Here is a 144,179-nt window from a genome sequence, read left to right on the forward strand (position 1 = left end):
TTCTCTTTTTATTCAAATCTAGTTTTTGTTGGGGTGGACTTGTCCTTTAAAAGTAACATGGATGGAGGTAAATTACTGGGAATTACGCCGGTGATGATGAGTAGGACAATTCAACTTGCAGGCCGATTCGCTACCAACTCATTCAGCTGCTAGCTGCAACGCGGGTCAAATCCATGAAAATGAATTCTAGCATGACAACATCCACACAGTCTCTTCCCTCTATAAGCAAAATAATTAGAAGGAAAATAATGATATAACTGTACTTACAAATTTCACTATGGAGACAGAAGACAATAACCGCATTGCCTTCCTTGACACTCTTGTACACCGGGATGATGAGGGCCGCCTCACCACTACAGTGTACAGAAAGCCTACAGCATACAGATCAATATTTAACGTACGATTCACATCACCCCCAGTCCGTCAAACGCGGGGTAGTCAAATGCCTTTATGACCGAGCATCACGTATTCTATCGAAACCACAATGCACCGCCGCTGAGAAACAACGCATTGCCTCTGCACTCGTTTCCAATGGTTACCCGCGGTCCTTTCTCAACCGTGTATCTAAGAGAAGAACGTCGCCGAAGAAGACATTGCGCGCTGCAAATCTACCGTCGTACTTCCGTTTGTCGATTCTATTTCCCGCCAACTACGCCGGCACTTAGAGAAGTACAGCATACGCGCGGTTTTCAAGTCCGACACTACTATCCGTAAACAGTTAGTGCGCCCCAAAGACCCCGCGCTGCCCGGCAGACTCGATGGCGTTGTTTACAAGATACCATGCGGGGCTTGTGACAAGGTTTACATCGGAGAAACGGGCAGACCCGTTAACGAGCGAATGCTAGAACATCGCAGAGATGTTAAGCACCGACGCATAGATAGTTCGGCAGTTGCAGAGCACGCTTGGAATCCAGATCACCCTCCCAATTGGGACGAGGTAAGCTGTATAGCGCGGGATAAGCACTGGTACACACGGCGTGTTAAAGAGGCTATCCAAATTCGTCTTCATCCCAATAATGTGAACAGGGATAACGGCATTGACATCCCTGAAGAATGGCTTCCGACCATTCGCCGACATGCGCCCCCTACGACCGCCCGTAGCTCACCGGTCGACCGCCCTCCGACGTCCGCATCCAACCCCATTAGTTTTTGCACAGCTAGCGCGGTTCACTTCTCGACGTCCGCAAATCGCCCGCTTTCCACGCCGACTGCAGCCGACGGGGTTTTTTCCCCGACGTCCGCATGCCCTACGGCGATCGCACCGTCCGCGGCTTCTGATTGGTCGGCGCAACCGACGGCCCGTAGCCTACGGTATAAAAGGCGCGCGCAGCGAGTGTCCACTTCATTGCCTGACGAAGACTAGCAGGAGCAGTCGAAACGTCGCAATTTCAGTTTGCCGCATCGTGAGACAACAGATTAATTCCTTACTCAAGTTGGTCCTTATTGTCAAATCTTTGGGAAAAAATGAAATTTTGTACAATTCAAACAATAAAAAACAAAAGAAATAGTGAATAGTGGGCTTCATCGACTGAGTCACCTAGTTGTGCAAGTCACTGTTTTGTGAAAAATAAGCCTAGGTTTAAAAAGTCATAACTTTTTCATTTTACCTCTGATTTTGATGAAATTTTCAGTAATATACAAGTTTGATTTTTCTCCATTTTTTCAAGTCAGCAATTTCCTGGGGTGGACTAGACCTTTGCACTACATTTTACAAATACAAAAAAAAATTATTTTCTTGGCGCTCCATTCTCCACACTTTTAAGGGCAAGCCCAGTAGGCTCATTATTGACAAGATACCATCTCCCAGTAAGAAATTAACTACATATTACAAATACTCAAAACCAATAAAAATATCTGATAGGGTGTTCAATCTAAGGGGCAAGCCCAGTAGGCTCATCATTCACAGGACACCATCTCCCAGACAGAACTTAACTACATTGAAAAAAATAAAACTAAAAAAAATGCTAAAAATCTGTCTGGGCGTTCCGTTCTCCTACACTTTAAGGGGCAAGCCCAGTAGGCTCATCATTCACAGGACACCATCTCCAAGACAGAAATTAACTACATTGAAAAAATAAAACTAAAAAAAATGCTAAAAATCTGTCTGGGCGTTCCGTTCTCCTACACTTTAAGGGGCAAGCCCAGTAGGCTCATCATTCACAGGATACCATCTCCCATACAGAAATTAACTATATTTTACAAATATTCAAAAAATATATATACATCTGATAGGGCGTTACATCCACTTTTGGGGCAATAAGTAAATTTCAATCAAGAATATAATAATAATGTGTCTGAGCGTTCCGTTCTCCTACACTTTAAGGGGCAAGCCCAGTAGGCTCATCATTCACAGGATACCATCTCCCATACAGAAATTAATATTTTTACAAATACAAATAATTTAAATAATAATGATAATCTGTCTGGGCGTTACGTTTTCCTACATTGTAAGGGCGAGCCCAGTAGGCTCATCATTCAAAGGATACCATCTCCCAGACAGAAATTAACTACATTTTACAAATACAAAAAATGAAGAAAAGAACACGATAATCTGTCTTAGTAGGCTCTTCATTTATAGGATGCCATCTCACGGACAGAAATTAACTAAATTTTTACAAATACAAATAATTTGAATAATAATGATAATCTCTCTGAGTGTTCCGTTCTCCTACACTTTAAAGGGCAAGCCCAGTAGGCTCATCATTCACAGGATGCCATCTCACGGACAGAACTTAACTACATTTTACATATACAAAAAATTATTTAACAAAACGATTATCTGTCTGGGCGTTCCGTTCTCCTACATTGTAAGGGCGAGCCCAGTAGGCTCATCATTCAAAGGATACCATCTCCCAGACAGAAATTAACTACATTTTACAAATACAAAAAATGAAGAAAAAAAACACGATAATCTGTCTTAGTAGGCTCTTCATTTATAGGATGCCATCTCACGGACAGAAATTAACTAAATTTTTACAAATACAAATAATTTGAATAATAATGATAATCTGTCTGAGTGTTCCGTTCTCCTACACTTTAAAGGGCAAGCCCAGTAGGCTCATCATTCACAGGATGCCATCTCACGGACAGAACTTAACTACATTTTACATATACAAAAAATTATTTAACAAAACGATTATCTGTCTGGGCGTTCCGTTCTCCTACACTTTAAAATATATATATACATCTGATAAGGCGTTACATTCACTTTTGGGGGCAATTAGTAATTTTCAATCAAGAATATGATAATAATCTGTCTGAGCGTTCCGTTGTCCTACACTTTAAGTGACAAGCCCAGTAGGTCCATCATTCCCAGGATGCAATCTTCTAGACAGAAGATAACTACATTGAAAAAATAAAATTTGAAAAATGATAAAAATCTGTCTGGGCGTTCCGTTCTCCTACACTTTAAGGGGCAAGCCCAGTAAATTCAAAGGATACAATCTCCCAATCACAAATTAACTACATTTTACAAATACTCAAAACAAATGAAAATATCTCATAAGGCGTTCCGTTCTCCTACACTTTAAGGGGCAAGCCCTGTAGGCTCATCATTAATAGGATACCATCTCCCAGAGATAAATTAACTACATTTTACAAATACAAAAAATGAAGGAAAAAAAACGATAATCTGTCTGGGCGTTCCGTCCTCCTACACTTTAAGGGGCAAGCCCAGTAGGCTCATCATTCACAGGATGCCATCTCACGGACAGAAATTAACTAAATTTTTACAAATACAAAAAATTTAAATAATAATGATAATCTGTCTGGGCGTTCCGTCCTCCTAAGAAGCAAGCGCAGTAGGCTCACCATTCACAGGATACCATCTCCCAGACAGAAATTATAAGAAAAGTTAACCTTAACAAAACATTGATTTGAATAAAAGAAAAAAATCCAACAAGCACAACGCTGAAAATTTCATCAAAATTGGATGTAAAATAGAAAAAATTATGACATTTTAAAAATTTCGCTTATTTTCACTAAAAGGTTTTTTGCACTTCCAGCCTCTTATGCAATTAAGGAAATTATGACGTCATCCAATCACTATTTATTTTGTATTGTATTATATGAAATATTCTGATTTTCTCCTTGTTGTCAAGTGATACGATTAATTCCTCCCTGAACATGTAGGATTAGTATTGTACATTTTTCAGTCAAGTTGGTCCTTATTGTCAAATCTTTGGAAAAAATGAAATTTTGTACAATTCAAACAATAAAAAACAAAAGAAATAGTGAATAGTGGGCTTCATCGACTGAGTCACCTAGTTGTGCAAGTCACTGTGTTGTGAAAAATAAGCCTAACTTTAAAAAGTCATAACTTTTTCATTTTACATCTGATTTTGATGAAATTTTCGGTACTATGCAAGTTTGATTTTTCTCTATTTATTCAAGTCAGCAATTGACTGGGGTGGACTAGACCTTTTACTACATTTTACAAATACAAAAAAAATGATTGTCTGGGCGCTCCATTCTCCACAATTTTAAGGGCAAGCCCAGTAGGCTCATTATTGACAAGATACCATCTCCCAGTAAGAAATTAACTACATTGAAAAAAATAAAACTAAAAAAAATGCTAAAAATCTGTCTGGGCGTTCCGTTCTCCTACACTTTAAGGGGCAAGCCCAGTAGGCTCATCATTCACAGGACACCATCTCCCAGACAGAAATTAACTACATTGAAAAAAATAAAACTAAAAAAAATGCTAAAAATCTGTCTGGGCGTTCCGTTCTCCTACACTTTAACGGCAAGCCAAATAATTAGTCTCGTCATTTACAGGATACCATCTCCCATACAGAAATTAACTACATTTTTACAAATACTTTCAATGAAGAATAATAACAATGTTACATATACGAAAAAAAATATAAAAAACGATTATCTGTCTGGGCGTTCCGTTCTCCTACACTTTAAGGGGCAAGTCCAGTAGGCTCATCATTCACAGGATACCGTCTCCCAGACAGAAATTATTTACATTTTTTGAAATACAAAAAGATTATAAAAAAGAAGAAAAATAATCTGTCTGGGCGTTCCGTTTTCCTAGACTTTAAGGGGCAAGCCAAGTAGGCTCATCAATTACAGATACCATCTCCCATACAGAAATTAACCACATTTTTACAAATACTTTCAATGAAGAATAATAATGTTACATATACAAAAAAAATATTTAACAAAACGATTATCTGTCTGGGCGTTCCGTTCTCCTACACTTTAAGGGGCAAGCCCAGTAGGCTCATAATTCACAGGATACCATCTCCAAGACAGAAATTAACTACATTTTACATATACAAAAAAAATGTTTCCCAAAACGATTATCTGTCTGGGCGTTCCGTTCTCCTACACTTTAAGGGGCAAGCCCAGTAGGCTCATCATTCACAGGATACCATCTCCCAGACAGAAATTAACTACATTTTACATATACAAAAAAAGTATTTAACAAAACGATTATCTGTCTGGGCGTTCCGTTCTCATACACTTTAAGGGGAAAGCAAAGTAGGCTCTTTATTCACAGGATACCGTCTCCCAGACAGAAATTAATTACATTTTTACAAAAATACAAATAATTTCAATAATAATGATATCCTCTCTGAGCGTTTTGTTCTCCTATACTTTAAGGGACAATAACACCCATTGTTGACAAAATACAATCTCCCAGTCAGCGTTGTCAGAAAATGTTTAAATTTACAAATAGTGAAGACAAATAAAAATATCTGATAGGGTGTTCCGTTCTCCTACATTTTAACGGGAAACCATATAATTAGTCTCGTCATTTACAGGATACCATCTCCCATACAGAAATTAGATACATTTTTACAAATACTTTCAATGAAGAATAATAATAATGTTACATATACAAAAAAATAAAAACGATTATCTGTCGGGGTGTTTCGTTCTCCTACACGTTAAGGGGCAAATCCAGTAGGCTCATCATTCACGGGATACCATCTCCTAGACAGAAATTATTTACATTTTTAGAAATACCAAAAGATTATAAAAAAGGAAAAAAATCTGTCTGGGCGTTCCGATTTCCTAGACTTTAGGGGGCAAGCCCAGTAGGCTCGTTATTCAGAGGATACCATCTCCCAGACGGAAATTAACTAAATTTTTATAAATCCAAAAAAATTATTAAAAAAAACGATCATCTGTCTCGGCGTTCCGTTCTCCTACACTTTAAGGGGCAAGCCCGGAAGGCTCATCAATCACAGGATACCATCTCCCAGAGTTCTCTTACACTTTGAGGGGCAAGCACAGTAAGCTCATCATTCACAGGATACCATCTCCCAGACAGAACTTAACTACATTTTTAGAAATACAAAAATGAAGAAAAAAACGATAATCTTTATGGGCGTTCCGTCCTCCTAAGAAGCAAGCGCTGTAGGCTCACCATTCACAGGATACCATCTCCCAGACAGAAATTATAGGAAAAGTCAACCTTAACAAAACATTGATTTGAATAAAAAGAAAAAAATCCAAAAAGCACAACGCTTTAAAAAATCTTTTAAAAATTTCGCTTATTTTCACTAAAACGTTTTTTGCACTTCCTGCCTTGTACGCAAATGAGTTAAATTATGACGTCATCCAATCACTATTTATTTTGTATTGTATTATATGAAATATTCTGATTTTCTCCTTGTTGTCAAGTGATACGATTAAATCCTTCCTGAACATGTAGGATTAGTATTGTACATTTTTCAGTCAAGTTGGTCCTCATTGTCAAATCTTTGGGAAAAAATGAAATTTTGTACAATTCAAACAATAAAAAACAAAAGAAATAGTGAATAGTGGGCTTCATCGACTGAGTCACCTAGTTGTGCAAGTCACTGTTTTGTGAAAAATAAGCCTAACTTTAAAAAGTCATAACTTTTTCATTTTACCTCTGATTTTGATGAAATTTTCATTAATATACAAGTTTGATTTTTCTCCATTTTTTCAAGTCAGCAATTTCCTGGGGTGGACTAGACCTTTGCACTACATTTTACAAATACAAAAAAAAATTATTTTCTTGGCGCTCCATTCTCCACACTTTTAAGGGCAAGCCCAGTAGGCTCATTAATGACAAGATACCAGATCCTAGTAAGAAATTAACTACATATTACAAATACTCAAAACCAATAAAAATATCTGATAGGGTGTTCAATCTAAGGGGCAAGCCCAGTAGGCTCATCATTCACAGGACACCATCTCCCAGACAGAACTTAACTACATTGAAAAAAATAAAACTAAAAAAAATGCTAAAAATCTGTCTGGGCGTTCCGTTCTCCTACACTTTAAGGGGCAAGCCCAGTAGGCTCATCATTCACAGGACACCATCTCCAAGACAGAACTTAACTACATTGAAAAAAATAAAACTAAAAAAAAATCCTAAAATCTGTCTGGGCGTTCCGTTCTCCTACACTTTAAGGGGCAAGCCCAGTAGGCTCATCATTCACAGGACACCATCTCCCAGACAGAAATTAACTACATTGAAAAAAATAAAACTAAAAAAAATGCTAAAAATCTGTCTGGGCGTTCTGTTCTCCTACACTTTAAGGGGCAAGCCCAGTAGGCTCATCATTCACAGGACACCATCTCCCAGACAGAACTTAACCACATTGAAAAAAATAAAACTAAAAAAATGCAAAAAATCTGTCTGGGCGTTCCGTTCTCCTACACTTTAAGGGGCAAGCCCAGTAGGCTCATCATTCATTGGATACCATCTCCCATACAGAAATTAACTATATTTTACAAATACTCAAAAAATATTTATACATCTGATAGGGCGTTACATCCACTTTTGGGGCAATAAGTAAATTTCAATCAAGAATATAATGATAATGTGTCTGAGCGTTCTGTTCTCCTACACTTTCAGGGGCAAGCCCAGTAGGTTCATCATTCACAGGATACCATCTCCCAGACGGAAATTAACTAAATTTTTATAAATCCAAAAAAATATTTAAAAAAACGATCATCTGTCTCGGCGTTCCGTTCTCCTACACTTTAAGGGGCAAGCCCGGAAGGCTCATCAATCACAGGATACCATCTCCCAGACAGAAATTAACTCATTCTACATATACAAAAAAAAATATTTAACAAAACGATTATCTGTATGGGCGTTCCGTCCTCCTAAGAAGCAAGCGCAGTAGGCTCACCATTCACAGGATACCATCTCCCAGACAGAAATTATAGGAAAAGTCAACCTTAACAAAACATTGATTTGAATAAAAAGAAAAAAATCCAAGAAGCACAACGCTTAAAATTTCATCAAAATCGGATGTAAAATAGGAAAAATTATGACGTTTTAAAAATTTCGCTTATTTTCACTAAAACGTTTTTTGCACTTCCTGCCTTGTATGCGATTGAGTAAAATTATGACGTCATCCAATCACTTTTTATTTTGTATTGTATTATATGAAATATTCTGATTTTCTCCTTGTTGTCAAGTGATACGATTAAATCCTTCCTGAACATGTAGAACTAGTATAGTACATTTTTCAGTCAAGTTGGTCCTTATTGTCAAATCTTTGGGAAAAAATGAAATTTTGTACAATTCAAACAATAAAAACAAAAGAAATAGTGAATAGTGGGCTTCATCGTCTGAGTCACCTAGTTGTGCAAGTAACTGTTTTGTGAAAAATAAGCCTAGGTTTAAAAAGTCATAACTTTTTCATTTTACCTCTGATTTTGATGAAATTTTCATTAATATACAAGTTTGATTTTTCTCCATTTTTTCAAGTCAGCAATTTCCTGGGGTGGACTAGACCTTTGCACTACATTTTACAAATACAAAAAAAAAGATTGTCTGGGCGCTCCATTCTCCACAATTTTAAGGGCAAGCCAGTAGGCTCATTAATGACAAGATACCAGATCCCTGTAAGAAATTAACTACATATTACAAATACTCAAAACCAATAAAAATATCTGATAGGGTGTTCAATCTAAGGGGCAAGCCCAGTAGGCTCATCATTCACAGGACACCATCTCCGAGACAGAACTTAACTACATTGAAAAAAATAAAACTAAAAAAATGCTAAAAATCTGTCTGGGCGTTCCGTTCTCCTACACTTTAAGGGGCAAGCCCAGTAGGCTCATCATTCACAGGACACCATCTCCCAGACAGAAATTAACTACATTGAAAAAAATAAAACTTAAAAAAATGCTAAAAATCTGTCTGGGCGTTCCGTTCTCCTACACTTTAAGGGGCAAGCCCAGTAGGCTCATCATTCACAGGACACCATCTCCCAGACAGAAATTAACTACATTGAAAAAAATAAAACTAAAAAAAATGCTAAAAATCTGTCTGGGCGTTCCGTTCTCCTACACTTTAAGGGGCAAGCCCAGTAGGCTCATCATTCACAGGATACCATCTCCCATACAGAAATTAACTATATTTTACAAATACTCAAAAAATATTTATACATCTGATAGGGCGTTACATCAACTTTTGGGGCAATAAGTAAATTTCAATCAAGAATATAATGATAATGTGTCTGAGCGTTCTGTTCTCCTACACTTTAAGGGGCAAGCCCAGTAGGCTCATCATTCACAGGATACCATCTCCCAGAGAGAACATATATAAAAAAAAAATTATTTAACAAAACGATTATCTGTCTGGGCGTTCCGTTCTCCTACACTTTAAGGGGCAAGCCCAGTAGGCTCATCATTCACAGGACACCATCTCCCAGACAGAAATTAACTACATTGAAAAAAATAAAACTAAACAAAATGCAAAAAATCTGTCTGGGCGTTCCGTTCTCCTACACTTTAAGGGGCAAGCCCAGTAGGCTCATCATTCACAGGATACCATCTCCCATACAGAAATTAACTATATTTTACAAATACTCAAAAAATATTTATACATCTGATAGGGCGTTACATCCACTTTTGGGGCAATAAGTAAATTTCAATCAAGAATATAATGATAATGTGTCTGAGCGTTCTGTTCTCCTACACTTTAAGGGGCAAGCCCAGTAGGCTCATCATTCACAGGATACCATCTCCAAGAGAGAACATATATAAAAAAAAATTATTTAACAAAACGATTATCTGTCTGGGCGTTCCGTTCTCCTAGACTTTAGGGGGCAAGCCCAGTAGGCTCGTTATTCACAGGATACCATCTCCCAGACGGAAATTAACTAAATTTTTATAAATCCAAAAAAATTATTTGAAAAAAACGATCATCTGTCTCGGCGTTCCGTTCTCCTACACTTTAAGGGGCAAGCCCGGAAGGCTCATCAATCACAGGATACCATCTCCCAGACAGAAATTAACTACATTCTACATATACAAAAAAAATATTTAACAAAACGATTATCTGTATGGGCGTTCCGTTCTCTTACACTTTAAGGGGCAAGCCCAGTAAGCTCATCATTCACAGCATACCATCTCCCAGACAGAACTTAACTACATTTTTAGAAATACAAAAATGAAGAAAAAAACGATGATCTGTATGGGCGTTCCGTCCTCCTAAGAAGCAAGCGCAGTAGGCTCACCATTCACAGGATACCATCTCCCAGACAGAAATTATAGGAAAAGTCAACCTTAACAAAACATTGATTTGAATAAAAAGAAAAAAATCCAAAAAGCACAACGCTGAAAATTTCATCAAAATCGGATGTAAAATAGGAAAAATTATGACATTTTAAAAATTTCGCTTATTTTCACTAAAACGTTTTTTGCACTTCCTGCCTTGTATGCAATTGAGTAAAATTATGACGTCATCCAATCACTATTTATTTTGTATTGTATTATATGAAATATTCTGATTTTCTCCTTGTTGTCAAGTGATACGATTAATTCCTTCCTGAACATGTAGGATTAGTATTGTACATTTTTCAGTTGGTCCTTATTGTCAAATATTTGGGAATATTTCAAATTTTGTACAATTCAAACAATGAAAACAAAAGAAATAGTGAATAGTGGGCTTCATCGACTGAGTCACCTAGTTGTGCAAGTCACTGTTTTGTGAAAAATAAGCCTAGGTTTAAAAAGTCATAACTTTTTCATTTTACCTCTGATTTTGATGAAATTTTCATTAATATACAAGTTTGATTTTTCTCCATTTTTTCAAGTCAGCAATTTCCTGGGGTGGACTAGACCTTTGCACTACATTTTACAAATACAAAAAAAAATTATTGTCTTGGCGCTCCATTCTCCACACTTTTAAGGGCAAGCCCAGTAGGCTCATTAATGACAAGATACCAGATCCCAGTAAGAAATTAACTACATATTACAAATACGCAAAACCAATAAAAATATCTGAGAGGGTGTTCAATCTAAGGGGCAAGCCCAGTAGGCTCATCATTCACAGGACACCATCTCCAAGACAGAACTTAACTACATTGCAAAAAAATAAAACTAAAAAAACGCTAAAAATCTGTCTGGGCGTTCCGTTCTCCTACACTTTAAGGGGCAAGCCCATTAGGCTCATCATTCACAGGACACCATCTCCAAGACAGAACTTAACTACATTGAAAAAAATAAAACTAAAAAAAATGCTAAAAATCTGTCTGGGCGTTCCGTTCTCCTACACTATAAGGGCAAGCCCAGTAGGCTCATCATTCACAGGATACCATCTCCCAGACAGAAATTAACATTTTTACAAATTCCATTAATTTAAATAATAATGATAATCTGTCTGGGCGTTCCGTTCTCCTACACTTTAAAGGGCAAGCCCAGTAGGCTCATCATTCACAGGATACCATCTCCCAGACAGAAATTAACTACATTTTACAAATACTCAAAAAATATATATACATCTGATAGAGCGTTACATCCACTTTTGGGGCAATAAGTAAATTTCAATCAAGAATATAATAATAATGTGTCTGGGCGTTCCGTTCTCCTACACTTTAAGGGGCAAGCCCAGTAGGCTCATCATTCACAGGATACCATCTTCCAGACAGAAGCTAACTACATTGAAAAAAATAAAACTAAAAAAAATGCTAAAAATCTGTCTGGGCGTTCCGTTCTCCTACACTTTAACGGGCAAGCCAAATAGTCTCGTCATTTACAGGATACCATCTCCCATACAGAAATTAACTACATTTTTACAAATACTTTCAATGAATAATAATAATAATGTTACATATAGAAAAAAAATTATAAAAAAACGATTATCTGTCTGGGCGTTCGGTTCTCCTACACTTTAAGGGGCAAGTCCAGTAGGCTCATCATTCATAGGATACCGTCTCCCAGACAGAAATTATTTACATTTTTTGAAATACAAAAAGATATAAAAAAAGAAGAAAAATATTCTGTCTGGGCGTTCCGTTTTCCTAGATTTTAAGGGGCAAGCCAAGTAGGCTCATCAATTACAGGATACCATCTCCCATACAGAAATTAACTACATTTTTACAAATACTTTCAATGAAGAATAATAATAATGTTACATATACAAAAAAATAAAAACGATTATCTGTCGGGGTGTTTCGTTCTCCTACACGTTAAGGGGCAAATCCAGTAGGCTCATCATTCACGGGATACCATCTCCTAGACAGAAATTATTTACATTTTTAGAAATACCAAAAGATTATAAAAAAGAAAAAAAATCTGTCTGGGCGTTCCGATTTCCTAGACTTTAGGGGGCAAGCCCAGTAGGCTCGTCATTCAGAGGATACCATCTCCCAGACGGAAATTAACTAAATTTTTATAAATCCAAAAAAATTATTTGAAAAAAACGATCATCTGTCTCGGCGTTCCGTTCTCCTACACTTTAAGGGGCAAGCCCGGAAGGCTCATCAATCACAGGATACCATCTCCCAGACAGAAATTAACTACATTCTACATATACAAAAAAAATATTTAACAAAACGATTATCTGTATGGGCGTTCCGTTCTCTTACACTTTAAGGGGCAAGCCCAGTAAGCTCATCATTCACAGCATACCATCTCCCAGACAGAACTTAACTACATTTTTAGAAATACAAAAATGAAGAAAAAAACGATGATCTGTATGGGCGTTCCGTCCTCCTAAGAAGCAAGCGCAGTAGGCTCACCATTCACAGGATACCATCTCCCAGACAGAAATTATAGGAAAAGTCAACCTTAACAAAACATTGATTTCAATAAAAAGAAAAAAATCCAAAAAGCACAACGCTGAAAATTTCATCAAAATCGGATGTAAAACAGGAAACATTATGACATTTTAAAAATTTCGCTTATTTTCACTGAAAGGTTTCTTGCACTTCCTGCCTGGTATTCAATTGAGGAAATTATGACGTCATCCAATCACTATTTATTTTGTATTGTATTATATGAAATATTCTGATTTTCTCCTTGTTGTCAAGTGATACGATTAATTCCTTCCTGAACATGTAGGATTAGTATTGTACATTTTTCAGTTGGTCCTTATTGTCAAATCTTTGGGAAAAAATGAAATTTTGTACAATTCAAACAATAAAAACAAAAGAAATAGTGAATAGTGGGCTTCATCGACTGAGTCATCTAATTGTGCAAGTCACTGTTTTGTGAAAAATAAGCCTAACTTTAAAAAGTCATAACTTTTTCATTTTACCTCTGATTTTGATGAAATTTTCATTAATATACAAGTTTGATTTTTCTCCATTTTTTCAAGTCAGCAATTTCCTGGGGTGGACTAGACCTTTGCACTACATTTTACAAATACAAAAAAAAAATTATTTTCTTGGCGCTCCATTCTCCACACTTTTAAGGGCAAGCCCAGTAGGCTCATTAATGACAAGATACCAGATCCCAGTAAGAAATTAACTACATATTACAAATACGCAAAACCAATAAAAATATCTGAGAGGTTGTTCAATCTAAGGGGCAAGCCCAGTAGGCTCATCATTCACAGGACACCATCTCCAAGACAGAACTTAACTACATTGCAAAAAAATAAAACTAAAAAAATGCTAAAAATCTGTCTGGGCGTTCCGTTCTCCTACACTTTAAGGGGCAAGCCCAGTAGGCTCATCATTCACAGGACACCATCTCCCAGACAGAAATTAACTACATTGAAAAAAATAAAACTAAAAAAAATGCTAAAAATCTGTCTGGGCGTTCCGTTCTCCTACACTTTAAGGGGCAAGCCCAGTAGGCTCATCATTCACAGGACACCATCTCCCAGACAGAAATTAACTATATTTTACAAATACTCAAAGAATATTTATACATCTGATAGGGCGTTACATCCACTTTTGGGGCAATAAGTAAACTTCAATCAAGAATATAATGATAATGTGTCTGGGCGTTCCGTACTCCTACACTTTAAGGGGCAAGCCCAGTAGGCTCATCATTCACAGGATACCATCTCCCAGAGAGAACATATATAAAAAAAAATTATTTAACAAAACGATTATCTGTCTGGGCGTTCCGTTCTCCTACACTTTAAGGGGCAAGCCCAGTAGGCTCATCATTCACAGGACACCATCTCCCAGACAGAACTTTACTACATTGAAAAAAATAAAACTAAAAAAAATGCTAAAAATCTGTCTGGGCGTTCCGTTCTCCTACACTTTAAGGGGCAAGCCCAGTAGGCTCATCATTCACAGGACACCATCTCCCAGACAGAAATTAACTACATTGAAAAAAATAAAACTAAAAAAAATGCTAAAAATCTGTCTGAGCGTTCCGTTCTCCTACACTTTAAGGGGCAAGCCCAGTAGGCTCATCATTCACAGGATACCATCTCCCAGACAGAAATTAACTACATTTTACAAATACTCAAAAAATATATATACATCTGATAGGGCGTTAAATCCACTATTGGGGCAATAAGTAAATTTCAATCAAGAATATAATGATAATGTGTCTGAGCGTTCCGTTCTCCTACACTTTAAGGGGCAAGCCTAGTAGGCTCATCATTCACAGGATACCATCTCCCAGACAGAAATTAACATTTTTACAAATACAAATAATTTAAATAATAATGATAATCTGTCTGGGCGTTCCGTTTTCCTACATTGTAAGGGGCATGCCCAGTAGGCTAATCATTCAAAGGATACCATCTCCCAGACAGAAATTAACTACATTTTACAAATACAAAAAATGAAGAAAAAAACACGATAATCTGTCTTAGTAGGCTCTTCATTTATAGGATGCCATCTCACGGACAGAAATTAACTAAATTTTTACAAATACAAATAATTTGAATAATAATGATAATCTGTCTGAGTGTTCCGTTCTCCTACACTTTAAAGGGCAAGCCCAGTAGGCTCATCATTCACAGGATGCCATCTCACGGACAGAACTTAACTACATTTTACATAATGAAGAAAAAACGATAATCTGTATGGGCGTTCCGTCCTCCTAAAAAGCAAGCGTACTAGGCTCACCATTCACAGGATACCATCTCCCAGACAGAAATTATAGGAAAAGTCAACCTTAACAAAACATTGATTTGAATAAAAAGAAAAAAATCCAAAAAGCACAACGCTGAAAATTTCATCAAAATCGGATGTAAAATAGGAAAAATTATGACATTTTAAAAATTTCGCTTATTTTCACTAAAACGTTTTTTGCACTTCCTGCCTTGTACGCAATTGAGTAAAATTATGACATCATCCAATCACTATTTATTTTGTAATGTATTATATGAAATATTCTGATTTTCTCCTTGTTGTCAAGTGATACGATTAATTCCTTCCTGAACATGTAGGATTAGTATTGTACATTTTTCAGTTGGTCCTTATTGTCAAATCTTTGGGAAAAAATGAAATTTTGTACAATTCAAACAATAAAAAACAAAAGAAATAGTGAATAGTGGGCTTCATCGACTGAGTCACCTAGTTGTGCAAGTCACTGTTTTGTGAAAAATAAGCCTAGCTTTAAAAAGTCATAACTTTTTCATTTTACCTCTGATTTTGATGAAATTTTCAGTAATATACAAGTTTGATTTTTCTCTATTTATTCAAGTCAGCAATTTCCTGGGGTGGACTAGACCTTTGCACTACATTTTACAAATACAAAAAAAAAATTATTGTCTTGGCGCTCCATTCTCCACACTTTTAAGGGCAAGCCCAGTAGGCTCATTAATGACAAGATACCAGATCCCAGTAAGAAATTAACTACATATTACAAATACGCAAAACCAATAAAAATATCTGAGAGGTTGTTCAATCTAAGGGGCAAGCCCAGTAGGCTCATCATTCACAGGACACCATCTCCAAGACAGAACTTAACTACATTGCAAAAAAATAAAACTAAAAAAACGCTAAAAATCTGTCTGGGCGTTAAGTTCTCCTACACTTTAAGGGGCAAGCCCAGTAGGCTCATCATTCACAGGACACCATCTCCAAGACAGAAATTAACTACATTGAAAAAATTAAAACTAAACAAAATGCTAAAAATCTGTCTGGGCGTTCCGTTCTCCTACACTTTAAGGGGCAAGCCCAGTAGGCTCATCATTCACAGGATACCATCTCCCAGACAGAAATTAACTATATTTTACAAATACTCAAAAAATATTTATACATCTGATAGGGCGTTACATCCACTTTTGGGGCAATAAGTAAACTTCAATCAAGAATATAATGATAATGTGTTTGAGCGTTCCGTTCTCCTACACTTTAAGGGCAAGCCCAGTAGGCTCATCATTCACAGGATACCATCTCCCAGAGAGAACATATATATAAAAAAATTATTTAACAAAACGATTATCTGTCTGGGCGTTCCGTTCTCCTACACTTTAAGGGTCAAGCTCAGTAGGCTCATCATTCACAGGACACCATATCCAAGACAGAACTTAACTACATTGAAAAAAATAAAACTAAAAAAAATGCTAAAAATCTGTCTGGGCTTTCCGTTCTCCTACACTTTAAGGGGCAAGCCCAGTAGGCTCATCATTCACAGGACACCATCTCCAAGACAGAACTTAACTACATTGAAAAAAATAAAACTAAAAAAAATGCTAAAAATCTGTCTGGGCGTTCCGTTCTCCTACACTATAAGGGCAAGCCCAGTAGGCTCATCACTCAAAGGATACCATCTCCCAGACAGAAATTAACATTTTTACAAATGCAAATAATTTAAATAATGATGATAATCTGTCTGGGCGTTCCGTTCTCCTACACTTTAAAGGGCAAGCCCAGTAGGCTCATCATTCACAGGATACCATCTCCCAGACAGAAATTAACTACATTTTACAAATACTCAAAAAATATATATACATCTGATAGGGCGTTACATCCACTTTTGGGGCAATAAGTAAATTTCAATCAAGAATATAATGATAATGTGTCTGAGCGTTCCGTTCTCCTACACTTTAAGGGGCAAGCCCAGTAGGCTCATCATTCACAGGATACCATCTCCCAGACAGAAATTAACATTTTTACAAATACAAATAATTTAAATAATAATGATAATCTGTCTGGGCGTTCCGTTTTCCTACATTGTAAGGGGCGAGCCCAGTAGGCTCATCATTCAAAGGATACCATCTCCCAGACAGAACTTAACTACATTTTACAAATACAAAAAATGAAGAAAAAAAACACGATAATCTGTCTTAGTAGGCTCTTCATTTATAGGATGCCATCTCACGGACAGAAATTAACTAAATTTTTACAAAAACAAATAATTTGAATAATAATGATAATCTGTCTGAGTGTTCCGTTCTCCTACACTTTAAAGGGCAAGCCCAGTAGGCTCATCATTCACAGGATGCCATCTCACGGACAGAACTTAACTACATTTTACATAATGAAGAAAAAACGATAATCTGTATGGGCGTTCCGTCCTCCTAAGAAGCAAGCGCAGTAGGCTCACCATTCACAGGATACCATCTCCCAGACAGAAATTATAGGAAAGTCAACCTTAACAAAACATTGATTTGAATAAAAAGAAAAAAATCCAAAAAGCACAACGCTGAAAATTTCATCAAAATCGGATGTAAAATAGGAAAAATTATGACATTTTAAAAATTTCGCTTATTTTCACTAAAAGGTTTTTTGCACTTCCTGCCTCGTATGCAATTAAGTAAAATTATGACGTCATCCAATCACTATTTATTTTGTATTGTATTATATGAAATATTCTGATTTTCTCCTTGTTGTCAAGTGATACGATTAATTCCTTCCTGAACATGTAGGATTAGTATTGTACATTTTTCAGTCAAGTTGGTCCTTATTGTCAAATCTTTGGGAAAAAATTAAAATTTTGTACAATTCAAACAATAAAAAACAAAAGAAATAGTGAATAGTGGGCTTCATCGACTGAGTCACCTAGTTGTGCAAGTCACTGTTTTGTGAAAAATAAGCCTAGGTTTAAAAAGTCATAACTTTTTCATTTTACCTCTGATTTTTAATCAAATTTTCAGTATTATACAAGTTTGATTTTTCTCTATTTATTCAAGTCAGCAATTTCCTGGGGTGACTAGACCTTTGCACTACATTTTACAAATACAAAAAAAAATATTTTCTTGGCGCTCCATTCTCCACACTTTTAAGGGCAAGCCCAGTAGGCTCATTATTGACAAGATACCATCTCCCAGTAAGAAATTAACTACATATTACAAATACTCAAAACCAATAAAAATATCTGATAGGGTGTTCAATCTAAGGGGCAAGCCCAGTAGGCTCATCATTCACAGGACACCATCTCCCAGACAGAACTTAACTACATTGAAAAAAATAAAACTAAAAAAAATGCTAAAAATCTGTCTGGGCGTTAAGTTCTCCTACACTTTAAGGGGCAAGCCCAGTAGGCTCATCATTCACAGGACACCATCTCCAAGACAGAACTTAACTACATTGAAAAAAATAAAACTAAAAAAATGCTAAAAATCTGTCTGGGCGTTCCGTTCTCCTACACTTTAAGGGGCAAGCCCAGTAGGCTCATCATTCACAGGACACCATCTCCCAGACAGAAATTAACTACATTGAAAAAAATAAAACTAAAAAAATGCTAAAAATCTGTCTGGGCGTTCCGTTCTCCTACACTTTAGGGGCAAGCCCAGTAGGCTCATCATTCACAGGACACCATCTCCCAGACAGAACTTAACTACATTGAAAAAAATAAAACTAAAAAAAATGCTAAAAATCTGTCTGGGCGTTCCGTTCTCCTACACTTTAAGGGGCAAGCCCAGTAGGCTCATCATTCACAGGATACCATCTCCCATACAGAAATTAACTATATTTTACAAATACTCAAAAAATATTTATACATCTGATAGGGCGTTACATCCACTTTTGGGGCAATAAGTAAATTTCAATCAAGAATATAATGATAATGTGTCTGAGCGTTCTGTTCTCCTACACTTTAAGGGGCAAGCCCAGTAGGCTCATCATTCACAGGACACCATCTCCAAGACAGAACTTAACTACATTGAAAAAAATAAAACTAAAAAAAATGCTAAAAATCTGTCTGGGCGTTCCGTTCTCCTACACTATAAGGGCAAGCCCAGTAGGCTCATTATTCACAGGATACCATCTCCCAGACAGAAATTAACATTTTTACAAATACAAATAATTTAAATAATGATGATAATCTGTCTGGGGGTTCCGTTCTCCTACACTTTAAAGGGCAAGCCCAGTAGGCTCATCATTCACAGGATACCATCTCCCAGACAGAAATTAACTACATTTTACAAATACTCAAAAAATATATATACATCTGATAGGGCGTTACATCCACTTTTGGGGCAATAAGTAAATTTCAATCAAGAATATAATGATAATGTGTCTGAGCGTTCCGTTCTCCTACACTTTAAGGGGCAAGCCCAGTAGGCTCATCATTCACAGGATACCATCTCCCAGACAGAAATTAACATTTTTACAAATACAAATAATTTAAATACTAATGATAATCTGTCTGGGCGTTCCGTTTCCTACATTGTAAGGGGCGAGCCCAGTAGGCTCATCATTCAAAGGATACCATCTCCCAGACAGAAATTAACTACATTTTACAAATACAAAAAATGAAGAAAAGAACACGATAATCTGTCTTAGTAGGCTCTTCAATTATAGGATGCCATCTCACGGACAGAAATTAACTAAATTTTTACAAATACAAATAATTTGAATAATAATGATAATCTGTCTGGGCGTTCCGTTCTCCTACACTTTAAGGGGCAAGCCCAGTAGGCTCATCATTCAAAGGATACCATCTCCCAGACAGAAATTAACTACATTTTACAAATACAAAAAATGAAGAAAAGAACACGATAATCTGTCTTAGTAGGCTATTCATTTATAGGATGCCATCTCACGGACAGAAATTAACTAAATTTTTACAAATACAAATAATTTAAATACTAATGATAATCTGTCTGGGCGTTCCGTTTCCTACATTGTAAGGGGCGAGCCCAGTAGGCTCATCATTCAAAGGATACCATCTCCCAGACAGAAATTAACTACATTTTACAAATACAAAAAATGAAGAAAAGAACACGATAATCTGTCTTAGTAGGCTCTTCATTTATAGGATGCCATCTCACGGACAGAAATTAACTAAATTTTTACAAATACAAATAATTTGAATAATAATGATAATCTGTCTGGGCGTTCCGTTCTCCTACACTTTAAGGGGCAAGCCCAGTAGGCTCATCATTCACAGGATACCATCTCCCAGACAGAAATTAACATTTTTACAAATACAAATAATTTAAATACTAATGATAATCTGTCTGGGCGTTCCGTTTCCTACATTGTAAGGGGCGAGCCCAGTAGGCTCATCATTCAAAGGATACCATCTCCCAGACAGAAATTAACTACATTTTACAAATACAAAAAATGAAGAAAAGAACACGATAATCTGTCTTAGTAGGCTCTTCATTTATAGGATGCCATCTCACGGACAGAAATTAACTAAATTTTTACAAATACAAATAATTTGAATAATAATGATAATCTGTCTGGGCGTTCCGTTCTCCTACACTTTAAGGGGCAAGCCCAGTAGGCTCATCATTCACAGGATGCCATCTCACGGACAGAACTTTACTACATTTTACATATACAAACAATGAAGAAAAAAACGATAATCTGTATGGGCGTTCCGTCCTCCTAAGAAGCAAGCGCAGTAGGCTCACCATTCACAGGATACCATCTCCCTGGCAGAAATTATAGGAAAAGTCAACCTTAACAAACATTGATTTGAATAAAAAGAAAAGATCCAAAAAGCACAATGCTGACAATTTCATCAAAATCGGATGTAAAATAGGAAAAATTATGACATTTTAAAACTTTCGCTTATTTTCACTAAAACGTTTTTTCACTTCCTGCCTCGTATGCAATTGAGTAAAATTATGACGTCATTCAATCACTATTTTGTATTGTATGATATGAAATATTCTGATTTTCTCCTTGTTGTCAAGTGATACGATTAATTCCTTCCTGAACATGTAGGATTAGTATTGTACATTTTTCAGTCAAGTTGGTCCTTATTGTCAACTCTTTGGGAAAAAATGAAATTTTGTACAATTCAAACAATAAAAAACAAAAGAAATAGTGAATAGTGGGCTTCATCGACTGAGTCACTTAGTTGTGCAAGTCACTGTTTTGTGAAAAATAAGCCTAACTTTAAAAAGTCATAACTTTTTCATTTAACCACTGATTTTGATGAAATTTTCAGTATTATACAAATTTGATTTTTCTCTATTTATTCAAGTCAGCAATTTCCTGAGGTGGACTAGACCTTTGCACTACATTTTACAAATACAAAAAAAAATATTGTCTTGCCGCTCCATTCTCCACACTTTTAAGGGCAAGCCCAGTAGGCCCATTATTGACAAGATACCATCTCCCAGTAAGAAATTAACTACATATTACAAATACTCTCAAACCAATCAAAATATCTGATAGGGTGTTCAATCTAAGGGGCAAGCCCAGTAGGCTCATCATTCACAGGAAACCATCTCCAAGACAGAACTTAACTACATTGAAAAAAATAAAACTAAAAAATGCTAAAAATCTGTCTGGGCGTTCCGTTCTCCTACACTTTAAGGGGCAAGCCCTGTAGGCTCATCATTCACAGGACACCATCTCCAAGACAGAAAATAACTACATTGAAAAAAATAAAACTAAAAAAATGCTAAAAATCTGTCTGGGCGTTCCGTTCTCCTACACTTTAAGGGGCAAACCCAATAGGCTCATCATTTACAGGACACCATCTCCAAAACAGAAATTAACTACATTGAAAAAAATAAAACTAAAAAAAATGCAACAAATCTGTTTGGGTGTTCCGTTCTCCTACACTTTATGGGCAAGCCCAGTAGGCTCATCATTCACAGGACACCGTCTCCCACACAGAAATTAACTACATTGAAAAAAATAAAACTGAAAAAAATGCTAAAAATCTGTCTGGGCGTTCCGTTCACCTACACTTTAAGGGCAAACCCAATAGGCTCATCATTTACAGGACACCATCTCCAAAACAGAACTTAACTACATTGAAAAAAATAAAACTAAAAAATGCTAAAAATCTGTCTGGGCGTTCCGTTCTCCTACACTTTAAGGTGCAAGCCCTGTAGGCTCATCATTCACAGGACACCATCTCCAAGACAGAAAATAACTACATTGAAAAAAATAAAACTAAAAAAATGCTAAACATCTGTCTGGGCGTTCCGTTCTCCTACACTTTAAGGGGCAAACCCAATAGGCTCATCAATTACAGGACACCATCTCCAAAACAGAAATTAACTACATTGAAAAAAATAAAACTAAAAAAAATGCAACAAATCTGTTTGGGTGTTCCGTTCTCCTACACTTTATGGGGCAAGCCCAGTAGGCTCATCATTCACAGTATACCATCTCCCAGACAGAACATGTATAAAAAAAAACTTATTTAACAAAACGATTATCTGTCTGGGCGTTCCGTTCTCCTACACTTTAAGGGGCAAGCCCAGTAGGCTCATCATTCACAGGACACCATCTCCCAGACAGAACTTAACTACATTGAAAAAAATAAAACTAAAAAAAATGCTAAAAATCTGTCTGGGCGTTCCGTTCTCCTACACTTTAAGGGGCAAGCCCAGTAGGCTCATCATTCACAGGACACCATCTCCCAGACAGAAATTAACTACATTGAAAAAAATAAAACTAAAAAAAAATGCTAAAAATCTGTCTGGGCGTTCCGTTCTCCTACAATTTAAGGGGCAAGCCCAGTAGGCTCATCATTCACAGGATACCATCTCCAAGACAGAACTTAACTACATTGAAAAATATAAATCTAAAAAAAATGATGAAAATATGTCTGGGCGTTCCGTTCTCCTACACTTTAAGGGCAAGCCAAATAGGCTCATCATTCACAGGATACCATCTCCCATACAGAAATTAACTACATTGAAAAAATTAAAACTAAAAAAATGCTAAAAATCTGTCTGGGCGTTCCATTCTCCTACACTTTAAGGGGCAAGCCCAGTAGGCTCATCATTCACAGGACACCATCTCCAAGACAGAACTTAACTACATTGAAAAAATAAAACTAAAAAAAATGCTTAAAAAATCTGTCTGGGCGTTCTGTTCTCCTACACTTTAAGGGGCAAGCCAAATAGGCTCATCATTCACAGGATACCATCTCCCATACAGAAATTAACTACATTCAAAAAATTAAAAGTAAAAAAATGCTAAAAATCTGTCTGGGCGTTCCATTCTCCTACACTTTAAGGGGCAAGCCCAGTAGGCTCATCATTCACAGGACACCATCTCCAAGACAGAACATATATAAAAAAAAAATTATTTAACAAAACGATTATCTGTCTGGGCGTTCCGTTCTCCTACACTTTAAGGGGCAAGCCCAGTAGGCTCATCATTCACAGGACACCGCTCCCCGACAGAAATTAACTACATTGAAAAAAATAAAACTAAGAAAAATGCTAAAAATCTGTCTGGGCGTTCCGTTCTCCTACACTTTAAGGGGCAAGCCCAGTAGGCTCATCATTCACAGGACACCATCTCCCAGACAGAAATTAACTACATTGAAAAAAATAAAACAAAAAAAAATGCTAAAAATCTGTCTGGGCGTTCAGTTCTCCTACAATTTAAGGGGCAAGCCCAGTAGGCTCATCATTCACAGGATGCTATCTCCAAGACAGAACTTAACTACATTGAAAAATATAAATCTAAAAAAAATGATGAAAATCTGTCTGGGCGTTCCGTTCTCCTACACTTTAAGGGGCAAGCCAAATAGGCTCATCATTCACAGGATACCATCTCCCATACAGAAATTAACTACATTGAAAAAATTAAAACTAAAAAAATGCTAAAAATCTGTCTGGGCGTTCCATTCTCCTACACTTAAAGGGGCAAGCCCAGTAGGCTCATCATTCACAGGACACCATCTCCAAGACAGAACTTAACTACATTGAAAAAAATAAAACTAAAAAAAATGCTAAAAATCTGTCTGGGCGTTCTGTTCTCCTACACTTTAAGGGGCAAGCCAAATAGGCTCGTCATTCACAGGATACCATCTCCCATACAGAAATTAACTACATTGAAAAAATTAAAACTAAAAAAATGCTAAAAATCTGTCTGGGCGTTCCATTCTCCTACACTTTAAGGGGCAAGCCCAGTAGGCTCATCATTCACAGGACACCATCTCCCAGACAGAAATTAACTACATTGAAAAAAATAAAACTAAAAAAAATGCTAAAAATCTGTCTGGGCGTTCTGTTCTCCTACACTTTAAGGGGCAAGCCCAGTAGGCTCATCATTCACAGGATACCATCTCCCAGGCAGAACATATATAAAAAAAAATTATTTAACAAAACGATTATCTGTCTGGGCGTTCCGTTCTCCTACACTTTAAGGGGCAAGCCCAGTAGGCTCATCATTCACAGGACACCGTCTCCCGACAGAAATTAACTACATTGAAAAAAATAAAACTAAGAAAAATGCTAAAAATCTGTCTGGGCGTTCCGTTCTCCTACACTTTAAGGGGCAAGCCGAGTAGGCTCATCATTCATAGGACACCATCTCCCAGACAGAAATTAACTACATTGAAAAAAATAAAACTAAAAAAAAATGCTAAAAATCTGTCTCGGCGTTCCGTTCTCCTACAATTTAAGGGGCAAGCCCAGTAGGCTCATCATTCACAGGATGCCATCTCCAAGACAGAACTTAACTACATTGAAAAATATAAATCTAAAAAAAATGATGAAAATCTGTCTGGGCGTTCCGTTCTCCTACACTTTAAGGGGCAAGCCAAATAGGCTCATCATTCACAGGATACCATCTCCCATACAGAAATTAACTACATTGAAAAAAATAAAACTAAAAAAATGCTAAAAATCTGTCTGGGCGTTCCATTCTCCTACACTTTAAGGGGCAAGCCCAGTAGGCTCATCATTCACAGGACACCATCTCCAAGACAGAACTTAACTACATTGAAAAAAATAAAACTAAAAAAAATGCTAAAAATCTGTCTGGGCGTTCTGTTCTCCTACACTTTAAGGGGCAAGCCAAATAGGCTCATCATTCACAGGATACCATCTCCCATACAGAAATTAACTACATTGAAAAAATTAAAACTAAAAAATGCTAAAAATCTGTCTGGGCGTTCCATTCTCCTACACTTTAAGGGGCAAGCCCAGTAGGCTCATCATTCACAGGACACCATCTCCAAGACAGAACTTAACTACATTGAAAAAAATAAAACTAAAAAAAATGCTAAAAAAATCTGTCTGGGCGTTCTGTTCTCCTACACTTTAAGGGGCAAGCCAAATAGGCTCATCATTCACAGGATACCATCTCCCATACAGAAATTAACTACATTCAAAAAATTAAAACTAAAAAAATGCTAAAAATCTGTCTGGGCGTTCCATTCTCCTACACTTTAAGGGGCAAGCCCAGTAGGCTCATCATTCACAGGACACCATCTCCAAGACAGAACTTATCTACATTGAAAAAAATAAAACTAAAAAAATGCTAAAAATCTGTCTGGGCGTTCTGTTCTCCTACACTTTAAGGGGCAAGCCCAGTAGGCTCATCATTCACAGGATACCATCTCCCAGAGAGAACATATATCAAAAAAAAAATATTTAACAAAACGATTATCTGTCTGGGCGTTCCGTTCTCCTACACTTTAAGGGGCAAGCCCAGTAGGCTCATCATTCACAGGACACCGCTCCCCGACAGAAATTAACTACATTGAAAAAAATAAAACTAAGAAAAATGCTAAAAATCTGTCTGGGCGTTCCGTTCTCCTACACTTTAAGGGGCAAGCCGAGTAGGCTCATCATTCATAGGACACCATCTTCCAGACAGAAATTAACTACATTGAAAAAAATAAAACTAAAAAAAAATGCTAAAAATCTGTCTGGGCGTTCCGTTCTCCTACAATTTAAGGGGCAAGCCCAGTAGGCTCATCATTCACAGGATGCTATCTCCAAGACAGAACTTAACTACATTGAAAAATATAAATCTAAAAAAAATGATGAAAATCTGTCTGGGCGTTCCGTTCTCCTACACTTTAAGGGGCAAGCCAAATAGGCTCATCATTCACAGGATACCATCTCCCATACAGAAATTAACTACATTGAAAAAATTAAAACTAAAAAAATGCTAAAAATCTGTCTGGGCGTTCCATTCTCCTACACTTAAAGGGGCAAGCCCAGTAGGCTCATCATTCACAGGACACCATCTCCAAGACAGAACTTAACTACATTGAAAAAAATAAAACTAAAAAAAATGCTAAAAATCTGTCTGGGCGTTCTGTTCTCCTACACTTTAAGGGGCAAGCCAAATAGGCTCATCATTCACAGGATACCATCTCCCATACAGAAATTAACTACATTGAAAAAAATAAAACTAAAAAAATGCTAAAAATCTGTCTGGGCGTTCCATTCTCCTACACTTTAAGGGGCAAGCCCAGTAGGCTCATCATTCACAGGACACCATCTCCCAGACAGAAATTAACTACATTGAAAAAAATAAAACTAAAAAAAATGCTAAAAATCTGTCTGGGCGTTCCGTTCTCCTACACTTTAAGGGGCAAGCCCAGTAGGCTCATCATTCACAGGATACCATCTCCCAGAGAGAACATATATAAAAAAAAATTATTTAACAAAACGATTATCTGTCTGGGCGTTCCGTTCTCCTACACTTTAAGGGGCAAGCCCAGTAGGCTCATCATTCACAGGACACCATCTCCCAGACAGAAATTAACTACATTGAAAAAAATAAAACTAAAAAAAATGCTAAAAATCTGTCTGGGCGTTCCGTTCTCCTACACTTTAAGGGGCAAGCCCAGTAGGCTCATCATTCATAGGACACCATCTCCCAGACAGAAATTAACTACATTGAAAAAAATAAAACTAAAAAAAAATGCTAAAAATCTGTCTGGGCGTTCCGTTCTCCTACACTTTAAGGGGCAAGCCCAGTAGGCTCATCATTCACAGGATGCCATCTCCAAGACAGAACTTAACTACATTGAAAAATATAAATCTAAAAAAAATGATGAAAATCTGTCTGGGCGTTCCGTTCTCCTACACTTTAAGGGGCAAGCCAAATAGGCTCATCATTCACAGGATACCATCTCCCATACAGAAATTAACTACATTGAAAAAATTAAAACTAAAAAAATGCTAAAAATCTGTCTGGGCGTTCCATTCTCCTACACTTTAAGGGGCAAGCCCAGTAGGCTCATCATTCACAGGACACCATCTCCAAGACAGAACTTAACTACATTGAAAAAAATAAAACTAAAAAAAATGCTAAAAATCTGTCTGGGCGTTCTGTTCTCCTACACTTTAAGGGGCAAGCCAAATAGGCTCATCATTCACAGGATACCATCTCCCATACAGAAATTAACTACATTGAAAAAATTAAAACTAAAAAAATGCTAAAAATCTGTCTGGGCGTTCCATTCTCCTACACTTTAAGGGGCAAGCCCAGTAGGCTCATCATTCACAGGACACCATCTCCAAGAAACAACTTAACTACATTGAAAAAAATAAAACTAAAAAAAATGCTAAAAATCTGTCTGGGCGTTCTGTTCTCCTACACTTTAAGGGGCAAGCCCAGTAGGCTCATCATTCACAGGATACCATCTCCCAGAGAGAACATATATAAAAAAAAAATTATTTAACAAAACGATTATCTGTCTGGGCGTTCCGTTCTCCTACACTTTAAGGGGCAAGCCCAGTAGGCTCATCATTCACAGGACACCGCTCCCCGACAGATATTAACTACATTGAAAAAAATAAAACTAAAAAAATGTTAAAAATCTGTCTGGGCGTTCCGTTCACCTACACTTTAAGGGGCAAGCCGAGTAGGCTCATCATTCACAGGACACCATCTCCAACACAGAACTTAACTACATTGAAAAAATTAAAACTAAAAAAATGCTAAAAATCTGTCTGGGCGTTCCATTCTCCTACACTTTAAGGGGCAAGCCCAGTAGGCTCATCATTCACAGGACACCATCTCCAAGACAGAACTTAACTACATTGAAAAAAATAAAACTAAAAAAAATGCTAAAAATCTGTCTGGGCGTTCTGTTCTCCTACACTTTAAGGGGCAAGCCAAATAGGCTCATCATTCACAGGATACCATCTCCCATACAGAAATTAACTACATTGAAAAAATTAAAACTAAAAAAATGCTAAAAATCTGTCTGGGCGTTCCATTCTCCTACACTTTAAGGGGCAAGCCCAGTAGGCTCATCATTCACAGGACACCATCTCCAAGACAGAACTTAACTACATTGAAAAAAATAAAACTAAAAAAAATGCTAAAAATCTGTCTGGGCGTTCTGTTCTCCTACACTTTAAGGGGCAAGCCCAGTAGGCTCTTTATTCACAGGATACCATCTCCCAGACAGAACATATATAAAAAAAAATTATTTAACAAAACGATTATCTGTCTGGGCGTTCCGTTCTCCTACACTTTAAGGGGCAAGCCCAGTAGGCTCATCATTCACAGGACACCGCTCCCCGACAGAAATTAACTACATTGAAAAAAATAAAACTAAAAAAATGTTAAAAATCTGTCTGGGCGTTCCGTTCACCTACACTTTAAGGGGCAAGCCAAATAGGCTCATCATTCACAGGATACCATCTCCCATACAGAAATTAACTACATTGAAAAAATTAAAACTAAAAAAATGCTAAAAATCTGTCTGGGCGTTCCATTCTCCTACACTTTAAGGGGCAAGCCCAGTAGGCTCATCATTCACAGGATACCATCTCCCATACAGAAATTAACTACATTGAAAAAAATAAAACTAAAAAAATGCTAAAAATCTGTCTGGGCGTTCCATTCTCCTACACTTTAAGGGGCAAGCCCAGTAGGCTCATCATTCACAGGACACCATCTCCCAGACAGAACTTAACTACATTGAAAAAAATAAAACTAAAAAAAATGCTAAAAATCTGTGTGGGCGTTCCGTTCTCCTACACTTTAAGGGGCAAGCCCAGTAGGCTCATCATTCACAGGACACCATCTCCCAGACAGAAATTAACTACATTGAAAAAAATAAAACTAAAAAAATGCTAAAAATCTGTCTGGGCGTTCCATTCTCCTACACTTTAAGGGGCAAGCCCAGTAGGCTCATCATTCACAGGACACCATCTCCCAGACAGAAATTAACTACATTGAAAAAAATAAAACTAAAAAAAATGCTAAAAATCTGTCTGGGCGTTCCGTTCTCCTACACTTTAAGGGGCAAGCCCAGTAGGCTCATCATTCACAGGACACCATCTCCCAGACAGAACTTAACTACATTGAAAAAAATAAAACTAAAAAAATGCTAAAAATCTGTCTGGGCGTTCCGTTCTCCTACACTTTAAGGGGCAAGCCCAGTAGGCTCATCATTCACAGGACACCATCTCCCAGACAGAAATTAACTACATTGAAAAAAATAAAACTAAAAAAAATGCTAAAAATCTGTCTGGGCGTTCCGTTCTCCTACACTTTAAGGGGCAAGCCCAGTAGGCTCATCATTCACAGGACACCATCTCCAAGACAGAAATTAACTACATTGAAAAAAATAAAACTAAAAAAAATGCTAAAAATCTGTCTGGGCGTTCCGTACTCCTACACTTTAAGGGGCAAGCCCAGTAGGCTCATCATTCACAGGATACCATCTCCCAGAGAGAACATATATAAAAAAAAAATTATTTAACAAAACGATTATCTGTCTGGGCGTTCCGTTCTCCTACACTTTAAGGGGCAAGCCCAGTAGGCTCATCATTCACAGGACACCGTCTCCCAGACAGAAATTAAGTACATTGAAAAAAATAAAACTAAAAAAATGTTAAAAATCTGTCTGGGCGTTCCGTTCACCTACACTTTAAGGGGCAAGCCCAGTAGGCTCATCATTCACAGGACACCATCTCCAAGACAGAACTTAACTACATTGAAAAAAATAAAACTAAAAAAAATGCTAAAAATCTGTGTGGGCGTTCCGTTCTCCTACACTTTAAGGGGCAAGCCCAGTAGGCTCATCATTCACAGGACACCATCTCCCAGACAGAAATTAACTACATTGAAAAAAATAAAACTAAAAAAATGCTAAAAATCTGTCTGGGCGTTCCATTCTCCTACACTTTAAGGGGCAAGCCCAGTAGGCTCATCATTCACAGGACACCATCTCCAAGACAGAACTTAACTACATTGAAAAAAATAAAACTAAAAAAAATGCTAAAAATCTGTCTGGGCGTTCCGTTCTCCTACACTTTAAGGGGCAAGCCCAGTAGGCTCATCATTCACAGGACACCATCTCCCAGACAGAAATTAACTACATTGAAAAAAATAAAACTAAAAAAATGCTAAAAATCTGTCTGGGCGTTCCGTTCTCCTACACTTTAAGGGGCAAGCCCAGTAGGCTCATCATTCACAGGACACCATCTCCCAGACAGAAATTAACTACATTGAAAAAAATAAAACTAAAAAAAATGCTAAAAATCTGTCTGGGCGTTCCGTTCTCCTACACTTTAAGGGGCAAGCCCAGTAGGCTCATCATTCACAGGACACCATCTCCCAGACAGAACTTAACTACATTGAAAAAAATAAAACTAAAAAAAATGCTAAAAATCTGTCTGGGCGTTCCGTACTCCTACACTTTAAGGGGCAAGCCCAGTAGGCTCATCATTCACAGGATACCATCTCCCAGAGAGAACATATATCAAAAAAAAAATATTTAACAAAACGATTATCTGTCTGGGCGTTCCGTTCTCCTACACTTTAAGGGGCAAGCCCAGTAGGCTCATCATTCACAGGACACCGTCTCCCAGACAGAAATTAAGTACATTGAAAAAAATAAAACTAAAAAAATGCTAAAAATCTGTCTGGGCGTTCCGTTCTCCTACACTTTAAGGGGCAAGCCCAGTAGGCTCATCATTCACAGGACACCATCTCCCAGACAGGAATTAACTACATTGAAAAAAATGAAACTAAAAAAAGTGCTAAAAATCTGTCTGGGCGTTCCGTTTTCCTACACTTTAAGGGGCAAGCCTAGTAGGCTCATCATTCACAGGACACCATCTCCAAGACAGAACTTAACTACAGTGAAAAAAATAAAACTAAAAAATGCTAAAAATCTGTCTGGGCGTTCCGTTCTCCTACACTTTAAGGGCAAGCCCAGTAGGCTCATCATTCACAGGATACCATCTCCCAGACAGAACATATATAAAAAAAAAATTATTTAACAAAACGATTATCTGTCTGGGCGTTCCGTTCTCCTAAACTTTAAGGGGCAAGCCCAGTAGGCTCATCATTCACAGGACACCGCTCCCCGACAGAAATTAACTACATTGAAAAAAATAAAACTAAGAAAAATGCTAAAAATCTGTCTGGGCGTTCCGTTCTCCTACACTTTAAGGGGCAAGCCGAGTAGGCTCATCATTCACAGGATACCATCTCCCAGACAGAACATGTATAAAAAAAAAAATTATTTAACAAAACGATTATCTGTCTGGGCGTTCCGTTCTCCTACACTTTAAGGGGCAAGCCCAGTAGGCTCATCATTCACAGGACACCATCTCCAAGACAGAAATTAACTACATTGAAAAAAATAAAACTAAAAAAATGCTAAAAATCTGTCTGGGCGTTCCGTTCTCCTACACTTTAAGGGGCAAGCCCAGTAGGCTCATCATTCACAGGACACCATCTCCAAGACAGAACTTAACTACATTGAAAAAAATAAAACTAAAAAAAATGCTAAAAATCTGTCTGGGCGTTCCGTTCTCCTACACTTTAAGGGGCAAGCCCAGTAGGCTCATCATTCACAGGACACCATCTCCAAGACAGAACTTAACTACATTGAAAAAAATAAAACTAAAAAAATGCTAAAAATCTGTCTGGGCGTTCCGTTCTCCTACACTTTAAGGGGCAAGCCCAGTAGGCTCATCATTCACAGGACACCATCTCCCAGACAGAAATTAACTACATTGAAAAAAATAAAACTAAAAAAAAAATGCTAAAAATCTGTCTGGGCGTTCCGTTCTCCTACAATTTAAGGGGCAAGCCCAGTAGGCTCATCATTCACAGGATGCCATCTCCAAGACAGAACTTAACTACATTGAAAAATATAAATCTAAAAAAAATGATGAAAATCTGTCTGGGCGTTCCGTTCTCCTACACTTTAAGGGCAAGCCAAATAGGCTGATCATTCACAGGATACCATCTCCCATACAGAAATTAACTATATTTAAAAATACTCAAAAAATATATATCTGATAGGGCGTTACATCCACTTTTGGGGCAATAAGTAAATTTCAATCAAGAATATAATAATAATGTGTCTGAGCGTTCTGTTCTCCTACACTTTAAGGGGCAAGCCCAGTAGGCTCATCATTCACAGGATGCCATCTCACGGACAGAAATTAACTAATTTTTTACAAATACAAATAATTTGAATAATAATGATAATCTGTCTGGGCGTTCCGTTCTCCTACACTTTAAGGGGCAAGCCCAGTAGGCTCATCATTTACAGGATGCCATCTCACGGACAGAACTTTACTACATTTTACATATACAAATAATGAAGAAAAAACGATAATCTGTATGGGCGTTCCGTCCTCCTAAGAAGCAAGCGCAGTAGGCTCACCATTCACAGGATACCATCTCCCAGGCAGAAATTATAGGAAAAGTCAACCTTAACAAACATTGATTTGAATAAAAAGAAAAGATCCAAAAAGCACAACGCTGAAAATTTCATCAAAATCGGATGTAAAATAGGAAAAATTATGACTTTTTAAAAATTTCGCTTATTTTCACTAAAATGTTTTTTCACTTCCTGCCTCGTATGCAATTGAGTAAAATTATGACGTCATTCAATCACTATTTTGTATTGTATGATATGAAATATTCTGATTTTCTCCTTGTTGTCAAGTGATACGATTAATTCCTTCCTGAACATGTAGGATTAGTATTGTACATTTTTCAGTCAAGTTGGTCCTTATTGTCAACTCTTTGGGAAAAAATGAAATTTTGTACAATTCAAAAAATAAAAAACAAAAGAAATAGTGAATAGTGGGCTTCATCGACTGAGTCACCTAGTTGTGCAAGTCACTGTTTTGTGAAAAATAAGCCTAACTTTAAAAAGTCATAACTTTTTCATTGTACCACTGATTTTGAGGAAATTTTCAGTATTATACAAATTTGATTTTTCTCTATTTATTCAAGTCAGCAATTTCCTGGGGTGGACTAGACCTTTGCACTACATTTTACAAATACAAAAAAAAATTATTTTCTTGGCGCTCCATTCTCCACACTTTTAAGGGCAAGCCCAGTAGGCTCATTATTGACAAGATACCATCTCCCAGTAAGTAATTAACTACATATTACAAATACTCAAAACCAATCAAAATATCTGATAGGGTGTTCAATCTAAGGGGCAAGCCCAGTAGGCTCATCATTCACAGGACACCATCTCCCAGACAGAACTTAACTACATTGAAAAAAATAAAACTAAAAAAAAATGCTAAAAATCTGTCTGGGCGTTCCGTTCTCCTACACTTTAAGGGGCAAGCCCAGTAGGCTCATCATTCACAGGACACCATCTCCAAGACAGAACTTAACTACATTGAAAAAAATAAAACTAAAAAAAATGCTAAAAATCTGTCTGGGCGTTCCGTTCTCCTACACTTTAAGGGGCAAGCCCAGTAGGCTCATCATTCACAGGACACCATCTCCAAGACAGAACTTAACTACATTGAAAAAAATAAAACTAAAAAAAATGCTAAAAATCTGTCTGGGCGTTCTGTTCTCCTACACTTTAAGGGGCAAGCCCAGTAGGCTCATCATTCACAGGACACCATCTCCCAGACAGAACTTAACTACATTGAAAAAAATAAAACTAAAAAAAATGCTAAAAATCTGTCTGAGCGTTCCGTTCTCCTACACTTTAAGGGGCAAGCCCAGTAGGCTCATCATTCACAGGACACCATCTCCCAGACAGAAATTAACTACATTGAAAAAATAAAACTAAAAAAAATGCTAAAAATCTGTCTGGGCGTTCCGTTCTCCTACACTTTAAGGGGCAAGCCCAGTAGGCTCATCATTCACAGGATACCATCTCCCAGACAGAAATTAACTACATTTTACATATACAAAAAAAAATATTTAACAAAACGATTATCTGTCTGGGCGTTCCGTTCTCCTACACTTTAAGGGGCAAGCCCAGTAGGCTCATCATTCACAGGATGCCATCTCACGGACAGAACTTAACTACATTTTTAGAAATACAAAAATGAAGAAAAAAAACGATGATCTGTATGGGCGTTCCGTCCTCCTAAGAAGCAAGCGCAGTAGGCTCACCATTCACAGGATACCATCTCCCAGACAGAAATTATAGGAAAAGTCAACCTTAACAAAACATTGATTTCCATAAAAAAAAATCGAACAAGCACAACGCTGAAAATTTCATCAAAATCGGATGTAAAACAGGAAACATTATGACATTTTAAAAATTTCGCTTATTTTCACTGAAAGGTTTCTTGCACTTCCTGCCTGGTATTCAATTGAGGAAATTATGACGTCATCCAATCACTATTTATTTTGTATTGTATTATATGAAATATTATGATTTTCTCCTTGTTGTCAAGTGATACGATTAATTCCTCCCTGAACATGTAAGATTATTACGGTATATTGTTCAGTCAAGTTGGTCCTTATTGTCAAATCTTTGGGAAAAAATGAAAATTTTGTTCAATTCAAACAATAAAAAACAAAAGAAATAGTGAATAGTGGGCTTCATCGACTGAGTCACCTAGTTGTGCAAGTCACTGTTTTGTGAAAAATAAGCCTAACTTTAAAAAGTAATAACTTTTTCATTTTACATCTGATTTTGATGAAATTTTCGGTACTATGCAAGTTTGATTTTTCTCTATTTATTCAAGTCAGCAATTGACTGGGGTGGACTAGACCTTTTACTACATTTTACAAATACAAAAAAAATGATTGTCTGGGCGCTCCATTCTCCACAATTTTAAGGGCAAGCCCAGTAGGCTCATTATTGGCAAGATACCATCTCCCAGTAAGAAATTAACTACATATTACAAATACTCAAAACAAATAAAATATCTGATAGGGCAAAGGGGCAAGCCCAGTAGGTTCATAATTCACAGGACACCATCTCCCATACAGAAATTAACTATATTTTACAAATACTCAAAAAATATATATACATCTGATATTGCGTTACATCCACTTTTGGGGCAATCAGTAAATTTCAATCAATAATATAATAATAATCTGCCTGAGCGTTCCGTTCTCCTACACTTTAAGGGGCAAGCCCAGTAGGCTCATCATTCACAGGATACCATCTCCCAGACAGAAATTAACTACATTTTACATATACAAAAAAAATATTTAACAAAACGATTATCTGTCTGGGCGTTCCGTTCTCCTACACTTTAAGGGGCAAGCCCAGTAGGCTCATCATTCACAGGATACCATCTCACGGACAGAACTTAACTACATTTTTAGAAATACAAAAATGAAGAAAAAAAAACGATAATCTGTATGGGCGTTCCGTCCTCCTAAGAAGCAAGCGCAGTAGGCTCACCATTCACAGGATACCATCTCCCAGACAGAAATTATAGGAAAAGTCAACCTTAACAAAACATTGATTTCAATAAAAAGAAAAAAATCCAACAAGCAAAACGCTGAAAATTTCATCAAAATCGGATGTAAAATAGGAAAAATTATGACATTTTAAAAATTTCGCTTATTTTCACTAAAACGTTTTTTCACTTCCTGCCTCGAATGCAATTGAGTAAAATTATGACGTCATTCAATCACTATTTATTTTGTATTATATGAAATATTATGATTTTCTCCTTGTTGTCAAGTGATACGATTAATTCCTCCCTGAACATGTAAGATTATTACGGTATATTGTTCAGTCAAGTTGGTCCTTATTGTCAAATCTTTGGGAAAAAATGAAAATTTTGTTCAATTCAAACAATAAAAAACAAAAGAAATAGTGAATAGTGGGCTTCATCGACTGAGTCACCTAGTTGTGCAAGTCACTGTTTTGTGAAAAATAAGCCAAACTTTAAAAAGTCATAACTTTTTCATTTTACATCTGATTTTGATGAAATGCAAGTTTGATTTTTTTCTATTTATTCAAGTCAGCAATTGACTGGGGTGGACTAGACCTTTTACTACATTTTACAAATACAAAAAAAATGATTGTCTGGGCGCTCCATTCTCCACAATTTTAAGGGCAAGCCCAGTAGGCTCATTATTGGCAAGATACCATCTCCCAGTAAGAAATTAACTACATATTACAAACACTCAAAACAAATAAAATATCTGATAGGGCAAAGGGGCAAGCGCAGTAGGTTCATCATTCACAGGACACAATCTCCCATACAGAAATTAACTATATTTTACAAATACTCAAAAAATATATATACATCTGATATTGCGTTACATCCACTTTTGGGGCAATCAGTAAATTTCAGTCAATAATATAATAATAATCTGCCTGAGCGTTCCGTTCTCCTACACTTTAAGGGGCAAGCCCAGTAGGCTCATCATTCACAGGATACCATCTCCCAGACAGAAATTAACTACATTTTACATATACAAAAAAATATTTAACAAAACGATTATCTGTCTGGGCGTTCCGTTCTCCTACACTTTAAGGGGCAAGCCTAGTAGGCTCATCAATCACAGGATACCATCTCCAAGACGTAAATTAATTACATTTTTTGAAATACAAAAAGATTATAAAAAAGAAGAAAAATGTTCTGTCTTGGTATTCCGTTTTCCTACACTTTAAGGGGCAAGCCCAGTAGGCTCATCAATTACAGGATACCATCTCCCAGTCAGAAATTAATTACAAATACAAATAATTTAAATGATGATATCCTCTCCGAGCGTTTTGTTCTCCTACACTTTAAGGGACAATAACAATAGACCCATTATTGACAAGATACAATCTCCCAGTCAGAAATTATCTAAATTTTACAAATAGTCAAGACAAATAAGAATATCTGATAGGGTGTTCCGTTAATTCTCCTACACTTTAACGGCAAGCCAAGTAATTAGTCTCGTCATTTACAGGATATCATCTCCCATACAGAAATTAACTACATTTTTACAAATACTTTCAATAAAGAATAAATAATGATTATACATATACAAAAAAATATACAAAAAACGATTATCTGTCTGGGCGTTCCGTTTTCCTACACTTTAAGGGGCAAGCCCAGTAGATTCATAAATTACAGGATACCATCTCCCAGACGGACATTAACTACAGTTTTATAAATACAAACAAATTAGAAAAAAGAAGAAAAATAATCTGTCTGGGCGTTCCGTTATCCTACACTTAAAGGGGCAAGCCCAGTAGGCTCATCCTTCACAGGATACCATCTCCCAGACAGAAATTAACTACATTCTTACATTTACAAATAATTTAAATGATAATGATAATCTGTCTGAGTGTTCCGTTCTCCTACTTTAAGGGGGAAGCCCAGTAGGCTCATCATTCACAGGATACCATCTCCCAGACAGAAGTTAATTACATAGAAAAAAAAAATTTAGAAAGAAAATAATAATAATCTGTCTGTGCGTTTCGTTCTCCTACACTTTAAGGGGCATGCCCAGTATGTAGGCTCATCATTCACAGGATACGTTCTCCCAGACACAAATTAACTACATCTTACAAATAGAAAAAAATTATAATCTGTCTGGGCGTTCTTTTCTCCTACACTTTAAGGGGCATGCCCAGTAGGTTCATCATTCACAGGACACCATCTCCCATACAGAAATTAACTATATTTTACAAATACTCAAAAAATATATATACATCTGATAGGGCGTTCCATTCTCCAACAAAATAAGTGACAAGGCCAGTATATAATAGGCTCGTTATTTACAGGATACAATCTTATAGGCAAAAATTAAAGGACAAGTCAACCCCAACAAAACATCGAATTGAATAAAAAGAGAAAAATCCAACAAGCACAACAATGATAATTTCATGAAAATCGGATGTAAAATAGGAAAATTATGACATTTTAAAATTTCACTTATTTTAACTTAACAGTTTCTTACACATCCTGGCTGGTATGCAAATAAGGAGATTATGACGTCATCCAGTCACTATTTCTTTTGTATTTTATTATATGAAATATTCTAATTTTCTCCTCATTGTCAAGTAATATACGATTAATTCCTCTTTGAACATGTGGAATTAGCTTTGTTAAATACTATATGGTTCAGTCAAGTTGGTGCTTATTGTGAAATCTATTTAAAAAATGAATTATTGTATAATCATTCAAACAATAAAAAAAAGAAATAGTGAGTACTAGTAGTGGACTTCATCAACTGAGTCACCTAGTTTGGCAAGTGACTGTTTTTTTACGAAAAATAAGCGAAACTTTCAAAATGTCATAACTTTCTCATTTTGCATCCGATTTTGATGCAAGTTTCAGCACTATGCAAATTTGATTTTTCTCAATGTATTCAAGTCAACATTTTCCTTGGGTGGACTTGACCTTTAACTACATTTTACGAATAGAGAAAAAAAACGATAATCTGTCTGGGCGTTCCGGGGCAAGCCCAGTAGGCTCATCATTCACAGGACACCTTCTCCTAGACAGTAATAAATTACATTTTACAAATGTTCAATTGGTCCTATACAAATTTGTCTAATGAGCTAGTTCGTAGTTCCTTTCTGCGCATGATCAAAAGATTATACGCCTGATCAGAGGAAGGTCATTTGTACTAAAGTTATATGGTGGTTTAAAATCTAATGAGATAAGCACCAACCTCAGGCGCGGATCCAGGAGGGGGCCGAGCCGGCCCCGGCCCCCCCCCCCCTATTTTTTTGACAACCTGCAGAAAAAAAGTGTACTCTTTACCTTGATAGAAACTACGAAAAACAGAAAGAAAGATAAGAAAGGTATTTTACCCATGATGGGTAATTTACAGCCTCGTAACGACCGGCCCGACCCCGAAAGGATACCCCAAAAAAGGTGAGGGGAAGAATTGGAAAATAGACTTTATATAAAATTTTTCGCTCGCGCTTCGCGCTCGCTTTGCCCGTGTAATGAATCCCATTCAAGAGGGTTAAATGACACTAATATATAACCAATATATATATACAATATATCCAGTTCTGATATCAATTTGCACACAATTTTTGAGCTCGCACATCAAGCTTTCATTATTTTGTTTGATTTACACAAATTGTTAATGTGTATCAAAATGTTCAGCTCGCGCTGCGCGCTCGCATTGTTTGATTTGTGAGAAACCTATGCTCTTCGGAAATTCTTACCAAAGTTTTTCAAAATGCTCCTTTATCATGTCAGTATATCAGAAAATTAAGCTCATGCTTCGTGCTCGCATTTAATTGTTTGAGACACACAGCTTGTTTATTTAAATAAAAACGCGCTTAGACTGTTCATTTTTTCAGGTCGGAATATCAGAAATTTTGAACTCACGCTTCGCACTCTCATTATTTAATTGGTGATACTTGTATCCTCTTCATTAATCACTAAAAACAGTCCTAATTGAGTCACTTTTCACGTTGCTATATGATAAAATTTCGGCTCGCGCTTCGTGCTCGCATTGTTAAGTCGGATACTTATCTTTGTTCATGATTATAAAAACTGCTCTGAATCTTCAGTTCTAAGGACATAAAATGTCAAAGATTTTTAGCTCGCGCTTCGCGCTCGCATTATATATTAAGACCACATGAGATACCTTATATTGTTTATAGCAATAAATACTAACGTATGCTTAAAACTTCAGTCTTTAGTTAAGACTACCCCCTGAAAAACCAACAAAAAAAAGCCAGATTGTAGCGGCCAATCAAAAAATGTTGATCAAAATATTTTTCGCCCCCCCCCCCCCCCTATTGGTGAAAGCTGGCTCCGCCCCTGAACCTTGATGTCCTGATTATTCATATATTCTTGTGAATAGTGGTATTCATTTTTACGTCCACATAAAACAACAATGCGTCCACGAACGACTGGTAATTCACAATTTGCCAAGTACATTGTGCAACATGCTAAGATATGCATTCAATGTAGGAATGCAACAAATACCTTCATAAAGTGTTCATTGTTGTGCTATTCTAGTCACCTGGTCTATTCAATTTCTTCATCCTGTTATGTAAGGCAAGCTTACGTAATATCTTGCTTTGAAATCTGCCTATCATAATCATGATAATGAAAGAAATGAAAGGTCATTTGACCAAAATTGTCCCTGAAGTATACAAACTGGTCTATTGTAGAGCGTTGTTGCCCAGTGGATTAATCTTTTCACTTTGAAAGGGATGGTCGTGGGTTCGAATCCCAGCTATGGCGTTATTTTCTTCAGCAAGACACTTATCCACATTGTGCTGCACTCAGCCCAGGTGAAGTTGGATTAATTCCTCGATTGCAATGAGTGCTGAAAGGCAGCTCGAGCTAAAGCCGGGGTAAAAGTAATGATAAACATAGGCGGCGGAAACGGGGTGACGGGGAGGACAGATCCCAAAAAAAAAATTGAGAGGGGGGATGCCCCCCCCCCCTAAATTTTTAGTTTTTTTTTTTTGCTTGTCAATTTTGTTTCCTGCGTCCCCCCTCCTAATTTCTGGTGGACCCCCTTAAAACGTCTTTTGTTCCCCCTAAAATTAAGGTTGAGAACCTTCTTTTTTTCTTGTCAATTTTTGTTTCCTGCGTCCCCCCTAAACCCCTTAAAATGTCTCCTGCCCCCCCCCCCTAAAATTTAGGTCGAGGACCTTTTTTTGCTTGTCAATTTTTTTACATGTGTCCATCACAAAATTTCAGGTAAGCCCCTCTAATTTTTGTGGCTTCCTCCGCCAATGATGATAAACAATGCGCCTCGGATTAGATTTCTAGATAGATGGTTATGTAATTATAATTGCCTATTATTATTAATTGCCAACTCCTCATTATCATTCGGTCGGCCATCAGTTCGTCCACTATGTTTATTGTCTAATTGCCATTTCATCCACTCGCAATTTTTTCTTATAACCAGTTGGTCTAATATATCCATTTAGTTCATATACCATTTGGTCTAATTAGACTAAGTTTGAATTGGGCGAAACGAATGAAAATGAAATGGATATTAGACCAAATGGTTATGAGACAAAATGATCATAGACAAACTGGTGATTAGACGAAGTGATGATTGGACCAAATGGTTCCTGAACTAAATGTCTGTTGGACGAAATGTTGATGGACGGAATGACCTAAGTCTGATTTAAGGGAGACCATGTGATGAGTGGACGAGTTGGCAATAGTGGGATTGGCAATTCACCATGACACAATATCCATGCAAGACAGAATTTAGGTCTATTCTCACCACTAGCGTACCTACGGGGGGGGCAGACTGCCCCCTGCCCCCCCCCCCTTGACGAGTCACAACATATGCAAGGGACCTAATCCCTAACGAGAAGTTGAAGACCTTTTTTTGCTGTGAAAGGTCCTTTATATCCTGTTGAGGACCTTTTTTTGCTTGTCATTTTTTTTCTGGCACCAAATCCTTTATTTGTGGTTGATTTTGCCCCCCCCCCCCCTGTGGAAAATCCTATGTACGATACTGATTCTCAGAATCGACGGTGGCGTAATGAGCAAATCTTTTGAGGGGGACCAACCGACATGTCGGATGAAGCAAGAGTTGTATAGCGTTGTGAGCAAGCGCAATAATCTTTTGAATAAGAAATCATTTCTTTTCACTGATTTTGCCATTATATTGAAAAGATAGTAGAATTATACCTTTTTCATTTCCTTTGATTTATTTTTGTCCTTTTATCCCTTGATCGTGGAACGTTTTTATGACATGGCTCCCAATCCATCCCCATCGTTTCACCCCCACCACTTTTTTGGTCGAGTGCCCCCCCCCCCCCCGGAGAAAAACACAATTCAAAAGAATATATGAATAACCAGGTCACCAAAGTTGGTGCTGAACTCATTAAATTTTAAACTCACCAACAATGACCTTCCTCTGATCATGCGCAGAATGAAACTACGAACTAGGCCTGCATGCTTGCATCTAGGCCTATGAAAAGTAAGTCTACATGAATTTCGAACTTAACTGAATTATCATAATGTGCAATAAAGCATAAACAAAATAAAATAAAGGATCAAAATGCCTAAAATCCTGGGAAATTCATGATTTTCGAAAACGGTACCGGCCAAATTGTGGTTTTGGGAACCACTCGTAGATTTGTGTACGCGCACTTGTGTACAAAGTGAATGGAGGTGGAAATCACTTGTTCACTGCTACCATCTGGCCTGTGGAGAATCTACAGGTAGGACTATGGTATGCCAATGCTGTATAGAGCACTCACTTTAAAAAATCATTAAAATATCACTTTTGTGACCAAAATTACTAATTTCCATACAGTTGCTATTATTTATCATTAGTAATGTGGGAATAATTTTTGTATTCACCAGAGCGCTCAAAAACTTGAATTTTGGGCATATTTTTGTGTACGCCCTCTATTGGTGGAAAGTAATATGGCAAGAAAATTTTCATTTTTTTATCTCTATTTTTAATTAAGAATAAATGATATAAAGAATCAAATTTAAATAAGAGCCAAGCAGTATGAATTAACAGGTCTAATGGAAGCTGTCAGTGTAAAAAAATCAAGCATTTGCCCCAAAGAAAAAGAGAAAATAAGCCAAACATTGCCACCCTTATTTTGTCACACATGGAGATATAACTGAGAACAAGGTTATATTATAACCTTGTTCATTGAATGAGTGGTGGAAATAGGGAACCGTGCGTGTGACTGAATAAAGCGCTGCTGTATGAAGTGAACGGTGGTTCCCTATATCACGATCATGCCACTGAGGGCGATTGGACAAAGAAGTTATTATATTTTGGAGAAAAAAGGAAAGCAAATTTACAAGGCAACAATAGTCAAAACTGACTAGTTTGCCTATTCAAATTAACAACAACAACGATGGAATGAGAGACTGCAACTTCTTTGATAAGTGCAGGATCCCCTCTTCCTCTCTCTCTCTCTCTCTCCTCTCTCTCTAAGTGAATATATAGGCCTATATTTCCAAACTAATGTATACAGTGCATAAATGAGAGTTTACTTACATTGCCACCATATCCATAGATGAAGAAACTCAGGAGAGGAGATCAGAAGATCAAGTTCGCATATCGAAGCTGTACATCGCCTATAAGCCTATACGTCGACCTACCGAATTCAATTCAAAAGTCCCGGTTGTAATTCACGACACACGTCAGTGATTTACTTTGACAAAGTTGGTACCAGCCAATCAGATGCAAGGATATTCATAGCTTGTAACACGGTTGTAATATGAAGATCACTGTGAAGATTCTTCGTGAAACACCCTCTGAGCCAGGCGCGTACGCAAGGAGGGGGGGGGGGGGGTTAGGGGGTTCAAACCCTCCCCCCTTTTCGTTTCATTTTTTTCTGCTTGTCTCCCCAGAGGTCGGTCTGGTTGACGCACGGTACCCCTACATAATAATGTATGACGCAAAAAATTGTAAGGACAAAAAGAGGGCGGATCCCCCCATCACTTTTTAGAGACTGGGCGGGAGATTTTTTTTAAAAAATCAGCTCGAACCCCCCCCCCCCTTCAAAAATCCTGCGTACGCGCCTGCTCTGAGCAACCAAGGAATAATCTCCCTAACAATTCCCGGTTCCGACAATGGTCGGATACTGTTATCCTACCTTTACTTTGAGCTTGACCACTGAACTCATCGATAAAGCTTTCATTCAAAGGGATGGTCCGGGCTGAAAGTATTTATAGCTTAATAAATAGAGTAGAATTTACTGAGCAAATCGCCGAAAATTTCATCAAAATCGGATAACAAATAACAAGTTAATGAATGTTAAAGTTTAGAAATATTTTGTGAAAACAAACGTTATGAATATTTATTGGGTGGGCTGATGATGTCACATCCCCACTTGTTATTTTGTATTTTATGATATAAAATTAGGTTTATTCATTTTTTTTCCTCCAAAAACTAGAAAAATTTGATTGAAAACTGATTTATTGCTACAACTTATTTGATTATAAGGGAGATTATTCACACAAGTATGGAATAATGAAAAAATAAGATTATTATGTAATAACATAAGAAACGGAAAGTGGGGATGTGACAATCATCGGCCCACCTAATGAATATTCATGACGTCTGTTTTCACAAAATATTGCTTACCTATAAAATTCAATAACTTTGTTATTTTTTATCCGATTTTGATGAAATTTTCGGCATTAGCTCACTGAATCCTACTCTATGTATTAAGATATATATATTTACAGCCGTGATGTTATATGTAGCTAAATTATTTTCTTGATGTGCTTGATGGCCATCACTGTGAGCTGATAGCCACAATCACAAATGCGATACCTATAGCTACTACACTACTCAACCGAGGGGGGTGGGGCACTTAGAATGAAGAGTGGATACCATGCGCTACCAAAAAAAAACGTAAAAAGGATGTATTTTTAAAGATAGGCACGTTACGTACGTAACGTAATAAGGGTGTCAAAACACTAAAATAATGAAAAAAGTGTCTAGGAAAGCTACGTGTTTAGGGTCAAATTTGTGAGGGTAAAAAGACTAAAAAATAAAGGATGTAATTTTTGCCCCAACAGTCAACACTATACGTGCTTATAGATTGCGACTTGCGGGAGGTTTGGGATAATGTAAACCCGACGTCCGTGACTTATTTAATGGAATTGCCCTCCTGGGGAACGTTTCATGAACGGACTTGTCAGACGTTTTATCCGACAAGTCCCATTTTATCCGACATTTACTATAGTAACAGTGCCTTTCATCCAATCAGAATCAATGAGAGATGTCAGATCTGACAACTTGTCAGACAAATATGTTGATGAAACGGTCCCCTGGTTCCCTTTCCTCCACAAACATTTTTTTAATTTTTTTTTTTTATAATTGTTATTAACTGCTCGCCTAGTGTATACTGCACTCCTCTGCCCCCGTGTATAACCCACTCCTATTACAACCAAATATTTCTTTGTTATAATTTTGTAATGAAACTAAGTTTGGGGCTTGCCTTTTGTACAAGCTTAGCTTTTTTTGGCATGACTCTCCGTTTTACTTTTAAGTACAAATGTCATCTGAGATTTTATTGAATTGTGTTCCTTAAATCTATGATTGTGATATATATATATTATCCATTTTTAGCCTTGTAATGTTATGTTTATCACATTTTTTGTACAATAGAGAATTGGAAATCAATAAATCAAATCAATCGAATCAAACCAAACATAACCTTTTGACGGTATCACACACTGTATAATCTAGTAATTGGTTGAATTCGTGAAATGTGCACTGTTGGATGAATAACTTGTGTGAAAACAGGAAAAATCAAAGAAACAGGTCAACGAAAGTTTGAGAAAAATCAGACCAATGAGAAAGTTATGAACATTTCAATATTGCGATCACTAATACTATGGACATCCTCACATTGGCAATGCAAAAAAGATGTGTGACTTTTTTATCATGAACTATCCCCATTACCTTTGTATATATTCCACTTAAACTGCATCTTTTATTATATCTATCAATAGATATGTAATCTTTTTTATAAAGTGGCCTGTCATACAATTTTTTGAAGAATACATCATGGATAGAGTTTGTATCACCATAAAAAATAGGCAAACCTTTAAAATGTTACAAGTTTCTCATTTTATATCCTGTTTGGATGAAATTTGACACTAAGTGCTCTTTTTATTTTTCTCTAATGATTCAATTCAACTATTTTCTGTGTGAACTTTACCTTTAAATGTACATGGAATGTTCTTGGATCTGAAGACAAATATGTATGAAAATCTGATTCTATAGCTCATTTTGGTAGTTTTGATGTTTTATATTTTGTTTATGGGCATCCCTTATCCCGAAGTTTTTTTCTGGTAATTGTCTAGAGCTTTGTATTTTATGGAAAAAATGAATAAATGAAATGAATGAAAATTCCCATTACGAACACTTCACAAATGCAATCATATCAAACACAATACTTTTAATTTAAGAAATTTATTGAGACCTCCACCATGAATACAAAAATATTTGCACAAAAATAAAGACAATTTTCGTATTATTTTATACGAATATCAGATTCTAACCTTACTCCATTTTAAATTGCAACATTTCTGTTTAATTGCATTCACCTCCAAACATGCGATTTCTGTGGAAAAGTATGAAAATTTTACAAAATAACGATGAGCTGATTTTCTTTAGAATTTTCATGTCACAGGACATGAAAATCAAACGTTTTTTTTAAATTCAATCTGCCATAACATTGCATAGTTCAACTGCATTAATATATTAATGACGTGTACTTGCACGCCATACACGTTGCTCATGTAATTTGATGTCGACTATCAGAATATTCTTCAGGTCACTGCACACCTTACAACTGGACCATGATCTGATTTTCAAACAAATTGCATTTTGCTTATTTTCTGAAAATGTGAACTTAAAGGATCTTAAAGTTGAAATTAACTCAAAGAATACTAATCACAATTTTGGATGATTGCAAGCTTTTATTTTGGAGTAAAGGCCATATTAGCTTCAAATCAATTGCTATGACGACTTTACGACCAGATATTAAATTTGCATTTATTATAAGGATCATTTAGCCACATAGCTTAAGTCTTGTATTTGATTAGATCTTGTACATTGAAATAAACTTATCCTTGTGATATCATGAAATCTTGGCTCAAAACCGATAATTCTGATGATCACTAAGACAAAAAAGCATATTTGGGACAGTGTATGAATATTGATTGGAAAAATATCAGACAATTGATGGCATTCTGTGCTTATTTTGCTCCCATATCACAGCAATTAAGCATTTTCTTCCACAGCCATTTGGCACATATCTTTTGTTTATACATACAACACTTGGATGATAATTGAATTCTGTTTGAACTCATTTTGAGATCGTTACCACTGGAATTCATCTGTAAACACACTGGGTTATTTTAACGCTTTAGAAGACCGGTGGGTCGGGGGGGGGGGGGCTGAATTATCCCCCTTGGCATTTTTTTATGATAAATCTCCTGCGCAAAATTTGTTTGACCACACTGCTCACTGACAGTTTACTGTCTTGCTCTCCTGCAACTTTTTGAGACCCGAATTGCGTCACCCCTGTGTAGGGGGTTCTGAAATTAGGCAAAATTACGTAAGTACGTTATCAGGGTTAAAGTAAGAATTAAAAAAATATTAGCGGAAAGACAGGGGGAGTTGATGAAAGACGGGGTTATCGAGTCACGTAATGACATGAGCTTCCTCTCTATCCTATGTAAATAAAACGGTCTCATGAAACTGAGCACAATTTCAACGATTTTTTTCTCTCTCTTTTCAAAGCAATTTCGAGTGGGTGGACATAACTCCCATACTTCCAAATGAGAAAATGCCATATAATGAAGCTAGACTTCAATATCCTAAAGGCACGTACACTCTTGATTTTGATTGAATCCGCAGCCGGCTATGACCAACGCAATCTTCTTCCTTGGTATCCTATGAAAAAAAAACCCGTTTTGTGAAGTGGAAGAAAATTTCCAAAGTTCTTTGCTATATTCAAAACTACTTTGTGGGGAGGACTCGCTCTCACATTTCCAATTCAGAATATGCCATGTAATGAAGCTAGATTTCAAAAATACACACTTTTTGACACATTATGAATTCATTCACAGCTTTATTAAACACTGGAAAGTGGAAGGCCATTTCTTACAAATACTCGTACATGCATGACGACTATGTGTTCAAAGTGAAATGATAGACATTGCAACACTTGCATATTCTATTATTGCGACCAACTGAGTTGATCTATCCATGATAATTCAAATAAAATGTGACAGTACTCTTTTTTTATTCTCCTCAATATATACAATCTCACCAAATTATCATCAGGTACTGAAAAAATACACAATGATCGGACTTTGTTCGACAAAAATAGAGTAATTTCTTAAATGCCTATTTGCATCTTAATTTCTAGAATTTCAGTATTCTTGGTTTTTTATTAAATGACCATGATGATATCTTACTAAAAATATCCTACGAAAAAAAGATCCTACGCAAAAGGATCATAAAAAGTAAAGGTTCTATGGAAAAAAAGGATCTTACAGAAAAAAAATAAAAGCTACGAAAAAAAGATCCTGTGAAAACAAGGATCATAAAGAAAAGAAAATTCTACGAAGAAAAAATTGACAAAATTACATGTGCTCCCCTTCATAAAGGCTTGTGGAAGGCGGAGCATGTGGTTGCTCAAACCGAGACGTTAATGGCATCCTCATAGAGTGCGATGACCAGTATTATCCCCATGCCAAGCAAGAAGCCGACGTTTTGGAGAAAGAAGATGAATCCCTTATTCTTGCCACTGTAGGAATGAAGCATCGGGAGCTGGAAGATGAAAGAAAAAAAAAATAAACACCAGTCACAAGAAAAAACATAGGTTATTGTTCAAAATGAAATCTGAAAACATAAATACATGTACTGATTATTTTTTTCAACCCAAATAATCGTGGCCCCTCCAGCCACTGTGCAGCACCAGATCAAAGGTGCTCGATCCCTTGATCTGTTCAATGCCAAACAGGGTAGCAGCAATTCTCATCTTTTAACGTATTTAGGTATGACACAGCCGGAGCTGGAACTCCCAACCTCCCTGGAAGGGTTACACTTCATAATTCTGAAGGTTCTTTATTCCAAAGGTTCGTAATTCCGAAACATGAAAATTGCCTTTACCTCGATGTTCGTAAATCCAAACATTTGTGGCGTTATTCCGAAGGTTTGATAATTAGAAAACGAAATAAGGTTCCATGTTCCAACGGTTCGTTAATCCGAAACGAAATAAAGTTCGTTAGTCCGAAAATGAAACTAAGTTCGTTAATCATTTCGTTTTCGGATTAACGAACCTTCGGAATTACAAACCTCACTTCATTTTCAGACTAACGAACCTTCGGGATTACGAACCTCATTTCCTTTTCGGACTAATGAACCTTCGTGATTACGAACCTTCGGAATAATGAACCTTCGGAATATCCCAACCTTCAGAATAAGGAAACCAAATGAACCCACACTCTGGTATAATTAGGATATATATAAAAATCTATTAAGTTGAATAAATAATTTTAATTTTACATGAAAGTTTTATTTTCCCAATCAAAGGAGAACATTTGCATTTTTGTTGCTTTGTTACATGAACCCCCTTCCTCAACATTTCATGATATGGTATTTGTCTGGAACCTTTTCTTTTTTTGATACCCAATCACAAAGTTTGTTATATAGACACGCTAATGAGCTTTTATTTCAGGAAAGACAAACATTTCTGTCAGGGGCGCTTGATATTGAAAAAAAATGAGGTTTCAATTTTCCATAAACAGGAGAAGAAAAAAAGTGTGTCTGTATTGTACAATGGTCTGAAATAAACATACACTGGTAATGAGTCACCAAGGCAGCTAAAGGGAATAATACATGTAGCTTGGGCTATGTAAATTAACACATATTATCATGATTAGTTGGTATGACATTGATTTGAAGCACCTGTAATTCATTTCATCATAGCACCGCCGCCATATCTGCATCGGAAGTGATCTTGTCATTTGAATCAGCGACAATTTATTACTCCATTACTATCTTAAGGCCCCCATTCCACAGAACGGAGACCATTGAAAGGCCATTGAAAGTGTTACAGACCATTCCAAAGATCATCCCTGATTTATAAAATTGGTGAGGTCTTACAGCGGTCTTCAAGATCACTGAAATTTGTCATCTCTGTGGAATGGCTCAGAAAGACCCCTCAAAAATAACTATAAAAAAAGTGAGTGGTACTCTTGTCTTATTTGGCTTAGACTAGTCCTATAGAGATCTTTCAATGGTCTTTCAGAGATCTTTTATGCAACAAGTGATCTTTCAGAATTCTTTCCATGGACTTTGCCTGGTCTTTCAATGGTCTTTCAATGATCTCTCATGAGTCTTACAGTGATCTCCGTAAAAAAACTTGAGAGACTGCCAAAAGATCATTGAAGACTATTAATACCTTCGAAAGTTAATCGAAAGACCACTGAAAGACCACTAAAAGACCATTTTCCTGTAAGACTGTTTTGAACCTTTAAAAAAAGGTTTGGAGCCCATGAAGACCACTGAAAGATTGGTCAGGACTCGTGTAAGACCACAAAGACCATTGTCGGTTCATTGAGAGACCTCTGAAAGATCAACCAAAATTCATGGTCTTTCAAATGTCTTTCAGCAGTCTTGTTCTCTGTGGAATGGGGGTTTAAGCATTTATCGAATGACTAACTTTAACACTGGATTTGACACTATACCCTACCCTTATAAACTAATACCCTTAACTTCACATAATAACATAATGCAGCCTACATGTACACCTTGGTTAGAAGAAATACACAAGATATGAAGCCCAGAGAAAAATTGTGTCAAATTCCCAATGCCGAAGCAAGGCAATCGAAGATTTAGATGGTCTTACCATGTGCACAAGCCCAACGTAGAAAAACGTGCCAGCGGTAGCAGCGAAAATCCAGGCAGCAGCATTCTGCTGCTGTGCGAGAGGAATGCCGACCCACAGTCCCACAATGCAAGTTAACGCGGAGAGGAAGTTCCAAAACACCGCTGTAGATAGGCGCATACCCTGACTGAGAAGTACCGCCAAGTCACCTGTAATGAATGATGAGGATCATATAATGGTGCTATTATAATAATAATATACAGAGACTCTACAAACAATAGGTGATCTTTTCTTGTGGTGGAACATAAAAGAGAATTTTCATTGATGCGGATACAGCTCCGCCTAAGGATCGCCAATCACTTTCAAAGTCATTTGTAACCTCAAAGCTAAATGAAAGTAGTTGCAGTAAAACACTAATTTCGTGAGAAAGTCTGTAAAATACTACTAACATGGAGCGACTCTCCCAACAATTGGTGATCTTTTCTTGAGGTGGAATATAAACGTGAATTTTCATTGGTGCCGACATAGCTCCACCTAAGAACGGATCACTAATCACTCTGAAAGTTACCTTAAGCCCGTCGCACACTATGCAATTCGTTGTGATCTGAATTTTGAAATAAAAATGTTATAACATTGCTATGGACATTCCAACCAATAAGATCTTGACGATCAGACTTCACAATAGTGGTAGGACTACTGAAATCAAAATTCAGCCTAGTTCGAGCATCTCTGTACGAATAAAAGCAAATTCAAATCCAAATCGTAATGACTTCATCATCGGCTGCGACTTGAAACATATATGAAATTTACTCTGACCACAGGGCTTGCCCGCAAAGAAAAATTATGATTTCATTATTCCTAAAATTATGCCAAACTTAACATGAAATTATCTTCCTTGTTGGAGCTTGGAATGCAAAATGCAATTTACTAAACTAATGTGTCACATCAGAACGCATAGGAGCTTCGTGGCCCAGTGGATTAGTCTCCAGAGGGTCAATGGTTCAAATCCCAGCCATGGCGTAATTTCCTTCAGCAAGGAATTCATCCACAGTGTGTTGCACTTGACCCAGGTAAGATAAATGGGTACCGGCAGGAAGTGATTCCTCAAAAAGCTGTGTGCACCGAATAGGTAGCCTAGCTTAGCTGGGTAATAAGAGCAGGGCCCGCTGGGAGAACAGTTTTCGGAACTGAAGTGGCTACCCTGGGTAAATATACCATTATTATCATCATTATTAAAAGTGTGCGCTGCGCCTTGTGTACAGTTTTATGAAATAACATCCACAGGGGTGGTTGCACAAAGGGTAATGTATGATTCAGAACCATGCTTAAATACCAATGGTATCAATGTTGACATCGACTAAAATACATAGAACTTGAAATCAAAAGGGCCTTCTTATAAACCATGCATATTAAAACGGGACATGACAACGTACCTAGCTCGTGAGGTAGCTCGTGACAGAACATCGCAATAGTCGTGCTGAGACCGGCAGAGATCGAAATAGTGAATGAGGCTCCGATCGCAAGCCCGTCTCCAAAGTTATGCAGCGCATCGCCCAAGACGATCATCAGAGGAACTGTTCCACAACCTGAAAAAGGGAGGGGAAATGAATATGATGAACTTACAGGTCATTTAAGGAGAATGAAACCTTTGGAACAAGATAGCTAGTGTGAAAACAGAAAATTCAAAGAAACAGATCAACGAAAAGTTTGAGAAAAATTGGACATATAATGAGAAAGTTATGAGCATTTGAATACTGCAATCACTAGTGCTATGGAGATCCTCACATTGGCAATGCGACAAAGATGTGTGATGTCACTTGTGAACAACTCTCCCCATTACTTTAGTATATACTTCACTTAAACTGCCTCTTTTATCACATCTATCCGTAGATCATGTGCTCTTTCTATAGGAGGACATGTAATACTGATTTTTGAAGAATATATCATGGATAAAGAGTTTGCATCACCATAAAAAAATTAAAAAAAAACATTTTGGGGGTATTTTATAGTCCATCAAAGGGAAAGTTGTTCAGATGTGACATCACACATCCTTGTCGCATTGCCAATGGGAGGATCTCTATGGCATTAGTGATTGAAATATTCCAATGCTCAAAAATTTCTCATTATTTCTCCAATTTTTCTCAAGCTTTCTTTGTTCTTATGTTTTGGTTTTTCTGTTTCGACATAAGCCTTCTCGTTCTAAAGGTTCCATCCCCTTTAACTTTCCTATTTTTAATAAAAAACTTACATTTTTCATACTATAATAACAATAATATAGTATAATGCACCACATATTCTAGCACTTAATACAATATTCAAGAACTAAATGTTATTAACCCTGCTTCAGCATTGCTTCCATAATAACACATTTTGTCATTTAGGCAATTGGGAGTTTTCGCTTTGCGATGCAGAATGAAACTACAAACGCACTGTCAAGGGCCGATGAATCAGGACAGCAGTTTCATCAACGTTTCAGAGCTGACCAAAAAAAATCACAAACATGTTGTTGGTCCAGAGTCAACAACGAAATTGCTGTTACGATTCAAACGATCTGACAAAGACCTTGTACCTTGTAGTTCCATTCCCTAAAGTCCTCCACCAGGAAGAGTAACTCAGGGCTGACGAGAGTGGGAGTATTATTACTCTGTTTTGCTTTGTTGCTGGTTTTGCATGTTTAGTTTTGCTTTAAGTATGTCAGTGCTTTTGGAGGATACCATATCCACTGTGAGATTATTCCAGTGGGAGATTGCTTCAGGGAGGAAGGAATTAGCCAGTTGGGTAGTTGTGATGAACTTTGAAGTGACGTCATACAGTTCATCATGGGATCTTCTTAATCTTGTTATTTTTCTTGTGGCATATTTATTTAAGTCAAGTTGAGTTTCTCAACTTCATTGTTAGAAAGGGTATTTGACAGTAGACTATCCACATCCCGTAAAGCATCTGCATAGCTGTTACCAAAACTCCCAACTACCTTACAATGTAGAATGGTCGGCGATTATGCTCATTACTTTTATTAGCTACAGATCATGCTGTCATGAAAGTAATGACGCTTTCGAGGCAACATTTTTTTTTTCAAAATTTACCTTTCGTCCAGCGACTCTTCTCTTCCAGGCCATTTTCAGCTTTCACCTGCAAAAATAAAATTTCAACATTATTTTAGCATAAGATCTTAGCAAGTCACAAGTGTCAAGTCAAGACAAGTCAAGTGAAGGCACTCGGCAGCAGAGGTGGATTCAGGGGTGGAGTTCACCGTCCCGAAGTTCGGGTAGGTGGAGCGTATTGTAGCGGGAGTGAAGTGGAGTGGAGCCTGCACGAACTTCGCCCGACGTAGGGGTGGAGGTTCTTTCTTTCGGATTGAAAGAAAAAAAAAACATATTTAACCCATGTATTAGAGATATAGGGTAGAAGACAAGACAAAAGAATTGAATTACATCTTTCGCTCTCCTCACTGTTAGGATATCTTTTCTTTACGCTACAGCACCCACTCTGTACACATAAGAGCATGATGCAGAACGTTTATTTATCATGGGGGCATAATGGTTCAGTGGTTATGACTCTCACATTTCCATCTGAGAGACGTGGGTTCAATTCCCAGCCATGGCATGTTTTCCTTCAGCAAGAAATTAACCCACATTGTACTGCACTTGACCCAGGTGAGGTGATTGAATACCCGGTAGGAAGAAATTCCTTGAATGCTTCAGTGTCTATATGGCAGCACAGCTAAGGCCAGGGTTATTATTTTTAACTTATAACGGTAACGCTTTGTATTCTCAGGTGAAAAAGCACTTTATAAATCCAGCTTTCATTATCATCATTATTACTTGGGTTTAGAAATATTGAGACTTGCTAAAAGTCTAAGACATGGGACTACTGGAAACAACTTCAGCAGTCGAATAAGCTCACATTGCACATATATAACCATGTGCACGTAACTAAGCCTTTGAAAAATTTGATACTCTTCTACTAAAGAATGATCTTTCTTCTTTTTTTTTTAACCCAGGTACAAACCAACAACAGAACACAGTGCGCTTAAAAACACCAGTAGTAAGCGCGTTATAAATGTTATGAATTATTATATTTTGTCCTGTAAACCAATCATATATTGTACTGATGATGGCATGGCCAAAAGATTACATAAATTAAATGAAAGTAAATTTCAGGAACTACATCTTCATCATTATCATTCTGCATATTCTAATACAGAGATGCCAAGTTCAAAGACCAGCTATGCGTGAGATTTTCTGTGAATCTGAGTGAGATCACTGACATTGTGTACAATGTCTATGGGGATAGGCTGTGATAGTTGCATGAGACAGAGATTTTAGGGGATGAACAAGAGTCCAAAATGCTTGAGTCTCACGCATAATGCGTGAGACTTGGTAGCTCTGCTAATATGAAAATCTTTTTTTTTCAATTATCGAAAATGCCCCCCCCCCCCCTCCACATCCCCATTCATCTTGACAAACCCTGACAGTGCAATATTCTTGGCAGCCCAGGAACTAAAATCATCATGATTCAATGTCGTTTCAGTTTGGAAAATATACGAAAACAAAATAAAATGAATATATGTGATTGACCTTATTAATATTTAATCAAATGCTAGTTTAGATACATTACATGTAGCTCTGGTGACAATTACTCCGGATTTATTTTGTCTAAGATATGGAGTTAGCTTAGGGATGTAGTAGGGTCTAATGGTAGGTAGGGACAGTGATTTTCCGTTTCAAAAAATGGCCTTTTCCGTTTCAGAAAATCACAAATTCCGTTTCAGCACGTCAGAAAACGGAAATTCCGTTTTCCCATAGACGTTGTACACACGGAAAAGTGACAATTCCGTTTACACATTGAATAGCAAAATCAAAGCGCATACACTCGCACTGGCCAAAATTTGTATCTGCTACTGTACCAACAACACAATAGAATCCGTTCTAATCGGATATATGCGGGTGTAAATAATATTTTTACAAAGACATTTAGCATGCATACATCCTCACCTCTCACATCATTAGCATTATTTCACGGTGAAATGATTTTTCATCGATAATTTGGGGGTTTTTTTGACATCGTTATCATCAGTCAACGGCTTTTGCCGATCCGCCATCTTGGATTTTAAGACCACGATATCGTGCTGTTACATCTTCAAACGTAGAGGGCAGCAACACACGACCGTTCATAGTTGGAACGATCTTTGGTACAGTGCAGTGAAGCCCAACCCGGCCGGCAGGCCGGGTACGGGCGTGGGGTACTGTACAATCGAGTGTGCTGATGTCGGGTGCAGTCATGATTTGTGAATTGTCATGATTGTAGCGAAGTGAGATCGTGTTTTCTGGGGTTTTGTGGCCATTTAATATTCTCATTTTGTTGTGATTTTGGAGTAATTTCTGTTGCTATTCTGTGTATTTTGAGGGAAAATGCGTTTTCCGTGATTTTCCGTTTGAAATGCCACTTTCCGTTTCAAAAAGCATTTTCCGTGAATTCCGTCCGTTTTCCGCGATCGCGGAAAATCACTGTCCCTAGGTAGGGGGTTTATTTCCAATTCATCTAATGTCAATTAATCCAATTGCCAACTTGTCTACTATCATTTGGTCTACCATTATTTTTGTCCACTATCCTCATGGTCTAATTGCCAATTCAACCACTTACCATGTCGTCTAATAACCAGTTAGTCCAATAGCCATTTAGTCCATATTTGGTCTAATTGGACTTAATGCCAATTGTGCGAAATGAATGAAAATGAAATGGATATTAGACCAACTGGCTATGAGACGATGATCATAGACGAGATGGTGAGTAGACAAAGTGATGATTGAACCGAATGGTCATTGGACCAAATGGTTGTTAGACGAAACATTGGACTGAATGGCCATTAGACTAAATGAAAGACGACCATGTGGGGAGTAGACGAACTGGCAATTCACTGTTTGGATATTGAAGTTGGTCTTTCCATTATTGTGTGGAATTTACAGCAGAGAAATCGCTGCCGGAGCAAATATCATAGAAACGATTAGAGAGGCACCTGGGGTGTTCTTACCAGATTTTTCGAGGAGTCAAAAACTTTTGCTGACCCTTGACACGACTTTATAGGTGGCTTGACCGAATCCATTCCCATGCCTGCATCATGGTCAAGGTAATGGGCGTGTCCACTGTCTCGCGAGTGAGAATGACCACACTAGTAGGAAAAAAACGCAAAAATATGTCCACAGAAAATTAGAGGTCCTAATAAGGAACCCTGAGGAACTACGTATTGCAAATTGACAAAATTTACAAAATCAATACAGGAAAACAAATACTAGCCTATAGCCTAACACGCGCAAATGGTACTCTAAACATGTAGTGTTGACTCCTGGGGCAAAAAGTACATCCTTTATAAAACAATTTAGTCTTGATTTTTATACCCTCACAAATTTGACTATAAACACGTAGCTTTCGTAGCAAAATAGATAACCTTTTTTCATTTTTTAGTGTTTTTTACACTCTTATTACATTACGTACGGAATATCTTGAAAAAGACATCCTCTTTATGTGTTTATGGGGTCGCGCATGGTATCCACTCGTCAATGTAAGTACCCCCCCCTCCGGGTTCGGCCTTACTCAACATCCCACTTTACAGTAATATACACACTTTCAGTTTCATAGTCATTCCATTCCATGGTCCTTGCTCACTTAAGAAAAAAGACCTGGGCTCCGTAACACAAAGGTTTGCGATGAATAGCAAATATGAAATAACACTTCTGATTGGTTCCTAGTCAGTATTTTGCGACAAATGCGCGTGTAACATTGATCTTGATTGGTCAGTTCATTTAGCGATTGATCGCTAATCTTTGTGTTACGGAGCCCAGGGCCTTACACACTCATTCAATGAACAAGGTTATAATATAACCTTGTTCTCAGTTACATTTCTGTGTGGCAAAAATAAGGGTGGCAATTTTGGCTTATTTTCTCTTTTTCTATGGGACAAATGCTTGTTTTTCTTACACTGTCAGTTTCCATTACAGCTATCCATCACATAAATTGGCTCTTATGTAAATTTGTTCTTTAAATCGTTCTTTCTTAATCAAAAATAGAGGTTGAAAAATCACAATTTTCTCGCCATATTACTTTCCACCAATAGATGGCTTCCACAAAAATATCCCCACAAGTTTTTGAGCGCTCTGGTGAATGCAAAAATTAATCCCAAGTTACTAATAAAAAATAAATTGAAAAGTATGGAAATAAGTAATTTTGGTCACAAAAGTGATATTTTAAAGATTTTTAAAAAGTGTAAGCTATGTACAGCATTGGCATAACATAGACCTATCTGTAGATTCCCCACAGATAGGATGGTTGCAGTGCGTGGAGGCACTGATAAGTTACAAGCAGTACTTTAAACACTACACGTGACCGGGCTGGGAGCCAATGAAGTAATTTTAAGATATATCTAATATACTTACGCCAGTCATAGCGGAGAACCTCTCCAGAAGAAAGAAGAAATAGATGGCGAGTTCTATGGCGAGGCATTTCCACACATAGGCTAGCTCAGGATTGAGTGGGCCCTGGAAGGCATGATTATGATGACCGTGGGCATGGAGTCCGATAGCCTAGTAAAAGATCAAAATGGTTTATAAATTTTCAATTGTTCCAATGCTAATACATACCTACACTATCCACAGGGTCTAATTGCCATTTCATCCACTCGCCATTTTGTCTCATAACCAGTTAGTCCAATAGCCATTTAGTCCCTATTTGGTATAATTGGACTTGATGCTAATTGTGCAATATGAATGAAAATCAAATGGATATTAGACCAACTGGTTATGAGACGATGGTCATGGACGAAATGGTGATTGGTATGATTAGAAATAATTGTTGATTGGGTGAAATTAATGAAAGGAAAGGAGTATTATACCAAATGGTTATGAGTTACATGTAGTAGAATACTAAGTTTTAGTGAAAATATCAATTCTTACATTTCTAACAAATACATGTACCTACCAAAAAAATGCTGGAAAATAATTTATGTAATTTATGTATTTCATTGTCTTTTTTCATTCTTAAGGGTTGAACAAATGCTCAAATCAAACCCCAAGAGATGTGCCTTCATAAATGCTGACATGTTTAAGGACAAACAAACCTTGTGTTTAAAACCATGACTAGTACTTGTTTTTTAAGAGTTTAATAAACCAATGATATAGGATTTGTAGAGCGCATGTATCAACCTTGCTAGGTGCTCAAGGTGCTCCTAAATTACTTCGGCTAAGCAGGTCTACCGATTCTGGTGCGCACATCTTTTTGAGGAATTACTTCCTGCCTGTACCCATTTCCCTCACCTGGGTGGAGTGCAGCACAATGTGGATAAATTTCTTGCTGAAGGAAAACACGCCGTGGCTAGGATTCGAACTCAAAACCCTCTTGTTTGAAAGGCGAGAGTCAGAACCACTAGAATACGATGCGCCCACACGTTAATGCACATTTCCTTCAGTTATATCCTCTGTAATTAGAGACAATCTCCACTCAAGTTAGAAATTGTTTTAAAGGAGAAGATCACACTGTCAAAAAGTACATGGTAAAATAGCCCAAAAATAATAAATATTGGTGAAGGTTTGACGAACAATGAAAGATTAAGAAAGTTATTAGAATATTATTTATGACGTCATAGATGAGCCACTGCCCCATATGTTATGTAATATAAAAAGTTCACATCTTTTTAATGATCCATGTTGACTATTTTTTCTTTCTTTCAGGAGCAGGTATAATGATTTGTCTGTTGATATACTAAAAGCATAGTAACATTCATTTTTTTTTTTCATTTTTTTCATTCATGATACATGGAAAGCTGCTAGCGTATGTCACAAATTAAACAAATTCTTTTAATAACTTTTTAAAACTAAATGGAATTTCTTCAAACCTTCAGCAATATCTTATTATTTTTTTTTACAAGCTTTTAGTCAGGGTGAACTTCCCTTTTGAGTGTCAGATTTGAATCCTTGGTTACAGACTAATAGTTACCTGTGGTATCAGATGCATTAGAGCATCCCCAGTAAGTGTTGATACGGCAAGGGCCATCATCGTCTGCGTTGCACACTCGTACACAAAACCAGACATGCATGGGACGAATAATGCCCCAACAACTGAAAGAAGGCTAATGGTGATGACAGATAGGTGACCATAAATCCAAACTGGAAGAAAAAAATATTACAGTTATTATTAACATTATTTATCATCATTTGTTTGGCGTCACCTGTGCCTGGGAGGCGAAAAGCGAACTGAATCAGTATGACCAGCAGGTCTCTCCTCCCGATATAAACCGATTGGGGGAATGCGGGTGGACCACTACACCGGGGTTTCCCCCTACTCTTATACGAATAGTGCAGTGGGTTCTTAATGTGCAAAGGTGGTGACTCTCCGCTACACAGAGACTCCATTTAACGTCCTATCCGAGAGACGGAGTGTTTTCCATTGTAACATAGCCTGCATCTATGAAACATAGGAGAGACATTTACCCACAATGCACTGGCTTCAGTCATCCGCCCGGGATGGACTCGAACCCACGATCTTTTGTTCGAAGGGCAGACGCGTTACAGAATGGTATACATGTAGTAGGCAGTGTAACATCTCTTTCAAAACGAACAACCAATGGAGTACTATCCTAATTACAAAATGAACATTTTGCGGAAAATTGTCAATTAATTAACCCTAATTCTCCGGGGGGGGGCCATAATGCCCCCCCCCCCCCCCCCCCCGACAATTTTCGCGATATATCTGCTGAGCAAAATTTTTTGACCTCACCGCTCACTGACCTTTTACTTTCAAGTCTCGCGCAAATTTTGAGACCAAATTTGTGACCCCTGGGTGCGCGGTTATGACAATACGCAACATGATGCAAGTGCATGACAGACCCAAATTTGCACATAAACGTGATTTCATGTACAAATCCAATGCAAATTGTGTATTTAGCCAAAATTCATAAACTATTATTTCTACTTTTACTGATTAAACTTAATCAATTTTGCATTGTTTATGATCAGAATTTAAGTCTGAAAGGATTTTCATTGATAAAACAATAAAAAAAACACAAAAGTAAAAAAACACAAAGAAATAAATAAGAAATTAAAAAAACAATAAAATGCATAGAAAATCTTTCTTGGTACCAGAATTTTTTTCATTCACAATTGTTAGGAATGCTATGAAGAATATTTTCACCAAAAAAATAGCATTCTAGGAGCTTTATTTAGTGAATCGGAGCAAAAAGTATGATTTCATGAATAAATTAGCATAATTAATTCATACAAAATAAAAATATATGAAGTCAGTGAAATTTTCCAATGCAACTGCATAGATTACTTCATTCTCTACCATCCTGCAAATTTTCAATGTGATAGCGCAATCCATGGCTGAGATCTTGAGATCCCCCCCCCCCCCCCCCCCGGGAATGACAAGAATCAAAATACCCTGGGAGATTTAGGGTTAAGGAAAGCTTTATTTGAGTAATTTGTAATAGTATCACCATTATCAATTTGAGGAACCAGGATTATCATACCATGGTCATTCTCCTTTTCTTAAGACAATCATTACTTGATAGAGTGATGTTGTGATATGTTGTGAACTACTTTAACTCATTGTTTAAACTATGATGATGTCATCATTTATTTGGTCTAACCATAGAGCTATAGCTCTATGGTCTAACCTTGGTTAGCAATTGAATGTTCTATTTTGTTAGCTTCAATTGCCATATGCGATGTGGGCCCATTGCATCATAAAGGTATACTTTATAGTGAAATTTGGTACAAAAAATATAAATAACAATAGCAATAGGCATTTATATAGCACCGTCTAACTAGAAATAATCTGCTCCATGGGGCATTGATGTTATCAATATTACGAGCTGTTTTCCAGCTCAGTGCATTCAAGGAATTAATCCCGCTGGCTACCCATTCATGTCGCCTTCAATAATCACTTCAATTCAATGATCTTTGTTGAAATTGCATTACTTACTCTCTGCATTTGTAATCGTACTAGTAGGGGTCTGATTTTCATTTTGGCTGCACATGCCAGACAGGGTCTGTTGAATCAAGGACGGACACAACTGCATATACTGGGACTCGGTGAGACCGGATCCATGATCGATCCCGTGAATGTCTAGGAGTTCCGCCCCCGTGTAGCATGTCTGGTTGGTAGAGATACATTGACGGATTAGTAAATCAGCACAGCTAATGATGAATAATCTTGTTGCTCGAGCTAGGGCTATCACTAGCACATAACCTACAGAAAGTGTTGATGTACTATGATATAAACTTCAAAAAGTATGACTTTGATTCCATGAAAAAGGTGCTAATAATTCAGTACATTATGTGATGTCTTTCAACTGTATGATGTTTTTTACTTCTGTCTTTATTTTGTTTGTGAATTTATATCAATAATCAACCACTGCACAGGCAATGTTGGGATATTTTTATGAGGGAGGGGGGGGGGCAAGATGAGCTTTATTTTCTTCTCTCTCAATGGAATTAAAGGGTAAAATAGAATAACACAAACTAAACCCTTTTTCTCATGGTCTTTCTTTGATGTATTGTCCAGTATGTTTATAAGAATATACCTCAATTAATTGAGTACGCAGTTACCGCAGCCACCCCCCCCCCCTCCCGCCCCACGTAATCGAATCAGATGGAAAAATACATGAAGGCGGTTTTGTCCTCATGACAGCCGAAATGGCCCCTAAAATGCATGCTTTGGGGGCGACCATTCTTTCTGGAGTCGTCCCAAGATCTTTTACAAAAAATGTTCAAGCTATTTTTAAAAATCAATGGCAGTATTAAAAAGTATGGATATTTCATTTTATTGCATAATTTTCTAGTTGCCCCTAAAAAGTAGCTTTTACAACGAAAGAAAAAAAAGCCCCCAAAATTCTGCAATTGCCCCAAAGAGGAAAAAAGGTAGCTTCCCCCCCCCCGCAAAAAAAAATGCTGACACGATTAACTAGCAAATATGAACTTACTGCAGACACGTTCAAATTAACGGATGATGCGTTATTGGATGATGAACCCGCAGAGCGCTCCACGCGATGTCCCACCGCTGCCATAAGAACGTTCCTCCTTCGACGACGATTAAGGTCGTCGTCACCTACGACAACCGGCATTTCAGTTTGGACAGCGCCAGCGCTGTTTTCCGTGGAGCCCCCGATACCAAGTTCCGAAAGTAACTGATTGAATTCTGAAAGACAATATACATTCAAACTGAAAACTGGGGTGTTTGATGACACCGGATGCTGTCCATAGAGGATGACACTGAGGTGTTAAAATTAAACCCCAGAGATTGAATATAACACATTGTAAAAAAGGGTGTTGTAATAAAACCCATTGATGGGTGTTGAATGAGCACCCCAGAGTCAGCACTGTTGTAATATGATTATTGTGGGCCTATATGTTTCTTTTCACTCAGTCCTCCCTCATCTCTGACTTTTTTTCTGTTTCTCTCTTTCTTTTTAGGTAAATTTCTTTTTCTTTGTTTGTAACATATTAATATCGAAACCAATCGACACCACTATAGGGAAACTATAAGTTTCAAGCCATGCTTTTGGGGGGCCAGTCAAATATATTGCTGTGACACACATGACCGACACATGACACATTTCCAAACACCCCCTAAACAACTTTTTTGTGGGCTTTATTTACACATTTTGTTCCCCAAAGAAGTTGTTGACAAAATATGACCTTGGCAAACCCTAAACAAATTTTGCTAGTCTTTAAAAAAAGCTTTGGGGGAAAAACATACCCTAAATATGTTTGACATCGCGATTGACCTTTGACCAGTCTTTCAAAACCACCCTTTTTCTTGAAAATCTGTGTTTTTGATACCCTTGAGGAGTCCACAAGCGGACAGCGGCAAGCCCCCCCCCCCCCCCCCCCCCGGTTTGATAGTTGGCCCTTCTTATATCCTCATTTTATCAATATATCTGTCTTAAATCTGAATTTTTCAAAAGTTATATCCATTGTCTTATTTGTAATGGATAATTGCGATAGTATAAGTAATGAATTATTTTATCATTAATGATTTATTCATTCTTGTTGGACGTTACATTGAATTATATTTTGTGAGATATGAAAAATAAACCAAACTGAAACTGAACTGAAACCTGTCAACACTTCAGTTTTGTGGTGTACAGATTTGCTAAATTGCCAAATTTTTACTGTGCTTACACATCATTGATAATATTCGATCAAAAGTAGAAGCATGAATTCTATTACATTATAATGCTGATTAACACGCTGCAATGCTGTATTAATGGAATGTCTCTTTATAAATAGCTACAATAATAAATAACATTAGTTGAATATAACTAGTTACATTTACATTTACATGTATGTTGGTTTCTAAGCGCTTTAATAATGACAATGATATAATACTATGTTCCACTTATTTATATACCGCAACTACTATGATAGCATACACTCTACTGCGGTTGATATCCTATCATTACCCCGGCTGTACCTGAGCAGCCATAATAGCTTTAAAGCATTCAAGAAATAAATCCTAGCAGGTATCTATTCACCTCACCTGGGTGAGTGTAGCACAATGTACAGTCCCACACATAAAGTGGACCATCTCCCTTCCCTGGGGAGTATCCTGGCCAGGCAACCGTTTATAGGTGCACACATGCCAAAGTTATCACATTGACGTTCACATACTACGGGTATCCATTTAACACTCGGGTGGAGAGTGACTAACGTGCCTTGCCAATGACATTAGCGCGGGTGGGATTCGGCCCCTGACACTTGGTTTAAGAGTCATATGACTGAACCAGTACACCTCCACAAATAATACAAATTTTACAATTATCATCTAATTATCACTCATGTTGTCCTATCATTTATTATTATAATTATTGTTTTCATCCATATCTACCTTAATAATTAATTTATTCTTATCATTCTTATGTTTTTGTTTTGTTTAATCAAGAAATAGAAGTATCATTGTAATATTATTATCATTATTATTACCAGAATTCTTTTCCCAGTATTACCATGAGTATTAGTAATTTCAGCATTAGGTTTGATCATTAATCATTATTAGGAGTACTAGTATGTATTAAAGTTACCTTCTTTGTGAATAACTCCATCTGTACCATAGGAATCAAAAACAACATCCGTGAAGTCATCAGTAGATGGTAAGCTTGCCTCGCCGATACAGTATCCCTTTAACATTCTCGATATAACGTTTCCAGAGACAGCGCTGACCTCACAATGGCTCGCCCCGGCTTCATGGTTTTCCACTGTAGCGGAAAAGACTGATGTGGCATCGAAACACTGAAAAAAAATGAAAAAAATGTAAGCCACATCTTATGACAAGCAAATCATTGAAAAGACTTCAACTTTTCCCAAACCTACTTTGCACTCTATAACTTATGAATACATGTATAATTGAAATTTTGAAATGTATCCCATAACTTATTGATAGCATCAAATCCCTAATCTTGAGATTGAAAATAATCATAGCACACAAAACTTTGAATGATGATCATAATTAAGTGATAAAAAATACTAATAATAAATGAGGATAATAACAGGGGCCGCGGAACGGTTTTCAAAGTGGGGGGGAAGTGGGGGGGCTGACCATGCTAAAAAGTCACAATCATATGGTCAATTTTACGTTCTTGATGTTGTACACAGTTTTGGAAAAAAGTAGGGGGGCTGAAGCCCCCCAGCCCCCCGGCCCCTGATATAATAATAGTATTAATAATCCTTGATCATCAATAGACATGATTCTTGCACATTGCAAATGTTAACAAGTTACTGAATAATTTTTTTTAAAGGCAACATGCTTCAAAAAAACTTGGCTTTAACGTTGGTAGACTAGTATTAAGTTGTTTTTTTTTTTCAATTAAACTGTTAAGTTTTACTACTAGTTTAGACCAAAAGCTTCAGTCTCTGTATTTTGGTCGTTCCGCTGAACTGCGTCGGCTCACTCACCAAATACGTGAATGGGGATGATAGTAAAATGTCAGAAATTGTTGAATAAATCCCCAGAAATGACGGCTATTCCTGTGTACTAACCACGCCCACCATGACCACGGCTTAAGATTCTAATACTTTAACCTTCATTTTACCTTTGCTTGGGTTGTAGCCGTGTAATCCTCACTAATCAAATGTAAGATTTCTTCCAAATCCCCTTCAGAGAAGGTAGAATTCGTCCCACTTTCGTCAGCCGACATAAGCTTCCCGTACACCACTTCCTCATCAAGATTTGTCCCGCCAGGCCCGGCGGCGCACAAGGCATCGAAGTCGTACAGAGCATAGAGCAATAGCGGTGCTGCTTTTTTGAATACATCTTCACTGAGGCCATACTCCGGGTCAACATTAAGGGCGTTAAAGAGATCGTTTACGAAATTATCCGAACACTGCAACAAAAAAGGAGGTGATAATATGGATCATGAATTCTTGCTACGATCAGTAAACAAACACGAGTAACATAACAGCGGGAGTAGGTATAGCAATTCAATAGCAAACGTTGAGAAAAAAAATCTATTGGGTACATCCCCCATTTTATGCACCCGACACGCAATGACATATTCATGAGGGGGGCGTTTCATGCGACTGGTTGTAGTAAATATTGAAAACAGTATGGTGAATTCGATGTTCTCTTTCGGGCTCTCCCCTTTTTTGCACGTTTATTCATCGGGGGGGGGGGGGCGTATCTCTAGATAACACAAGGCGACTGGTGATACCGTGCTGCATGGAGAGAATTTTGTTTAGCATTGTTTTAAGAGAATTTTACCTCAACGTCGTTTGCGCTTTGAAAGATTCATGGTTGTTTTATCTCTTGCTAAGCATGCAGTATTTAAAAGGGGTGCACCAGGCTGGAAATATTTACAGTGCGAATCAAAAAACGGGACAGATTTAAAAAGTCAGTAAAATTTTTGTTTCAAATTATGATTATTTTTGAGTTAATAGGTGCTCTGAGGTCTTATCTTTCAAATGCCATTAAAAACAATTTAGTTTCGTTCATGCTTGAGCGAACACGGAATGTTTTTGTCTGGGGTTAAAAAGGAGGCTTGCGCCATAATGGCATAAAATGATAAATATAATAATCGGACTTCTTGCTAATCACCTTACTTCCTCTTTAACTTTTCATTATCTCGGTTGCTATCATTTTCGGATTATACGGTCAAAATTCATTTTCAAATCCGTTTATTTGCTTGAATTGTTCTGTTGTTATTTCCTTTTTAATGTGTTCTTATTTATTTAGCTTCCAATATTCCTTCATGAAGCAAAAACAAACTTGAAAATCAACCGAAGTATGGGAGAGCGTGTATTTTTTCCAAGCACATAATTAAACTTGGTCAAGGAATTAATAACCCCTTGAAAATAGGATTCATGTTTTTTAAAGGTACCCGACATAATTTGCTTCACATAATAAAATACAATTTGAATAATTACAAGTTCTCCCAATTAACAATGCAAAATTCTTGCTTGGGTTGACACAAAGTCTTCCTTTCTTTATTCATGAAGGAAAATTCAAAGGTTAAAGAAGTTTTAATGAAAAAACAACAAATGATTCAAGTAAATAAATAGATCTGTAAATGAAATTTGGCAGCATAATTCGAAAGTCATGGCAAAGATAATGAAAAGGTTATAAGAGGAAGTCTGCTTATTAGCAAGGAGTCTGATCATCAAAATCTAATTTCTGCCATTTTAGCGCAAGCCTCACTTTGAATCCCCGACAAAAACGTCCCGTGTTCGCTTAAGCATGAACAAAATTTATTTCTTTAAATGGCACTTCCGCCTTAGGATTTCATAGCATCTATTGAAATATAGATATCATAATTTGAAACAAATTTTTTTATAGACTTTTCAAAACTGTACCGTTTTTTTACAAAGCGAAATGCTGAAAATTTTCTCAAAATAGGATAAGAAATAACGAAGTTATTGATTTTTGCATTATTCCGGTGAAACAGTTCTAGGCATGTCTTCATAAATATTCATTAGGTGGGCTGCACGATGATATCAGATCCCTACTTGTTCTCTTGTATTTTACTATATGAAATTGGGCTTATTAAAAAATTGTCTACAAAGAACTAAAACGATTGGATTGACAACTAATGAAGTGCAAAAGATGTTCATTGTCGCTAATTATTTCGTCATAATGGAAAGATTGGAGGACTGGAGACACATCATTTACGCATGTATAAAAAATGAAACAATATTATGATTTCATGTAATAACATAAGAAAAAAGAAAATTGGGATATGACATCATCAGCCTACCTAATGAATATTCATGACGATGTGCATATAACTGTTTTCACAAAATATTGAACTTAAATACTTCGTCATTTGTTATCCGATTTTGATGAAGTATTCAGCAGTTTGCTCTGGGTACTCTATTCATTTAGATTTCAGTATTTACAGCCCGGACCATCCCTTTAAGATCACATCAAAATAGTCAGTTCCAACAGGTTCCAACCTCAGAAGTGCGTGTCACTAATTTCCTAAAAAATAAAATTTGCATGCAGGGCGTGGACAGAAGGCGCACATGACAAAATAAAGCAGTTTCACGACACAAGAACAAGAAGAGAGAGAAGCGAAAGGACAGAAAGTATAAGAGATATTAACATTTTCTGAAATATTACGTCACAATCTCACAAAATTAGATCGTATGAATGAAAATAGTTCAAAACAATTTTCTCTTTCGCAGCTCTGTTATGGTTCCTAAAATGATCCCCTTCCACATGGTTCCAATTAATTTATACTGGGTTATATAATTATATATAAATGTATATCAACAAGCCCCAAAACGGTTATTTTGCAAAGAATGAAATATATATGTATATTGTGTGGATTACCGAGTAGGCCTACCTAAAAATTGCACCAATTCGAACTGGCGTCCGATAAATATGTTTAAAAATAATATGTGGAAAGTATCAAACTCGAAGTGATGAATGGAATAATGACGACTTTAAGTTCGACCAGCTTAAAACTTAAGACAATCAATGACTAGCACACTTTTGTAATAATATGTAAATGATAATTTGCAAATCATCATTATGGGCCTCTTTATCAAAGTAGCTTTGGATGTAGTCTAAAAATGAAGAGATCGGTTGCAAAAGGTCTTAGATCCATTCTTTGATCAAATTTGATTTTTGTGATTCGAGTGGCTCAATAAGATCATGATACCAAAGAAAAGTTGAACTTTCCCGTTAAAAGTGAACAAAATGGCAAAGATTTTTTTTTTCAATTGGGGTTAGGTCCATTTCGGTTTGGTTGCAAAAGGTGTTAGGTCCACAAAGGTTTTTAAGAATATTTTTTTTTTAAATATGAAGACAGATAGATCCCTTTATGCCCAATTTTATGCTCACGTGGTAGGGTATCGTGAAAATTAAGTTTCGCATGAGAATATTCCAAAATGGGAAATAAAAAAATGAACAATTTGAAATTCACATTAAAACGTGAATAAAAGTGGCTAGGTAAAATCACGATTTTATTCAAATGAGATTGTATTCATTTCAGTTTTCTTACAAAAGGGGTTAGGTGACTTAGGTCCACAATATGACAACTTGAAAAAAAAATCGAAGACACGTAGATTTCTGTTATACCCAATTTTATGTTTACATGATAAGGTAGTTCATAGATGATTTTTCGCGGAATGGTCCAATTAAAGTGGACCTTACAACTTTTGCAACTCAAACTCTTCAAACTTGTGAAGATATTCAAATTCTTTAATAAAAAAAAGTTTGAATTTGAATGAAGAGTTTATGGACTGGATTTAAAACAATATATATTTCCTGAAAATATTTAAACAAGATAACATCGCACCACCATTTCTTCATAAAACCAATATCCTTTTCTGCGCTGGATATATGCTTCAATTTTGCACATTCGTGCAATTATATTAAACAATCGTAAAAATAAATAATCTTCCCCACCTTCATATTACAGAAGCTATAGGGCCTAAATAAATTGTTAAAAAAAGTTCTGGGATAACATTTATATAATAATTATCGGCATCAATGGTGCAGATTGACATTTTGGTTTAAAGAAATAACATGGATACAATATTATTTCAACCCCCCCCCCTCAAAAAAAAGAGAAAAAAATATATAATAATAATTCAGCGTGCGAAGGGTTAAATTACTTAAAAACAATCATTTTAACTTAAAGGTCAAGTCCACCTCAGAAAAATGTTTCTTTGAATCAATAGAGAAAAATCAGACAAGAACAATGCTGAAAATTTCATCAAAATCGGATGTAAAATAAGTTATGACATATCAAAGTTCCGCTTATTTTTAACAAAATAGTTATATGAACGAGCCAGTTATATCCAAATGAGAGAGTCGATGACGTCACTCACTATTCATTTAGTTTTTTTATTGTTTGAATCATACACGAATTTTACGATTAGGACCTCCTTGCCTAAAACACAAAATGTTAAAATAATGGAATTCCACGTGTTAAGGGAGGAATAAAACTTCATTTCACATGACAATGACGAGAAAATCAAAATATTTCATATTTCCTATAATAAAATACAAAAGAAATAGTGAGTGATGTCATCAGTTCCCTCATTTTCATACCGACCGAGATGTGCATATAACTGTTTTGTGAAATGAAGCGAAACTTTAAAATTTCATAACTTTCTTATTTTACATCCGATTTTGATGAAATTTTTCAGTGTGATGCTTGTTGAATTTTTCTCTCTTTATTCAAATCAAGTTTTTGTTGGGGTGGACTTGTCCTTTAAGTACAATGCAACGAAGAAACATATGAAAACGTAAGATTGATAAAAGGAATGAGGTAAAATAAAAAACATCGAGGGCATAAAACTCTCAATTTCTGGCTCTGCAGCAAACGCATGCGTATTTCAGCTTTCAACTCAATTTATGAATAATTCATATCCCACGTACATGACGTAGGCCTCGCAGCCACATATAGTTCGTGCGTACGATTATTACACGCACCAATCTAAATTTTTGCACCCGCCACGCACTGATCACGTGGCATATGTCCTTTAAATTCATCCACTATGCATATGGGGGCGTTCACCACGCGGCGATTGGTACCTCGTGTTTTAAACGTGGAGTACAATTTTTCATGTTTCATGTAGGTTTTTTAAGTGCGTTTCTTTAGATTTTTACACTTTTTTATTTACACACAGCGAATCTATGATATCTTAAGATTAAACTAAATTTAAATGCAATATCTTTCGTTGTTTTAGGAATAAAACGGATAGGAATGGATGAACAATCAAGCACTCAAAGTGTTGGACAAAAGCATCGTGCATGGCAACAAGCCCAAGTTACTAAACACCCAACTGACATTGCTAGAGCTAAGAGACTAGCAAAGGCTCTTCAATGCCTCACGAGAGAACTGCGAAGTAACTTTGAAAAGGACCTTGCGAAGAATGTGAAGAAGGATCCAAAAGCATTCTGGAGATATGCATCTGATAATCTAAAGACCAGAAAGGGGCTCCCTGATCTCAAAAAGACAGATGGTACCTTCACTTCAACAGATGAAGAGAAAGCCGAAATCTTGAATGCTTTCTTTGAGACAACATTTACTGAAGAGGACACTTCTTCCATCCCACAGCTTGAACGCAGACAGTCAGCGGGATGCTTATCTGCTCTTGACATAACCCCAGAGGATGTACATCGCAAACTTGATCTGCTTTCCAAATTCAAGAGTGCTGGACCGGATGGTATCCATCCTTGCATTTTACGGGAAACGGCACCTTCAGTGTGTACACCATTGGCCATCATCTACACTAAATCATTCAAAGAAGGCAAGCTTCCTTCAGCATGGAAAGCAAGTCACGTTGTTCCAGTTCACAAGAAGGGAAACAAGTCTGAAGCCAATAATTATCGACCGATAAGTTTGACTTCAGTACCTTGTAAGATCATGGAGTCGCTGATCAGAGACAAGATCGTCGATCATCTGATGGAGAATGAACTAATCAGCGATTCCCAACATGGATTTGTCCCAGGAAGATCAACTGTTACACAGCTGCTCCAGACACTAGAGGACTGGACATCCTTACTGGATCAAGGTGAAAAGGTTGATGTTGTCTACCTAGACTTTAGAAAGGCCTTTGACAGTGTACCCCATCAACGTCTTGTGGCAAAACTAGATGCGTACAACATCCAAGGAAGCTTCAAAACTTGGATTGCTGATTTTCTCAGTGGCCGAACCCAGAGGGTAATAGTAAACAATGCCAGATCTCAGTGGTGCACGGTAAAGAGTGGGGTGCCCCAGGGTAGCGTGCTCGGCCCGACATTGTTTGTGTTGTACATCAATGATCTTCCTGATGTTATGGAATCCACTGTAAGAATCTATGCAGATGACACTAAGGCCTATTCGTCTGTCTCCTCGCCAAATCAATGTGAACTGTTCCAAGCAAGTTTGCACTCACTGATGGACTGGTCCTCAAAGTGGCAACTTCAATTCAACACTGACAAGTGCAGTGTTTTGCATCTTGGATCAGGTGACCAAAGAGAGCACTACAACATCGGGAGTACAGCACTGAATGTAGTTAGAGAAGAAAAGGATTTAGGGATCATCATTGACGACGATCTAAAATTCCACAAGCAAGTGTCAAATGCTGTTAATAAGGCAAACAGGGTACTGATCAGCATAAGACGTACTTTCCAGTGTCTTGATTCGACCACTATCCCCAAACTATTTAAAGGGTTAGTGAGGCCACTCCTGGAATATGGAAATGTCATCTGGTCACCACAGTACATTGCTGATGCTAAGGCTGTCGAGAGAGTTCAGAAGAGAGCAACAAAAGTAATCTCCAGGATCAAACATCTTCCATACAAGGAAAGGCTTAAACACCTGAAATTACCATCCTTGGAGTACAGAAGAAAGAGAGGAGACATGATTCAAGTGTATAAGATCACTCATGAAGTCGACAGGCTTAACCCAGACCACTTTTTTCAACTAGCTGACAGTACTACAAGAGGTCATAGATACAAACTTGTAAAGCCAAGATGCAGAACAAATGTGAGAAAGCATGCTTTTAGTCACCGAGTAGTCAATGATTGGAACTCTCTCCCAGCTGAGGTAGTTGAAGCTTCCACAGTAGACACCTTCAAATTCAGGCTAGACCGATACTGGCAAGATAAGCATTATGATTCCCACTACTCTTAGATACGAAAAGTCAATTTTCACCAACTTGCCCCACTGCCTCCTTAATCTATTGAAGCATGATGGAAGATGACTAAATTAGAAGATAGATCTGGAAGCTCGACTGCTAATTCAGCATTCTTCCAGTATTTGCGGTAAGGTAAGGTAAGTAATAAGATGGATTGATATTGATAGGCCTATGTATGTCGATGGAGGAGAGAACACGGTGAAGCCGGGGTGAAGCACAAGGGTTTTGATTTATATCTCTATCTTGATAAAATAGTTTAATTTCAAAATATTAATTAAAATGAATTATTGATAATAACAATTATGAAGCTTACCTCTGAGCAGTCATTCCAGCGGTGTTCACAACCAATCCTCGCAAACAGCGTCGAAATCAAGATGTTGACTTGTGTTAACGTGATGTTCTGATTATGGTTTTCTGCAAAATCGCCATTAGCTCTCTCTGCTGTTAATTCCTCATCTAGGAGATAGTTTCCTATTCCTGCAAAATAGTTCTCTTCCAAATCGTGGTCATGTTCGTGGTCGTGTGCTTGTCGTCGAAGTCGGGGAAATCCCTCCTCAGCCGACACCGACAACGGTGGGAGGAGGAGGAGAGGAAGAGTTATGCACACGACACAACAGGAACAACACCGTGCAGTCGCCATCATTATCGCTATGTCTAAGGTGTACTGCTTATGCTAAGTGGATAGGGCCGTGTGCAAAGAGCATGCGGTCTGTGTGCGGAATGCGAGTTGCTACGGGCGATATCTTCATATAAAGCCACACGTACACAGGCTCACTGAATGAAGCCAACGTGAACTTTACACCGCGTGTGCATAGCGTAGATTCCAACGAGGCCAGCGCCAGTGCACAGTGGACAATGGCGTTTGCCCACGTCATTTGAGTTGTATAATCTTCGATGGGAGACCGATTCATGCTATTGTTCCATTCGTTGGTATTAACTCCGAACTCCCTGGTATCTCGGTATATCTATTATTCGGAATATGTAAGATAGTTCTGTAGACAGCCACAGGCATGCCATACAGTGTTGTGTTCTAGATGGGTTTTGAAGTAAAAGGTGGTTGCCACCTTGTCAACCTTGGGCGTTTTTTTATTTAGCATAATAAGCACAATCATCATCATGCAAGTAGCATACATTTTATAATATACTGCTTTAATAAAACCGGAAAGACTGAAAACACAATTAAGATTTTTTTTTACATGGGCAAACTGCTCTAAAAGCCGATCAGTGATAATAGAGGACGACACCCTGAGGTGTTAAAATTACAACCTAGAGATTAAACATAACACCAAAGAGTGTAAATGTAACAACAAAAGCCAACACCTATAGGTGTAAAACTAACCCCACCAATTTAACACCGGTGTAAACTCGTGTGGTCCTCTATGTACACCGGTTAACACCACAGTTTTTGCTGAGTGTGACGAGGAATTCATTCACGACCTTAATTTTTATTGTAAATGAAATAGTCAATGTAATCAGTATATGTGTAATTAGCATAATATGAGCTAATTAGAAGAATGACAGAATGCTATATACGTTCAAGTAAAAAGTCATTAGTACAGGTCCCACATACTGTGACAAAGTCATACGGGGAAAGATCATGCAGCTGCTATTTTATGGAATAATCTTAGAAATATATACAACCATACGAAAAGTTTAGAAGTAGCTTGAAAACACATTTATTCACCATTTTATAAACAATTTATGTAAGAACCCAGTGCTTTGGCTCCCTCCGACTCCTTTTGTAAAAGCGCTTATAGAGATACAGTGCAACTTTGCTTGTATTTTCCGCTATACAAAAACGTTTATTAGAATGAGTGCAATAGACTCTTTTGAGAATAGTATATAAACACCTAAACCATAGATAATACAGCTCTTATATGTGCTTTCCTATGACGAGGAATTCATTTATGACAAATATTTTCTTTTAGAACGTAATGAGCTCAATTTACCAATTAACTTGTCATATGGAATATTATTTATTTGTCATTATATCCACAAAAACATTAAAACATGAATAAAACAGTCTTGTATCCTAAGAATTCATTATGGCAGTGGTTTCCATTTTAATCAAATAAGTTTCCTTCCGTAATTTGCATAATTAGTGTGTGTAAATATACAAGGATTTCTTTGTCAGTATCTAGAAAGCCTAAAATCATGAACAATACAGCTTTTTTATCATGTCTATGATTATCTATGACGAGAAATTCAATCATAGCAATGATGTTCCTTTTTATGAAGTGACCTTCACGTGTGATTAGCATAGTTCCTCAATTAACATACAATAAGCAATACATATATATCTTTTTTATTTTATTTCTCAAAAAACTTAAACGTGAATTATACATCTATTCCAAGGTTTGATATGGCGAGGAATTATTTAATTGCACTGATCGTTTATTTTTTTTATGTTTTTTCATGATTTCTTTGTAATTTTGTATAGCCTATGAAGAATGTATAATACCGCTCTTCTAGGGTTTTATAAGACGAGGAATTAATTCATTAATCAGTTTCCTTTTTATTTAGTGACATTTACGTAATTATAGCTCACCACGAATTGACACACACACACACACACATATATATATAGATACATATATATAGATACACAATATTTAAAATAAATGAGTTGCCAAAGCAGTTATACATGTATGGCTTCACACACTTTATCCCATACGTGTACTGTATCAAAGCAAGCTATAGACCAGTTCATAGTTAACTTCATGCACAATTTTGGTCAAATGACCTTTTATTTCTTTCATCATGATATGCAGATTTCAAAGCACGATATTACGTAAGCTTGCCTCACATAGCAGGATGAAGAAATTGAATAGACCAGGTGACTAGAATAGCACATCAATGAACACTTAATGAAGGTATTTTTTGCATTCCTACTTTGAATGCATATCTTAGCTGTAGCACAATGTACTTGACAAACTGTGAAATACCAGTCGTTCGTGGAAGCATTGTTTTTTTTTGTGGATGTAAATGAAACGACAATTCAAAAGAATATATGAATAATCAAGACATCAAAGTAGGTGCTTATCTCATTAGATTTTAAAGCACCATGTCACTTTAGTACAAATGACCTTCTGATCATGCGTAGAATCTTTTGATCATGCACAGAAAGGAACTGCGAAATTGCTTATTGATCCAGCTGAGGCATGGCGGCTTGTCATTGTTCAAAACCCAACTTCAACCGACAAAGGAATTTATAATTGGTATGGTGTCGAAAATATGCCTATCTGACGGTCAATTGGATCAGGGTCGCCCTGTCGTCTCTCTGTGGTCTAGTGGTTAACGCACCATATATATATATTAATATTTATATATATATATATATATATATATATACAATATATGAAGATTTTGGTTGCACAAGGGGTTTCGGACCATTCTTAGAAAAATCATATTTTTTATTCTCACTTTTTGCAATATTCTTATGAGAAAGTAAATTGTCACGATGTACTACCCTTTCAAAAAACATACAATTTGGTATATTATATAAAGAAATCTACATGCCACCAATTTTTTTTTCAAGATATTATTTTCAGAAATTATCATTATGGACCTAACCCCTTTTCATTGCTTTTGCAAGCAAACTGAAACGAATCAAATCTCTCTTGATTAAAAAAGTGACTTTTCTATGCCACTTTTATTCGCGATTTAATATGAATATCAAATTTTCTTTGGTGTCATCAGAGCGACTAAAATCTATAGGTTCTGAGACAGAAAACAATGAAATTGCATTGTTCCTTCTTACAAGAAACTTTTGTGGTTAATTCTAAGATTCATAATTATAACACACGTCAGAGACATCTTATTCACCAACCCTTTGCTAGAATTAATGCTACGTTGAATTCATTCAGAACAAATTGTGTTAAAGAATGGAATATGTGTCCTGCTGATATAAGAAATAGCAGTACCCTGTCTCGGTTTAGGAAATTATGTCATAAATATCTACGTGATAAATTTAAGACTAGTTGTTAGTTGCACCTGGGGGTGACATGTTTGGAGTGTGAATGTGTGTGATTGTCTGTGTGAGTGTGCGAATGCTTGCGTGTGGGTTATGTTCCTGTTGTGATCTTTAAATTCCTTGTAATTTTTATCATTTTTTTTTTCTCATAGTTGTTCTATATTTAAGTTACAAGCTGTGCTTCTTTGGGCTCCCAAACCTGTCATTTTCATCAGTTCTTTGTAATGTAACCATTTTATTTTGTTTGTACTTTTGTACTTTGTACTTGTTTTTGACTGGTTTGAATAAATTCAATTCAAAATATAGACCTGACCCCTTTTGACAAAGGAACTCTTCATTAGAGTTTGGTTGCAAAGGGGGTTAGGTCCACTCCAAGCAAATCATTGTTATTTTATTCTTCCGTGTTGCAATATTCTCATGCGAAACTAAATTTTCATAATACCATACCATGCGAACATAAAATTGGGTCTAAAAAGAATCTACCTGTCTTCATATTGTTTAAAAAAAAAAATGTTTTCAAAAAAATAATTTCGATCCTAACCCCTTTTGTGAACCTACCTAAAATGGACCTAACCCCTTTTAAAAAAAGTGATATTTATTTTCCATTTTTGTTCACTTTTTAACAGAAATTTCAACTTTTGTTTGGTATCATCTTATAGAGCTACTAATAATCTATACGATAAGACAAACAAAAAATCAAATTGATGAAAAATGGATCGAATCCCTTTTGCTTTGCAACTGAGCTCTTACATGACTTAGAATGAGTTGTCAAGTGCTATCTAAAAAAACAGAATACATAAATAATACAACTCTTTTAAGGTTTGATATGGCGAGGAATTCATTTAAGGCAATGGTTTTCCTTTCTTACAAATGTATTTGCTATAAGTAGCATTATCAATATAATGAGCTAAGTAGCATATTAAGCCTACTCCGCTGTATCATCTTTTCCATTGTATTATCTAACAAGGGTGAAAAAATTACAATCTGCTGAGGTTTTCTATTTAAAGGAAATTTCCCTTTAAAACAAAATTTATTCATCATAATAGCATAATCAGCATGACTAGCGAATATATATATATATATATATATTTACATATGTGTGTGTGTGTGCGTGTGTGTGTGTGTGCGCGCGCAATACAAAGCAACGTTGTCAAGTGTTATCTAGACATCCCCAGAAGGAAAAACCAGTAAGACCAGTAATGGTTTCCAGTATAATTTTACTGGTTTCCAGTATATTTTTACTGGGCCAGTTGATTTTAACTGGACCAGTAAAAATCAACTGGAGACCAGTTCCAACAATTGCATTCCAGTTGAAGCAATTAGTAATACCAGTTAAATTGTTTTTCATTAAACTGGTGTCACTGGTCCAATTAATGGTTTCCAGTAGAATTTTACTGGTTTCCAGTATATGTTTACTGGACCAATTGATTTTTAACTGGACCAGTAAAAATCAGCTGGAGACCAGTTCAAACATTTGCATTCTGGTTACTGGTCCAATAAATAATGACTTTTAAGTCAGATCATTTATAAATTATGAAAAATGAATCTTGCAATTCAGAGAAACTTATTATCGTTATCATTGTTATCATTGCTCTTACGATTATCACAATTATTATGATTATTATGATCATTGTTGTAATCATTCTTATTACTGTTATTATTGTTATTGATATTGTAATTATTATTATTAATATCATCATAATTATCAAGTATTGATATTAACATTAAAATAATTATTTCCTCTAATTATGATTAAGATCAAAGCAAGATGTATTCCTCTGATATATAGTCAACTGGTCTAAAGTAATTCAATGTTTGAAATTAAACTGGTCAAGACCAGTAATACCAGTAATTCTGATGATGCTGATCACGTGGTTTACCTCATTTGCATATTTCCTGTTTTTTTAAGAAAAATCAAGATTTATAATGGAATATCCTTGCAATAGCACTCATTGTTGTTTGAAAACCTTCAAAATAAGTGTGTGAACTAATTCACAATGAAAATGTGTAATTTCATACATCACATTCAAAATAACAGCAGAAAGATTAATTTACTAACTATCTTTTCCATCACATTTCACTGGCCATGGTATATAACAAACCAAATGCATGTAAGAAACTGATCCAGTAAGACCAGTACGAGGACCAGTTAGAGGACCAGTTAGACCAGTATGAAGACAAGTGAGACCAGTAACAACCACCAGAAACAAGACCAGTATAAAATTCTAGTACTTTAAAACCAGTTTATTTTTTAACTGTACCAGTAAAATTTTAACTGGACCAGTATGCCAGTTAGACCAGTAAACAGATGTTCCAATTTCCAGAGTTACCAGTTAAAATTATACTAGTCTAACTGGTCCAGTGGAACTGGTTTTTCCTTCTGGGTCATCAAAACATGAATAATACAGCTGCTTTCTTTATTCATGACACTACTTTTTAATCTTAATTTTAACAAAATGGAATCACCCATTAAACATAATGTTCATAATGCGTCAATTAACATGGGCCTATGATTATAGATTTCTTTATACCTGAATAGATAGAAAGTCTGAAAACGGTATATCTCGTCTGATTACATTGATTAAAATGAAATTTAGTGTTAAAGTGAACACCTCATAATCATGATAATATCAACCCGAGGTGGGGGGCATTTACATTGACGAGAGGATACCATGCGCGACCCAAAATAAAACACGTAAAAAGGATGTCTTTTTCAAGATAGGGCACGTTAAGTACGTAACGTAATCAAAAGCAGTAAAATAATGATTAAAGGGTATTTATTTCGCTGGAAGATTAACGTGTGTAGGGTCAAATTTGCGAGGTTATAAACAATCAAGACCAAAACGTTTACTAAGGATGTTCTTTTTGCCCCAGGAGTCAACGCTATGCGTTAAGAGTACGATTTGTGCGAGTTGGGCTGTATAATGATGTAAGTAAAGGTAAAACCGACGTCCGTGTTTGAAATATCGCTGTACTTGTTCAGGTGTACAATTCAGGGAATACTTGCCAAAAGTATCGGTTTGTGTCCAATACTTTTTAAGGGTAGGGTTTCACACACCAATACTTGTTAAGGGGTGAATTTTCAGAAAATGGAAAATACGTGTTTAGGGTGCTTTTTATGCCCCATGGTCGCGCATGGTATCCACTCGTGAATGGAAGTGCCCCCCCCCCCCCCCGTATCAACCCAAAAGCGCTCGCTGTATCATTTTAGTTTTCAGGCTTTCCGTATAATATTGCACATACAATGTACATGTAAAAAATGTAAGTAGGGCTATTTGAAAATGATGTTATTTACGATGATTTATTTGGTAAATAAATGAGGGCTAGTGTCAAGAATTATTTAATCGACAGAAGAGCTGTATTATTCATGTTTTCGTGCTTTTTATTCTGTGTCAAAGAAACGATGGCAAATACAAATGAAGATGATAAATTTGTTAGTTAAGAAGGAAATTTAGTGAGATAAATGAATTCCCCTTTACAGAAAACCTTGGAAGAGCTGTATTCCTTTTTTTTTCAGGCTTACGAGGGAAAATAATGACAGAGAATTCTTGACATTGCACATTTGGTTTGGTTTGTTTGTACTCACCGTGTAAAAATCACAACAAAATAGATTGTACAAGATATTAAGATTGAATCTGTAAACACTTAAAAAGATATGGTGGGTCGCTCTAATGGCTCTGTTCTTCCTAGAGGTCAAATATTTGTTAGTTATCAGGGGCCACAGGGGGTGCTTCAGTCCCCTTCCCCACTTTTTTTTCCAAAACCGTGTCAAAAAAGTATAAATGATTATGATTGTGATATTTTGCATGCTCTGCCCCCCCCCCCATTTGAAAACCGTTCCGCTGACCCTGATTATGTAAAAAAAAAAAGGTAGATATATGCCATAAAATAACCACATACATTCGTAATTCCGAAGCTTCGTTATTCCGAAGGTTCGGATATTCCGAAGGTTCGGTATTTCGAAGGTTCGTAAGTCCAAAAACGAAATGAGGTTCGTAATTCCGAAGGTTCGTTAGTCCGAAATTTTAATGATTAACGAATCTTATTTCGTTTACGGACTAATTCCGATTACAATGGCTGCGTTACAAAAAAAAATAATAAAAACTAACACCATGAATGAATTCCTCGTAACAGGAACCCTTAGAAAAATGATGATTTGCGCAAATGTACACAGCAAAAACTGTAGTGTTAACCGGTGTACATAGGACCACACCAGTTATTTTACACCGGTGTTAAATTGTCGGTGTTAGTTTTACACCTATAGGTGTATTGACTTTGGTTGTTACATTTACACTCTTTGGTGTTATGTTCAATCTTTAGGGTGTAATTTTAACACCTCAGGGTGTGGTCCTCTATTAAACCCAATTGGTGTCAGTTTTAACACCAGTTTTTAAAGTGTAAGGCATGACTGCAATGAATGAATCCAGATGCCATTGATGTCATAATTCTACATGAGTTAGTAAACATATTTGCAAATCCCTTTTCAAAAAATCAACTCGAAGATTGATACTAAAAAGTGTTTACTAGACAGATATAATGTAAGCTATTGAAAATTTGTATTGAAATTGATTTTAATGCAATCCTTGTAGGTTTATGACATTCGTTAATTGCAGTCATATATGCCTTACTATGGCGCAAAATTTACATCAATGCAAAGAATACCTCCTGATCATCCAAGTGTTAACACATACCACATAATATGGTATTGAATTATTTGGGAGAAAATATTTCAGGCCACACATAATAATGCATTGATGACACTGTTTTCTGAAATTGGGTATTTGTAAGGTGTATTTTTTTTACTCACACTGTATATGAATATTAATTTCTTCAAATGTGCACTTCATTTAACAGATCATCATCATTATTATTCGGGGGCCGGGGGGGGGGATATTGCTAACCTTTTTCCCTGTTCCCTTTCTTTTACATTTCCCTGCAAAATCCGCCGGGTGGGACTACTCCCCCCCCCCTCCCACCCCCTTCAATGCCAATGTTCGTAATTATGAACGATTGGTGATCATTTTGATGTGCACTAAATGAACACCCACTGATCAGTGGACATTTGGTTTAAATCATTTACCACAAGAATAACCAGTCGTTCGTAACTTACGAACAGCTTTATTCCCCCACCCACCCCCTCCCCGCCCCTAATTAACAAACTATTTTCTTGACCATGTTGACGATATATACCTCTGAATGTAGGTCCCAAGTTCAAATATCTTGGAATATTGACCTGGCACACTTAACATGCTCAATTAGAATTTGTCCTCGCAAAGCGATGAACACGCTGATACCAATCCCGTCTGTTTCCTAACAATTATTTGTTTTTCCTTTTCTACCTTTCCGTGTGTTATTTTAAATCAATGGTAGGCCTATTGCCTATTCTAGAATATGGTTAGCTACTTAATTCTGCAATTACATGCCAAATTACCCAAATAAAAACGTGCCAGTCGCCCCATAAAGCTTTTATCAGATCTATACATCTTGTTAAGTTGTGTTTTACTGTGGATTAACTTGGGCTTTAAAAACATGGTGCAAGAACAAAAGAGATATATAACGATTTCCCTTTGCATCCTCAATCATCGATATAAAAAAAACTAGACAGAGCGAAAACGCGCTCTTTTGAGGCCAGCGGAAACACTAAAAGTACTCCAATAAACGGTCAAGGGGACACATACTACACTCTTTTTTTATTCTCGTGCGTGTTAAGACCCGGTCACACCGCCCGAGCGTTGTTGGAGCGGTCGTGGAGCGGTAGGGAGAGAGGGTCGAATTTCGCTCACAAAATTGGGGGGAAAAAATGATTTAAAAAAAAACAATCGAAATCGAAAATGGTGGACGGTTGCGAGCGGCGATTATTTTTTTTCTCTCCGCTCCACGACCGCTCCAATAACGCCTGGGCGGTGTGACCAGGCCTTTGTTGTAAACGTATTGGTATGGTCCCATTTTATTTTCTTACAATTTCAAGGTCGTGAGTGGGGCAGCATTCAAGAAGCTCTCTCTTTTTTTGGCCAAGGGGGAATAATATATGGATGCTCCCAACCAATTACCTTCATTATATATGTTATACAGTAAGAACGCTGTTTAAAATTTTTATACAACGCTGTTTACAATATGAACATTACAGTAATTGTTGAAACAGTTTAACCAAGTTCAACAAATTAAACATGATTGTTTAAAAAAGATAATAAAAAAGTGAAAATTCATTTGAAGCTGCACCTTTTTTTGCGCTTCCATTTCTTGAAGGTTCAATATATATATATATATATATATATATATATATATTGTAAAGAAATTGATGAAGAGAACAATTGTAGGCGTAGCTTAAATCAAGGTTCCCCAGAGCTATCTACCCTTTGGAAAAATTGGTGATGCCGAAAAAATGTCTCTGCCGGGAATCGAACCCGGGGCCCCAGCTTTGAACGCCGGAGGCATGATGGCTTGTCATTGTTCTAAACCCACCTTCACCCGACAAAGGAAATCATAATTGGTAAAGTGTCGAAAATCTGTCTATCTGACGGTCAATCGGATTGGGTTCGCCCTAGCCATTAACCCGTCTCTGTGGTCTAGTGGTTAAGGCACCGGCGTTCAAAGCTGGGGGCCGGGTTCGATTCCCGGCAGAGACATTTTTACGGCATCACCAATTTTTCCAAAGGGTAGATAGCTCTGGGGAACCTTGATTTAAGCTACGCCTACTATTGTTCTCTTCATCAATTTCTTTACAATATTTGAATAAAGAAAGAGTTGCCAAAAGCTATTGTACATGTATAACTTTGCACATTTATATATATATATATATATATATATATATATATATATTATGTACATAATCACGATTCTTGTTGATTCAAAAGAACAAACATAGTCTGTTCTTTTGAATCAACAACAATCATGACAATCGTGATTATATACATAAATTGGAAACAGTTCGACATCGATCTAACAGAAAAAGGTTGGAAAAGAAATGATGATTGATAGAAAATTTTCTTTTATTAGAAATGTGCTCAAAACGTGGCATTTGATTGACTGTACAATCTTGATGATAAAAGTTGAACTAATTGCAATTTTACAAACGACTGCACTGCAAAACTCAGGACCGTTGATTTAACACCAGCCCGGAATCTATATATGTCCACACCAGAGAAGTGTTAACCAACACCATTTTAGTTTTGGTCTAACACCAGATAAGTGTTTATACAACACCAATGAGTATTAAAACACCATCGGTTTGATTCCATACTGGTGTTGTTTCAATACTTCTCGGTGTGGACATATATATAGATTCCGGGCTGGTGTTAAATCAACACCGGATCTTTGCACCATGATAATTTATAGCTATAGGACAAATTATTTAAAATCCTTGTTGCAAAGAGCCTATAAGCAATAAATAGCAAATGTCAAATCAATTACAGAACATATTTATGATGGATTTAGAGACCTCGAATTAATTTGCAATTGAACGTAATTTCTTATTACAATTACACACATGAATTATGTTGGTAACCATGAATAGGCAAGGAATTCTGCAATGTTTAATCATCTTGTTTTGTGTATTGACATAAACCTTGACGGTATACTCCCAAGTCAATTCTGTATTAACTAAGTTTGTGGAGGAAAGCAGCAATATGATTTATTAACCTCCAATAGCTTGATTGAATAAGAGAAATCACATTCATAAATAAACACAAGTTTTCACCGCAATGTTCCACAACAAAATCACGGCAAGTGTGACAATATATACACATGTAAAATATATAGTTAATATATGAAGTCGCACTACATCAGCAGCTGTAGCCGTCAACAGTGATTGCGTAATGTACGCTTAAGTTAAAACTGTGGTGTTAACCGGTGTACATAGAGCACCACACCAGTTATTTTACACCGGTGTTAAATTGGTGGTGTTAAGTTTTACACCTATAGGTGTTATTACAAACACCTTTGGTTGTTACATTTACATTCTTTGGTGTTATGTTAAATCTCTAGGGTGTAATTTTTACACCTCAGGGAGTGGTCCTCAATTAAAACCAATTGGTGTCAGTTTTAACACCACAATTTTTACTGTGTACGCTTAAGTTAAAACTGGGCCAATAATTTACGATGTACATGATAATAATAGATGAAATATAGGCTATTATTAAAACACACAGACTACAAACAATGGCACAAACATTACATGATATAAAGATAGATTCATTTCGCTTACAGATCGAATAAACATGTCATAATTTGTGTGTGATACAACCATCAAGGAATATTGAATAAATGCATTTCAATGTTCATATTTCATTTCAAATATATTTACTGTCTATGTATACTTATGTAAGATAAAACATATTCCTTGGAAAAAATAATAATTGAATCTCGTAAGAAAAAAATATACATTATATATATATCAGGTATTTTGATAACAAAGTAAATTGATTTAGAATTTTTTTCATGCCCTTTTTTCGTTTTCGATTATAATTGTCAATAGTTTATTTTCAAAAGTATGGATGTGTTGATCACGATCATTGTACGTTCAAACCAATGTGTGTAATTATGGTGCAAATTTATTGAATACGTTTTGAATTCATGATCATGTGTTCAAATGTGTTTGATGAGAGAAGGGTCTTAAATATCATGGGGGGGAAAGGGACAACAAACAAAAGCGTATAGTCTTGATTTTTCTCCTCTGACTTCGCTCATAAATTTAGATATGTTTAGATAAGCTAAAAACTATCTTGAATATTGGTTGGACCATTAAGACAAAATACAAATCATGGAAATATATATATCTAAGACCATTTTAGCAATTATAGTGAAAATTCACCCAATGCAATGTTTGTTGGAAAACACCAGAGAAAATAATTATGATTATTGGTGAAAAATTGAGTAAAATTCATTATGGATTAATAAAGTTAATAAAAAAAAATCAGTGATTTGTGAAGTCATATACGAGCAACTGCACTTTATGTTAGGGACTCACCATTAGATATCCGGGGTGGGACGTTAAAAAAAATGACTTGCTATATGAGCAACACAAAAATTTGACTCGCCATAAGAATAAAAAAAAAGAATTGGTCCGTTGACAAATCATCTGAACGATAAGAAAATAAATTGCTCAAAGAAGGATGTTTTTTAAAAAAAAATAGACCCAAAATTCTAGCCCCCTCCCCCCACCATAGGAATCAAATGGTGGGTCTGTTATGCATTGTAAAAACTATGGTGTTAAAACTGACACCAATAGGTGTTAATAGAGGACCACACCCTGAGTGTTAAAATAACACCCTAGAGGTTGAACATAACCCCAAAGAGTGTAAATGTAACAACCATAGGTGTTGTAATAACACATATAGGTGTAAAACTAACACCACCAATTTAACACCGGTGTAAAGGTCCTCTATGTACGCTGGTTAACACCACAGTTTTTCCTGTGTGTGATATAAAATGCAGAATTTTTTTTAAATGGTTCATGATGACTAAAAATATTCTTCAAAATTTGGGGTGAGATAATTTGTTGATAAGAAACAATATAACCCATTTTCATTTGTGTGTGTGTGAAAAGCACACTTCATCGATTTTGTTTAATTCACGATATATGGGAAGCTGGTCGCATATGACGCCACAAATAACTTTTTAAATATTTAAAGGGTTTTCCCTAAATCGTAACCCATATTCTTTTTTTTTCTTCTTCTTCTGCTATGTTTAGCTTTTTGTCAGGCTGAACTTCCACCTCAATGCATAAATTTCTGCAGAGCATAATGACGGAGAATGGAATTCTATACAATACTTCAAACATATACTTGCGAATGCTTTCTCATAATGTTTTGAAAGCAGTAATGAGGATAGAACATTTATCGCATTGACAAAGGCAAGTTGCAAAGTTATGGCGTAGTTCAATTCATAAATATACAACGATTTTGCTATAGTCATTACATCAACATAATGCAATCTCTATTTTTCTACTTGTTTATGTATTTTTTGTTTTGTTTTAACTAGCTTGTTGGTTGACAGGCATTATCTGAACTTGTTGTACATTTGTATTAAGTAGTTTATTAATAGCATGAGCCAAAATATTTTTATGAAAGAGTAAACTATACGCAAGCCTGATCTATAGTATAGTATAGTGTAGTATTATATAGTATAGTAATGTTTTATTGGCAATATATACACGCTTGGCAGCCAGTGACTGAAATATACATGTTTACAAAATATAAGAACATAGAAAGACATTTTACAAAGAGTATATAATTGAAAAAACAATAATTCAATATATAATAGATTAAATTACACAAATATTTTCATTAAGATGGATCTAATTACATAAAGGAGTTCTGAGTGTAAGTTAAATTATCTTCTGACGGGCCTTTGCTCTATATGTATATAAACTCTATAAAAAAAAGATTTACCCAATATTGGGTAAAATGGGAACATGCATGTTGGTTGGGTAAAAAAATATTTTGTAAATTTTTGTAAATTATACGCGATGTTGCGTTGAAATAGCCCAATATGGGGTTAAAAAAATACCCAGCAAACATGCATGTTCCCTTTTTACTCAATATTGGGTAAAACTTTACTCAGTGCGGTGTTTTTAGAGTGTGTGTATATATATATATATTTAAGTCTCTCCGACGAAATCGACTCCAATAGAGTCCACACTTCAGAAAATAACATAACTACACATTACTCAGCTTAATTCAAAAAGAGTTTGTTCGCTTAAAGAAATACATAAATACATCACGCAAAAACCAGAAAAAGTTACATGCATCAAATAAGTGGAAAGAGATAAAGAAATAAAATAAATTTGATAACATATAGAGAGGAATTATTATGAAAGAGCTCACCCCTTCCTTCTCTCCTCTATTGAGTGATGCGCTTAAAAGCCCTTACCCTATCCCTTGCCTTCCCCAGGCCACACAGGAAGCGAAACCCCACCCCTCCCCCTTCCCTGAAAACCACCTTCCCTCTCTTTTCCGCCTATTCTTTTATCAGTCTGGATTCGAGACCTATTTCGTTTGTCTCGCATGTCTAGGTTACACGGGCCTAATTACAACTGGCTGGCAAAAATATTCATTCAAGCCGCAACCCATTCTCAATTTTTAAATTTGACATGCTGATTGGCAAAATGAATGAATATGACTTACAATCTAACACTGGTTCTAGGGAGGGTACCTACTGAACTTCCTTTTTCCAAATTGGAAATATATATCACCACTTCGGAACTATTTTTTTACTGGCGGAAGAATTAGGCCCGTTTTACACTCTCAAGCGATGAATTTGTTGTTGTTGTTTTAGCTTATACGGCGCGGATCCTGTCAGGTGTAGTCTTCAAGAATGCCGATTTATTTTTACTCACACACAGCATATGAGCCGGTCGAGGTACCCTTTTCTAGTCAGTTATGGAATGCCAGACATATCCTATCCACAGCTAGTTAACATTCAACCCTCGAATTTCCTTTTTATTCTTTATGATTTGTTTAAGTGCCACTTTAACCATGTTAACACATGAGTCTATGAGAAATTATTGAGGCCTGTGATACCTCTAGTCCTCACGGAAATAAAAGGAATAAAATAAAATGTTACTTCCGTGCTCGTCCTGATGAAGGTCAACTGTTCAGATTGAGACGTTGATGGCGTCCTCGTAGAGAGCGATGAGCAAGATGATGAGTGTCCCGAGCAGGAATCCGATATTCTGGAGAATGAAGACGATTCCCTTTCTCTCGCCTTTGTAGGAATGGAGAAGGGGGAGCTGAGAACGAAAAAGTAAAACAAAACCAAATATTTTCAAATTTAATTTTCTTCTTCTGTTTTTCATTTTGAACGGCATGTTTCCGTGAATTACAAAATTTAGCTTTAATTACATACAAAGCTGAACAACCTTTCCACGTATACGATAAGTATGGAATGTAAGTAACAACCATTCTTAATCATACTGTATATCAGCACATAATTATATAAATAAATATGTATTTATACATGATATATATTTCTATATATATATATTAACTCTTTGCATGCTTAATTGTTTTAAGGGAATAATAATGACAATTGTTTCCATATTATTTTCTTTCCATCAAGGTTATCAGTTTGAACATTTGATACTGATGATTAATATATGTTATCTAAGAACCTTAACTAATGATTAGCTTCTCTAATATAAAGTTAGTGTCGAAAACTAATTTTTACGATTGTTGAATTTAATTGCATGCGAAGGGTTAAAACGGAAATGTGGAGGAGACGTGTTCATCTTGTGGATCATGTTCCCTTTTAAACATGTTAATAACGCACGAAACGACATAATTGAAGTTATAAATCGAACAGAAAATTTTACTTACTTTCAACAATTAAGATAGCTGAAGATTATAAGAGGGTGAAGAAAAAACAGATACATATATCTTTGGCGATAGTTTTTTTTTTCAAATCTCCAAGCGTGATGTCCATTATGGTAACTTTGCCATGCAATGATTACTTGGATGGAATCCTTGATTGTTATTGGCCGTGGATCCGCGTTATCATGGTATTTCTCATTGGATAGCAAAGTTGCAATAGTAACTTTTATGCAATGGGGCACTGGATCAATTCCTCGAGTACTTTTGAACTTCTATTTCGCCATGGTCCAAAAACATTATTAAAAAAGGTGTTCGGTATAAGGTGGCTATACAATTGTCATTGCCTGTTTACCCTTATGCCAAATTAGTACAATCCCCCATAGCTCCACGTTCCAGAAAATTGCTATGGAATTGCTTATGATTTTGAGTCAGAAAATTAGATGATCTCACCATGTGTACAAGTCCAACGTACAGAAACGTGCCGGCGGTAGCAGCGAAAATCCATTCCGCTGCGTTCTGCGTCTGCGCGAGAGGGATGCCGACCCACAGTCCCAAAAAGCAGGTGCACGCGGAGAGAAGGTTCCAAAACACCGCTATTGGCAGGCGCATTCCTTGGTTAAGAAGAATGGCCAAGTCCCCTTTTGAAAGAGAAATCAGAGATGTAATAGTTTTACAATATGAAAATAATATTATGATAATAATAATAATAATATGGGGGTGCTTCAGAAAGCTTTAGGTATGACAGTCGCACTTAAATGCCGACGCGTAGACCATAATAACACGCAATCTTATTAAATAATTTGCAGTAGTGCGCGTTTTCATAGCATGATCTTACCAATGCGGTCAGGTCTTTTATGCCGCATGCAATTTGGAATTTAAGTGCGACAGGCTCTAAGTCATATAAAAATACCGGTTTCATAATGCGCGTAGGACATACTGTATCTACGCGCTCATCATTGTTTTTGCATACGCCTATCGGATTCAATTAGTGATAACCGCACACGATGGAATCGTGAGTATTCCAGCTAGTCGCTAATGAGGCGCACACAATACTGGAAAAGCCAAAATTACTTCCACATCCTACCAGCTACCCTTTTGGCACCGTGTGGAAAGTGGCAAGGTGTGAATAATTTCCTTGCCAAAACAACAACAAAAATAGATTATATATATATATATATATATATATATATATAAGAGGGCAAAAATCGTTTCAATTACATTTAAATTTCATTTAATTTTTTATTCATTTATGGTTGCTGCTGCCAAAGATCATGGGCCCGCCGCACAATGCTTAGTAATGATCAAATCGCTAACCTTTATATTACTGGACCCATGCAGGAGTCTTTTAACATGTTTAACCCTAATATACACTTGACATGACTTGTGTAGTGACCCGAGAAGAAGAAAGAAAGAACGAAAGAAAGAAACAAAGAAGAACATAAAGAAGGGGAAAAGAAGAAGAAGGGAAGAAGAAAAAAAAGAAAGAACAAGAAGAAAGAGAAGAAGAAGGAGAAGAAAGAAAGAAAGAAAGAAAGAAAGGAGAAGGACGAGGAGAAGAAGTTCAAAAGGAGAAGAAGGCTGTTGTTTGTCATGAAAGTTTTGACTAAGCAATACAGTTTCAGTGTCATTTGAAGTAGACGGCTTAATAAGAACATACATGTTAGAAATGAAGAACTAAGAAGAAGTCGGTGTATCAAAGAAGTCGCGTTTCTGTTGCAAATATCTCCACGTCCCTTCTTTATTTGATCCCCTCCTTTTATCACTCAATAAAACAATAAAGTAAAGTCTACTGGGGATTCTTTTTACAATCACTATTAACTTAAAGGGGAAGTTCACCCTGAAGAAAACTTTGTTGTAAAAATAGCAGAAAAAATAATGAAAAATATTGGTGAAGGTTTGAGGAAAATCCGTTACAGTGTAAGACAGTTGTTAGAGATCAAAGTTTTGGATTTGTGACGTCATAAACGAGCAGCTGCCCAATGTGTTATGTAATATAAAGTGCATGAATTTGAAATTTTGTATGGTTCCTGATGACTTATTTTGTTTTCTATTCATGATTGAGTGTGAAGGGATTCGTCTATTGATATACAAAAGGTACAGTGAAAAACGTTTTCAGTTTTCTGAGAAAATGACATTTCATTGATTTTTTGCCATTCGCTATGTAGGAATGCTGCTCGCATATGACGTCACAAGTCAAATAATTAAAATTCTAATAACTTTTTAATCATTTGATGAATTTTTCTCAAACCTTCGGCAATATTTTTAATTATTTTTTCTGCTATTTTTACAATAAACTTTTTGTCAGGGTGAACTTCCCCTTTAAGATTCACCAAGATTCACCAACATAAACGAACTCTAATCATTCCCACTGAAATCATTTTAGTAACAAGGTACACATTAAACAAAGATAATTAAAAGTTATACAACGCTGTTTACGACATGAACTTTAGAGTACTTGTTACACGGTTTAAACACTTGTTTAAAGGCGACAACGTTTAATATTCAACATGTAACAAAATAAGCATGGTTGTTTCAAATGCTAACGTTAAACATGTATAGACCTTTAAACAGCGTTTTTAATATGTATTGTTCTTACACCATGTACACGGCATCAGAAACACAAACCCTGTATTTTTTATATTTCAACGTCTGTTCGAATGACAGTTTTTTATCTCTCTTAATCTTCTTCTTCTCTCAATTGCAAATACTCGTTTAAAAACTCAAACGACTACTTAAAAAATTCATAATAGCCAGGCCAGCGTTGTGTAAACATTTTAAACAACGTTCTTACTATGTATGGTTCCTTCTTTTACGGGATCTTAAAAATTAAAACAACCTTATTTTGTTAAACATGTGTTTAAATGACAGTAATTTATCTCTGTTTCGGTGCTCAAATAGCACTTTGCCGCTCAATCAACAACCTCTGCCGCTCAGTTGAAAACGAGTGTGTGTCGCTTACTTAACATGAAAATGACGCTCTATTAAAACAGAAGTCTCTTCTTCTTCCTGTCTCTCTCTCTCTCTCTCTCTCTCTCTTTCTTAAAATGCATCGGGCATTTTTTTATCAAGGTGGAAATAGCGCTATATCATAACATGCATTCATCGTTAATGATAATTACTGAGAAATTAGAAATTGACCATTTTGAAACATGTACAAGACGCAATTACCTAACTCGTGAGGCAGCTCGTGGCAGAACACGGCGATGCTCGTGCTGAGTCCAGCAGAGATCCCGAGAGTAAAGGAAGCTCCGATCGCAAGTCCATCTCCGAAGTTATGCAGAGCATCCCCCATTACGATCATGAAAGGAACGGTCCCACAACCTGGAGGGAATTTGAAAAAGAGACGGATTCAACAACACAGAAAATGTATTGACATTTTGAAAATGCCCATCGAATGAAATTTGATATCGCTGCGTAGACATTCTACAACAGCATGTGAAGTAGTGCGCTCAAAGTGTGCGAAGATGATGATGATGATGTTGATGATGATGATGATGTTGATGATAACGATGATGATGTTGATGATAATGATGATGTTGATAATGATGATGACGTTGATGGTAAGTATGATGTTGATAATGACGATGATGTTGATAATGATTATGACGTTGATGGTAAGGATGATGTTGATGATAATGATGATGATAAGGATGATGATAATGACGGTGATGTTGATAATGATAATGTTGATGATAACGATGATGATGTTGATAATATGATGATGTTGATGATAATGATGATGATGTTGATGATAATGATGATGATGTTGATGATAACGATGATGATGTTGATGATAACGATGATGATGTTGATGATAATGATGATGTTGATAATGATGATGACGTTGATGGTAAGGATGATATTGATGATAATGACGATGATGTTGATGATAATGATGTTAATGGTGAGGTGTTTGTCGAAATTTGGTGAACCGGAATAGCGCTCTGATTTCGTCCTTAGTTTCGGAGCTGACTTATGTTGCAATTATGTCTCTCTGTCAGAGTCCAGAACTAAATTGGTATTTTGAATCACCAATTTTCGACATTACTTTTCTGTTGTGCTTTGGCATGACAGGCATTCGAGTCTTGTTTTTATGGAAGTTCACTTTAATTTCACAACCATTTCTTTTTAAAACTCCATTGCCTTTGACCCGTTTTCCACCAGTCTACGTCCACAAAGATCCAGCGAGTCGCTGACGTAGGTTAATTATTTTTCTACTTAAGCTCTTTTTTTCCTTTTATAAAAAAAAATCATCTATCCGATATCGGACCTAGGGGAAGGATGCATCTGCCATACTGCTTACATAAACGATTTGAAGACAAAGAATGCTTAAAAATTATAAAATTTACCTTTCATGTATCTGACCTTCTCATCTTCGCCGTTCTCAGCCGTTGCCTGTAAAACATAATAATAAGATGTTCAAGAACATCGTGAATATTATTCAAAATGCCTTTCATATCACAATGAACAGCTAAGAGGTCTTTGTCGAAATTTGTTGATCAGCAGTTCGTCCTACGTTTCGGAACTCTCGATGATGGTTTGACATTTTGGAGTCATGTGAAACTAACCTTTTTTTTGGCAGGAGCTATTCTCGTTTCTTTACCCGTAATATAAAATAATGAAGGACTTTCGCTAGAAATCGCCAAATTTGTTATACAAGAATGTGTTAAAAGAGTTATTTAATTGAAGTAAATAATTCGATTTATTTATTGATTTTCGATTCATAATTCATAGTGATCTCGAATGTATCGAAAAGCATGTCAATCATATTATTTATAAATAGAAGAAATGAATGAACTTGAAATTATCCAAATAGCAGTGACTCTGTCAAAGAAAAGTAAAACATGGAACAAAGGAGCTTACCCTGGGGGCGGGCACTCAGTTTTCGAAACGGTAGGGGTGTTTGGACCCATAACTCTGGGAAGAGGGGTGTTCCAGGTATTCTGAGAGATGTGTAAATATTAATAAATGTCAGTTACCATGGTTACCAAAATGAACTTTTTGTTGTTCTTTTTTGCTTTTCAGATTTCTTGGGACCAATTCAACCTCCATTTTTTAGCGAAAAACTTTCATTTTGTTTCATTTTGTTTTGTTTAATTGTTTGTTTTTGCTTCTTTTTTTGGTTTGTTTGTTGTTTTTTTGCTTTTTTTTGCTTTTCATAATTCTCGGGACCGATTTGACCTCTATTTTGCAATGAAAACATTTTTTTCGCTTTTCAAATTTACATCAGGACCTACAGGCAATAAATTATTCCCAGGACCCTAAGTCTGAAACCATACTCACTGAGCAAAATGACGAAAATTTCATCAAAATCGGATAACAAATAATACAGTTATTTTTACGTATTTGTGTGAATAATATGTCTCCCTTATAATGAAATAAGTTGCAGCAAGAAATATCTAAAGCACTAAATCAGTTTCAATCCAATTTTTCTAGTTCTTGGAGGAAAAAATGAAATAAACCTAATTTCATATAATAAAATACAAAATAAGAAAACGGATAGTGGAGATGTGACGTCATCAGCCCGTCTAGTGAACATTCATGACGACTGTTTTCACAAAATATTGCTAAACTTTAAAATTCAATAACTTTGTTATTTGTTATCCGATTTTGATGAAATTTTCGGCATTTTGCTGAGTGAATTCTACTCTATTTATTAAGCTATACTTTCAACCCAGACCATCCCTTTTAGAACTGATTTCCTTATGAAAACTGAGGCTTAACAACTTACAAGTCAGATGGCTCTCTGCAAAGAAATGGGGTACTTGGAAACTGTATCATGAAATAGAGGGGGGGGGGGCGGGAACTGAAGCATGAAAAATAGGGGCTTAGGAAGGAGGGAGAACCGTTGGGCAATGAAAAAATGGTGAAAAGGATATGCTTAGGAAAGGCTGGAAAGGCGCGAAATGGATCGCGCATACCCATACCGCCAATATAGGTGAGTGCCCCCAACGCCCCTCCCCCTGTGGGGTTGACAAAGAAAAGCCAAAATGTTCTTACCAGTTCCCGCGTAGAATCGGACACCTTTGTGGTCCGTTGGAAGGCGGTAATGGGGGTCTTAGCTGTGTCTGTTCCCATTGCTGCCTTATCTAAGGAATGATCATGTCCACAGACCTGGGGAGAAACGAATGAAATGATCATAATTATATATGATAGAATCAATTATAATGATAAAGATAATAGTGAAGATAATAATGATCATGATAATAATTAAAAATGTTAACATATCTAAATAATAATTAATAATCATAAGAATAAGTAGAAGAGGAAGAAGAATATGATAAGGATGATGATGATAACAACACCTATAATAATATGATAATAAAAACAACCCTAATAAAAAAATAATAACACTGGCGTATAGTTGGGGCTTGTGCCCCCCCCCCCCCTCTAAAAATTATACTTAAATAAATAAATTAGAAAATCAATTATAATAATAAAAGAAAAACAAGAGTAACGGATATGAAATAAAAAGGAAGAGAGTGAAATACAAAATTACTTTCTGAACAGTCTGTCTTAATCTATAAAAAAAATTAAAATGTTTATATATATATTAAAAGGGTCAACTACTACTACTACCACTACTAATGCTACTACAAGTAGTACTTGTAATAACACTACTACTAATAACAATATATCAAGGAGAGAGGCCGATGCAACATGAGAAATTTTAACAAAGAAATAAAGAATCAGTCACATCGCCCAAACTGAACAGGATACTTCCATTACATTGAACTTGATTGGTTTGGAGTCGATACCTTTGGTGTGCCTGCATCTTGCATGTCTGTATATACTTACTCCGGTCATACTAGCAATCCTCTCGATCAGGAAGAACACGTAGATGAATACCACTATCACGAGGCATTTCCATACATAGGCTAGCTCGGGGCTGGTCGGGCCGTGGTCGGCGTGGTCGTGGCCCGACCCACCATGGGAATGTAATCCGACAGCCTGCAAAAAGAAGAGGGGGACGTGTAGTCAGTGTTTTTGTTAAGGCCACCGCGCATGCACATTACGACTGTTCGCGATCCGATTTTGGAACAAATCGCATTTTACTCATTTTCTGAAGATCAGAATGGAACATATGATTTCATTTCAGGTTAAAATTAATTGAAATACTAATATTACAACCATTTTGAAAGATTGCAATCCTATATTTTGAAGTAAAAGCCAAATTAGTTTCAAATCGTAGCCAATCGTACGACTGCTACATGTAGGACGTCATTACGACTAGATATCAAATTATTTTTATTCTAAGAAGGATGACAGCATAGTCATAGATTTGACCATAAGTAATCGTACGATGATTTAGAACATTACACAGTGAAATATTCCAAGTCTCAATATTAGCATCAAACTATACTACGTTTTATTCTGAAATCGGGTCGCAGACCAGTCGTAAGGTGTGCGGTCGCCTTAAGTTGTACATCACTAAGCATCCTCTCTCTCTACAACACATCAATTCCTTTGAAAATACGAGTAAAATAAGCTGAGAGGCTTTTGTCGAAAGTTGGAGGACCAGGGGGGCATTTCATCAACATTTTTGTCCGACAAGTTGTCAGATCTGACATCTTTCCTTGATTCTGATTGGCTGAGAGGTAGTGTTACTATGGTAATTGTCGGATAAAACAGAACTTGTCGGACGAATTCCCTTCATGAAACGCTCCCCAGGACAGCAGATCATCAGATGATTTGGACCGGAAGAACAGTTCCAAATATAGTTGTCCAGAGTCACGTGACGACGCTACTGTCCCGGTCTACCAACATTCGACAAAGCCTCTCAGCTTATTTTGTAAGCCGTACTTTTTTGTAAGCCGTACTTTAGAGAGTTTTGGCAATCACTAAACGACCGCTCTCTTTAATGTAAATAGGTCAAATAAGCTGAGAGGCTTTTGGCGAAAGTTGGAGAACCGGGACAGCAAATCATCCGCAGATTTGGACCGGAAGAACAGTTGCAAATATAGTTGTCCAGAGTCACGAGACGACCCTACTCTCCGGGTGGGTTTTTCATAAAGCTGTTCGTAAAGTTACGAAAGACTTTACGCACGACTGGAACATGTTCTTAGGTCATAACTCAATTACATAGTGATATCACATAGCACAAGAAAGGATCACCAGTCGTGCGTAAAGTCATTCGTATCTTACGAACAGCTTTATGAAACAACCACCCGGTCTACCAACTTTCGACAGAGCCTCTTAGCTGATTTGATTTGCATTTTCTAAGGAATTGTAGAGCGGCCGCATGTGTGGTGACTGCGAAAACTTTCTATTTCTTGCTCTCAGAAGCGGAGCGATTCTTGGATGGCATGGAGTTTATGAATATTGATGGATGCTACTTCGTCTGCTCATGCGCAGACTTGAGGGGTCTTTCGCGTTGATTGAATGTGAGAACGACCAAAGTCCACGACTGTTTATTTCGAGTAAAATAAAGAGCGGTTGCCCTTTGAGAATAGGCCTGTCGGTCGATTTTCATTACTTTAACATGTTTTACATGATTAAGGCACTTTGGGGTGAAATTCCGAGATATAGATCAATTGTAAGATATGCCAATATATGAGAACAAATTATCCCATGTCAAAATTTTCAATTTTTTTTCCTGAACTACTTGCTACCGAGTGAACGTCAAGCAATTGAAAGTTCAGTAAGTTTCATAGTTGGAGATGAAATTTGCATATTTCTTTGAATAATTTGTATTGCATGATGCCGTTATGTGGGAAATAGAGTGCATGAATGCAAGAATAAATGGTGCGAGAAACTCAATGATAATTCACTTCGAGTAAATAAAAAAAAATGAAACTACATTTCTCATACTCCTTTAAAAAATTGAGGCCTGTTTTTTTATCAATTTCAGGTTTATCTGAGACCCGATTTCCGAATAAAATTTAGTAGACTTTAATGCTAATATTGAGACATGGAATGTCTTACTGTGTAATGTTCTAAATCATCGTACGAATGCCCATGTTCAAATCTGTGAATATGCTATCATCCTTCATAGAATAAAAGCGAATTTCATATCCAGTCGTAATGACGTCATAGCAGTCGTACGATTGGCTACGATTTGAAATTAATTTGGACTTAACTCTAAAATATAGGCTTGCAATTTTTCAAAATGGTTATATTAGTATTCTTTCAATTAATTTTAACCTCAAATAAAATGATATGTTCCATTCACATTTTCAGAAAATGAGCAAAATGCGATTTGTTCCAAAATCGGTTCTCGAACAGTCGTAAGGTGTGCGGTGGCCACAAGCATGCACAGTTCCACAGTTTGCACCAAAGGGATTAGTCAATACTATCACCCGAGAGGAGAGTGAATAGGGACCATGGACCCGTTTCATAAAGAGTTACAACTGCTTAACTTTTCCATTTCTACCACTACCATTGGGACATTGATTTTGATTGGCTGCTGAGCCCTGTTACCAAGGTAGCTGTCATATAATGGCAAGGTTACAACAGTTGTAAATCCTAATGAAACGGGTCCCTGATCAGCTCCTTTGCATTTTATACAGAGAGTGGTTACCTGCGGTATAAGATGTAACAAGGCGTCCCCTGTCAACGTTGCTACGGCAAGCGCCATCATTGTCTGAATAACAGCCTCGTATACGAAACCGGACATGCATGGAACAAAAATAGCCCCGAAAACGGCAAGGAGACTGATGATGAGGACGACCAGGTTACCATAGCCCCAAACTAAAATAAAAAAAAAAACAATGAGGAAAATTGCAAGGTGTGTTCAGCAATGTTGCTGACATCGGATAGTACTATTTCTTTTAGCACTATGAGTATCATCATCATCACCACCATCATCAACATCATCACCATCATCGTCTTCGTCATCATCACAACATCATCGTCATCATCATCGTCATCATCATCATCATCATCATCATCATCATTGTCATCATCATTATCATCGACAGTACTATAGTATTTTGATAATATCTCTTTTTTATTGTTAAAATTACGTACTCTCGGCGTTTGTAATCGCATCAGTTTGGTCATCATGTTCATCACTGCTACACACACCGGAAAGGATCTGCTGGACCAGGGATGGACACAGGGCTGCGTACTGGGACTCGGTGATACCAGCTTCGTGGTCGATTCCATGAATGTCTAGGAGTTCCTCCCCTGTGTAGCATGTCTGAGTGATAAAAACGCATTCACATGTCAAAGGGTGAATATTCATTTGCAAGACAGCTGCCACTATTCATGCTTTATGCAGCATCTACAATGATATTTGAATTGAATAATATGGAGTTCAAATTGAGTAATATTGAGGTGAAATCTGGTTATAATTGGGTGAGGTCACTTACTTTCTAGCTTTATAAGAACAGAGAGAGGGGGGGGGGGGTGAAAATGAATGTGTGTAGCTAAAATCGACTTGAATCCGATACAAATTCGAAATGAAAAAAAAAATGATATCAAGTTATTCAAGGTTTATTTTTTTTTAGCATTTCCTTTAAAACATGATTTTATTAATTTCATCAAGAACGCCACAGGTTGATTTTTCATGGTTTCTTTTTTGTTTTCAATGCAAAAGTCACGAAAATTATTACTTCATCATGCAAACCCTTTTCAATATTGCCTCTTATTCCTTATATTAATGCTTCATTTTCCCAGTGGACTCATGAATAAAATAGCGTATTTAACAATGATAACAGGCGTCAATTTGGCACACTGTGACAAAAGCGCGCATTAGCATTGGACATTTCTTGCATACGCGCCCGATACGCGCTAAATTAAGCGTAATTTATACAGGAAATCTACATAAACCATGGACTCAACCGTGGGTTTTCAAAACCACCTTTGTGAATTCGGGCCATTATATTTTTGTGGCGCCGCGCGCCGTCTCTGTATAAATGTAGACAGGCACTTACAGCAGATACGTTTAATTCTTCCGAGTGACCATCGTGATCATGATCGTGGTCATCCACGGCACGCTCCGTCCGATGTATGTATCCCACCGCTGCCACCGGAATGTCGACATGTCTCCTTCGACGATGATCGTGGTCATCGTGGTCGTCGTGGTCGTCATGGTCCCCAGAAGAGCCCCCAATACCAAGATCGGAAATCAAATGTTCGAATTCTAAAAACAAACAATGTTGGCAGATTTAGTGAGCCTATCTATAACATTCATTCGGTATGTTTGACAATAACTAGCCATTATATCTATACTCCTTGTAATACTGTTATTTTGAATTCTTAAAATGAAATATCAAACTTTTAAAGCAAACAATTGAGTATATTGGCCCGTATTCTGAAGTCGGGTTTAACTTAAACTCCGGTTTAAAGTTGTGATTTAAGTATGGATAGCCAATAGTGACATAAATCACGAACTGCAGAGATATAACATTTTAGCTCATTTGACTCTCCCCCCATTGCCTAGGAAGTACAAATATGATAAATGTCTTCACCATCAAAGAATCAGGAAAGAGCACAGTAAACAAAAGAAATAAACACTATAATATACATTTTGACAATTTTGGATCCCCATAATTTTAGCACAGAGTGACCATGGTCTAAAGTTAAACCTGACTTCAGAATATGGGCCATCGAGTATATATTACGTATTCAGTCTAACAAATAATGATTACAATAACCAACATGTCAATCCTTGATCTACGTGTATAATGAAGATAGATATTAAATCATAATTATCACCACGATTGTGACAATAACGACAACGATTATAACAACAATTTCTACATGATAATGTGGAGCGTTTTGGCCCAGGATTAGTCTTCTGACGTTGAAACAGAGGTTCGTGGGTTCAAATCCCAGCCATGGCGTAAATTCCTTCAGAAAGAAATTTATCCGCATTTGGGCTGCACCAACCCAGGTGAAATGAATGAGTACCTGGCAGGAATTTATTCCTTGAAATGCCAAGGCGCTGTAAAAAAAAGGGATGCGGGGCCAAAGCCAGGGTAATACTATCCCAGTCCTTTCAAAGCGCATAGGGACATTATGAAATAATGTGATATGCGCTTTACTACATGTACAAGAACTGCGTTATCATTATTATAATTTGCATCACACGCCATTCAAGTACTGGCTGATCTGACTGTTCTTAAAATTCTTCAAACTTATTTTATATTTTTTTTTAACTTTCGATGTTTGGTAAGAGTGTGTTCCCATGTCAAAAGTAAAGTCCCCTCTGAACAGTTGCCTGGGCTACCACTTGGGAGCGTTTCATGAAACGACCTGTCGGATTTTTTCCCGGACAAATTCTGATTTATCAGACAGGTACCATAGTATCTGTTCTTTTCAGCTAATCGGAATAAAGGAAATATGACATAACCTACAGCTTGCTAGCCCCAAATGTTAATGAAATGGACCCTGAATCTTTTTGCTTTACCTTCTTCAGGAATGACTCCATCTGAGGCGTAGGAGTCGAAAATTGCATCCACAAAATCGTCGGTAGATGGCAAACTTGCCTCGCCGATGCAGTATCCATGAAGAATGCTGTTGATCACTTCCTCGGCGACGCTATGAATCTCGCTTTCGTTCGCCCCGGCTTCGTGGTCCTCAACAGTTGCGGTAAACACCGATTCGACATCGAAACACTGTAATATTCAAAATAACGAAAAGGAATGTAAAGTGGGAAACCTCTATAAGAAGGAAAGAAAATGAATTAAATAACCTATCAATGACAACACTTTAGGGCTACTTTTCCCACAGAATATCCCGCAGTAAGGCTCAATTTGCCATCGGTTCTATTCAACGCAGACCTAATGACGTTAGTCCAATGTTCATAAAAAATCAAATCCGATGAATACCAAATTCTGTAGTTCCGTGTGATTGTATAGGATCCAACCAATTCAACTTTGAAATGGGTTAAAGGTTGGCTAGAAATAAATAAGAAATGCCGTTACTACCGGGAATAGAGACAACATGCAATGTTAGACTAAACTCTTTATTTATCGATTCTAGTCTGAAAATATCAAGCTCTACCCCCTAAAGTCCTTGAATTTTTGTAGTAGTTAGTAAATTAAATCATGATTTAACTACTAGTATATTCTGAGTTCAGAACGCGGGTCGCAGAATCTTTGAATGAGTCCTGGACCCCGTTTCGTAAAAAAAGTTGATATAACAGCAACTCTCGCAAGATGCTATGATAGCAACTCTTGATGGGATGTCAAATTTCGTGAGAAAAGCGGATCAAAAAGCAGAATTTTCGGTATTATCATGGAAATTGCCATTCCAGTCGGACTTGCTATCACAACAAGTTTTTTTTTATGAAATGGGACACAGGGCTCGGACATAGTCTTCCTGGTTTTTACCGTTGCTTGGGTTGTAGCCGTGTAATTCTCACTGATCACATGCAATATTTCTTCCAGGTCCTCTTCAGACATGGTGGTATTCGTCCCGTTTTCTCCGGCAGACATCAGCTCCCCAAGAACTATGTCCTCATCAAGGTCTGTCCCGCCAGGCCCAGCGGCGCACAAGGCATCCAGGTCAAACAGGGCATAGAGCAGTAGCGGCACTGCTTCGTGAAAGACATCCTCACTGAAGCCGTTTGTCGGGTCAACGCTGAGGGCGCTGAATAAATCATTCTGAAAATCATCGGCGCACTGCGGCAAATAGAAACAAAAAAGAGTTTTATATTCATGAACTTTGAATTCAAAAGGGTAATACAAAAATAATTACACAACAATAATCCCAACGTCTGTAACAGCTAGTCATGAATTACGCTGATTACAACGACAGACCGTCACTGTCAACGTACAAAGGCCAATTCACAAATTCGAATATACCAGAGTTATGCGTTGGCGAATTATGGAGCTATCTAGGGCAGGTTCGGAGGGCTGATTTTGCACATTTTTGTTCAAGTGCCCATTTTGGTGCAGTTTCCAAATGATGTGGTACTTGAATATTAACAAAACAGTGATATGGATCCTGATCAAGTGATTCGATGAAATCCATCACGTGACCAGTCACTTAATTTGCTATTGACTTGTACCAACGACTAGTTGCATTGATCGGTCATTATTGTAAGATAGTAAAGGATTATATATTTATAAAAAAGTATCCACAATACATATAAAACATAGTGCACATTATTTTGCTTGGATATTATAATGATAGCACACAGTTCTTAACTTTGAAACAAAGGAAGAAAATATAGGTTATTCTAACTAGTGCACTCGAATCATGGATGGTGTGTTCGAAAATTCAATTGTAAGAATAGGAATCTCATTAGAAGCTGGTTGATCTACAGATCAGTATGACGGTATTCACAAATAAATCTGGTGAAAATGATTTATAGTGCAGACCAATTACCAATTTTGAGATGTATGGTGAAAAAAAAAATTACGCGAGTGATCGTTCAGCGAAACTAAAAAAAGCTATAATTTGAATTAGTAAAAACTATATGTGCAAATCAAACTTCGGGACTTTCAGTCCAGTAGTTTGCAGACAGTCTGCTAGCCAGTTTCGCGATTTATATTGCGATATTGACAATTTTTTTTGTTATTTTCAGATCCTTCACCATTAAAGAAATGATTAAAATGAGTAATGATGAATTTATAATCAATAGGCAAATATCGACATGACTTCAAAGATCGGTTTGGCGATAAATCAATACCAGTCCATTTCTTTCCCAAACTTATTTGTTTGTGGTTGATGTTGTTCAAAATTATAATGGTTTGATGACACAATATTATTCAACAGTAAGGTTCTGACGATGTCAAGAAATTAAATTCAATATGCAAAACATTCCACCGGTCGCAAAATTCCGACTATTCGCAGTAAAAAACGTTGTTAAGAATTTTGACTCTAAATGAACCTTACAGCAGATGTTTAAAGGACAAGTCCACCCCAACAAAAAACTGATTTTAAAAGGAAAAAAATAATCAAACAAGCGCAAGACTGAAAATTTCATTAAAATCGGATGTAAAATAAGAAAGTTATAACATTTTGAAGTTTCGCTTAATTTTTCAAAACAGTTCCATGCACATCCTGGTCGGTATGTAAATGAGGGAACCGATGACGTCACCCACTCACTATTTCTTTTGTATTTCTTAAATGAAATAGAAATATTTTGATTTTCTCGTCAATGTCATGTGAAACAAAGTTTCATTCCTCCCTGAACACGTAATTCCATTATTTCAACATTTTGTGGTTCAAGCAAGGGGAACCTTGTCCAATTTGTAAAAATTGAAATATTGTATAATTCAAACAATAAAAAACAAAAGAAATAGTGAGTGGATGACATCATCGACTATCTCATTTGCATATTACTGAATTGAGCATAGAACTGTTTTGTGAAAAATAATGTCATAACTTTCTTATTTTACATCCGATTTTGATGAAATTTTCAGCGTTATTCATGTTTGAATTTTCTCTATTTATCCAAATCAACTTTTTTTCTGGGATGGACTTGACTTGACCTTTAAACAGAATTAAGAAGTTTTTAAAAATTTACACATTAAAATGTAATCTTTGATATTCATTTTCAATAAATTCAGCATGGTTGGCTAAGTGTTAAACAACTCCTGTAAGGTTCATATCGTAAGCAACTTTGTACAAATTTTCAAACAGTGTTTTTACTGTGTACGGACCATGTGCGATCTTGTTTGTTTCAGAAATTCAGAGCCACCATGAAAATGAAATTAAAAATTGCCATGGGGGTTGTTAATACCCAGGATGGGTAAGGACTATTGCGATTGTTTTCCTCCAGGTTACCAAACTGTGACTTCGGAAAAAAAATTGAAGAGCAAATAAAGAAGAATAATTATAAAAATGGAAGGAAGAGGAGTATAAAAAACCGGTCTGGGCAGGTTTCACCAATATTATACCGAATATTCAATTTAGAATAAAATGACGTCATATATCGGTTGCCCCACCCCCTCACACGCCTTTTCAATCAATATAACTTGGCGCCACCTGGAATTAGATGAAAAGAATATAACAATGACGCGTTTCACTATATGGGATAAGTCAATATCATTGTGTACGAATCACGTGACAAGCCCCTAGCGTCACATGACGAGCCGTTGTAGTCATCTGATTAGAGCAATAAGCCCTTTTCAGGGGGTCGTTTCACTTTAATAACAAATTCGCGATATCAGTTTTAAGGCTACCGAAATTCTCAAATCTGATTGGCTGAAAGTAAAATTGGTATAAAATATTGTTATCATACCAAGTCTTTGTAAAAAGGCGCCCAGAACATGTATGTGATGTTTTGTAGAATACATCCAATATTTGGTAAGTTTAGGATAATGGAGTAGAAAACATAGTTTTTGTATTTTTCGGGGTTTTTTAAGCTTTTCTTTCATTGTTTTTTTATAGATTTTTTCTTCGAAATAAATGCATGTAGTAAAAACATAGAGCAACGCAATCCTAAATGAATTAAATCAATAATAATATTGAAAAAAAAATAATTATAACAATGATAATAATATGAATGATAACAATGATTATAACAATAATAATAATGATGATAAACATAATAGTAATAATAATGACAAAATTATAAAGATGATAGCTTTTATGAATTATTTCAGGTCGTTTTTCAAATTTAAATGACCAATCAAGGTCATCGTTGCATAGGCACTCTGTTTAAAATACTGACTGGGGACCAATTAATGCCGTTCTTTCATATTTGTAATTCATCTCAAACCTTTGTGTTACAGAGCCTTGGATTGAGTGCGGAATAACATTTAGCAAAAAAATATTTTTGATGTTCAGGGTATTACACTATGGCTAGTATCCAACCCACGACCCTCTGTTACAATGGGTGATTTCAAGTACGGTGTTGACCTTTTGGTGTTGGTGTTAGGTCAATTTTTACACGATTATAACACCACACAAGAAATGAAGATGGTCCTGAAAAGTCACTCACTAGTTGTTGAGATGTCAATAATGTGGTCTCGATCAGTTTTACAAACTCTGAATAAGTTTTATAGCTAAGGGAAGCAATCCAAAATTCAACACCAACACTAACACCAAGGCAAACACCAGCACTGAAATCACCCAATGCTTAATTTAGATTGTTATATGGAATAAGTCTTTTGAAAATGCAAATCAAATATCTGTCAGGATTCTGTAATCATTTTGATGTATCATGTTATTCCATGAAAATTTACTATTGATAGAATATGATTATGCAATGTTAAATAAGTTCAATAGCAGTTAATCCACAAGAAGGCCTATGATATTGAAGACGTTAATTTGAATATTTAAAACATTGAAAAAAAGTAATTGTTTCTACCTTGGAGCAGTTATCGACAAGACTTTCACATCCAACCCTTGTAAAGAGCGTCAAAACCAAAATGTCGACTTGTGTTGAAGTAATGTTTTGGTCATGATTTTCCTCAAAATCACCGGAAGTTCTCTGTGCGGATAACTCCTGATCTAAAAGATAATTTCCGACAGCTACAAAGTGTTCCTCATCTGAATGGTGGTCGTGATCGTGGTCGTCTGCTTCTCGTCTGGGTCTGAACAAATCCTGTCCCGCCGAAACCGAGCAAGATTGGAGGAAAAGTAAAAGTAGTGGTATGCCCACAACACTATAACGCGTTAACACCGCCATGGTTCCTCCTTGTCTCTGGTTTGTCCAAAGTTCTGTGTCAAAATGAGTGAAAAGCTTTGGGGTGGTGTGCAAATACTTCAAACCTTCGCGAATAACACAGGCCGCTATGGGGAAGAGAGAGACGGCGAGTTCTTTATTTGCACACGGCACTTACATAGTCCCATAAACTTTCCAAAGTCCTGTGTGCAATGACAATGCAAACACAGCGGTGCGAAAAGGCAACTCGTTGTGTGCATGCTTTGACACGAGTTGCTATGGCGTCCTTTGAAGAAGCCCCCCGCCCCCATGCAGTTTGCAGGCATCACTAATTTTCATTAGAATAACGAGTTCCTCATTGACATCCCTGAGGGATCTTGCCCCCAGCAGAGTTATTATGGTTTTATTCGTTTGATACGCCTAAAGTTATTGTATGTTTTGTTAGAAACAAACTCATGGACCCGTATACTAAAGTCGGGTTTAATTTTAACTCCGGTCTAAAGTTGTGGTTTATCTATGGATATCCAACTGTGGCATTAATCTGAAATAGAAGAGGTTCACAGTTTAAGCTCATTTTACTCTCAGATCATTCTTAACTGTCCAGGGGTCCGTTGCGGAAAGAGTTGCAATCAATCGCAACTCTAAAAATCATGCGCAACTTGATTTTCAACCAATCAACGGCGCGCATTTTGGACTTGCGATTGATTTTTTTTTTACTTGCGTTTAAACGCAACTCTTTCTGCAACTGACCCTAGGACGGAAACATAAGATAATTGTCGTTACCATTGAAGAACTAGGAAATAACGCAATAACCATACGCCTACCATCAGAACAAATGACATGTTTGGTTTCCCATCATTGTAGCACAGAGGTAGACCATGCACGGTTTCAGTTAAACCTGAGTTCAGAATACAGGCCATAATTGGGTCGATAATCACCCAATCCCTAGGACTGCTGATGAAAATCATTACTCAGACGACGAAAATCAATAAATGCATTTGGGTATGAATGGGGTAACATTTCTTTACATCGCAAGAATCTCATCTTTGTCATGAAAGGATCAGGCTATCAGACGGTCAAATGATTTTCATCGCCTTACTTCGGAAACAGTCTATATGCATATTTATACTGAAATTACATTATTTTGGGGGTCGCTGGCTCAAGAAAATAAACAGCAGTAAATACTAATATTTATTAATAATGCAGTAGATTGGGGTTTATCTTATCTATGCATTGTAACATTTTTTTTAAAATCCTGAATAATGTAGACCCTAGTCCATATGTCTTCATTTTATTTTGATGAATACGAATCGGTATTTATCATATAATATCCAACTTTAGTCTATTCCAAATAATCCATCCTCAGAACTACTCATTTTTTTCATTCCGTTCCATGTAACATCTGGTTGATATAAACTTTTTAAATTGTATTAACGGTAAACTATACCATATCAGTCAATCCCAGCATATTTTAAGAAAATAGATTTCATATTGTCTCTTGTCTTTTCTAAATTGTGTAAGTCTATTCGATGATATCCATATTTGAATGAGATTCCACTACTGTCAAAGGCTATTTCTGGATTGACCATAATATTTTGAGGGACGGTGATTTTGTTTTTGTTCGCTCTATAGGAAAACAATGAGCGACACCTGCTCCTAAAGAGATCGCTTATTTCACTCGCTCAAGAAAAAGGCCTTTGAAACATTAATCCAATGAAAAGAGATTCTTTCCAAATAAGGACCGATTTTCACCTGCCCGTTTGATATGTCCAAGGAGCATAATGGAGTCATTGCGGTATTTTTATGGGTGAAAAAAAGAGGGCGCATGGCCCCACGCAATCCGCACCCAAAGATAAGCGTCTGACTACTTTGCTTTATTGTAAATTCATTTTTCATACACTTATTATTTTCTTTGCGATTACACTTCGTAATTCCGAATGTTTGTAATTCCGAAACACGTAAATTGCCTATACCTCGACGTTCGTTAATCCAAAAACGTAAAAGGGTTCGTTAATCCGAACTTTTGTGGTGTTATTCCGAAGGTTCGATAATCTGAAACCGAAATAAGGTTCGATGTTATCCGAAAACGAAATAAGGTTCGTTGTTCCGAAGGTTCGTTAGTCCGAAAACGAAATAAGGTTCGTTAATCATTTGGTTTTCGGACTAACAAACCTTCGGAAATACGAACCTTCGGAATAACGAAGATTCAGAATAACGAATGTATGCGTTTCTTTGCGATGTCAGTTCCCCCAAGTAAACAAAGATATAACAAGCCGAGTACAACTGAAGGAGATTAAACAAAAAGTGATCCGATTAACTTAGAAAACATTGTTTTTATTTTTATGCAAAGATTAATAGTTAAACGTTGTTTGATATTTTATACACTTGTTTAAGCTCTGAACAATAAGTGTAAAGTTGATATAGTAAACATTGGTGAGAAAAAAAAACACATCTTTTTTTTTACTTTTTGAGACGTGTCACAAAATTTTGATTGGGATTATTTCATTTCCCCATAGAGATATGTAGACACTCTCGTAAAAAACCAAAAAAAAATAGTATTTTTAACCCCGGATAAGCAAATATTATGGGGTTAAGAAACACTGTGTGAAAAAAGAAAGGGGCTAATGAAATGCGGTTGAAAAGCATATTACTTTCTACCAACATGGTATGTTGGGAGGAGTGTTACGTGCACTGTAAAAACTGCGGTGTTAAAAACGACACCAATTGGTGTTAATAGAGGACCACACCCTGAGGTGTTAAAATTACACCCTAGAGATTAAACATAACACCAAAGAGTGTAAATGTAACAAAAAAAAGGTGTTGTAATAACACCGATAGGTGTAAAACTAACACCACCAATTTAACACCGGTGTAAAATAACTGGTTTAGTCCTCTATGTACACCGGTTAACATTAGTTTTTGCTGTGTGGGTCACAGTAATTCAGGTCACATTTTTCCTTCAAGGCACAGGTGAAGCCAAACAAAATGATATTATTATTTTGAATAAAATCAGGAGAAGTAGCATTCACAAGAAAATAGCCAAGGGACCAATACGAATATATTCTTTAATTTACTTTATTTCTGAGAATAACCACACATTAAATAGGTTAACAGTAAAACAAAAAGCTCTCTTTTAAAATTAACCACACCAATAGTAATGTCGCTGAGTGTTAATTTATATAAGTTACATATAACGGTCATGACAGAATATCTAGAGTAAAATACGCGATGTTCGTAAACATCTGCCGAAATGTACAAGCATACAGAAACACTGACAAACATGTTTTTCTTGTAATTGAGATTAAAAAATATGATGAATTCTAAATTATTGATATCATTACATTGATGAGAATCTTTCTTGCCAAACCTAAGTACACATGAATTATGCCTGTAATATTTCCGTTTAAAATATTTATTACCCTCTGCTCATAGAGTAGATACACACTAATACGTGAAATGTTAAATCATCAATAGAAAGGTCGGAGGAGGGATAACCGTATTTCAAATGATTTATCGAACCGTGCATAAAACTTCATCCATTGATTAAGTGTTGGATCGAACAATTGAAAGTAGTAAATGCAACAAGTTGAAAACGAACTTGTCCCTTCTCTAACCTTTCAAATACTGTTTTAACATTTCAGTTTTTAAAATTCACATAAAAAGTGATAGTAGCTATGAATTATAATAATGAAAAATGTTAATAGTACTGAATAAATGAATACATTAGCATTATATCCCCATTCATATTACCACTACTGAGGCACCTTCATTTACATATATACTTGCTTATGGGCCATAAAGCGCCTCATACCTCGATATTAGAAGTTCAGACGCGTTCTAGAGTATGCAGCATAAAAAGTTATAACTGTGGTAGCCATGCCATTGTGGCAATTACCATGGAAATCTTAAATGTGAACCCTCGCTGTTACCATGGTAGTAAACAGAATGAAATATTAACAATAGTAAAGATGTACACAGTAAAAATTGTGGTGTTAACCGGTGTACATAGAGGACCACACCAGTTATTTTACACTAGTGTTAAATTGGTGGTGTTAGTTTTACACTTATAGGTGTTATTACAACACCTATGGTTGTTACATTTACACTCTTTGGTGTTATGTTCAATCTCTACGGTGTTGTTTTAACACCTCAGGGTGTGGTCCTCTATTAACACCAATTGGTGTCAGTTTTAACATCACAGTTTTTACAGTGTATGTACATGACTATAAAAATGGTCACACGATTGAAGACAGTGCCTCACAGTGCGTTTACACGATGGGCTATGTAGAGATGTGATTCACTATGTTAAAATACTCAAATATGAAGGGCATTTCACACTGTGGACGCTTCTACAATGTGAATGTTCACAGTGTGTTCACATGTAGAGATGTGATGCACACTGCCAAAATTCTCAATTCAATAGTGTGAAGATATCATCACACCATGGACAGTTCACTGTGTGTGTTCACAGTGTGTTCACATAATGTGCTATGTACAGATGTGATGCACACTGCCAAAATTCTCAATTCAATAGTGTGAAGATCATCACACCATGGACAGTTCACTGTGTGTGTTCACAGTGTGTTCACATAATGTGCTATGTACAGATGTGATGCACACTGCCAAAATTATCAATTCAATAGTGTGAAGATACAGTCAGTCGGCAGGTCCCAAGAAAAAGGCTTCTTTCATCCAAGTGATATTCATGACTATAGGGGTTTTGCATATTTAATGAGCTTGATGCGGACCAACACACCTCTTTTCATTTAGTCATTGCTGCTTTAATTGGGCATCAAATTTTATGATGTTGGTATCATTGTAAAGAAGAAGAATCATTCTTTCAGGTCATGTGTTTGCATTTATTCAAAGACTTTGTAATATAGGTTAAACATTTGATCTAAAACATGCTACAAAATAATTATTTTCACCTGACAAAATCTGCAATTTTTACTCTTTATTTTTGTTTGAGCCCAAAATATTTTTAGATCATGATAAAGCTGAATATGTATGCTTTAAAATGGTATAGGTTTCAAAATAACAATTGGTTTAATCGGGTCAAGATCACACTTTTCATTGGCCAAGTACAAAAAGCAGCTTGAAAACAAGAATACTGCACTCTGATTGGTCAAAGAGACCACACACTGGCAAATTCCAACGGTTCCAGTGCATGGATTCATGAGAAGGTCACACTCCCCATGTGGTAATCTCCTCAAATTACCCGCGCCTGTTGTTGTGCAAACCTTATCCAGCCAATCAGAACTCTGGATTTCATGCAACTACAAATTTCATAAATCTCGTCTTGTACCTTGGTGGGAAAAGTGTGATCTTGACCCGATTAAAAGGTGCCGCATATCAAGAGTGGCATAGTGAGAAAGTAGAGAAGTTCAGCTTTACGGTGATATATATATCATTGAGGCTCAAAATAAAAAGTTTTGCACAATTTGCAAAAGAAAACAGAGGAAGAAAATTCAGTTTTGAGGCACGTTTTCAGGGCAGGAATTCACTTATTTATCAAAATATTGTATGCAAAGTAAATGACCAACATGAAAGAGTAACATTTACTCTATCTGATGGTGCAATGATATTTCATTTTACTTGAGGTTAAATCAGGTAAATTCTAAGAGAAAGAAAATCTCACGAATCACGAGATTTTGCAAGGAGGAGGATTCTGCCACGAGATGATTTGGATGAATCTGGCCTTTTTGCTCATTAGCACAGGGACCTGCGGTCTGACTGGATATCATCACACCATGGACAGTTCACTGTGTGTGTTCACATAATGTACTATGTAGATATGTGATGCACACTGCCAAAATTCTCAATACATTAGTGTGAAGATATTATCACAACATGGACACTTCTACATTGTTAATGTCCAAAATGCGTTCACAGTGCGTTCACATAAGGAAATATGTGACGATGTGATTCACATTGAAAACATTTTCAATTGAACAGTGTAAAGATACTTTCACACTGTGGACACTTTTACAGTGTGAGTGTACGCAATGTGTTCACACGGTGAACTATGTAGAGATGTGATTCACTTTGGTAAAATACTCAAATTAAAGGGGGTCATTTCACATTACAATCCAGACTGTAACACATTATAATGCATTTCTTTATTTAAACAAAATGTTTTACGCCTTGCATATAGAGCTCTAATTTCTATTACCCTTAGACTAATGATTGTTTGAATACACTTATATAGGTGTGATCAAACAATGGAGCTACTTTTATGAGTTCATTAAAAATTGCGCGAAACATTGTGAATGGGCATTATAAGGTTAAAATTTAAACAATAGAAAAAAACAGAACTCGACTAAGGAAGAATTAAAATGTATATACAAAAGTACTTCATAAATATGCACCGATAAATCGACGTTGTAATTGTATCATTTCATAACATAATTTCGCCAAAATCGAAGCAAATATAAAGCACAGGTTTCTCCTTTAGATAAAGGAGTTAAAATGTTCCGGGTTTTTTTCAGATTAACTACTATAAAAGGCGAAAAAGCGAGATTATAATGCAGATTTTCATATTCTGTAGGGGAAAAAATCTGATTAAGCAAAAATCTACAGAGAATTTGGAAAGCCCCCCCCAAAAAAAAAAAAAAATATCTGAAGACAAATGATTACTAACATCTTTTTCTCGACTCCTCGAATAAGTATTTCTATAACCTCAATATCATTACACTCTAAAAAAAATAGCGAATAAATATAACCGAACATTGAGTAAAAAGTGAACATGCATGTTGGTTAAGTTTTCCCCAAATATCAGGCAAATTGCATGTTTGAAGGGTTAGTTCCAACGCAAGAATACATAAAATTCATATTATATTTAGTATCTTTTTACCCAACCAACATGCATGTTCCCATTTTACCCAATATTGGATAAAATTTTTTTGTTTAAAAGGCATGATGATCAGGGCTTATCATTATACATATTTAATCTGTACAAAATCTATTAATTAGAATAACCAATTTGTTGAGAAATAGGTATCCGACCAAAAATATTGGACAATTAAAAAGAAATCGTTCAGGCTCTACTTAACGATAATTTTAGTAAATCTAGACAATTATTTGGTCAGACGTATGTCCAACACATTGGCCATTTTGAACATTCCTATTCAAGAGTATTTCAGATTGAATCACATCATACAATGCAAGAAATGAACTCAAACTTTATATCCCTCTTCCATTCAGGTTTTTAAAAAATAATGCATTATTATTTCAGAAATGCAACGTATTATATGTCCTATATATATGCAAGCTAGAAAATCATTGCTACATTTTTATTTATTTTCTATTTGGTCCTTTTCTTTTTTGTTGCTCTTAGCTATTTTGTTTGCCATTTATTAAAATCCAGGTACAAAATATCAGCATAAAGGTGTTTTTCATCAATGACACGATGAAAACAGAATAAAAATTCTGACATAAACCATCATATTATACACGAAAATAGAATAAAAATCTGAATCAAAAATATATACGCAATGCTTGGGAGCATAAATAAAGGATTATTTTTACATAAATGAAAACGAGACAGATATATATAAAAAATAATAGTATGATTTATTCACTGAAAAACACTACAAATGAAAGAAATAAATTGAGATGGGGCACTAATGGACACTAAGGAAGTAATGAAAATGACAAACCATCATTTATTGTTAGAATTAGACATGAAATGAAATACTCCGAAAGTTTGCTTTTCCCAATTGATCTAGGGCCCGGCACCCACTGTGCAACGCCAGACCGACAAGACTCTATTCCTTTTAATCGTTGAACTCCAAACAGGGTAGCAGCATCTCCAATCTTTTAACGTCTTTTTGTCTGACGCTTCAGGGGTTCGAACCCCCGACCTCCCGGTTGTGAGACGGACGCTCTACCAACTGAGCCAACACACCGGTAGTAATGTATAGGTAACTATAAAACATTTTAGAGTCCAGATCATTATGAATAATAACAACGTTACTAACCGGTGTACATAGAGGACCACACCGGTTATTTTACACTGGTGTTAAATTGGTGGTGTTAGTCTTACACCTATTGGTGTAATTACAACACCTTTGGTGTTACATTTACACTCTTTGGTGTTATTTTCAATCTTTAGGGTGTAATTTTAACACCTCAGGGTGTGGTCCTCTATTAACACCAATTGGTGTCAGTTTTTACTTAAAACTACAATTTTTACAGTGATTACATCATTGTGATTACATCAAATAAAGGAATCGTATATTAAAATAAAAAAATATAAGTAAGGGTTATATTACACAAAAACTTTGGATTACAAATATAACCCAGAGAGAACAAAGCAGGAACATCGGTAATAACATGAAAATGAATGAAATATAAAAATAGGAATGCATTCATATATGCTGATAATTATTGTTTATGACAGCCAACGTGAAGTGAAAATTAACGTAGTATCATCAGATATACATTCATAAGAAATACATCACTTGTTTATTGTTTACTTTTATTTTAATCGATGGGACACCGAGTTGGCTGGTCCATCGGTATAATTCTTATTATAACAATTATTAATCAAAATTCAATTTTAAAAGAATGACAATCCTTCCCTCATTAACGCTGAAGATAGTTCCAAGTCAGTAGTAGTTGTGATATTTTGATCTACCCAAAGACTGCCCTGTTCAGATTGCAACGCTGATAGCGTCCTCCCGAATGTTGCCATGTTTAGATTGCGACGTTGATGGCGTCTTCGTAGAGGGCAATAATCAGTATTATGGCCATACCTAGTAGGAAGCCTAAATTCTGGAATAAAAATATGACACCTTTTCTGGGTCCCTTGTATCTATGGAGTAGAGGGAGCTGAAGAAAATAGAGAAGAAAAAAAAGATAATGTTAAAGGTTAATTCCAGTTCTGGTAACGATCTCAAAATGATTTTTTACAGAATCCAATATAGTGACCACCCAAGTGTCTTTTTGTATGAATAAAAAAAATATGTGCCAGAGGATTCTGGAAGAAATTGTGTAATTGCTGAGAAATAAGCAAAATAAGCATGGAGTCGGTCACTTCCGTCGGGTCTTTATAATACACTATCCTACGTGTGCCTATCTGTGTTGGTGATCTTCAATGTGATCGTATTTCAGCTTAGATTTTATGATTTCACAAAGTTCAGTTTATGTAGCTGTACCAGATCTAGATCCACGATGATATAGTTATACTTAACCTTGGTTTTACAGACTTTCTCACTAAATTAGTGTTTTACTGCAACTACTATCATTTAGCTTTAACATCATGAAGGCACAAATTCTTTCCTTTTCAATCAATTATGATACCATGAGAAACAATCGAGGACAGAGAAAGGTCCGTAAACAACAAATCAAAAGTTCGAATAACATATTCATGGTATCCTTAACATTTTGTTATCATTAAAGCATGAAACAAATGTTAAATTGCGATTCAACGAAAATGCAGAAAAAAGGCTACTCATGAAAAAAAAATCAACACCCAAATTAAACACATAATGTCTATGGGTGTCAATAAATTTTGTGCTATACATCTTATGGCAGATCTATCTCTTTTAGTTTTAAAATCATATTTTACTTCTTCATGATGATATATAACAAGTGAAAATTATAAAATAGCATGAAATCATTGATATAATTGAATCAGAATTCATACAGAAACATATTGAATTATTTATTCTATAGGTAAACTTGGAATAAATATTCATAATCACAAAGGGAATACTAATACAAAACAGAACCTTCAACATTTTCTAGACTCTAAAATCTCTATGATTATAATTCAATTTTAAAGCACAAACACACTTTGTGATCTGTGAACAAATGTTAAGTTGAACAAGATTTTTTTTTCTTTACAATACCATTAAATCAAAATAATTTGAGGAAGTTATATTAAAAAAACCCACATCCACTCAGACACACTGTTAGAAAAAATAAAAGAAGTTCCTGCAGCAGAGTCTCGAGAACACCTGTAATCTTACCGAATTGCGTAATCTTACAGGAAATTGGTATTTGATGTATGGAATCTTACAAATTTCCTTGAATAAAACACCCTTTTCCCCTTTTTAAACAGACCTGTTCTGTTAAATTGCAGAAAAATTCTTGTTTTATGAATTTACAGAATGATTATTACGCAATTCGGTAAGATTACAGGTGTTCTCGAGACTCTGCTGCAGGAACTTCTTTTATTTTTTCTAACAGTGCACGCTTCACGACCCCAATCTCGATAATGCATAAGAAGAAGGAATAGAAAGAGAAATCATTCCCTTCTCGATACTGCAAAATCGGATTTTTTTTATACCGTTTCGTACCCAACAACACCCAGCCTCATACACTGTAAAAACTGTGGTGTTAAAACTGACACCAATTGGTGTTAATAGAGGACCACACCCTGAGGTGTTAAAATTACACCCTAGAGATTGAACATAACACTAAAGAGTGTAAATGTAACAACAAAAGGTGTTGTAATAACACCTATAGGTGTAAAACTGACACCAACAATTTAACACCGATGTAAAATAACTGGTGTGGTCCTCTTTGTGCACCGGTTAACACCACAGTTCTTGCTGTGTACAATGTAGTTCATTTCTCGTGTGTTTTTTTTCAGACGGGAAGCTTCCAGTACAACTGTCCAAAATTTGACTCAATTACATTGTTAGATGTTTGTAGGTGTGGATCATGAAGTTCCCACAATCAATATAGCTGTTGTACCGTATATCGGGTTAATGCAATAGCGGACCTAGTTACCAGCCTTGCGGTACACACAACCTGTACCCGTATACGGTCCCTTGTGGCACACCTGATTCGATGTAATACTGACAAAAGTTTGCTGAACTTACCATGTGAACAAGACCAACGTAGAGAAACGTGCCGGCGGTAGCAGCGAAAATCCATTCCCTCGCGTTCTCCGTTTGACCAAGAGGAATGCCGACCCACAGTCCCACGAAACAAACGCAAGCCGACATGAAATTCCAAAACACCGCTGTCAAGAGGCGCATGCCATTATTCAGAAGGACGGCCAGGTCACCTAGAAGAGAAATTGAAATATAAGAAATGCATCAAATCAAAATGGGACTAGTAGGAGTAACTAAAACTAGTTCACTATAATGGCAGAAATAAATTTTATTTTGAAAATTAAACGAATTACCGCAAAAGAAAATATACTACTTCAAAGAATACATTTTCATTGAAATATCATAACACAATCATATAAGAGAAAAATTCTTATTATTTTTCATTTGTTGTAGAAACAGGAGATCTTTGCTAATTAAGTATGGTTTTAAATATTTTTCCAATTCTTCAATCTTTTAAGGATTTTGGCCTTACTCATATGTAACAGTCGTTTAATGGGACCTTAAGGTTTCATGTTATAGCTTCATTCAAAATAGATCCGAGGTTACCTAGCTCGTGAGGTAGCTCGTGACAGAATACGGCGATACTCGTACTGAGTCCTGCGGGGATGCCGAGGGTGAAGGCAGCACCGATCGCCAGACCGTCTCCGAAGTTATGCAGGGCGTCCCCAACGATGATCATGAGAGGCAATGTTCCGCACCCTGCAGAGATACGAAGTTGGCAATTAAAGGTAAACAGCCAATCAAAATCAAGGTTTCCATGAAAGTTAACATTGGATGACAAAGTGTTTTTTCTTGCATAGAAAGATTTTTTTCAAAATCAAACACGAAAGCAATTCCATATATAGAAAAAATAATGAAGCGAACATGTTTACAACAACTGTACATGCGTACTGTTATGTAATGCGTACTATGTTTTAACTGACAAAATTATCATAATACAACGGGGCCCAGTGATAACAATAATAATAATAATAGGCATTTATATAGTACCATCTATCTGGAAAAATATTCTTTTCCGAGACGCGTTTTTATTATTATTATTATTATTATCAAAACAGTAAAAACAGGAAATGAATTAAACACAACATACACAGTTGGACTATATGAAAACTATGAATAAGTGATGTAAGTCGACAATTTTTTTAATGAATTTTTTTTTACTAAATTTATAGACAAGAATTATAATTTATAAACAAAAGCGCCACGGGCGGCCAGATTCGGACAGTTACCTGCAATAGGGAGAATTGATTACTTATTAGACTCTCGCAACACGTAGTCTTAACTGGGCCCCGTCTTACAAAGAGTTGTGATTGATCTGATCTACCACAGCTATGGACGGCCAGCAACATCAACATCATTCTCTTGAAAATTATGTGTGATTCATTTTGTTTACGTAGGAGATTGTGCAAATTTCCGGTAGAAAAAATTATGGCCTGGGATTTCCATAGAGTTGATATTGATTGGATCTGTCGGAACTCTTTGTAAGATGGTGCCCTGATTTTCTACAATAGACATCGTAAATCTTGATCCACCAATTGTAAAACTGTAGCAGAATCATATAGCAAATCTTTCCTTGCAACACCACCCACAGTCATTTTGTGTTGGGTTAACAACCACCAACGTTAGGCGTTTTGACTCCGCACATGTGCTTCATTAGTGAGGGCGTAAAAATATTAACGTGTAAATATTATACAAATGCTGCACGCAAGCGCAGAATATCATGTGATCCGATTTGGACCAATCAGATTACAGAACATTCTTGGGAGTTGTACAATAAACTTTATAACCCTACTACTACAATATAAAAATCATACTCTCTACACGCAATACCACAGTATTTACCTTGAAAGCAATATGACTCATTTATGTCCACTTCTCCGTTCTCGGAATCTGCCTGTCAGGTGAACAAAATAAAGGTTAGTTCTACTTAAAGGTCAAGTCCATCCCCCCCAGAGAAAAAGTTGAGTTGAATGAAAATTGAAAAATAGAAGAAGCATAACACAGAAAATGTCACCAAAAAGACATTTTAAATTTTCGCTTATTTTTCACAAAAGAGTTACATACACACCTTAGTGATAGAACTATAATAATAATAATAATAATATAGAATTTGTATAGCGCATGTTTTCACCTTGCTAGGTGCTTAAGGCGCTCCTATATTACCCCGGCTAAGCTAGTCTACCGATTCTGGTGCGCACAGCTTTTTGAGGAATTACTTCCTGCCGGTACTCATTTACCTCACCTGGGTCGAGTGCAGCACAGTGTGGATACATTTCTTGAGAGAGTCGAAATGATGTCCCTCATTCACTATTTCTTTTGATTCTTAGAGTTTGAATTAATAAAAATTGAAATATTGTATAATATACAATATTTCAATTTTTACAGATTTGAGAATAAAGACCCTCTTGTTTGATCCACGAAATGTTACAAAAAATAATTACACATGTTCTGAGAGGAATAAAACTTTGTTTCACATGACGATGATGAGAAAATAAGAATATTTAACATTCCATGTAATCATGGTAAAGAAATACAAAAGAAATAGTGAGTGGATCTCCTCGTTTGCATACCGACTGTCGGACCAGGATGTGAATATAACTATTTCTCAGTTAAAACTGAGAAAAACTTTCAAATGTCATAACTTTTTATTTTACATCCGTTTCGTATGTAATTTTGAAAAAGCATGTATATGCACTAAGAATAGTTGATTTGAAATATCGATGACAGAGGTGTATTAAAAATTCAGTTAAATTAATTTAATATCAATGCCTAATGAAATAAAAATGTACAATTTGAATTGAACAGTTCTTTTAATTACCAAGTTTCTCTTCGAATCGGTCATTTTGCCTAATCCTTTGGCTGAATTCTCGGTGGATTCCATGTTTATTGCTGGCTCTTCATGGGAGTGCGAGTGTCCGCCGAACTGCAATGGGGGTGGGGGGGAGAGAAACAAAGAAAACACGAATAGTTTTACGAGAAATAGTTAAAGGAGAATGAAACCTTTGGAACAAGTAGGCTTGTGTCGAAACAGAAAAATCAAAGATTAAGATCAAAGAAAGTTTGAGAAAAAATAATGAGAAAGTTATGAGCATTTGAATGCTATGGAGATCCTCCCATTAAAAATGCGACAAGAATGTGTGATGTCACATGTGAACAACTTTCCCTTTGATGAAATATAAAATACCCTCAAAATGTCTCTTTTTGCTTTTTCTCATGTTGATACAAACTATTTATCCATGGCATATTCTTTAAAAATCTGCGTAACGTGCCCTCCTATAGAAAGAGCATATAATCTACTGATAGATGTGATAAAAGAGGCAGGTTAAGTGAAATATATACTAAAGTAATGGGGAGAGTTGTTCACAAGTGACATCACACATTTTTGTCGCAATGCCAATGAGAGGCTCTCCATAGCATTAGTGATCTCAATATTAAAATGCTCATAACTTTCTCATTATTTGTCCGATTTTTCTCAAACTCTTGTTGATCTGTTTCTTTAATTTTTCTGTTTTCACAAAAGCTATTTTTTTTCAAAGGTTTCATTCTCCTTTAAAAGGGGTCTAAGATACGTGTAATACTTCTTGACGTCACATAGGCACGTATCCTATGTATACGCGCATCAAGGTACAATAAAAACCACTTTAATTTAGGAAATGACATTTCATTGATTTGTTTTTAGTTCACGGTACATGGAAATACATCAAAAGCTTATCGCATGACGTCACAAATTCCCCCATTTTTTTTCTAAACTTCTAATAATTTTTCTTTAATCGTTGAGTAATATTCCTTAACATTAACATTAATCTTTCACCCTTCATTCTGCGATTTTTACCCTAAACTTCTTGTCAGGGTGAACGTTCCCTTTGAATTCCGTGGGGGGGGGGGTTCCCCGTTTTCCGTCTCGCAGACTATCAAGGGACTCTAGGGCTATATTTTTATCCGGCATTTCAACAGGGATAAAGTTACAAAGCAAATGCATGAGAACAAAAGAAGAAAAGGAACAAGGATGCCTACAGTAAAAGTCAAGGATGCCTGGGAGAGGAAAAGGTAAAACAAGTTACTGTAGGCCCCAGGCTTTCCACCCCTACTTACATTTGCCAAACTGGAAACCCTTTCAACCAAGAAGAAGAAGTAGATGGCTAATTCAATCACCAGGCATTTCCAGACGTATGCTAGTTCAGGATTGAGGGGCCCATGATTGGTGTGGGCGTGGCCGGAAGCGTCGTGTGCATGCAATCCCACAGCCTGAGAATAAAATGAAAGAGAGATTCATTTTTTTCATTGCTTGATTTAAATAGTAAGTTCATTGGGCCTAGAGTGTGTTTTAAATTGTGTTTACAGTGTGTTCACAGTGTGGCTACAGTGTGTCACAGTGTGTTCAGTGTGTTTAAAGCGTGTTTTAAGTGTGTTTACAGTTTATTTACACTGTGAACATGTTCACAGTGTGTTTACAGTGATTTTACAGTGTGTTTACAGTGTGTTTACAGTGATTTTACAGTGTGTTTACAGTGATTTTACAGTGGGTTTACAGTGTGTTTACAGTGATTTTACAGTGTGTTTACAGTGTGTTTACAGTGATTTTACAGTGTGTTTACAGTGTGTTTACAGTGTGTTTACAGTGATTTTACAGTGTGTTTACAGTGTGTTTACAGTGATTTTACAGTGTGTTTACAGTGTGTTTACAGTGTGTTTACAGTGATTTTACAGTGTGTTTACAGTGTGTTTACAGTGATTTTACAGTGTGTTTACAGTGTGTTTACAGTGATTTTACAGTGTGTTTACAGTGGGTTTACAGTGTGTTTACAGTGATTTTACAGTGTGTTTAGGGTGTGCTCACAGTGTGTTTACAGTGACTTTGGAGTGTGTTCACATTGTTTTTACGGTGCATTTACATTGTGTTTACAGTGTGTTCACAGTGCCTTTACGGTGTGTTAATGGTGTGTTCATAGTGTGGTCACCATATGTTAATAGTACACATGCAGTTCCAGCTGTTAAAAGATGCTTATTGCATCGGTGCAAAGAATTGTAGCATGCACCTCACATGGGTTGAGTGCAGCACAATGTTGGTAAATTTCTTGCTGAAGGAAAACACGTCATGGCTGGGATTTGAACCCACGTCTTCCTTTTTGTAAGACGAGAATCGTAACCAATAGGACACGACGTCCCCACATTATATTTCATAGTTGGCTTAGTGTGGCAAAATGTGCCAGATTTTTCATTAGAGCAATTGCCGGCGGAGCAAAAGTCACGGAACCGTTATTTTACCTGTGGTATAAGATGTAATAATGCATCCCCGTTATTTTACCTGTGGTATAAGATGTAATAATGCATCCCCAGTGAGCGTAGCAACGGCAAGGGCCATCATCGTCTGAATAATGGCTTCATACACGAATCCACTCATACAGGGAAGAAAAAGGGCGCCAAGGATGGCGACGAGACTGATGACCAGTACTGCTAAGTGACTGTAGCCCCAAACTGGAAATAAAAAAAAGGATATAAAAAATAGATAAATAAACAAAATATACTGAATCATCGTAATAATAATAATACTTTCTAGAATCATGAAAGGACGTCATATTAATCGAATTCATGGTCAAACAAAATACCCGTGTATATGACAATTTTTAGTTGGATGGTTGGATAATTTGCCTAATACTTAGAACGTTGATTAGACATTAACATACTGTAACGAATTGAATTAATAATTGCCCTACATAGAACAATAATGGTAATCATTATGATGATAGACCTGGAACATGTAGTAATGATAATAACGATAATAAAAATGATAATAATGATATTAATGATGACAATAATATTCGATGCATTCATATCACAATAACTATATTGTTAATGATAAGTATATAATTTCCTTCCTCTATTATTACATTCTTGCCTTTACTGTACTATAGGGATGAGTAATAAATAGAAGAGACAAAGTGACTGTTTTTACTACATGTGTATCAAGTATTATCTGTTGATAAGCTGTACTTCTTCTAATGTAAACTAATAATGTGTATGCTGCTTTTTTTTCTTTTCTTATTCATATATTCTGTTATATTTCAAATTACTTGTATTAATTATATTTGATTTGTTATACAAAATTATGAAAACCCAATAAAAACTTTTAAAGAAAATTATATCATTTCATCTCAAAATTTAGTTCCTCTATACAAATACGACTATAAGCTATTATAGTTATTTATTATTACTAGTTTTCCCAAGAGGTATACGAGCTATTTTAACACACTCAGTGGCGGGTTGGTAAGTTATCCCCGCCCTTCTACAAAGTTCACTTACTTTCTGCATCTGTGTATGTATTGGTTGGATCCACGTGTACGTCTGCGCTGCAGACACCCGATAAAATCTGTTGGATTAATGACGGGGCCAGGGCTGCGTACTGGGACTCCGTGATACCAGCTTCGTGATCGATTCCGTGAATGTCTAGGAGTTCCTCCCCCGAGTAGCATGTCTGTTTGGTAAATAGGAGGAAGTCATTACCTGAAGCAGTGTCATGAAATAGTTGATTGGGTGCAATAAACTTACCACGTGACCAGGCCTTATAGGTCACCTGACAGCAGAAGTGTCTAAATCGCATCACATATTTACTTAAAATGCTGCTTACTACAAAGAGTTTAGGGCATACAGCAGGTATAATAAAACAGTTTTAAAAGTGTTTGTAATATCAAACAGCAATGTTTAATCAGTATCTTCAACAACTAAGCATGATTTAAACTTTTAAACAACTTTTATAAAGTTCAAGTAACATTTGTTGTGCGTGGTATGAAATTGTTCCAGTAGATAAGAACACCCTGGAAAAAATATACGCAAACACTTCTTAGGTATTGTTTTCTGGACAGCAGATATTAACACTTATAGTATATGGAATAACTTCTGACCGGTGTTTCCAGGTTATGATAACCTTCTTTGATACCTACAGCAGATACATTGAGCTCATCGGAGTGAGCACCGTGGTCATGGCCGTGGTCATCGACCACCCGCCTCACGCGATGGATGTATCCCACCGCTGCCACCGAAATGTCATCAGCATGACGCCTTCGCCTGTGATCGTGGTCGTCATGGCCAGCGTCGGCGGCATGGTCATCGTGTTCGGCCGAGGAAGCACCAATGCCAAGGTCCGAGAGCATATGTTCGAACTCTGGAGAAGAAAATGGCATTGCGACATTAGAATTCCTTTTGATATTTTTTTCATTGGTACAGCTCTTTCTTGTAGAATTATATTGTCAACAATTTCCAAGGGGGTATTTGTTAATATGTATACATATAATTTAATGTCACATCAAATGTGTTTTTTTAACAGGCCGAGACCTCAATTCTGAAAGTGTTATTTTGATTATATAAATCCTATAAACAAAAGGCCCATGGCGGCATTTCACTAGTGAAGAGAAACGCGGAATAAGTTATCTTATCTATTTTTTACACAAATTAAGCTAGTAAACAATATCATGGAAAATATGGCTCATTCCCCTTGCACATAAATACTTAAGTAACATTTCCGTCTTTAAAAAACTCCTCCAAGACACAGCTAACTTAACAATTACAATCAAAGCGAATCAACCTGTTCCTAGTTTTTTTTTCTTCGTTTATTTTGTTTATTTGTTTAATATCCATGAGGGCTACTCACGATACATTTCCTATGTGTTTTTCTTTTTCAGACCGATTTGGAATTATACTTAGTTATTCCTATTTGGCTCTTCGACGTTACCTTCTTCGGGAATAACTCCGCCTTCGGCGAATGAGTCAAAGATTATGTCCACGAAGGCCTCGGGCGACGGCAACGTCGCCTCGCCGATACAGTATCCCTGGAGGATGCTGGAGACTACGAGCCCGGCGATGGCGTGGACCTCCGATTCGTTCGCTCCCGCCTCGTGGTCGTTGACTGATGCAGTAAAGACCGATTCGACATCGAAACACTGTGAGGTTTTTCATGAAAGAAGCAAGGGACAAACGCAAGTTAGATCAGCTATAAGGAGCGAGATCTTAAAAAGAGTTACAACGGATCCGATCAACCTGAACTGCATGGAAATCCATCATTGTCATATCTATTTATAGAACTAGAAGAACTTTGCAAAATGTCGTTTGTGAAGAAAGAGAAGCACATTAAGTTTTCAACAACAATAAAATTAGGAATGTAAGTATATCAAGGATAATTATCTAGAAAATATTGTGAACAAAACATACTTCTTTCATGAAAAACCTCACAGTGTATGAGAGGAGAAGAAAATCAAAAGCATAACTGAAAATTTCATCAAAAATTATTGTACAAGTAGAAATATATGACATTCTAAAATTTCTATAAGTTCCCCAAAACAGTTATGCACAACCTAGTGAAGTCAATCATTCATGTTTATTTTGGAATTTTATTGTTTTAATTATATCATTGTTTGCAGGTGTTACATACAGAAAACCCTTCATCAAATGAAGGTGGGTTAAAATAATGACAATTCCACATTAGAAGGTTAAGGTTCAGAGTTATTGTTAACCCTTAGGTTACATGATTAAGGAACGGAATTATTTTATGTTATTTTCGGTCCAAAGTTTAAGCTGGAAAAGAAGGAAATAAAATGCGAGCAGTTCGCATACAAAACGCAAGTAATGCAAACTCCATTGTTATAAGATGACGCCATGGATATATACCGCAGATGAGCGCAATAAAATCAACAGAGCACAGCAATGCACTTGAAATTGGCATCGTATTCAATCGACTGCTTAGTCTTTCCAATGTTGTATGTTGTTGTGTCTTCCAAAATGATCTTTAAAGGTCTAGTTAATACCAGAAAAATGTTGATTCGAATAAATACAGGAAAAATCAAAGAGGCAGAACGCTAAAAAAAAATCTTATAAATCGGATGAAAAATAAGAAAGTTATGACATTTCAAAATTTCGCTTATTTTTCACAAAACAGAGATATGCACTATAATAGTGAGGGACATCATCGACTGTCAATTACGCATGTCGCTGAATTGTAAAATTTAAACGATAAAAAAAGAAATAATTTCTTTGTTTTTTTATGGTTTGAATTATACAATATTTAACTTTTTACCCACTTGACAATAAGAAACTACCTGACTGAACCGTAATAGTATTAAACAATGGTAATTCCACATGTTCAGGAAGGAATTAATCGTTGTTTCACTTGAAAATGATGGAAATTGGAATATGTTATATTCGAGATAGTACAATACAAAAGAATAGTGAATGGATGACGTCATCAGTCTGCTCATTTGCATATCGACCAGGAACTGTTTTGTGAAATTAAGCAAAACTTCAAAATGTCATAAGTTTCTCATTTTTCATCCGATTTTTATGAAGTTTTCAGTGTTATACCTGTTAGAATTTTTTTCTCTTTTTATTCGAATCAACTTTTTGTTGAGGTGAACTTGCCCTTTAATCTTCGCGACATTTATGATGTTTCCTTTTTTTTTCAAATGGGGAACTGCCTTCCAATGAATATATATAATTACATACTGCATATGTTGGCAGATATTCGTCTGCTTTGGGATAGTCCTGATGTTACAGTCTTTTCAAAGCAATTAGCAATATACTTTAGCAAGGGCAAATCCACGATTTCCCCAAAAAAGCTTTTCACTATCAAATCGAGGTAATTTATTTTGAGGAAAATTTGACCAAAAAAAATTGACAAGCAAAAATAGGGGATCTTCACTAGTTCACTATCGAGTTGAGGTCATTTCTTCCATGAAAAATTTGATTAGCAAAAAAGAAAAAAAGGACGGCACTATACCAAATCGATACAATTCCCCCCCCCCCCCCCCCCGGATCCTCCACTGTACTTTCGATATTAACTTGAAACGTATAATGACACTTTAAATTATTGAAATACAGGAATGTTCGAAATATCTTATGATATTTTTTTTAGTTTCTTAGGAGAATAGAAAATTGTTTATCATTTTAGCGGTAGTGGTTATATTATACGACTCTAACATAATACGTTTTTCAGTTATTAAGGTATTGGGTTAGTGTCGCGTAAACATTGCCCTTAAAATTGAACAATGTGCTCGTTATTAGTCAGACACAACTGGCCTTAAAATAACTTTTGTAATTTGTTGAATGAAAAACTTTAAAAAAAAAGCTTGGTATTCAACACTCCCTTCTGTTTCCAATGATATTCATAAAAATGTTTTATACGTTAACTGTGATGCATTAATTTATGGTGAAAAGGGTTATCAATTTCTATCAAAACTATTATAAAGCCTGTAAAGGTCTATTATTGCCACTGATTTTATAATTGTCCAATAGTAGTAGTATAGTAGTAGTAGTAGTAGTAGTAGTAGTAGTAGTAGTAGTAGTACATGTAGTAGTAGTACATGTAGTAGTAGTAGTAGTAGCAGTAGTAGTAGTAGTAGTAGTAGTAGTAGTAGTAGTAGTAGTAGTAGTAGTTGTTGTTGTAGCAGCAGCAGCAGTAGTAGCAGTAGTAGTAGTACAAGTACTAGTAGTGCATGGAGTAAAAGTACTCATGGTAGTATAATGGAGGCCACAAAAGTATCATTATTATCATTGCTATTTACCCAATTATCACATTCCAGCAACATTGTTATGAGAAATGTGTGTGTGTGTGTGAGGGTGTGTGTGGGGGGAGGAGTGGTAGAAATATATATTTTGCTTTCATGATGCCAGAGTATGTAATAAGTATATTTACCGTTGTCTGTGTTTCTGCCGTGTAATTCTCACTGATTGAGTGGAAAATTTCTTCAAGGTCCTCTTCCGACAAGGTAGAATTCGCCCCATTTTCTTCAGCGGACATCAACTTCCCAAACACCACCTCCTCGTCGAGATCCGTCCCGCCAGGCCCGGCGGCACACAAGGCCTCCAAGTCGAACAGAGCATAAAGCAGCAAGGGCCCCGCTTCATGGAACACATCCTCGCTGAAACCATACGTCGAGTCAACGTTGAGGGCAGTAAACAGGTCGGTCACAAAATCAACGGCGCACTGCAAAGAACAAATGAAAGAGAGTAATATTTGTATGCCCATGAACTTCAGATTCATAAAAACGACAACAAATATTTGTCAAATTTCTGTTCTAAGGTTGAAGCGTTTAGAGACAGAGATTGATCAATCACTCCCACGTGCCCTTGGTAAATTATGAAAAGCCCATGTTACGCTATACAGTGCGTCCCACCAAAAAAATAAGAAATCCATTTTCAGAGATAGATTTCACAATGATTATTGAATATGTTTTTACTAAAATTTGATACTTGTAATAAGAGTGGAATCTCATCGTTTTAATTTGAGACCAATAACTTAGCAAAACATTCATGCGTGGCGGATTACAAGCACTAAATATTAGGGGCCACGGAAGCGGGGGGACTGGGAGGCTTCATAACATAAAAATTACCATATAATTGTGACTTTTGCATGGTCAGCCCCCCCCCCCCCCGCGCCACTTTGAAAACCGTTCCACGGCCCCTGAATATTGTGCCATGTAAAAAAACGATTGGCGGAGATATACGTTTGAATATGAAGCCACTCTCATTTCAGGGATCAGTGAGAGAAACTCAACAAGGTGTACAAAAAATGCACATGAGCCAATCATCGAATGTGCACAGTCGTATCACGAACCAATTTAGTCCAATTTCTCTACATACGCAACCTGATTAGGCCTATGACATTAAAATTTCAAACTTGTCTTGCTCATCAACGCGCTAAGTGTTCGTCTCATATTAGGTATCAAAATATAGAAGAAAAATGAAATATATGATGCTTTGAAGAAAACATAATTGAATCTCGGTTTCCTTTTTTTTCTGGAACGCACTGTATGTATAAGTTGCATAGTTGGATAGGTCATACCAGAGAATAAAATGAAGTCAAACTCGCCTTTTTCTTTCTTTTCTCAACGAGCAGGGGAACGAGAGTGCGAATCAAAAGAGGTCTAGTTTTTGTTCCTTTTTCATTCAGCATTAATGCGAATGATTGTTATCCACATAATATGCTTCTCGAGTGCAGTTGACCTGAAATAAGTAGTTTTATTTGCAAAGACACATTTTCTATCATCATATTTTTGCGAGGGAGTAATGGGCATGAACATGGCATGCAAGGATGCGAACGACAGTACTAACGATAAGACAAATAAAATAAGAAAAAAGGGAGGAAGGAAGGAAGGAAGGAAGAAAGAAAGAAAGAAAGAAAGAAAGAAAGAGAGAGAGAGAGAGAGAAAGAAAGAAAGAAAGAAAGAAAGAAAGAAAGAAAGAAAGAAAGAAAGAAAGAAAGAAAGAGAAAGAAAGAAAGAAAGAAAGAAAGAAGGAAGGAAAGAAAGAAAGAAAGAAAGAAAGAAGGAAGGAAGGAAAGAAAGAGAGAGAGAGAGAGAAAGAAAGAAAGAAAGAAAGGAAGGAAGGAAGAAAAAAGGAAAGAAAGAAAGAATTACAAAGATAGGAAGAAAACAACTAAGAAGATGATCATCACATACTTTAAGAGGTTTATTATCATTTACATAGTCCACTATGTAAACATCTTCTTCGGCGTGTGATATTATTTTAGCACGGTTGAATTAGACCATTTTAATAGTGGGAACCATACGCTTCAGTATGTAAACACACAGTTCACATTCGCACTGTCGAGGTGTCCTCGGTGTGAAATGGTGAATTGCCAATTCGTCTACTCACTACACAGTCTACCTTCACTAAGTCTAATGCCATTCCGTCCATCAACATTTCGTCAATCATCCACCATAAAAACTGTGGTGTTAAAACTGACACCAATTGGTGTGATCTGTGAACAAATGTTAAGTTGAACAAGATTTTTTTTTCTTTACAATACCATTAAATCAAAATAATTTGAGGAAGTTATATTAAAAAAACCCACATCCACTCAGACACGCCTCACGACCCCAATCTCGATAATGCATAAGAAGAAGGAATAGAAAGAGAAATCATTCCCTTCTCGATACCCAACAACACCCAGCCTCATACACTGTAAAAACTGTGGTGTTAAAACTGACACCAATTGGTGTTAATAGAGGACCACACCCTGAGGTGTTAAAATTACACCCTTAAGATTGAACATAACACCAAAGAGTGTAAATGTAACAACCAACGGTGTTGTAATAGCACCTATAGGTGTAAAACTAACACCACCAATTTAACACCGGTGTAAAATAACTGGTGTGGTCCTCTATGTACACCGGTTAACACCACAGTTTTTGCTGTGTCCATTTGGTCCAATAATCACATTTTACTAAGTCCATTAGAATGCAAATACTCAGGATGTCCACAACGTGAAATCATCTCACTTATATTTGTTTAATTTCTTACCTATATACATCTAATTAGTGTATATTAAAGTTTTTATATATTCATTGCGACGTTTTCTCGATGCAATATGTATTTTACACCGGATTCCCTTCAAAGGACCCCATGGAAGAACAGTGTTATTTTATTGATACCGCTGACATGGGCCATCCTCCATATGATCTGTATGTTAGGTTAAACTGAGCATGTATAAATAGATGATTGTCTTCACCATTGATGAATCAGGAATGAGCACAGTAAACATAAGAAACATACAACTGAATAAAAAATTTGAGAATTTTTGCTTCCCATAATTTTACCACAGAGTTAGACCATGGTCTAAGACACTCATTCTATGAACAAGGTTATGATTCAATTCAATTCAATTTTTCAATTCAATTCAATTCAATTTATTGTTAAACCATCAAATACAAAAACAATACAAACAAATCAACAACCATGAATCAGAAATTACAATGATGGTAAGGTGACCCCGGAGAAGCAAAGCTTATAGAAGGGGCCACCGGATAACATATATCAATAAATAAAAAAAATAAAAAAAAACACACACAAAAAAAAACACAATCGTAATAACACACTCATGCAGCAAAAAAAAAAAAAATACATTGGTAATTATTTCAGAAGGTTAAGAGGTTAACATTGCCCTGCACAACTTTTTAAATCTGGTAATAGTGTAGCTGTTTTTAATGTCATTGGGAAGTTTGTTCCATAATTTAGGGAAAGTCATTTTAAATGAATTAGAAACAACAGAAGTTCGAACTTGAGGGAGACGAATGAGATTACATTGACGAGTATTGTAAGCATGAATTGATGAATTTGGAACAAAAATATCTCTCAAGGTAGGAGGTAAAATTTTAGTGTGGAACTTATACATGAAAACAAGAGAATTCAATGATATTAATCCATTCAATGGTAAAATGTTTAATTGGGTAAATAGCGGTTTGGAATGACTATTAAATGCAGCATTAGATATAATTCGGATTGTTTTCTTTTGTAGAATGCATAACTTATCTAAGTGGGTTTTGAATGTGTGACCCCAGACAATATTGCAGTAGTTTAAGTGTGGAAGAATAATACTGTTATATAAAGAAGTCAAAATAGTCTGAGGCATAAAAAGTCTAAGTCTGCAGAGAACCCCTATAGATCTTGATATTTTAGTACAAACTGAGTTGAGATGGGGTTTCCAAGAAAGATATTCATTTAAAAAGACACCTAAAAATTGGATACTGTCAACTTTAGAGATTATATTACCACCAATAATAAGATTATGAATATTCAGAGGAACCGTCCTGCCTCTTCCTCGAAAAATTATATACTTGGTCTTCTCAGAATTCAAGAGTGGTTTATTACAAACGAACCATTTATGTAGTTTATCCAATTGATCATTTGCTGATGATATAAGATCATTAATTTTTTTGTGAGTAAGTGTAACAGTGGTATCATCAGCAAATAATGAAAATCGTAAAACTGAGGAGCAATTAATTATATCATTAATATATAAAAGAAAGAGGAGGGGGCCTAACACAGACCCCTGAGGAATTCCACAAGATATATAACTTAGATTATGATTGGACGAGAGAAATTTAAAAAGCCGCGTATAAATAATTTTTTCTAGCATTTTTGAAAAGAAAGATAAAAGGGCAATAGGTCTATAATTAATGATGTCATGCTTATCACCCTTTTTATAAATAGGTACTATCACAGCTGTCTTAAGTTTATCAGGAACGGTGCCTTGCGACATTGATTCATTGAATATAAAGCAAAGTGGGTTAATAATAGAATGGATACATGCCTTGATAACATGTGCTGCAATGCAGTCTGAACCTGGTGAGGCAGATGATTTCATGCAAGAGAGAACATTAAGTATTTCGGTATGTGAAGTTGGGTTAAAGAATAGTGAAACCGGTACACGATTGAATAAATAGTCATGAAAATGAGAAGAGGAAATGGGTATCTTTTCTTGTGTAGTCTTACCAATATCAACAAAATAATTATTGAATGCTTCAGCAATAGAAGCTTTACCCAATATTTTGGTTTGATTGTGGTACATATGAGAAGTTAAAACATTGTTCTCTGTTACTCCTCCCTGTGTGGTGAAATAAGGTTGGCAATGTTTGGCTTATTTTCTCTTTTTCTTTGGGACAAATGCTTGATTTTTTGACAGTCAGGTTCCATTACAGCTATTCATCGTATAACTTGGCTCTTAAGTAAATTTGATTTTTTGAATTATTTTTTCTTAATTAAAAGTAGAGATTGGAAAACTACAATTGTCTTGCTATATTACTTTCCACCAATAGAGGGCGTACACAAAATATGCCCAAGAATTAAAGTTTTTGAGCGCTCTTGTGAATACAAAAATTACTCCCAAGTTACTAATGAAAAATAAATTGCAACTGTTAGGAAATTATAAATTTTGGTCACAAAAGTGATATTTTAATGATTTTTTTTATAATTTTGTGCTGTGTACTAAATTGACATACCATAGTCCTACCTGTAGATTCTCCACAGACAGGATGGTAATGAACCCTAATTGGGTGGGTCTAAGTTAAACCTGACTTCACAATACGGGCCTATGAATACTCGGGAAATACTCACTGTATAGGTTACCATGGTTACCATCAGGCGCGTACGCAGGATTTTTGAAAGGGGGGGGGGGTTCGAGCTGATTTTGTTTTTTTAAATCTCCCGCCCAGTCTCTAAAAAGTGATGAGCGGGGGGGGGGGTGATGATTTTTTTCAGCGCTGCAAATAAGACAATAACATTTAAGTGGGGATGGGGTATGTAACAGTGCGGTCATGACCCGCGAGCGAGCAGAAATGTTCTCGTTTTTGCGTTGAAAACATAACCTTTTTGTCAATAGTTTGTTGGTATCATAGTCGATGCTACATGTCCTTCGGATCGTAGCACTCATGATATGGCCTTGATCAGAACACTAGAAATTTGAGAAATGTCATGAATAATTACGAGCGAGCGGAGCGAGCGAGCTGAAATGTTTGCGTTTTTCCGTCAAAACATACAATTCTTCTCAATAGCTTGTTGGTAATGATTACATATTAGTTGATGATACATGTCCTTCTGCTCGTAAGTCTCATGATATGGCCTTGATCAAGAGACTAGAAACTTAAGAAATCTCATAAATGATTACGAGCGAGCGGAGTGAGCGAGCCGAAATTTTCGCGTTTTCCCGTCAAAACATACATTTCTTGTCAATAGTTTGTTAGTAAATCAAGTATTAGTCGATGCTACATGTCCTTCTATTCGTAACACTCATAATACGGCCTTGAACAGGAGACTAGATACTTATGGAATTTCATAAATTATTACGAGCGAGCGGAGCGAGCTAACCGACATTTTAGCGTTTTCCGTCATTTTGGTTTTCATATTGGTAAACCCCCCCCCCCTTGCGTACGCGCCTGGTTACCATAATGGTGCTTGTCAACGATCGAGTGTTTTAAAGGTCAAGTCCATGCCAGAAAAATGTTGACTTGTATCAATAGAGAAAAATCAAACAAGAATAACGCTGGAAAGAAAATCGGGTCTAAAATAAAAGAGTTATGATATTTTAAAGATTTGCTTATTTTTCACAAAGCAGTTATATAAAAATCTCAGTGATATGCAAATGAGAGTCGATGATGTCCATCCATTGGCGGCGGAAGCCAAAAATTTTAGGAGGGGACAACCCAAGAAAAAAACTTGACAAGCAAAAAAAAAAAAAAAAAGGTCATCAACTACAAATTTAGGGGGGACCGTCCCCCCCCCCTCCTCAAATTTAGGGGGGACACGTCCCCCAACCTTTAGGGGTGTAATCTTGCACCCTAAGTGGCAAGAGGTGAAAAATGCACCTTTGTTTAAACATTTGTTTAAAAAGTTTTAAACAGTTGTTTAAAAAGTTCAAAAAGTTGTTTAAAAGGTTGAACAGTTACAATTTTAAACAATAGTCGTTAGAGTGAGTGACGGGCTTAAACAACGTGCTTAAAATTTTAAACAGCGTTTTTACAATGTAGTATACAGGAATTGTCCATTGCACATTTGCACATCCATTTTGTGAAAATACCGAGAACAAATGTATTTATTTACATTGCAAAATCGCGTGCAAACTGTGAGTTAGTATATGGTGATAGAAGGAATTTATCCATTTCATGACTGACTGACTGCCTTTAAACAAATGAAAAGGTTTCTCTTGAAAGCTGGATATACTCCGGACGTGCCATATCCCTTTTACACAATGCGTTGCACATTACAAAATTAATGAGGTAATGTAAAAGGAATGAGCTTTCAATAACTTCGAAATTATTGAGACCCTTTCATCAGGTATATTTTACTAGCATGTCAAGAAGAATTCAATTTGTATTCTTTCTTTTTCTAGCGAAATTATAAATCCACGCTTGTTTGACTCAGAACAAAACGTTACATCAGCAACGATGCCAAAAATCAATCATTCGTGTCAATAGAAGATACATATATCATATGGCAAGTTACATGTAGGATGTGTACTCGGTTGAGCGGGAAATGATCAGTGTCAGTTTGCATGACTTGCAATTTTTTCACAAAAATGACAACAATCTAAGAATTGCATCATCATATTTTTGGATCCTATAAGCAACACTAGCGTACAGTTTGGCGGGGGAGAATGGACTCTAAAATCTTCACGACCAAGAAAATATTTAGGAAGAAAAGAATAAAAGGGAAATGAAGGTGGTGTAGTATGGTATTATTTTCTTAATATTATGTCAAAAAATTAGGGTGTTTTTTTTCTTAAAAGACGTCAAGGTTTTGCTCGATCGCTGGCCAACAGCTATTAGAAATGTTGTCACATACTGAACGCCATATATGACACCATAATAAGGGCTCCATACGCTGTAGTCTACACTGTAAAAAATGAAATGCTAATTTAGCACTTACAGTGCTTGTACATGTATAGTGACTGCACTAAGAGTGCTGATTTCCTAGTTCAAATTTAAACTACAAAATCTGCACTCGTAATGCAGTCACTATACAAGCACTGTGAGTGCTAAATTAGCACTTTACAGTGTAGAAGTAGAGCTTGTGAGTTCCAAATCTGAACTCAACCCCAAAAATCAATGTATTTCATTAAACGAGTGACAATGAATTTACCCATTTGCAACACAAAATTGTGTACAGAATGTAAGTGAGAAAATTATTAAAGTAATGTTATTTCTCACGGTGTCACGAGACTCTCAGTTAAAAACCATTGGTCAATGATATAGGTTCGTATACTGATAAAAAGAAATAATGATTTTGCAGCAATATCACATTTTTTTCACAAAATGCAAAATCTTTACTAAGCTCTTAAAGGAATTTTTAACTTCATTCAAGACAAATATATATATATATATATATATATATATATATATATATATATATATATATATATATATATATATATATATAGTGACTGCACTAAGAGTGCTGATTTCCTAGTTCAAATTTAAACTACAAAATCTGCACTCGTAATGCAGTCACTATACAAGCACTGTGAGTGCTAAATTAGCACTTTACAGTGTAGAAGTAGAGCTTGTGAGTTCCAAATCTGAACTCAACCCCAAAAATCAATGTATTTCATTAAACGAGTGACAATGAATTTACCAATTTGCAACACAAAATTGTGTGCAGAATGTAAGTGAGAAAATTATCAAAGTAATGATGTTATTTCTCACGGTGTCACGAGACTCTCAGTTAAAAAACCATTGGTCAATGATATAGGTTCGTATACTGATAGAAAAAATAATAATTTTGCAGCAATATCACATTTTTTTCACAAAATGCAAAATCTTTACTAAGCTCTTAAAGGAATTTTTAACTTCATTCAAGACAAATATATATATATATATATATATATATATATATATATATATATATGTATATATATATATAATTTGTATATATATAAATTTGTATATAATGATACACACACCCTATCTCTTTTGCATCTCGCAGCTAAGGCTGTAATTGTGTAATTGCAAGCCTTAGGTCAGACTGCTTGATGACTGCGGTCTTGGGCCACCATGTCTATAATACTCAACGCCATTGTTTGACAAATTAACACACATATTAATTCACGAAAGACTGGCGGCCATGACACCAACTCCATCTCCTTTATTGTTGTTCAAATTAATACAGATATTAAATCACGCAAGACTGGCAGTCATGGCAAAAAAAGGTTTTATCAAGGTATACAGTCGTTAATTACCGTCTGCCTGTTCAGTCGATATGTTCAAGAATGGAGGGGAAATGAGACGCCGCGATATTGCATAGAAATGGGTTCATTTATTGTCGTGATTATGAATATCTATAGACTGGTATGGTGCTGTCTGTGTTTGATATTTTTCTGTATGGGTTTCAGTCCTTAATTACTTGTATTTCCATCTGGTTCAGGTTTTTGCGTCTCTTTGTTAAGGCGTTAATTTATATCACTATAGCGGACCCGGGGGGGGGCAAAGCAGGCCCGCCCGCCCTCCCCCCCTCCCCTGAGAGGCAATTAAAATTTGTATTGTAAAAATGCCTTTATATAGAAGTGTGCCCCCTTTTGAAAGTGAAGACCTTTTTCATTTTATTTTTACTTATTATATCCTTATTAAAAAAAAAACTTTGTCATGTTTGTAGTAAATGCGTTTTATTTTTTATTACGCTACTGATTGTGCGCTTTGTAAACGTAACTCTAATAATGTTATTATTACCATTGTTAGTAGTAGCAGTGGTAGAAGTGGTGGTGGTGGTAGTAGTATTAGTAGTAGTAGTAGTAGTAGGAGGAGGAATTAGTAGTAGTAGTAGTAGTAGTAGAAGTATTATCATTATTACTATTATTATTATTAGTATTGCCAACACTACCATTACTATATTGTCACTGTCACTTCGTATTCGTGCTCTCAACGTATGGCAGGCATGCATCCTTTAAATTTAATCAGTAAAATATGGTTTCGTGAGCTTTTTTTTAGATAAATTTCATTTTAATTCAAAACTTAATCATTTCACAAATGACTACCCTCATAATAAATAAAACGGTCCCTCACGTTTACGCAATGAATTATATATTACAGAATTTATGACATTATGTGGTTTTCAATTATTTTAATGGTTCATGATCTGAAACCCTTTTATCAGGCATATTTCATTAGCATGTGATGATTTTTTTTTTCCATACCGAAATTAAGACTATTCTTGTATGATTCAGAACAAAAAGATCCAAAAACGAATAGCAAACATTGATTCGTGTAAGAAGATTATATGGCAAGAATTGAGGTATGTACTCGATTGAAATGATCTACTGTCATTTTGACTGAATCGCAATTTTTCATACACATGAAAACAATATTTAGGCCTTGAACCCCCCCAAAAAAAAAAAATAATAATAAAATAAATAAATAAAATAAGAATAATAGTAATAATAATAATAATAAAATAAAACAAATAAAAATCGACCAATTAAAAAAAAGGGGGGAAAGGTAAGGGGTTTAATCTTTTATTACTTTAAAAACATTATGTCAAAGTAGTAAGGCGTTATTTTTCATCACTGGCGGACCCGGGGTGGGAAAAGCAGGCCCGTGCCCCCCCCCCCGCCTTTGAGAGACACAATAACAATTGTTATTGTAAGAATGCCGATAAAAAGATATGTGCCCCCCCCCCCCAACTTCCTTGAAAGTGGAGACCTTTATTTTTCTTTTTTTGCTTGTCATTTTTTTCTGGACGAAATATCCTTATTAAAAAAAAAACTGTTGTTGAAAATGCGTACAATTCTGTAACTTTCAAAAGGGAACACACTTTAAAAAACCGCCATATTTGCATTAAACATTTTGACTATGGCTCTCAAAGAGGGTGGGGTACGGTCTGGATGTGCCTAAATAATTCAAGTTTACCATTATTTGCATTGCCATGCCCTTAGCACACGGACGAAATAATATTTCAACATTAATCATATTTCCGTATTATGATCAACGATACCAATCCATGTCACATTTATTTATTTTTTCCTCATTTTTTGCAGCTTTTTAGATTTTCTTTCTCATACGCCATGTCTGGCCGTCTATTTTTTTGTCATTACGCTACTGATTAAGCGCTATGTAAATGTAACTTCAATGATTATCATTATTATTATTATCAATATAGTAGTAGTAATAGTAGAAGTACATGTAGTAGTAGTAGTAGTAGTAGTAGTAGTAGTAGTAGTAGTAGTAGTAGTAGTAGTAGTAGTACATGCAGTAGTAGTGGTAGTAGTACTAGTAGTACTAGTAGTAGTCGAGTATTAGTAGTAGCAGTAGTAGTAGTAGAAGTAGTAGTAGTACATGTAGTAGTAGTAGTAGTAGTAGTATCATTTTTACTATTAGTTTTAGCATTATAGTTATTACTATCATTATTATCATTTCATTATTATTATTATTAATATCACTATATTTTCACTTCGTGCTCTCAACGGTTGGCAAGCATGCACCCTTTAAATCTAATCAGTAAAGTACCATTTCGTGATTTTTTTTAATAGAAATTTCCCTTAAATTCGAAACATGTTCATTTTACGAATGACTACCCTCATAATAAATGAAACGGTCCCTCTTTCGTATAAGAAATACTCCATAAGTACCACATCCCATTTTCGCAATGAATTATACATTACAAAATTTATGACATTATGTGGTTTTCAATTAATTTAATGGTTCATGATCTGAAACCCTTTTATCAGGCATATTTTATTACATGTGAAGATTATTTTCCATACCGAAATTAAATCTATTCTTGTATGATTCAGAACAAAAAGATCCAAAAACGAATAGCAAACATTAATTCGTGTAAGAAGATTATATAGCGAGAGTTAAAGGTATGTACTCGATTGAGCTGTAAATGATGTAGGGCCTACTGTCAGCTTGACTGACTCGCAATTTTTCATACACATGAAAACAATTTTGTTTGGGCCTTGAACCCCCTCCCCTCCCGCCCCCCCCCCCAAAAAAAAAAAATAAATAAATAAATAAAATCAAAATAAATAAGAAAATAAAAAATCGACCAAAAAAAAAGAAAGGGAGAAGAAAGGAAAGGGGTGAAATCTGACATTAATTTCGAAACATTATGCCAAAATCTATGACAAAATTAGTTATTGTGATTTTGCTTTGTTAATAAAGGTAATTTTTTCTAATTACGCCATTTTTGTTCCGCCATTTTTATTTTAATATTTCAGATCTAAGCCCATCATACAAAATATTCAAATTTTACAATAGGCCTAAGCTAGCTGACATGAAACATAATTTTACTTATAAAAAAAAGTGAACAAGTGAGGATCGGAGACTTGAAGATGCTTTGGTCTTGCTACAGTACAGGGTTACTTTGTAAATGGATGTTACCTCACCAATATCGTGATTGATTTCACAGGTCAGTAGATATTTTTCATTGTAAATTCATTAATTGATTAATTTCAGTCATTAATTTTATTAAATTTGAAAAAAAATGGAAAGGTCATGCGGGCCAACTATCTACATATTTAATCTACATTGTGTAAAAGAAACATCATGTCATACACAAACACAGGAAGAACAATCACTTAAATCTTGCACAAGAACAAAAGGAGTCATAGCTGAAACGATTTCTTGATAAATCTACAGGAGTGAAATATATATATTAGAATATGTAAAATTTGATGTAGGGGCCGATAGTTGAAGGGAAGCGTGAAAATGCACTTAACATGACAAGAATGGTACCTTAAACAAATCAATGCAAAGATCTCCCCAGGAAATGTAGAATGAAAGAGCGAGGCGACAGATAAGAATAGGCTACTTCTTAAATATATTTATTTATTTATCTATTTATTAGAACATATTTATTCAGGTAAAAAAAAGATCAGCATAAAACTGTTTTTCATCACTGACCCGTTGAAGACATAAACAAGAACAAAAATTATCATATCATACATGAAAATAAAGTCAAAATCTGAGTCAAAGATAACAATGCTTGGTAATATAAATAGACAAATATTTTTACTTAAATGATATGAATCAAACTGAAATATTTAAGTTATCAAAAGGGAACAGTTACTAATTATAAAACTACTAATTGTATAATTTATTCACTGATAAAAAACACTGAAATGATAGCAATGAAATAATTATGGCATTATAGAAAATTGAGTGAAACAATGACAATAAATAATAAATGTATGTCTAAAACTATAAAATACCCCAAAGGGTTAAGATCATTACAAACAATAGCAAAGTGATATCAATGTTAAAGAGGAATAAGGGAATTGTACGTTATATATATAATAAATATATATTAACACATATGTACATATATATATATATATGTATATATATATATATATATATATATATATATATATTTATATATATATATATAATTCAAAAAGTAATCTATTTATTAGAACATATTTATTCAGGTACAAAAGATCAGCATAAAACTATTTTTCATCACTGACCTGATGAAGACATAAACAACAACAAAAATGGTCATATAAACATTCCACTTTGTTTATATATATATATATATATATATATATACATATAAACGATTTCATTGATCAGTTACGCTACTTCCGCCTTCGATGGTGTGATGATTCACACAAAAACTCGGCAGTAAGATTGTTGATGAACTGTTGCGATTCTTTAGCTTAAATTCGACAAGCGCGCGTTGGAGTACATGCTATACTTAATAAAATTGTATATGATAAATTTGATTGACCCATCAACAAATACAAAACGCTGTTTATCTCACCTTTGAGCAGTTATCGGCGAGACTTTCACATCCAACCCTTGAAAAGAGCGTCGAAACTAAAATTTCGACTTGTGTCGAAGTGATGTTTTGGTCATGATTTTCCTCAAAATCCCCCGAATATCTCTGTGCTGACAGTTCCTGATCTAAGAGAAAGTTTCCGACCCCAGCAAAGTATTCCTCCTCCGAATCGTGATCATGATCATGGTCACCATCTCCGGCTGACGACGATAGCGAAATGGATTGGACGAATAGTAGAACGAGGAACGCTATGCCCACGACACTAAAATAAGTTTGGGACGCCATTGCTGGTTAGCCCAAAGTCTTCTTTCAATGGACGAAATATCAATGAGCCAAAGTCTGTGTGCAAAAGTTTATTAGCGTTATGTGCGCAATATTGGTTTGATGATGTGTCTTTCTTTACACACTCGATCACTTTGTACGTGTAAAATGGAGATATCTCCATGCGTGCGCCAAATTTAAAGTGGGGTTGTCTATTCTTTCCACGCGTCAACGATCTCGAATAGATGTCACCGAGCTGGTGCATCCCATTGTTAATTATAGCACGGCCACACCGCTTCAGCTTAACCAGACCGACAAAAGCTATTACGTTACTATACCAACACATACCATATATCGACGTTGATTTTTTGGTTTGATGGTGTGACTGTCCAATATAATTCGCTTGGGCTTTTTTCCCTTACTTTTATTCTATTCAACCGCATAGCCGGGAGGAAGATCTCTATCAAAACACCATTGAACATGTTGAAAGGGCGTTTCCTTGCAGCCGGTTAGGTCCACGCGCGTAAAACATTCCTCGCATAGACTTGTGTGTTAAAATTGCACTTTTACAAAAATCCTAAGAAATAAACGTGAAATTAGAGGGTAGAATGTTTACTACCATTGGAGAGGATATATATCTGACATTCCATATCTGACCAGGAAAGGGTATCTTAGCCGGCTCATTTAAAAAGTAAATCGCCATTTATGAAGTTAACTATGATGGGATCAAATTTATCAACTGAAACAGTATACAGTATAATAACCCCAATTCTTCCGCCAGTTAAAAAATAGTTCCAAAGTCGTTGATATATCTTCCCAGTTCGGGGAGAGGAAGTTCAGTAGTTACCATTTCTAGAATTAGTGTTAGATTTTCAATCATATTCATGGCACTATTGTCAATCAGCAATATCAAATTGGAAAAAAAATGAATGGGGTTGGGTCGAATGAATATGTTTAGCATTCCTGTTGTAATTAGGCTCATGGAACTTATATATGACTAATGATTGTTTTTTCTAAAAATGGCTACCTTGCTATATTTTTATATCTGTAGACTCACACTAGCACAAAGAAATGCATTGAAAATGCCTATTTCCTATGCAATATGACCCATTTTAATGTGTTACTCATACATGTTCTATTCACTATATGGATGTACGCATGTCTTACCTGCATATAGCCCAAAAGTGAATGCAATGATAATATTGGGCCCTATTCTCCTTGTAATATAAATGTGTATGTTGTGTACATATCTGGATATCAGAACTGCCCCAACATAATTACGAGATGGGATTAAATGAAATTTTTTTTTAATTCCAAAAAATGAGAAAGTGTGTATATGACCTTTTTATCAAATTTTTCATAGGGCTATGGCCTATCAGTATCAGATGTAAGAAGGAAGATATCCATAAATAAATAGAGAGAGAGAAAGAAAAAGAGTCTTACAGATGGCATGGCTTATAAAGAGGAGGGGGGGGGGGCTAGAATAAGATAGGAGCCCACAGCCACCCCACTATTACTATTAGATACCTTAACCTTACTCTAGCTGTGCCTTTTTCTGAATCAACATTCTTGAAGGTACCACTCTCCTCTTCAGTAAAGTTCTATAACCTCTCTACCCCCTTCCAAAGAACAATTTCAACATGAGCAATTTGGAAAGGTCATTCTAACATTAAGTAGGTGATGTACACTAACACAAACCAATGATGAATCAGAACATAAATAGGCCTAGCTATACATTGACCAGTCTACATACATTCATAGGCTTGCATACACAGACCTACTAACTTTACCTGATATAGCCTTGCTAGCCATTAAATCCACTTTTTGCACTACTTGATGACTAAACATATTGATATCAGTGAGAAATTGTTTGCTACTGAGGGGTTTGGACAGGTATTCCATCCATTATAGTGAATTGCCACGGTCTATTATCATCCTACCAAAACTTAACCGTTGGGATCCCTCAAGGAAGTGTTCTGGGCCCTATTTTGTTTCTGATAATGATTAATGATATATCTGAAAGTGTAAGTGGCACATGTAACATATTTGCGGATGATGTTATTAGTCCAAATATAACAACAATAAATATTGATATGGAAAATAACTTAGATAAAATCAACAAGTGGTATGACACCAATCATCTTACAATTAATGTTGATAAGAAAAAAAGTCATGATGCTTAAAAATAGATCCACCGATTAACTTCACTTATTCATTGATCATGTTGATGATAAGCCAGTAGAACAAGTCAAAACTATAAGATATCTTGAGGTCGAAATAGACGAAAATCTGAAATGGAATTCACATATTGCTATGTTATCTAAAACTTTAACTTATAAGATTTTTTTCACTTGTTAAATTACGACATATCCTAAA

The 144,179-nt window shown here is 36.1% G+C and overlaps 3 protein-coding genes across 3 annotated transcripts; all 3 read right to left on the reverse strand.

Moving 5' to 3' along the window:
• Window positions 1-47,761: 47,761 nt before the first annotated feature.
• Window positions 47,762-73,650, reverse strand: LOC121416853 (metal cation symporter ZIP14-like). The gene is made up of 12 exons (XM_041610371.1): window positions 73,186-73,650; window positions 65,834-66,124; window positions 64,826-65,033; window positions 62,726-62,940; window positions 61,726-61,897; window positions 59,740-59,909; window positions 58,185-58,331; window positions 56,786-56,923; window positions 53,838-53,883; window positions 52,188-52,340; window positions 50,776-50,963; window positions 47,762-48,692 (listed from the first exon to the last, which is right to left on the reverse strand). Exons 1-12 carry the CDS (start codon window positions 73,513-73,515, stop codon window positions 48,558-48,560), a joined length of 2,193 nt encoding a protein of 730 aa, XP_041466305.1. The 5' UTR covers window positions 73,516-73,650; the 3' UTR covers window positions 47,762-48,557.
• A 14,537-nt stretch (window positions 73,651-88,187) lies between these two features.
• Window positions 88,188-106,704, reverse strand: LOC121416453 (zinc transporter ZIP4-like). The gene is made up of 12 exons (XM_041609948.1): window positions 106,366-106,704; window positions 102,434-102,724; window positions 101,509-101,716; window positions 100,031-100,239; window positions 99,123-99,294; window positions 98,674-98,843; window positions 95,952-96,104; window positions 95,154-95,267; window positions 93,503-93,548; window positions 92,322-92,474; window positions 89,604-89,791; window positions 88,188-88,573 (listed from the first exon to the last, which is right to left on the reverse strand). Exons 1-12 carry the CDS (start codon window positions 106,684-106,686, stop codon window positions 88,439-88,441), a joined length of 2,160 nt encoding a protein of 719 aa, XP_041465882.1. The 5' UTR covers window positions 106,687-106,704; the 3' UTR covers window positions 88,188-88,438.
• A 6,617-nt stretch (window positions 106,705-113,321) lies between these two features.
• Window positions 113,322-141,976, reverse strand: LOC121416855 (zinc transporter ZIP12-like). Its single transcript, XM_041610372.1, has 12 exons — window positions 141,525-141,976; window positions 128,188-128,478; window positions 125,236-125,443; window positions 124,448-124,668; window positions 123,810-123,981; window positions 122,815-122,984; window positions 121,602-121,754; window positions 120,328-120,432; window positions 119,352-119,403; window positions 118,056-118,208; window positions 117,495-117,682; window positions 113,322-115,494 (listed from the first exon to the last, which is right to left on the reverse strand). Exons 1-12 carry the CDS (start codon window positions 141,825-141,827, stop codon window positions 115,360-115,362), a joined length of 2,151 nt encoding a protein of 716 aa, XP_041466306.1. The 5' UTR covers window positions 141,828-141,976; the 3' UTR covers window positions 113,322-115,359.
• Window positions 141,977-144,179: the final 2,203 nt, after the last annotated feature.

The sequence above is a fragment of the Lytechinus variegatus genome, chromosome 6 (assembly GCF_018143015.1).
Source record: "Lytechinus variegatus isolate NC3 chromosome 6, Lvar_3.0, whole genome shotgun sequence".
In the NCBI taxonomy this organism is placed as follows: Eukaryota; Metazoa; Echinodermata; class Echinoidea; order Temnopleuroida; family Toxopneustidae; genus Lytechinus; species Lytechinus variegatus.

Excerpts from the sequence above, each read along its gene's own strand:
- LOC121416853 (XM_041610371.1), bottom strand. The coding sequence starts at position 73,515 with ATGATGGCGACTGCACGGTGTTGTTCCTGTTGTGTCGTGTGCATAACT. Across the intron at positions 62,941-64,825 it reads TGGAGTTATTCACAAAGAAG|AATTCAATCAGTTACTTTCG; the intron begins GTAACTTTAATA and ends ATTGTCTTTCAG. Across the intron at positions 48,693-50,775 it reads ACGTTGGGCTTGTGCACATG|CTCCCGATGCTTCATTCCTA; the intron begins GTAAGACCATCT and ends TTCATCTTCCAG.
- LOC121416453 (XM_041609948.1), bottom strand. The coding sequence starts at position 106,686 with ATGGCGGTGTTAACGCGTTATAGTGTTGTGGGCATACCACTACTTTTA. Across the intron at positions 102,725-106,365 it reads TTGTCGATAACTGCTCCAAG|TGCGCCGATGATTTTCAGAA; the intron begins GTAGAAACAATT and ends TATTTGCCGCAG. Across the intron at positions 99,295-100,030 it reads AAGAATTAAACGTATCTGCT|ACATGCTACACAGGGGAGGA; the intron begins GTAAGTGCCTGT and ends TTTATCACTCAG.
- LOC121416855 (XM_041610372.1), bottom strand. The coding sequence starts at position 141,827 with ATGGCGTCCCAAACTTATTTTAGTGTCGTGGGCATAGCGTTCCTCGTT. Across the intron at positions 128,479-141,524 it reads TCGCCGATAACTGCTCAAAG|TGCGCCGTTGATTTTGTGAC; the intron begins GTGAGATAAACA and ends TGTTCTTTGCAG. Across the intron at positions 122,985-123,809 it reads TACATACACAGATGCAGAAA|TTTGGGGCTACAGTCACTTA; the intron begins GTAAGTGAACTT and ends TTTTATTTCCAG.